This window comes from Chelonus insularis, unplaced genomic scaffold, assembly GCF_013357705.1.
Source record: "Chelonus insularis isolate UGA/USDA-ARS -01 unplaced genomic scaffold, ASM1335770v1 contig_117_pilon, whole genome shotgun sequence".
In the NCBI taxonomy this organism is placed as follows: Eukaryota; Metazoa; Arthropoda; class Insecta; order Hymenoptera; family Braconidae; genus Chelonus; species Chelonus insularis.
Genome location: NW_023276358.1, coordinates 239 through 134162, shown reverse-complemented (window position 1 = coordinate 134162; position 133924 = coordinate 239). Strand labels below are relative to the sequence as shown.

At 27.0% G+C, this 133924-nt stretch overlaps 12 protein-coding genes and 1 non-coding gene across 30 annotated transcripts; 5 read left to right on the top strand and 8 right to left on the bottom strand.

The window, feature by feature from the left end:
* Positions 1–9594: 9594 nt before the first annotated feature.
* Positions 9595–18839, bottom strand: LOC118064688 (uncharacterized). 2 transcript variants are annotated; one of them, XM_035079467.1, is made up of 3 exons: positions 18547–18839; positions 13275–13353; positions 9595–10112 (listed from the first exon to the last, which is right to left on the bottom strand). In XM_035079467.1, the coding sequence occupies exons 1-3, from the start codon at positions 18632–18634 to the stop codon at positions 9950–9952; spliced, it is 330 nt and encodes a 109-aa protein (XP_034935358.1). In that variant the 5' UTR covers positions 18635–18839; the 3' UTR covers positions 9595–9949. The 2 variants fall into 2 exon arrangements, with proteins under 2 accessions (XP_034935358.1, XP_034935366.1); XM_035079475.1 differs by having other exon boundaries at positions 9595–10085.
* Positions 18840–26573: 7734 nt separating this feature from the next.
* Positions 26574–30960, bottom strand: Nf-YA (nuclear factor Y-box A). 5 transcript variants are annotated; one of them, XM_035079558.1, is made up of 7 exons: positions 30848–30960; positions 28980–29293; positions 28773–28903; positions 28465–28638; positions 28297–28388; positions 27973–28114; positions 26574–27733 (listed from the first exon to the last, which is right to left on the bottom strand). In XM_035079558.1, the coding sequence occupies exons 2-7, from the start codon at positions 29269–29271 to the stop codon at positions 27668–27670; spliced, it is 897 nt and encodes a 298-aa protein (XP_034935449.1). In that variant the 5' UTR covers positions 29272–29293; positions 30848–30960; the 3' UTR covers positions 26574–27667. The 5 variants fall into 5 exon arrangements, with proteins under 5 accessions (XP_034935449.1, XP_034935458.1, XP_034935422.1 ...); XM_035079567.1 differs by lacking the exon at positions 30848–30960 and adding an exon at positions 29803–30118 and having other exon boundaries at positions 27973–28111; XM_035079531.1 differs by lacking the exon at positions 30848–30960 and adding an exon at positions 29803–30111.
* TRNAQ-CUG (transfer RNA glutamine (anticodon CUG)) lies at positions 30489–30560 on the top strand. Its single transcript has one exon. It is a non-coding gene; the product is annotated as a tRNA-Gln (tRNA).
* A 101-nt stretch (positions 30961–31061) lies between the features above and the next one.
* Smyd3 (SET and MYND domain containing, class 3) lies at positions 31062–33282 on the top strand. Of its 2 annotated transcripts, none has more exons than XM_035079509.1 (7): positions 31062–31179; positions 31279–31439; positions 31571–31812; positions 31909–32213; positions 32362–32641; positions 32732–32894; positions 32970–33282. In XM_035079509.1, the coding sequence occupies exons 1-7, from the start codon at positions 31144–31146 to the stop codon at positions 33193–33195; spliced, it is 1413 nt and encodes a 470-aa protein (XP_034935400.1). In that variant the 5' UTR covers positions 31062–31143; the 3' UTR covers positions 33196–33282. The 2 variants fall into 2 exon arrangements, with proteins under 2 accessions (XP_034935400.1, XP_034935410.1); XM_035079519.1 differs by having other exon boundaries at positions 31080–31210; positions 32970–33195.
* Positions 33283–33898: 616 nt separating this feature from the next.
* Positions 33899–34658, bottom strand: Sumo (Small ubiquitin like modifier). Its single transcript, XM_035079579.1, has 3 exons — positions 34414–34658; positions 34202–34327; positions 33899–34118 (listed from the first exon to the last, which is right to left on the bottom strand). Exons 1-3 carry the CDS (start codon positions 34426–34428, stop codon positions 33984–33986), a joined length of 276 nt encoding a protein of 91 aa, XP_034935470.1. The 5' UTR covers positions 34429–34658; the 3' UTR covers positions 33899–33983.
* Positions 34659–36449: 1791 nt separating this feature from the next.
* Positions 36450–44036, top strand: LOC118064652 (uncharacterized). Of its 2 annotated transcripts, XM_035079420.1 has the most exons (9): positions 36450–37102; positions 37199–37343; positions 37784–38579; positions 38657–38862; positions 38946–42402; positions 42820–43011; positions 43098–43211; positions 43320–43412; positions 43690–44036. In XM_035079420.1, exons 3-9 carry the CDS (start codon positions 37803–37805, stop codon positions 43798–43800), a joined length of 4950 nt encoding a protein of 1649 aa, XP_034935311.1. In that variant the 5' UTR covers positions 36450–37102; positions 37199–37343; positions 37784–37802; the 3' UTR covers positions 43801–44036. The 2 variants fall into 2 exon arrangements, with proteins under 2 accessions (XP_034935311.1, XP_034935302.1); XM_035079411.1 differs by having other exon boundaries at positions 36450–37343.
* An 831-nt stretch (positions 44037–44867) lies between these two features.
* On the bottom strand, positions 44868–51446 carry ImpL2 (Ecdysone-inducible gene L2). Of its 2 annotated transcripts, none has more exons than XM_035079949.1 (7): positions 51299–51446; positions 46552–46770; positions 46417–46469; positions 46253–46334; positions 45984–46170; positions 45582–45904; positions 44868–45476 (listed from the first exon to the last, which is right to left on the bottom strand). In XM_035079949.1, the coding sequence occupies exons 2-7, from the start codon at positions 46768–46770 to the stop codon at positions 45456–45458; spliced, it is 885 nt and encodes a 294-aa protein (XP_034935840.1). In that variant the 5' UTR covers positions 51299–51446; the 3' UTR covers positions 44868–45455. The 2 variants fall into 2 exon arrangements, with proteins under 2 accessions (XP_034935840.1, XP_034935849.1); XM_035079958.1 differs by lacking the exon at positions 51299–51446 and adding an exon at positions 50074–50237.
* Positions 51447–66747: 15301 nt separating this feature from the next.
* On the top strand, positions 66748–68622 carry Xxylt (Xyloside xylosyltransferase). The gene is made up of 3 exons (XM_035079979.1): positions 66748–67360; positions 67573–68046; positions 68145–68622. Exons 1-3 carry the CDS (start codon positions 66935–66937, stop codon positions 68349–68351), a joined length of 1107 nt encoding a protein of 368 aa, XP_034935870.1. The 5' UTR covers positions 66748–66934; the 3' UTR covers positions 68352–68622.
* Positions 68623–70343: 1721 nt separating this feature from the next.
* LOC118064440 (cordon-bleu protein-like 1) lies at positions 70344–114359 on the bottom strand. 4 transcript variants are annotated; one of them, XM_035079050.1, is made up of 9 exons: positions 114101–114359; positions 84584–84730; positions 82614–82758; positions 82368–82454; positions 82159–82285; positions 77343–77873; positions 76483–76917; positions 74388–75047; positions 70344–73765 (listed from the first exon to the last, which is right to left on the bottom strand). In XM_035079050.1, the coding sequence occupies exons 1-9, from the start codon at positions 114184–114186 to the stop codon at positions 71184–71186; spliced, it is 4800 nt and encodes a 1599-aa protein (XP_034934941.1). In that variant the 5' UTR covers positions 114187–114359; the 3' UTR covers positions 70344–71183. The 4 variants fall into 4 exon arrangements, with proteins under 4 accessions (XP_034934941.1, XP_034934924.1, XP_034934931.1 ...); XM_035079033.1 differs by having other exon boundaries at positions 70345–73765; positions 77223–77873; positions 114101–114358; XM_035079040.1 differs by lacking the exon at positions 114101–114359 and adding an exon at positions 112729–112954 and having other exon boundaries at positions 70345–73765; positions 77223–77873.
* Positions 114360–115096: 737 nt separating this feature from the next.
* Positions 115097–116277, top strand: Atox1 (Antioxidant 1 copper chaperone). Of its 4 annotated transcripts, none has more exons than XM_035079454.1 (4): positions 115097–115532; positions 115645–115752; positions 115858–115933; positions 116033–116277. In XM_035079454.1, exons 2-4 carry the CDS (start codon positions 115741–115743, stop codon positions 116161–116163), a joined length of 219 nt encoding a protein of 72 aa, XP_034935345.1. In that variant the 5' UTR covers positions 115097–115532; positions 115645–115740; the 3' UTR covers positions 116164–116277. The 4 variants fall into 4 exon arrangements, with proteins under 4 accessions (XP_034935345.1, XP_034935337.1, XP_034935330.1 ...); XM_035079446.1 differs by having other exon boundaries at positions 115097–115563; XM_035079439.1 differs by having other exon boundaries at positions 115097–115563; positions 115642–115752.
* A 157-nt stretch (positions 116278–116434) lies between these two features.
* Positions 116435–118720, bottom strand: Poc1 (Proteome of centrioles 1). 4 transcript variants are annotated; one of them, XM_035079389.1, is made up of 6 exons: positions 118689–118720; positions 117912–118275; positions 117608–117818; positions 117312–117511; positions 116781–116976; positions 116435–116682 (listed from the first exon to the last, which is right to left on the bottom strand). In XM_035079389.1, the coding sequence occupies exons 2-6, from the start codon at positions 118257–118259 to the stop codon at positions 116444–116446; spliced, it is 1194 nt and encodes a 397-aa protein (XP_034935280.1). In that variant the 5' UTR covers positions 118260–118275; positions 118689–118720; the 3' UTR covers positions 116435–116443. The 4 variants fall into 4 exon arrangements, with proteins under 4 accessions (XP_034935280.1, XP_034935262.1, XP_034935272.1 ...); XM_035079371.1 differs by lacking the exon at positions 118689–118720 and adding an exon at positions 118537–118646; XM_035079381.1 differs by lacking the exon at positions 118689–118720 and adding an exon at positions 118444–118501.
* Positions 118721–120138: 1418 nt separating this feature from the next.
* Capr (Caprin) lies at positions 120139–124228 on the bottom strand. Its single transcript, XM_035079071.1, has 6 exons — positions 124071–124228; positions 122957–123175; positions 122264–122653; positions 121373–122131; positions 121008–121302; positions 120139–120896 (listed from the first exon to the last, which is right to left on the bottom strand). The coding sequence occupies exons 1-6, from the start codon at positions 124182–124184 to the stop codon at positions 120655–120657; spliced, it is 2019 nt and encodes a 672-aa protein (XP_034934962.1). The 5' UTR covers positions 124185–124228; the 3' UTR covers positions 120139–120654.
* A 792-nt stretch (positions 124229–125020) lies between these two features.
* On the bottom strand, positions 125021–126184 carry LOC118064579 (ankyrin repeat and protein kinase domain-containing protein 1-like). The gene is made up of 2 exons (XM_035079268.1): positions 126144–126184; positions 125021–126089 (listed from the first exon to the last, which is right to left on the bottom strand). The coding sequence occupies exons 1-2, from the start codon at positions 126182–126184 to the stop codon at positions 125021–125023; spliced, it is 1110 nt and encodes a 369-aa protein (XP_034935159.1).
* Positions 126185–133924: the final 7740 nt, after the last annotated feature.

Genomic DNA, 133924 nt, shown 5'->3' with positions numbered 1-133924 from the left:
TTTTATCATTGAAAAGATGTAATTCTAATTGCATTTAATTGTAAGATTATTAAATAAAAAAGAAAAAAAAATTTATTGAGTAAAAAAATTAAATTGAGGTTTTAAATTATTTTTTTTTATGAATTAATGATTTAGATTGGATGTTTCTAATTGTCTTCATTTAATTTTTATATTATTGAAAATTATATTTAAAGGAATTAAATTCAATAATTAATAAAATTATTCAAATATTTATATGGTATTTATTAAATCAAAGATACATTAAAGATATATTAAATAAAAGTGTGTGTAATCATTCACACATAAATTGAAAATAAGTAACCTGATTTGTTGATAAATAAAATAATGATTAATTTTTATTAATACTAACACTTAATAAAATTTTAAACTTTTTTTGTGTCTGTCTGGAACATTTCATTTTGTGGATTAATCTTATAATAACTATCAAAACATTATTAAACTCCTAATATAAAATGAAAGACAAACTCCGAACATTATAAATAATTTCTAATTTTTTAATCAAATAAAAAGATTGATTAATAATATAATTAAAATTACTTTTCATTTAATTATATTCCAATCCAATAAACAAAACTTCAACAAATTTTTAGCAACGTTCCGGAGTGTATGTACTCCTTTTTTAAGCCTCCTATAAATAATTATTAACAAATTTGATCTTTATTTAATATAAACAACGTATTTTCAAGTTTATTAACAATTAAAGATTGTTATTCATTATATCCAATAAAGGATATTATTTAAATTATTTAAGCAAAACTAAATCTGGATTAAAAATAAATAATAATAATAAACATTTTAAATTTTGTCAAATTTAACTGGAATTATTTCAAATTCATCATGTAAAGATAAATAATATATTAATATTAAAATTAACAATATATTATTTATCTTAGAGTATATACTCTATTATCCAATTTAAACAAAACTGTATTTCAATTTCTTTTTTTTAATTATCAGAATTTTTTTCAATCCATCAATGACATCAATTGCACATTGACTCATTAATGTTGTTATTTACTTAAAAAAAAAAAAAGATTACATTCTTCCTAACATCACTGACAAACAATAGAGAATTATTTCGCCTACGCAATATTGTGTCAAACTCACATCAATACATACACCACTAGTGTGTACCTATCAGTCTTAAACGAAGTTATGATTACAATGACGTCAAATTTACTGTTTGAAACAGTATAAAAGAAGTCAAGTACTTCGGTAACAGCAGTACATAAATGAAGAAAAGGAAGAATTTAATAGAATCTTATTCATAAAGAAGTGTCTTATACACTTGATTATGATTTTTTTTTAAACCATTTATACATATCTACGTAGGAAAAGAATCTAAGAATTTAAACGGTATACGCAAATACTAGTTTTCATACATGTGTAGACATCTTGAAGCAATCTATAAACTAGTGTATGTCTATACATATTAAAGTTGACGATGATTCTTCAAGGTTACTCAAGTCCACCACTCTCGTAACTATTTTTACGCAACACATACCTCGCACATCTTTGTGCACGAAGACATTTAATTTCATGAATAAATAACAAAAATACTACGACAATCATTTTTTGAAGAAACCTTTTGAAGAATCGATAAACCCACCTTTTGTCATTTTCAATATAAAAGAGAAAGTATAAATTCCTAGATTCGTTTCTACTATCATGTCTTTATTTATATAATATTATCAAGCGATGATGGAAACTATAATATCAAAAGGTACTTCATAAATTATTATTATTTTATATCATATTATATTCTGCAATATATGAAGTTAATAAAAATCATTAAATCAAAAATAAATATTTGCTAAATAATAACTGTTAAAGTTTCCCAATAATAATTCATAAAAATTCAAGGTAAGAGTTTTGTTTTTAGAATATTATAAATCCTTTATATTTATATCGAAATACTCAGTAAAATTATACAGGGTTTTATGTGATGCAACTGAATTATCTAACAGTTGGAATATTTTAGTTGATGTTATTTGGGGAATACCAAACATGGTATCTTATTTTTTATAATCAAAATATTACTAGTGTATTTTTATTAATTAAATGGAGTTTGGATCTAAACGTCTATATAATTTATCTAAGGTAAAGTGAAAGTATCTAACTGTAGTACCTACACATGCATCATGACTGTGTATATGTGTGTACCTTAGAACTCATAAGTGAATGCACAAGTGGATTGCGTTGATGGCACGTGTTTCTAATGGGCAATAGACAGTTTTGTGATGATATAAACTGAATAGAGTACAACTTAAATTGAATCTAACTATTTGAATTTATTATTAAGGTGTTTAGTTAATAATGTTGGTGTTTGAACTACGATGATTAATTCTTTTTGGGTCTATAAAAAAAAAGATTGGTTTTATCAAGCTCTTCTTAAATTAACTGACAGATTTAGGTCATACATCAAGAATTATATTTTTAATACCGATATAAAAAATTTCGTTCCCCAAAAGTTCTTTAATAAATTATATTATTAGAGGAAAATAATAATTAATTAATAATTGTTGATAAGAAATTAAAATAGGACAAATTATTTACGAGTATAAGTCATTTTTAAATTTTGTAATAATGTTTAAATCAAGATGTTCAATTTATTGTACAATTTTTGATTAATAAAAAATTCATTTAAATTATTATGTAGAAAAATTTCATTAATTTCATTGTATTTAATGTTTTTGCAAAAAAGAGATGTTTAAAGAATGTTTGGAGTAGAGATGAAAAATTTTCAAAAAAAAAATAATAAAGTTCTCCAATGATTCCCTAAAAGGACCCAATGGTTCCATGAAAGGAAGGTAATTTTTTTATACAGGTATTAAAAGAATTTTCTTAAACTAACTTTCTATTGTTTGATTTTTAAAAAATCTTTTTTTTTATCGAGCTGAAATTATTTATGATACAGTTAAATACTTTTTCATTTTTTTTAATCAAATATTAAGTTTGTAATTAATTACTGATTATAATGAAACTTTGATTTCTTTAATAAAAATAATAATTTACTATTTTTATAGATTAATGATCGAGTGATTGAGCTAATTTTTATTTGAAGAATTAGGTAATAAAAGGCCGACAACCCTAGAAAATTGGGCAAAATGTGATTTTTCTTCATCAAATATAAGAAACGAAAAATATCAAGGGTGCTGCCCTTGTTGAATCAGACGTGCCTAATTCATGTGTTCATTTCTTACGAAATTAATAATTCTTCAGCAAATTTCCGCCCAAGTAGGGAAAGAGAGGGTAAAGTAAAACGCTTGAGAAAATGTACTAATTTATTAAAATAAATTCAAAAACGCCTATTGCATTTTTTATTTATCAATTTTTCAATCTATAAATGCATTAAAAAATTATTAACATTTGTTAATATAATAGTTAATTTATATTTTTTCTTGGTGTTCCATTTTACCCCACCTTCCCCTATTGATACTCCAATTTAGTGAAATGAAAAATGATTAATATTTCTAATCTGCAAATATTAAAAATCAAAATATTGTATTCTTCCTGGACTTGTCATCGATATTTATAAATGAAAAAGCCGACAAAGTCTTACAAAATATAATTTTTGAAGGATATATGAGTTAATAAAAAGAAATAAATGAATTACCACTTGTGTTAACGTTTCACGGTAACAAGAAAAGTAATCTGAATATAATTTATGTTTATGTAGCATTATTGTGAATTGACGCTTGAAAATACTCTCTAACTCAAGACCTTAGCCTCATTCTATTTACTGATTACTCATGAAAAAGTGCATAAATTGTCAAGAAACGAACAATAATTATATTTACGTGAATGAATGACGTATCAGTTTAGTTATTGAATACATACCATTATATATGAATATCTCAACACATCGAACTCACGTACACAATTATACTTGTTGATGATTTGAATTTTTTCTCTTATGTGACTCCGTTAAGCCATAAAACGTGATTGTACTCAATAAATAAAATTATATATGAGTGTACATTTCATGACGAGAAAAGATTATTTGCAAATGTACGAATGTCAAGACAACTGTAGATATGTTTATTGTGTTTCCACGAAGAATCTAAAGTATGAATAATTTATTCCAAAATGTACATCTAATACACTGACTTGATTCAATCGATACAAGTTTAACATTGGAAGGTAGTTGAAAACAATTCAAGAATTTTATCTTCTCTGAATGATTGTAATAATATTTTTACTCTAAACACTGTAAATTTTAAAACGTTTATAAGTGTTTTAAAATCGAAACAAAGTTAATAAAATGGTTGACGTCATATTAAAACACTTTTAATGTTTTAAAATTTACAGTGAATATATTATAAAATACTTGCGTTAATATGTATGAGAATCAGCGAATTTTTATTAGCAAAATTTGACTGATTTTTTAATATTCATTTGTGTCTTTCAGATTCATTAATTTGATCTTTCATAATTAAAAAACATTGTCTGTAATTTTAATATAATTTCTTATGTCATTATTTTTTATCATTGTTCAATATTGACACTAGAATAATGTCTGAGTAAAATCTAATTATTCAAGTTCAGTCAAAACTGTAATAAAATTAGCCAATTTTAGCCAAGATCATCATTTGATCACTTAAATATAATTTTTATTCTGTTAAGAAATATTTTTTATATTATGTTAAATAAGTTATACTTGAGTTTTAACTTGTTCATAGTTTCTATAAAATAAGAAATAGTTTTTACTCCAAAATTATTTCATTTGTTGAAAAGTTCTTTTATTAAAAGGTTCATCACAGAAAAAAGTTGTAGGATGTTGGAGTTTATGATGCAAAAAATAGAAAAGATTTCAAAAGGTTATAAAATAAATTTAAAGGATACTATGTAAGGGCTTGAAGCAATTTCAATTATCTGTTAGAAGGATTTTTGTAAAATATTCAATATGATTATTTATAAGTGACATTTTAAATGTTAAATTTAAAATAATTCCACCATCAATTAAAATAGACTATCTACCAGAATAATACACGATCGAAAGTCTATTGTGATCTTAAATTTATATTATTAGACTTGTGAGACAGACAAAACTTTTGCTGCTTGATTTGTTTCTTGCTTGCACGAACGAAGTCGTCGAACCTGCCATGACCTCAAGTGCCGACTAGCCCATGTCTTTTCTGCTATCTTTGTCTTATAATATTACTTTGTTTCTTTCATTCTATTTTAGTTCACTTATTTTTTACTATTTTCTAATTCCTTTCTCACAGTCCTCTTCACAAATGGTTGACAAGAATTCATTTCTCTACTTGTATTTATGCTTAGCAGAATGATAAACTGGACATTAATTCAATTTTGATGTAAGGACAAAAAGCTGCAGCTATGTATGTACTAAAGTTTATCGTATTATCAAAGAGCAAATACTATCATGAAAACTAGGTCAACTAATTACTCTGTGAATATAAGGAACTTGAACATACCTCATAATAACTCTCCTTTGCCAAAACATTTTCTCATAATTCACACGAATTGCTATCTACACATTTAAAATCATCAAAATGATCTTAATAAATTTTTTTTTCTCATTCTTATAATGCTTCTGGATCATCTGATACTTTAATGTAATTGAGGTACACCTTATGACATGGCCTGGATCTCATTAATTTGATGACACGTTTTATTAATCATTTCATATTTGTCTTTATGATTCATTATAACACATCTTGACATTGTTGGTTTTTTTATTAAATAAATAATTAAACCATAAATAATTATTATTATTGATCTGATAATCAACTTGACCATATTCAAGAGATATTTTTAGAATTTAAAATCTGAGTAATCAGTTTATAATCATTTTTCAGTGATCATGTGGGTGCAAGTGTGTTTGTTTGTTGGATAGAATGGATGATAAATTCTAAAATAGCCGTCATAGAGTCAATACTGACCCTTCTTCACAAATATCATCCAGAAGCTTAGAATAATTCTGTAATTTTTCAAAAAACTTCTATTGATAAATGTTGGAATCACAAATCAGTCCATGTGTATCAGAAAATGCAAGGTATGATCAGATATAAGTGACTGTAGTTCCTTAATTTTAGTCCAACAATCATGAAAAAGGTTAATCTTTTTGTAAAACTAATTACATGCTCCATTTATTATTAATTAGAAGCATCACACTTACCTTTCACAATCAGATACATTGATAAAAATTTCATTGAAGAGAGAATGATCAATGTTATCACCAGGATACGTACATAAAAAAGTGAATCCAGATGTTGATAGATAAAAAACGACAAAATACTTGAAATCCCTTTGATATTGATTGATTGATTGTTGAAATGTTTATTTTAACGTAGGTCGTTGCTTCTTATCAGTCCAATCCTCGTAGGATTGATATTTAATCATACAATATTCATGAGATTGAACATAAAAAATATTTGAATGCATTTATGAAAAATTTTCTATACAAACTAGGGTGGGTGTATTTATTTCAATTTGCACACTAAAGTCATTATTATAAGACAAAAATAAAAAATTAATTGTTCTATGTGAAATGAAAAGTCTATGTGATAAATCGTTTTATAAACAATCGAATATTGAAGGCAATCAAACAGAACGTCATATAGGAATTATTGAACTTGGTCATAGCACGATGAGGATTGAAGTGACATAAGATTATTTCCAAGTCCTCTCGAGTTCAACTTGCAACTTGATGTCGGTCATCTTCTCGAGGTTAACGTCGTTAACCTCTTGCAGAGCAACAGTACAACGAAGGAGAGATCGAAATCAGAAACTAGGTACTGTTTATGACATTCAACCTCAAGCCCTCAAGCAACATTTTGTAAAAATGGAGATACAAAAAACTGAAGTGCTTCATTTTTTTTTTACTATATTTCACTTAAATAGCAAAAAATTTTAATTAATTAATAATTATTTATGTTACTTTACTGCTTTAATAACTTAATAATTATTAATGTTGCTTACTTCAAAAGAATAAATGTCTCCAAATCGTTAAAAATAATATTAAAGTCACGAAACAATGTATCTGACACGATAAAAGTGTTTTTTGTTTTTTAAATTGCAAGACAAAACATTTTGTTACTTGATCCTGTAATCATGGTAAAGTTTGTTTGACATATCAGAGTCTCGAAAGCTGAAAAGTCATTTATTGTCACACTTTTTAAAATATTCTTCTACTGATTCTTTCAGTGACATTAGCACCACAATGATATTCATAAAATAATTCCCAACCGATAACTGTTGCTAATAAAAAACAATTACGTAAAGAAAAATTATTTACAACTCATTTAAGGGTTGATAAATAAACTTTTTTTTATTGAAGATTCAAACCCATCTCTCTTAGAATAAAACAGTGAAAATTATTAATAACGACTTCAAAATCAGTGAATATTCTCTGATTTTTTAGTTGCTAAAAATTTCAAATTAAATTTTAGGAGTATTAGCTCATGAAGTCTCATACACAGGTCTGTTTTTTCAATTTATGTTCATATTGTTGTTACATTCTCGAAAAAAATAAACCTGACAATCACTCTAAGACCTTTTATCAAGTACTTCCTGATAGCTTTGCAGACTACTAGTTGATACATGACAATAGACAGGAAAAAAAAAGATAAGAAAAAGTAGAGTAAGCTACATTGTGTAGTTATGACCATTCTATGGACATTTTTAGCTCTATGAGCAAAGAGTGTTTAGGTTGTTTGAGGATCCTTACGATTTTCTGCTTGTTTAGATGACCAAGATGACGGAAATGGTCCAACATTTCATCAACAAATGTCAAGGAGAAGTCTTACAGTCTAGTGGAGATATGTTCTAACTTAACAGAGTCTAGCATCAAGGAGGTTTTCGAGGGGTTCAGAGGCATGTCTTAGCTTGGGCATCTTATTCTTTTGAATAAATCAATGATCAGCAAATATATCTACTAATTATCAGTGCCCATCTAATCATTGAGCGAAATAATAAACCAGTTTGAAAGAAAAATCGTGTGAAACTTCTTCATTTTAACTTCAAGATCAAACATCAAATCTTCTTACTGACAAGCCAGTAACTTTTGATAAAAAAATAATTCTATAGAGCTGAAATATCTTCAATAAATAACAGTACCATATTTATTGATGATAACTTCTTTTGTATTTCAACTATAAATTCTTAAGTACAAAAAGTTGATAAGGAATAATAAAAAAATTGAACATTTTTTCATATAATACAGCTCAAACAATATTGAATGAGTTTTATATATTTTCAGAAAATTTTGTTACGTGTACATCCACCTTTGGATACAATATATAACATTCATAATAATATAATATCAATTTATTTGTTGATATATGGCTATGAGAATAACAATAATAGGATTTATAATATTATTTTCATTATAATTAATATAAGAGTAATAATACATTCATAGGTACACAAGATAATATTAAAGAGGTATCTTCTTTACATTTGTTAATTGATATTCGTTTCTGTATTTTTAAATATACCAATAGTTTCAAGAATCAATTTAATATTTATTTCTGATATCAATACTTTGTTGAAGCATAAAATTTTCCATTCACATTAATTACCAATTATTTATATTATATAAATTGAAATTTGTAAATAACATCCTGAATAACATTTTCTTCAGCAGGAATAAATTTATTTCTGTCTTTGCAATTACAAAAGTTGAAATTTTAAAATACATTTATATTTATATTTTAATTAATAGTTGTTATAATTTTATTATGTCACTTTTATTTAATTTTGAAAAGATATTTAATGCAAGACTGATATCCTAGACTGGTTTAGTCCTGATCAGATTGCTACTCAGGATGCTTCAGTTAATATTATTTTTATGATTCATTTCCTTTCAAAAGTGTCTTATTTTTCTATTAATTTAAAAATGAATTTCAGATCAGAAATTTTAAGCTTTTAATTCCAAAATTCTTGCTTAAATTTAGTGATCATGATCAAAGCAACAATCGTTCCCTTGTCACTCGAATCATTTAGTTCCAAAATTAATACAATATTTCATGTTTAATTCAAATATGTATTCAATGTTACTTACTGATAAAACGTTAACATAAATTCTCTTTGTACATTTAGTCAACATTGAAATATAACTATTTGGTTGATGGAAGTGGCTTGATAGTTCTTCAATCAAAGAATAATTTTCAATAATCATTTAATTATCCAAAAATTTTTTTTTCATTTTTAAGTATTTTTGCAAATTATTTATCAGAAACATTCTTAGATAAATGTCATAGCTAATTATAATTAATACATAATAATTTCATGGTGATCCAAATATTGTCAATTTTAACACAGCTTCATATATTAGATTTACTCAATAAATAATTACACAGAGAAAAGACAATAATTATCGAGTAACAAGTAAAGTTATATATTTTAATATAAAACACTGATGAATAAAAAGAATTATTTAAATAAATTAATTTTATAATAACTAATATAAACTTCAAGTATAAATTAGTTGTTTTTTCTTTCTTCTTAATTAATAAATAAAAAATTATTTAAATATAACAAATAATATGGCAATAAATAAAAGCTATTAAAAGTTAAATATATTCATAGTCTTCGTTGTGATGTAAAAAAAAATATCATTGCGTTTATTGAGTTGATTAAAAAACAATTAAAAAAAAAAAGTATTGAGCGATGATAGAATGTTATTATCAAAATATATAATACAGAATGATATTCTATTGTATGAAAGCTCATCAATTCTTTCTTCACCAAGGACTTTACTTTTATAACATCTTAACGAAAAAGATGATAGATAAAATAATCTTGAAGCTTAAAGGTTTAAAAATACTTAACTGTCACATAGGATATTTCAAAATGAATCGAATAAAAGTCTAGGAATATATGAAAAAGGAAACATAGATGCTATTATCTAGACAGTAGAAATAGATGAGCTGCACGAAGAACCAGGAGTAGATTCAGGAATTTATCCCCATTTCTGGAAAAGTCCCATACGTTGGCAACGACAATTTGATCCCCAAAGATTGCAGCGACATGATGAGCTGTAGCAGCAGTCGTTGGGTCGGTGATCGCAGTTTCCATCTCGTCGAATACAGCCACGTCTAAAGACATATACGTACGGGGAACGTCTACTCAAAATTAAGGAAATTAAAAAATAATTTATTCAAATTTTCAAATCAGGCATTATCATCTAATTCATAACATCAACACAGACAACTAATAATTTGCTGTCAACACTGCAAATCCAAAATAAAATTATTCATACACGTGTCAAATTTAGTTATTCAATGTGAATGACATGGATAATGTCATCAATAAATTATATTATCCTACCTGTGTGAATTATCACCAACACTTTTGAATATGTGTGGAGAATTTTTGGATTTGCAATTAGAAAGTCAAACCTTACAGCAAGTTCTCCAAATATGGACCATCACTATATTGATTCTGTTTGATACAATTTTAAATTTTGAAGTTGAATAGCTTTTTTCAGTTTCAATTAGTTGATAAACTATTGAATTATTACCAGCTATGATTATGCAACAGAGAAGAAAATTTTTATTAGATTTTTAAAAAGTCTGACTTCATCAAAAAGGTAGTTAAATCAGGACTTTTTTTTTCTTTTGAGATATCTTTTTCAACTGAGCCATTGATACTTGAGTCTATTGTTAAGCTGTATTGACAGTTCAATCAATTGTGAGTAGACTTTTTCAGCTATTGATAGAGATTTAGTAATAATCTTGCAACTTTTATTGAAAAATGATATAAAATCTTGAAGTAGAAGTAGTAATGTGATTAACTGGAAAAGTTGTATTGGAATATCATTATAGTCTATATTATTTAATTAGTCCATATTTAAAAAATTCAATCTACAACATATCATCAATATTTACAAATCAGAATTCATGTTTTTGGATATGGTTCTAACATTTTTACAACTTTATACCAATCATCAAAGTATCTATAGATAAAAAAAATTTTTTCTAATTAAAATATTACTTTTTTTTCTAAATAACTGAGTCTCAAAATTCCATATTTTTAGATTCATAATATAACTCACATCCAGCTTTAAATAAAATAATTTATTTGATTACAAGGTATTGTCGATGAATAATTAGGAATAATCTATTGATCCATTCTTTAATTAATTGAAAAAATGCTATAAATAAGTAGGAAAAATATTCCATATGTATCTGAAGATATATATTAAATTAGATTATCATTCATTTATAGAATTCAGATATTTTTTGTTCAATATTTTATAAAATAATCTTCTACATTGGACATTTTGACAATTTTATTCTGAATATTAATTTCAAATTTTAGTCTCCAGAATTTATTTTTAATGAATTTAATCAATTAAATAATTTACACTCCACTAGATTTTTAAATATTCTAAAATTACTGAATCAAATGATGAACTTTAACATTAATGTAACAGAATAATTGAAGCAAATGTAATTGTAACATTAATTATAATTTATATTCAATTATATTCTTGACAGGTCAACTAAAGTGCATGTATTTAATTTTAGAGAATACTGTGATGAATTAAACTCATATGAAAGATCTTTATTGTAATTTAAGTGTCACAAATTGTATTACTGTTTAAATTGAGAGAAATTTCAAGAATAAAATAATGCATGGCTAAATAAAAATTGCCATGACGTTGCTATTTTCAAGACATATTGTAAGTTTAATAGTTATATTTAAGAAGGAGATAGATTTAGTTTAGTTTTACATTTACTATAAATTATAGTACATGAGCAACTCTACAGAACACAATCATCCGTGTAAAACACATCGATGTCAATAGCATTCCAAAGGAGTTTCGTTCTGGAAAAGTTCTTTCAACGTGACTAAACGAAACTCTAAAAGAATTGAATTATAGGAGAATATAAAAAAAAATGTTCAATACGAAACCATAAATTTATTTTCAAGAATTATTGGTAAAAATATAATTTTACTGTAAATTTACATACAGAAGATGAATGTTGGAACAAAGGTAACTCTGATTATCAATTTATAAGGTAAAAGAAAAGATAGCATTGAGCTTCACACTATGAAAATATGATTAAATTAATGAAAATTAATTCATCAGGCTTTGACTGGGTAAATTAAACCAAGATAATCTGATTTGTTTCTGAAAGACTTTCAACTTAACTCAAGTGAACCAAAAGAAACCGGACACGTTATGGACTTAACGATGGAAATTTAATCAGATTCTTACTCTTCAATTTAGCTGAGACTGCTCGGAAGAACACGTAGGAATTTTTCATTTACATGAAATAAAATTTTGTCAAACTAAAATTAATTTTCTTTAAATTAATTAAAGAGACTTTAAGAAAAAAATAAGTAAAAATCAGTGTTAAATTGTACATACTAAAATGGACATCTTTAGAATAAAAAGTTGAACCAAGTGAACCTGACAAGGCATCAGGACCTTAGGAAGTCATCTCCAGTAAGATCAACCTAATACAGTTCATACAAACAATTATGCCTGCCTATCATCAAAAGGTAGACATCTATTTGGTCCTGATGAAGACCAACACAGGATATCTTAGTGTAATGCAATTATAAATTCATTACTGTTTTATTCAAGTTTATTTTTAAAACAAGAAGCTAGTGTAGATTTATTATCCTGCAATGCTGCATTCTTACCAACCATGACTTGATAATTTCTCTCAGTGTAGTCTATTTGAATAAACTTTTCTAAAATAAGTCCAAACATGCAATAGTTATGTCCATCAACAACCAATTCAAAAAAAACTGTCTTATTCAAACTAGTAATTACAACTTTTTGTTAATATGTGTTACTAAATATCATTCACAAATATTTTACTCTTTAGAAATTTCCGAGCATTTGACTGATAATGTCAACATTGAATGTCAATTTATAATAATATATATCGATCTGAATAAGTATATTGTTGAAAAGTAATATTCTGGTGAGTTTATTATAGATATTAGATCATTAAAATGATGAAAACCGGAAATTGAAGGAAACTCAAATAAAATGAAAGATGAAATTGTATGTCATTTTTTTAACAAAACAAACTACGTGTTTGATACCAGTTAAAATAAATAGGGGAATTTAAATGGGTTTTTTTAGATGTCTGTGAGAATATTATTAAGATTCATAAAAACTTAATACTCCAAAATTTATAGTCATAAACAAATTTGTTGAATTAAAAGAGATAATTAGTTTTCATCCAAAATCATGATGCATAATAATAATTTAAGAACAACACAACAGTAAATACATTTCCCGAAAAGCAATCATAACTCACTTCTGTTGAGCCGCCCCCATTATGTTCTCCAATTCATTATTATTGGCGTAATCAGGTTCAACTGGCACAATGTCTGCATCTGCATGGAGTAAAACAAATCAATTAATTTATTATTTAGTATTTATGTTTAATAATTAAACGATATAATTTTTCTTTGATTATTATTATAATTATAAATTTTACTCAAATAATTATGGTTTGAAATTTTATTTGAAACATTAAGTATAAAATGTTATTAAAAGTTTGTCGAACATAATTATAAGTTACAAAACTTGTGACAATTTAAAGTTAACGTATGATGGTAAGTTTTTAACTCAGTAATTTGATCTTTGATAGAAGATTATTTAAACCTATGATATTTAAGATTATATAAAAAAAAATTTCCTGCAATTTTTTTTTTCCTTTGTATAGGTCTAATTAAATCCTTGTTATATCACTAATTAAAAAAGCTCCAAGTCATTATCATCTAGTAAATCACATGATTTGATATCTGAAGTCTTAAAAGAAGTTGTAGAAAATGAGATGGAATAATTAAAAACACAATTACTATTTCTCATCAGTTATCTCTATGGCTAAATTAATTTTATTTTGTGAGTATAAGATGATCGATTTTTATTTCAATTTCCTTTTTTTATTATTATTTTTATATTCACCCACTTGCACGTTTTATTAGCAGGATAAATAAAAATAAATGAAAAGAAGCAAAAAGAAGTATCTGTAAATAACATTCATCTAAGTATCTAAAGAAATAAAATTAAAATTTTTCGCACGTTTGCATTGAATCAATTTATCACTCTTAAGTTTTATTGCTATCTGGTTTTTTTTTTGTATACACAAAGGAATATAACAACTATTCTTCAGTGTTCGTTAATCCAAATACACAAAAATTCCTAGAAAAATACACTGACAGAGCTTACAGAAAGAATGATTATATTGAAATGAAAAATGATCTTAATATTGATAATCTCTTGGATTTATCAATTGTCACGAAGGACATATTGTTTATGAGTAAATAAAAAAAATTTATCATTCATTTTTAATCCCTTTATTTGAAATTTTAATAATCAAGTAACGAATGAATATTTATAAGTGATGATACATATTTTAAAGGAACTAATTAAAGTAATAACTTCATATTTCTAAAGATCAATATTTTTTTCATTATTTATTTAAACCACGTATTTATTATTGAATAATTTATTGGAATTATTTTCTATGAATAACATCTGCAGAATTTTAATTAATTAAATCAATAAATTTAATTATTATATCACTGTAAATACTTTTACTGATAAATTAGTATAAAAATGTAAAATCACAGATTATCTAATGAAAATTAAGTTAACTAAAGAATACAATGAGAAGTGTTTCTATTTTCAAGCTGATAATTTAACAAATATTATTCCACAAAATATTTCATAAAGAAAATAAAATCAGAAAAATCACATTGCGAAATAGAGTAGTGACATTGTCTATAATAACAAAAAAAAAATTAATCCATAACTGCTTTATTATGCAGTAGAAAAATCAACACTTGTTATGATAATATGTAAAAAATTTACATTTCTACACCGATTTTTGTTGTGTCAGTAAAAAAGGAAAAACTCAATTGAAGATTAAACTAAAATCAATAGAACCTTTTTTATCTCTTCTTTCGTCTAACAAATGTTTCTTCTGGACTTAAGAATAGTCACTTTAAGCCTTTTCGAAGAATGCGATTAGTTAAGAAAATTGAAAGTGGATTAAGTTTAATGAAAAAGAAAATTGGAAAATCATTTAATCGTATCCGTTCCTGACGAGTCATTTATCAATTACACCTGTTCTATGATAGAAACTATTGCATACTCTTTCATAAATTGATTTTACTCTTTGTGACTCTAGGGCGATATTATTTTTATTTTCTAATTTATTCCATATGTATATACATATTATATTACATGAAGGATACCGATAATTGTATCACAGAAATGAACATTGATCGTTCACAAATGTGTGTGATATTATTGTGCTATTTATCTCGAGCACACTTGACTATTATCATAAAATAGTATGATAAGGGAGTACACAAGTGTTGTAAAAAGGGTGGAAAAATTGTAATAGAAATAAAATTTGTAAGAATCATGGACAGAGTTGTTAACACTAACGATTATTTAATTATTATAAATAAATATAACAATGGATAAATTGTTACACAAAAATGTGTATTACTCTACCATATGTTAGAAAGAATTAATGACTACATTATTAATTAATTTAAAAATTCGGTATAAATAGTTTTGTTATGAATAAAAAAAATTAGGTTCAAGTTAAATAAAAAATTGAAATGTAGGTCAAATATAATGATATTGTTTGAAAAACCACATAGCTCTGTTCAAAATAGCTCTAATAAACGAACGTTTGTTTAAACAGTGACAACGTTTTTTTTTTTTGTTTTTTTTTTGACTAATCATTGACTATATGAATACGAGATTTGATTATTTTATTTGAATAATAAATAAACAGAATCGAAATAAACTTTAGTGTTGTAAAAATAATAAATTCCTATAAAAACTTTCCGTACTTTGTTGCAAAAATAAAAAAAAAAAAATGGTTAATTTTAAATTTCAATATTTGGAATTTATCTAGTATGCAAGTTTTGTTCTTGTATTCATATCATGATAGCAGCAGTTTTAAAGAAACAGATTAAGCTGTCCTCTCATTTCTCTAGAAGTTCAGTATTATGTAAATTCAGCTGTGATAAAGGTGTTAGAGTATGCAAATTGCAATTATATGTTGGTAACATTCAGTTAAAATTATAATTTACAGTTAAGATAAGGATAAAAAAGATATGAATACATTTACAATAATTTTATTGTTGAATTAAAAAGTGTAAGAATAAAAATATTTGCGGAATAATATTTATTACTTTGCGAGAATTTTTTAAAACCTATCCTTGAAAAACGTATTATCAAAGCTCTTCTAAGTTGAAATTACTCTCATGAGCTTTCATATTAGATTCATTCTGGAATACTTTAATTACTTTCCAATATATATGCCTTTAATGGCAATAGTTTAAGTGGTTGGCTTTAAATGATCTTAATGTAATTAAAAATTGGCAAAGTGTTGCAGAAAAATATTTACTTCGAATTGATTATTGGATAGAAATATTTTTGCTTCATTTTTAAAATGGGAGGTATCTTAGTAAAATAATTATTTACGACAACCCAAAAATTAATTACTGACTTGTCACTTTTTGCACTTACATTTAGTGAAAAATTTTTTTTTGCCTTACAAAAGAGTGCAAACAGAGAGAAATACATAGTTGGATTTATTATTAATAGTTCAAAAAGAATTCAACTATTTTCTGTCAATAAAAATTAACACAGGATTGTAATCCAACTATGAGACTTAACTATTATTTTTTAGAGTGAAACTGGCTATTTTTGAACCAATACGGAGCCAGTGTTAGTAATTAATGCCTCAATATTAGCTTAAATTTTTTGCATCTGATAAAAAACATTTCTTTTAAAATATCCACAAAACAACAAATTAATTTATTAAAACCAATGGGAAATTTATTACCTACCAATGGGAATGCTTGTTTTACTCTTTTAAATACAAGCTAATTCTGAACAAAGTCATGCAATTAGACTTATAATATTTTTTTCATTTCTTCTATGTATAAAAAACACTGTGATAAAAATCCTAGAAAGTTTAACATACAAGTGAATTCATTTTTATCACTAGTTTTTTTTTTTTGGAATAATATTGTTCTTATTGAATAAGCACAAATCAAACTATAATAGAACTACTAAAGAAGAAAAATAGCGAGTACTTCTTATCTCGACAAACTTCATGAGTTATAAACGATGTCTTTAAAGAAGAGATTGAAGGATCATCTAAAATAAATTGACATTTTGAATGAAGATTTAACGACATACTTTAAATAATAAAATTGCATGATCCAATAAAAGTTGAATACAAAGTACATTAATAAGTAACAATAAAATTAATTAAATAACTTTTATTAATTAAAAATGTAATCTAAGTACAAAAAAAACTGCAATCAATAGATGTTCTATTATAAATAAAATAGTTGTAACAAAAAATAATTATATCAATCAATTTGTATGGTAATATTTAGTATACAAAGTGTGTCTAAAAGGTGTTATCTTCATATTTAAATTCAAAACAAAGTTGACAAAGAAAACTAAATAATAATTCACTTTCATTAAGATAAAAATGTTAATGTCACTTTGTTATATATTTAATTACGTTACATTATAAATGAATTTTTGTGAAATTTAAATAATATGTACTTAATACAATTATAAAATGAAATTAACTAATGTGAATATATTACGTGATAGCATTTCAGAGCATCCATTTGTATTATCACTTATGAAACTTTAGCTATAGTCATTTATTCATCAATACAAAAACATTTATGATTCAAAGCTATCTGTACACGTTACAAATCTCCATTAAGCTGTTTAGTATTATATATATGCAAGAAATAATAAACGTAATTGATATTTATTGAAGTACTATCATATTAAAGAGTCTAAAAATTAAAAAAAAAAAGCTCTTATAATTATTTATTTCATTTTCATTAATGTGTCTAATATTTTACCAACATCTGGAACATGTTGTATTGTATTTTATGATGATCTTCATTTAAAGTAATATAATTTTATGATAGGGGTATTAAAAGTGCGATGTAATCAACAGTCGAATAAATTACATCAATTTATTCAGTAAACAATGGTAATTTCAACGTTATTTATAGATGAGAAGTAATTGCTATTTTATTGATCTAATTATTAATTGAAGTTGTAAAAGTGCATTATTTATTACTTCTCAATAGAAGAGAAATAATCATTATTTATTTGAATTACCGACTTTTCTGCACTCAGAGAAATTTCTAATTGCGTTAACTATTTTTAATAGTTAAACATTCATCAAAATATGAGTCTAGGAACTAAAAAATATTCAACAATACTTAAAATACTCGTCATTATATCTGTTTTTTTTTTTATAGTTAATAAAAAATAATTAAAGAAATTATTTCAATTTTTTTCAGTATGTAAATAGTAATTTTTTTTTTTGCAATGTTAATATAAAATAATTATTGTCTGATCAAAAAATTCTTTGAACCCCTTAGAAATAAAATCTCGAGGAAATAAAAATAAATAAAAAGACGTTTATTCAAACGTCATAATGATAAGAGATGATTTTTTTTTTAATTGTTGACAAATATATTTTAAAAATAAATTATAAAATTATAACTTACCTTCATCAAAATATGGTCCAGCATAAATTTTCTCTGTCAGTAAACACAGAAGTAAAAAGAGACTAAAAATACTGATTTTTAAAGCCATTATTAAAAACTGATATGTTTTTTATTTTTTTTTTGTTAAATATTCAAAAAATGTAAGAATATTAAAAATGATAGCCTTTGAGCTTTAAATTGACAGGCTTTTTTTCCAACTACAACCGAAAGTTATATCAGTGTATGTGTGTGTGTTCTTGACAATGTTGATTCGGTAACGAGTTGAAAAGAAAAAAAGCCGCTACTGCCGGGTTGTCCGGATTGCGAGTGACTCGCCGTCGAGATGACTACCCTTATATAGACGAGAGAGGCGTGGCCGTTTACTCTGAAGGACGAGGGGTGTATGGAGAGACTTAAGAGCGGGGGCGAGTTACTATAGGGATTTGTGAAATATCTTAGTATTTGCATTTCACCAAAGATGAAAGTGAAACGCAAAAGAAGAAGATGACAAGAAAAGTTTTAATATCAAAAGGAGAATGACTTTTGTGATTAACTATTATCTCACACCTTTTTATCTCTTTCATCACCACATCAGCAACTGGTTGCAATGCAACTAGTATTTTTCATCTTTCATGCCACGTTTCTTGAGCTTCTTCACTTTACCCTTTTTCTTTGATTATCAATATTTAAAAATTTGCAAATTAAATGTTGAACACTAAAACGTGATTTTAAAATTCATGTGAATTAAAGCAAACTCACTAGAGAATTATATTATTTTTAATAATAATTTCAAATGACTTAGAAATATTTGGGGGAAGTTTGATTTCATTAAAATCTCCAAAACATGTTGATGAATCTTTTGATTAATGATAGCTTCAAATCACTACCAAGAACAGTTTAATTTTCAATAAAGCAAAGAGTTTATTGTTGCAAGGATAATTTTGTCAAATACACATGTGTATGTCTACATGCTATAATAACTTTGCTACTACAAAAATACACTAGGAAAGTTTTATCATAAATTTTCCCCTTCTGAATTTATTTACAGGCATGAACTTTTTACGTATCATCTCGAATGAATAATAGGATATACGTTCAGACTTTTACAATCGTTTAAAAAATGAAATAATGATAAAATAAAAAACAAAATTCTTCATCAATTTTGCACAAAAGTCGTAAAAAAGTTGTAACAATCATTCTGTGATATTTTCTCTTTTCAATTGTTCTCTTTTATATTTTACAGTTATCATTCTATCTTTAAAGCTTCATAAAATAAAATGATGCAACAAGTTATGTATTTGACTTTACGGAAGTTGATATTTTGTTGGTTACAAAAAATATTAAAATATTATGTTCAATTAAATGAACTTAAACTTTTATTTCTAAATTTAAATTCAATAGAATTTCATGGAGTGGCCTTAAAAATAGTTCCTCTGTAACAATGTGATCTACATTGACAAAAATAATTTCATTCTTGATTATTACATTTTTAAATAAAATAATAATACTTGGAAATTAATTATCATTCCATTACTGACCTTAAATAAGATGTCCTGGTAGAGGTTAATTAAACTTATTAATAAACCAAAATGTGTTTAAGTAATTTTTATGTTATTATTTATACCCTTTAATTGTTCCGATGGGCCGTCCATACATTATTAATCTCCAAGAAAAATTACATTATAAAAAAATAGAGAATTAGCAAAGAATTTTTTTTAATTAGATACTGCTTTACTTTTTGGAGTATTTTATTACTTTTTGGAGTATCCCATTTCACCCCGGCTTCCTCTTAGAGTATTTGAATGAGTGACCACTTCAGTGATATACGCGCTATCTTTTTATTTCTAGATGAAAATATTAAGTTGTTTTGGTCTACTCGAAAGACTCTATTTTTAGTCTAATTGTAGACTATTCCAACCGAAAACAAACTTTTTATATTACCCCTAGAAATAGAATAAATTTTTTAACCCGAGTAATATAAATTCAATCGATATTAGAAATCTTCATAATTATTTAGGATTTTTTTTTTGTCAAAAGAACAAAGCAATTTCACATTTGGTAAAAAATTGTTACAAGTAATAAGTGATGAATAAATAAATAGCAATTATTGATCTTATTTTTCTAATAATTTAGAGATATATTGAATATTTAATTGACAACTGTTTGATAATTTAATTAAATTACATTTTTTAATACCAAAATTATTTTCAATAACAAAGCAAATCAAATTGACGTTAATACTTATTAAATAAAAAATATTTACGTCATAGTAATTAAAAATTTATTGTCTTTTTCTCTTTATTCTATTTATAAAAATTGAATTAAAATGCTTTCGATTAAAATTAGTTGGAGAAAATAAACCAATTATCTAAACCAACAAAAGAATGTATTTTTATCCGAAGGAAATAAGTAAATATAAATTAGTTTCGTATCGACGATAATCTATATGACGATATCCGATATTATTCAAGGTGAAAATTTTTTTTTAGTTCAAGATATATTAATTTAAATGTATTTAAAATAGTCTTGAATATTCAAATGATTTTAGAATTATTTAGAAATAATAATAATTTTAGAAATATTTTTGAATATTACAGTCATTGATTCAACAAAAAAAAAAAAAGTTGTCAAGTCAACTATATGTGTCATAGATTCCACTTCAGTTTTATTTTATCTTACATCAACTACCTAGGTGTAGTTGATTTAGGAACTCAATATTAATTGATTGGATAACATATTTGTTCACGTCTTTTTATATTTTGATTGATATTACTTAATTAACGATTAACTTATCTTATTTAAACTATTAACGAAGTGAATATTGTAACATCCCACTAATTTAATTAAATAGTCATCAGCCTTAGTCGTACAGCCCAGTCCCAGTCCAAGATTATTGGCACTGCTATAGAATCAGACATTCTATACAAGATCACCACCCAACATTTCCAAGAGATTTTGAAATGTTGGCTGCTAGGGAATTGACAGTTGATGAATAGCTTTTGATTCAGATTAAAAGAGTACCAATAAAGCTATAATTAAAAAAGAATCTAAATTAGTCTGTAACTCTGAATCATACTACCAATCCTACAGCAATTAAATTCGGTTCTGTATATGCCCGATACAGGAATATACAACTGGGTCAGTAATGGACCGTTGCTGGGTGCCAGTTTTCCAGCACTGATAGCATTATTGGGTCATTAAAAAATTTTTACTGAAAGACAACTTGGGTCTATTCATGGGCCAATGATACTTAAAAACGCATTTAAAAGTGATTACAATGTTAATAAAATGGATGACGTTATATTTAACACGTTTAGATGTGTAATAAGAATGCACTTGGATTTGCAGTCATTTAATCATCAATTGATAAATTAATCAATAATATGTGTGCCCATGTTTCATTGGTACTTGAACTTTTTTACCATTGTCATCTCCAACAACCACCTGAATAAACCAATGACAGACATGACGTCAACTTCCGTAACAATCTATTTTTTAGGAAAGGATTTTCTGAGGACAAGGTAGAAATAGTGACATCATTTATCTATTATTGATAGAGTTGACTTATAAATCTCTACAAGTCTTAGTTCAGTGTTTTGTTTGACTCTTAATGACCATTGGTATACTATTAATATTAATTACCAGATCAACTTTGTAATTCATAAGAATAACTAAGTTCATTTTTTTTTGTTCCTAGATGATGAAGACATGTGATATCATTTTCATTGCATACCATAATAAATTTGTGGCTGAGAGATAAAATTGAATTACAAAATTTCTGGGGTATATTAGTTTTAAAATAGTTTCACTGTTCGTGAAAATGAAGAGAACAAAAAGAAGTTTCTCTGCAATTTGGTCGGGAATCGATAACGTAGTCAAATATTTTATTACACGAAAAGATAGATTGATCAGAAATTCAAGGACCAACGATAAAGTTTTATTTTTCTAGATAATTGACATTTATGGTGTGTAAGAGTCTAGTTTCAATTTGAATAAGGATACTTGGATTTAATAAGCATTGCCAAACAGATACTTGTTAACATTCTACAAGATATGGATGCATAAATACATTTCTATGTAGAGAATGTTCTAGCAGCTTTTAACGTGCACATTATTCAGATATTTGTAACAATAAACTGGAGTGATATAATTTTTATAGCTTTTCAGCTTCACCAACATGAGATAATGTTACGTTCAAATAAAAATTGAAATTTAAGATTATGGGTTTTTTAATGAGAAACAATGACTATGATGAAAACCAAGACTGATGTCAAGCTGATTTATCAAATTAATTAAATGAAGAATGAAGATGAAAAAAAAGTTAAGTCTAAATTTAATTAAGTTGGATATAATATGTTCACATGTTTTCATATGATGATAGATTGAATGAAATTGATATTTTTTCTAGAAATCTAATAAATTCTTGCAATACATTTTTAGTCCAGTGAAATTAAGGTTGAAATCAGGAAATCGCTGAGTATGGCTGCAAATGGGAGGGATTGTTCTTAAAGTTATTGGGAATAATTCCCCCCTATGAAAAAATGTGCTCCAACATAGGACAAGGGTGAAAACAACCCCTCAAAAGTTTGTTTTCCATTTATCTCTATTGTAGGTCTATTTGCAAGCTAGCATTAGTCAACTCTGTTTTTTTTAGCAAAGTCAACTGATGCTAACTTGCAGATGGTTTTCTCAATAATTATTATTCGAAATCTTCCCCAAGTTACCTTGTATAAAATTAAAAAATTAAATAGTATTAATCAATTAAATTTTCAATGCTGCATTGATTAATGCTGTTTAATTTTTTGATTTTTTTGGATGTTATTTAAAGTAACTATTTTTTTCTAAACTATTAGAGATTGAAGTAAAAAGGTAGTATGCTTTTCTATGTAGAATCAAAAGGCCTACAATTTTTGTTTGAAAATCTTTTTCATATCTCGCATATTTCTCGAAATAAATGGAAAACAAACTTTTAGGGGTTGTTTCTATCCTTGCCAGGTGTTGGAGTACATTTTTTATAGCGGGAATAGTTCCTAGTAACTTTAAGAACAATCCCTCCTATTTCCAGCCATACTCAGTGATTTCCTGATTTCAACCTTAATTTCACTGGACTATCCTCTCATGTGTCCTGCATTAAATTCAGTAAAAAAAATTCATTTAACAATTATACTATTTTGAATTTAGAATTGAATATGGAATAATATTAGTAACGTCATTTGTTAATTCAGCCAATTAAAGAACATCTTGAAGTTAACTGCCAGAATGAAAAATTAATTATTTCTTTCTGATAATATTTTTAAGTAAAAAATGTAAGTAGATTTTAGGGAACTATTTCAACTCAATTAGATAAAAATTGAAAAATTTTTTAAATTAAATTTTAGTATTTGATTCAATAAACACTATTTACATTTGTTTGATCCAAGCAATATCTCTTATAAAACATGACTCTAGACTCAGTACTCTTAAAAATTGGAGTAACATTCACAAATGCAGTTATTCATTACATCCTATACCGAGTTGTAGTATATTGTTTAATTATTATCAAAAATTCTGCTGTCAAACTTGTGAAAAATCATTTTATAAAAGAACGTGTAAAAAAAAGATCAATTGGAACTTCAAGTGTTGATCCAATTATACCTATTCCACCTGTTAACCAATGAGTACTTTACTCTACAGAAAAAGTAACTGTTCACGTAAGTATGTGCTTTGATATTTAACCATAAAATCAAGTGTATTTATATTTATTAAATAATATTAAATAATACTATTGATATTTTATAGAATCTATACAAGTGTCCATTTATTTAATGACGTCAAAACGGTGATAAAAGAAATAGATGAACTTTTTAAATTGAAGTCTGATAATGAAAACTAATAATTAAATTTCCTTGGACTAAAAAGATATTAAATTGATAAAAAGCTAATTTTGTAACTATTTTTCATCATATCATTCGATAATCTCATTGGAATGTTCTGAGCCTCAAGCTATGAAATGTCAAGCTGAATCAAAATCTGACCACAAATTTGACTGGAATATTTCTATTTATGATTTTATTAACAAACACTTAGACTGTTTTATTTGGTATTGATATTTTTAAATGTAGTTTCGAACATTTTTCCACCATGTACATCAAATATCCAAATATTTATCTAAATTTAACAGATATAAAATGTGCAATGACTTTTGATACAAATATTTGAGTAAATATTGACCAATAATTTCCATACCAAATTAATTTATGGAATTGATTTTCCAGTCAATTGCAATGATTTATATATATTACAAGTTAAAACCATGTAATTAGTCATTATTGATTAACATAAAAAATATAAATATAATAATAAAATAAAAGTATCAGTATAAAGATTGTGCTCATTTATGCTCTTTCCCACAATGCAATGATGATGATGATGATTGTAAATGTACAATTTCACAGTAATTTTTACAATTTAATTTCTAAAGAACTCTTTGTCCATTAGTGGACGCACACCCAGATAGATAAATAAATAATAACTTACCGTAACTTTCTCTGTGATGTCCTGTAGCCATGCAAGAAAACAATATCCACTTCCATTTCTTGCCAATCTTTGATCCTACCAGAGTTGTACATTTCCATCAAATAATTGTATTTTCATGTTATCACTTGGTTAAAACACTAAATATTGCCAACAGCCTAGTAACCAGAGTTTTGTCTTGCAAGACAAAATTCTATCATCTGCTTTTAACATCAGATGATGTAATGAGCCTTCACATGTTCCTACCTAAGTTTGAAATTGCTCATTAGCAAAATAGAAATTACAGATGTATGGAGAATTGGTTTTTTTTATATTAAAATATGTTTTACTACACTTTTTGTCATGTTTTGTTAGCATTTGATAACTGCGTGTTGTGGCCATCATTGAAGTGTATTGGAATGTCTGTCTACTAATGATTATGCATTTTTTATTTAATTCTTTGATATCAAGTATTGATGTTTTAGTCGTAAAAAACTTTCAAAATATTAAACCTTGAATGGTACATAATACTTCTAATTTTGTCTTTTCATTTCTAATGGGGTAATACTCAATTCCATATGTAAATGTTATCAGCTTTACAGACTTTGCTACGTTCAATGTGATATTCGTAATCTACTTTAGACCATATTCATTAAAATAGTCTATTTTTTTGGTTATTAAACATTACTGTCAATGCATATTTAAAAACATTACTGAGCTTCTTAAATTCAAGTCTGTAATAAAATGAATGAAAGTTTTAAAAACTAACACAATGATCCTAGAAGCTGATGGTTTAGAAGAAACAAGAAATTTTGAAAGTACCTATAAAAAAGACTATTATCCTAAGAAATGTTCAAGAACTAAAAAAATACTACCTACATCTAATTATAATTTTCCATACAATCCAATAAATGGACCATTTATTGAATATTCAGATTACTTGGAAGAGCATATTAGCAAAGTTGATAATGAAAAGGTTAGGATAAGTATACAAAATTTCAAAAGGGCGCTGTAATTCAAAACTAAAAATAAAAATTAACTGATTAATATTTATTTTATAAATTTTTATGTGCTGTAGAAAAAACTTTTCAAAGAATTAATCAAAAAAGAAAAAGAAGCCACGTTGAAAAGTAATTATCAAGAAGAATACTGTTCATTGTATAATGTAAATACCAAAACGAATACCGTAGAAACAATTAGAAAAAGCTCTTTAATGATTTTACCTAAAACAATAAATTAATTTCTCTGAAGTGAATTATCACAAATCTTATCAAGAATTTGAAAATTCTTCCACAAGAACTCAAACTTATATCTAAATATGTTGATAAATTTTATTAATTGTCTACGTGTTAAGAATTAAAAACTCGAGGTATTAAGAATTAGAACGAAAAACAGCAAAATTAGCAATTTTTTGTAACTAACTTTAATACTCAGAAAATATAAAATATTGACATCAAATGAACATAAGATGAAATAAAAACATAAGTTAATAAAATTTTTGATTGAAAATTTATTTAAAAAACTATTATTCATTTTAAATATTTGCAAGAGTCATTTTATAGATGATTTTTCTAGAATTCTTTCATAATAAAAAATGATACATAGAAAGATAATTAAATACCAGTATTAACTCATTGAAATATTTAAAAAATCTATTATAACATTTCATACTCATTCAGATTCATACTTTTCTCTCACATATTCATCTATAATTTTTGTCTTGGAAACTTGTATCTTAATAATCATATATTTAAACATAATCTCTCATTTTTTTTTAAATATTACACTTTCTTTTTCTATAATTATTTACAACAACCATTTTCCTAATAAATCATATTTTTCATTAACCAGCCTTAAAAAACGTGAAGAAAATGTAATTGATCTATTATTTATAATATTTCACATTTTTTATCTAAATTTAACATAAAATTATAATTCATCGTAGGTGTTTCGCTTCAATAGAAATTTTTGATTAAGAAAATGTGTACAAAAATGTATATATCTTAATAAGTACAGTTTATAATTTAATTATGTGAATTATATAAATTAAAGAAAAACAAAAAGAAAACGTATTTTGAACAATTAATCGTCATGGCAAGACCTCTTATCGTTTCGCAAAGCAATCTAATCTTGAATGCTTGAAAAATTTTTTTATTGTACTTTTTTTATCAATTTAAAAAATTCGATTATCTAAACTTTTTCCTATACTTTAATAGAACTACATTTCTTACATAGTAGTTTTGATGATGATTTAAAAATATTTTCATTTTATTTTGGTTATATTAAAAATTTATATTTGGAATTATTCTTATTATTAACTTAGAATCTTATCCATTTGAATTTATGCGTGAATGTATAATTAGAAATTCTATTATTTTAATAAATTCAGTTTTGATAGTTTTTTTTTCGAATTATAAAAATGTTAATCGAAAGAATGTTTTGATGTTTATTTTACTATCATTGTATCGATTATTTATATGCAACTATTTACATTACGTTACACGTGACTTAAAAAGTTTCCAACTAAATTTTGGTTCAATAAATAAATATTTTTAATTTAATTTCTTGAAGCCAGTTCAAAATGCACTAAATAGCATTTTGACATCACCAGATAAATGTGTTGTCACTTATTGCTCATTTATCTCTAAATTCAGCGTCCGTCTGATGTCACTATCCCACTATCTGTAATCATATCTGGTAAGGATGCTCCTGTGCCCTGAAATAAGAATGAATAATTAATATAATGCTTTTTGTACATTAAATTAATATTAACGTGGCAACAAGAAACAAAAAGTATTTTGTTCATCATACTACATATTTTTTAAAAAAAGGAAACTACTTTTTAGAAAAAAGCTTATTCTTTTTTAATAAAGTATATAAAAATTTACTACACCAAAGTTAATTATGTGTTGACTATGAATTGAATATTTCCCAAAATAGTAATTAATGTCTTACCTCAATAATGATAGTTGGAGTCATATTATCCGTATTATGATGTTGAATATTTGAATTAGCCGTTGTCAGCGAAATCGTCCTGATGGTATTTGTACTACTTGAAGTTGTAATATTTTGAGTAATATTATTTGCATTTGCTCTGCTGATATAACAATATATAGACATATAATTAAAGAAATAAATAAAAATAAAAATTATACCATCTAATATAAAAATAAAAATAATCAAATTTATTCAAAGTAGTAATAATTAAAAAACCAGGAACATTTAATAAAGAATAATTTGATAATTTTATTTTTATATATAAATATGAAATCAACTTACCTTCGTTTTTTTACTTGACCAGAATGAAAACGTCCACCTTCACCTCGAATTCTATTCATTGCATGACGATGCCGCGACTCATGCAAATATTTCTAAAAAGTAATTTAAAAAATCAATATTAATTATTACAATGATATATATTATAAACATAATCATTTTCCAACTTACTGGTCTTTCTTTAGGTATTTTTCCCTCGGCTTCAAGTTTCGCTCGAGCTTGTCGACGTTTCAATATACGTCTGTATTGCTTCGCATTTACATAAAGAGGTTCTTCTTCAAGAAATTCTGCATTGGGTAATGCTACCCTTTGGAATTGTGCTTGACCACTACTTCCTGGTACCATCTACATAGAAAAATTTTATTGATTCAGTTATAAATTATGTGTCATTACGTATCAAAGTATCTTAAAAAATGACAATTTTTATCATTTATGTGTAAATTTTGATAAGAAATTTAGAAATTAAATATAATATCTACCATGACTATGTTTCCTGCCTGAGTAGCTGCTGTATTTGGACTGGTAATTGGTTGAACAGGAGTTGTAGATGCTGCTGTTGCTGTTGGAGTAGTTCCAGCAATTTGCATTAAATTACCATTGATATTAATAACTAAAAAAACAAACAATAATTATAAATTTATATAAAAAGTTAAGTTATCTGATATTTTATATAAATTTATAAATACCTGTAGGTTGTGACTGAGCAACTTGATTCTCCAACTGCACAGGTTGATATATATATGTTTGTCCATCAGGAGTTTGAATAATTTGTGGTGTCTGGGGTTGTTGAATAACTAACTGTTGACCTCCTCCAGCAAGAGAAGATACAGGAACGACTTGAATTTGACCATTAGGTGCTGCTACTTGAATTGTTTGTGGAAGCATCATAGCTTGACCACCTTGTCCCATTTGAACAACTTGTACAGTTCCTCCAGCTCCACCAACCATGACCGCTTGTCCTTCTCCCAGTTGTTCCATCTTATTTTTGTACTATAATAATCTAACAATGAAAAAAAAAACAATATTTAATAACACATAAACAAAATATGACAAAAGTTTTATACTGAAAACAGGTTAGAAACATGCAGTCGGCAAAATAGAATCGAGGCTGTTTGGTCACCTCGAATAATCATGAAAATGTACAATGAAAAGGTATATGCCAAGAGTCTGGTTGATGCCTGAGGAATTTTATGGTTACACTTCATTGTTGATTTTAATTTCATTTACACACTCTTAACGTAAATAGAATCACAAAAACCTATGTATTATAACACTTGAGTGTTCGAAATCGATTGTGAAACAGATGGATAAGTGTCTCAGAGTAGAACCGACTCCAAAATAACAGAAGACCTCGACAAACATGGCCGTTGACGGGCATTTTATGCTGCAAGTGACGCGCGTTGACAATGAAAACACGCGAAAATGCCAGGAAACCGAAAACAATGCCTAGACAACGTGATCACGGTGCCCGCGCTTAACGTACAAGTGTTCGATAATTTGTGGACTTACATTGGATATTTTCGTGGGCACTTTCCCAATGATTGGTCGGCAAATTGAGGACCAATGGTCGGCGATAGCGAGTCCTCGGCCCTTGTGTATTGGTGGCACTGAAGGGGGTACCTGCCAGTACGATGCCAAGCCGATGTCAGACCGGTCGATGCCCCTCCGTTCTTCTACCCGTGGCCAATAGCGTCACTAGTTAACCCCCCGCGCTAAGATCTCCGCGTCTGTATTCTGAATCGCGCTTCATCTACACCCAACCAAGTGGCGCCACCATCATTTCCCGCGTTTTTTTAAACTGCTCATATGAGTTCATCATATCTTTTTACGTCATAAATCATGCTTTTGGTTTTTATTGGTTTATTAATAAATATACACTAAAAAACAAGGTATATTGTTGATAAATAGTAACTTATCTATTACTGAAACTGTTTATCTATAAATATAATCTCACAAATAATTAGAATTCTTTACTAGTACACAGTATTTATAACTTTGACATTCATCACTATTAGAAATTGGTAAAGACATATATCTACAATATGTTGATAAAATTATGTGATAGAAATTTATACTGTTACTGCATTTATTCAATCGAGTCATTGTATGACTTAACAATTATGAATAAACTATTTATTACAAAAAAATCAATAATACTAAATTAAATGTCATCAAAATTGCGACTTCCCTCAATTGGTCCTATGGTGTAACGGTTAGCACTCTGGACTCTGAATCCAGCGATCCGAGTTCAAATCTCGGTGGGACCTGAAGCTTTTTTTTTCTTGGATTATTAAATAATCATCATATTTTTAAATAATATAATTAGCAATTCAATTTTCCATTATTGTATTTTTTTATGTTATCAAAATATTATTGTTTTTAAAATCAACGAGTTTTGTGAATTTTATTCTCATACAAAATAAAATTAATTAACTTGATAAAAATAATTGAAATTTGTATCAAGTATTTTATCGTCATATGAGATTTGCATATAATAACATAAAACTTTAAAATCCATTCTTTATCAGATAAATTTAAGTAAATATTTTCTCACCGTTTACTTTGGATATTTAAATGATCGATATAATCAATGAACTAAAATGAAGATTCTTATAATTCAGGAAAAAATAATAATAATAACAACGATTTAAAGATAAAAAATTTGATCATACTCTAATTAGGACAAGACTGTATATTAAAAAAATATTATAAATATTTTAATGGGATTATTTGCAAAATTGATATAGATGGCGTTACTTCAACAAATTTTGCTTTATAATATCACACGTGTAGTGTGGCAGAAGAGAGAGAATTTGTGACGGATAATATAATGCTCTCAGTAAGAATAAGATGGCAATTAAACGCGAAACTGCGGATAAAACGGTGGTAAATCAAAATCGTTCTTTTTCGTTTGCTGGTGAGCAGAAATAATCAGTTTAATAATAGTTCTAACTTGACTAAAATATTAATTAATAAAATATTTAGTCATTAAACAACCCATGCAAGATGGCATATACTATGGTATCAACAACAAATGGAATAAAAAATGAAATTAAAAAAGGAACGACTATTATTACTGCAGAACCCTTTACATTTGTTTTAAGTTCTCAACATAGGACTGAACGTTGTGATTATTGTTTTCAAAGGTATTTACTTATGTTTGTTTACTTTTTGTTTTATATTGTATTTTATTGGGAAAAAAAGAGTATTTACTATTAATTTTCGTAAACGTAACAAAACGAATATCCAATTACTGATTAATTATGCTTAATTTTAGTGGGAAAATCTCAAGATGTTCTGGCTGCCAATACGTTTATTACTGCAGTAAAAATTGTCAGAGGAGAGGATGGATAACCCACAAAGTGGAATGTCCAAATATAAAACGAGTACAGCCACGAATAATACCTGATGCTGGTCGAATGATGGCAAGAATAATTATCAAACTACATCAGGGTGGAGCAGACGAACGGGGTTATTATACACCAACGAAATATAGAACATTTTATGACTTGATGTCGCGTAAGAGATTTTCAAAAATTAGTGACATATTCTTTCTAAGTTATCATGTATTGGTAAATGATTATTAATTAATATTTTTTCAAAATTTATCTTCAGACGTTTCAAATATCAAAGAAGACGTATCTAAAATGGAACACTTCACATCTTTGAGTATGGTTCTTCTTGAATTCTTGCCAAAAGACATGCTACCAGAGCCTAAAGAACTATTAGAAATTTTTGGACGTATGAGTGTAAATTCTTTTCATATACTCGATACTGATCTAACTAGCCTGGGAGTTGGGATTTATTTAGGACCATCAATTATCGACCACAGCTGTAAACCTAATGCCACTGCTATTTTCGAAGGCACTACACTTATTATCAGGACGTTATGCGATTTACCAACATTAGATTGGACGAAAGTAATATAAGATTTTATGCATTATGGATTAAATTGGCTCATTTATTCTAACACTTACTCAACGAAATATTAACTTGTTTAATATGCAAAGAATATTGCTAGAAAATGTTCTGAAGAAGTATATATATTATATTTATATCATTTACTAGGTTCATATAACATACATTGACTTACTAAAAGACACTAAAACACGAAGAGCCGAGCTACAACAATCTTATTTTTTTTGGTGTGATTGTGAACGATGTAATTCACCTGAAACTATGGAAATCTCTGCTGCTTGCCCAAATAAAACATGTATGAATCCATGTTCATCGACTGATACAAATTGTAGTAAATGTGGAGAAAAATTTCCAGATGATTTTAGGGATGAATTCGATAGAGTTTGTGAATTATCTGTTTATCAACTAGAGAGAATGGCTAATATTGCCTGTATCCTTTTACATTAACTTATTAATTAAAACATTAATCGTTGTTTCTTCAAATATTATAAAGTTTTTCTTAAATATTAATATTAATTAGATCTAGATGCTAGTCGAATGTGTTTAGAACGACAACAAGGCATATTGCACCCTTACAACCTGCTAGTTGTGAGAATGTTGGAAATGGCAGTTGCAGCTGCAATAGATTTAGATAGGTGGGATGAAGCTGAAGTTTTTGCTGCTCAATTGGTATCACGATATCTGTAAGTGTTAGTGTTTATTAATAAACATATTTTTTAATATTAATATTATTTAGAGGGGAAATGATTTATTTCCAGGTTTTATTATGGTGAAACTCATCCTATGACTGGACAAATGTATTTCTCTTGGGGAAAGCTTTTATCTCTTCAAATGAAAGGTGTTCAAGCTCTTGAAGTAGTAACAAAAGCTGCTCAAATAATTAAAGTAGCATTCGGAGAAAATCATTCAAAGATGAGAACTGAAGTAAAGCCTTTGCTTGATCAATTGATGGCGGAATATCATATGTCTAAAAATGGTTACTAAATTAATAAATGTATGTATATCATTTCATATTATGTACTTATAAATTCGAACGACTTTCTATATTGTAATAAAACTATTTTGTAGTAATTATGGTTCTTTATACTTAAAACGATTGATCCTTTTTCGTTAAAAAAGTTGATCTTTATTTAGAAATACATTATTACTCACACCAGAATCAAAATATTTAATATGTAAATTTTCTTTTACATTTTAAACATATTGTTTCAAGTTACACTTATTATTTAAATGCAATCTCTATAAACATTTATTCGCTTAAACTGTCATAAGTCTGTTATAAAAAATGTATACGCATTTTTTTTTTTTAAATTAATGTTGGAAAAATTTTATGATTAATGTCTGAAGTATAAGATTTTGGTTTTCTTACACACACATACAATCATGTAGCATTCGCACTAATCTGAAAAATGATATTTTCTAACGATAACAAGCTTTAGATTAAAAAAAATAAAATTATATCATTTATCAAGAATGAATAAATCTTGTTAACCGCATCGAATGAAAAATAGCCATTAGATTAGATAGATAACGACATTGTATAAAAAAAGAATTATTTTGAATTTTTTGTTGAATTTTTACGAAATTATATATTTATAAATTGAAAATATAGACCGCCAATACTGTTTATATAAAGAGACTTATCAGTCTTCATACAATGTCTTGAAAAAAATTAATATTTTTTTACTTTTTTGTTAAAATTTCGAAAACATTCATCAATAACGGAGATTATTAAAATAAAAGGTTTCATTAAATTATGTCAACTATTGTTTTCAGCAACTGCCCCCAGTTTGTTGTTGATAAACTTCAATAGTATCCATTTCTTCCATGTCTAAACTCAAAGGTGTATCAGTTTCATTAATAGGAGCACCATCAAATCTAAATCTCACTAATGCCATCGCTAAACCCTGAAATTAATTGAATTACAAACGATTAATCACTTTTTCGTTCAATAAAAATTCATCAAATTAAAAATGTAAACAAGACTTACCGCACGTTCACAATAGGCATTCATAAGCTTTCGTAAAGGTGTATGTTTCTTTATTTTAAATTGAACTACATGACTATCTTGACCCAAAACTCTTAGGTTTATATGTTCCGATTCGGATTTTTGTTCCTATAAAAAAAAATAAAACGAAATAATTAAATTATTATTTCAAAATGATATCACTAATACATTTTTTTGAGGTTATACGCTCTTACAGATTTATCTGCCATGATTTTAACACCAATTTATTACTACCAATATTTAACTTAATTTTTATTTTAAGAATTATCAATAAACGTAAATGTACTATTATACTCAAGCACTTGATAAAACTAATCCAAAGCCCGCTCTTTATGTTGGAAGAGTGCACTCATATTTTTCTCTTGCTTTGTTTTCAATGAACAAATCCTGAATTGAAATATTATATACACTTACACGTAATGTTGTGTCTATGTAGTGTGAAATGAGTATACTAACTGTCAGCTATACATATCATATACATAGATTCATTTGTGAATGCACATGGATATACATATATATATATATATATATATATATATATATATATATATATACCCATACATACAACAAAAAATACAAATTATTTGTATGTAATCTTTGCATGGGCTTTTACGGTGATTACGTATTTTCCTCCAAACTATATTACCATATAAATATGTATCACAGCTAATTGAAAATCACGTGATCAACATAAGATAATATGAATAATACTTAAAATTAATAATAACTTTAAAAATATAGAAAAATGCATGGAATGTGAATAAAAATTAGAAATGATTTATAAAATTTTTTGAATATTTTTTACAAAACACCATCGAGTAATTAATTTCCTTAATTTAAGAAAAACTCAAGTTTATTGTGTTTTTCTTTTCAAATTAAACTAATCAGTCGTTTATTTATGCAAATAATCACATAATTATAATATATAAATTACTATATACATAATAGTAATTTTTATTCAGGAATAATTGCAATTTTTTTCGTTTGCAAAATTGTTATCATTAAAAATTATGAATTGTTAAAAACACGGTTTGATTTTACAAAAAAACTTATGACTTGGTTTTTCAAAAGAATAAACATTTACAAATAAAAAACACTAAAAATTAATAAATGTTTGAAATGAAGACACTGTCATAATATTATTTAAATTCCATGTTTTAATTTTTCAAACAGAAAAAAATTATCTTACTCATAAAATTTTTAGTTGTTAAAGTTAAATATATTCTAATTTTTTTCTAATGTTTATTTTTTTATTACAACACAACTGTAATACTTAAATACGTTGTAGTTGATAACAAATCGCTGCAAAATGTCACATTAACAATATGTAAATTTATTATTAGAAATTATCATAAATTTTAGTGAGCACAAATTATGATCCATATGGGAAAATTTTCTTCTATTCAACTATATTGGTGTAATTTAACCGTGAAGAGTATATTAAATAATCTAGACAAAAGTGAACAACTAAAATACTTTACAATAGACTAGACTTAGGAAAGCATCATTATATTGGGTCCGGATTTAGTTTTCCTTTTTTTTACTCCCTGGGAGTCTTGGGCTCTAATCCCCTCTTTTCCATCGCGAATTCGACCTTGAGTTTTAAAGTAATACGCATAAACCATCCTAATATTTAGGTACATACAAATTTCCATGAATCCACTGGTATGGGTTTTTCCCCTTAATTTTCATCGTAGCCTGTGTAGTGACCAGCCATTTTCTACACAGAGAAAATAATATTCCTTAACTTTTCATTTATTAATTTATATTATTAAATAATTATTCCTATCATTATTGAAAAGTATTTAAACATATCAATTCGGTAGTTATGAATATGTAAAGTGTGTATTAAAGTTTTTGAATTAGGTGTATACATACTATTAATAAAATACTTGGCATCACAATCTTTTGTTATGTTAATGCTATTTAATAACCTATAAAGTGGCAATAAAATTTTTATTCATCAGGATTTTCTTGGTCTCCGTATAATATGCATTATTAAATCATCTAAATAAGGATCAGTTTGTAAAAAATATGACAATACTAACCAACAAATGTTTTAAAATGGTTGGCGGGTTGTAGAGGACTAAGGGTCGCGCATGCGTAGTGAGTCAACGTGCGTACGTGCCAGGATAGCCTACTGAATCAGTTTCGAGGGGAATGGGAGGAAAAATGGTGGGGAGACATAGCTCGGGCTTCAATAGTTTACGTTTATAGTCGGACTGAGAAGAGAGTTCCTCAGATGTTCTTCATGTGTTCTTGTACGCTTGCGCAGTAGTAAAAAACATGGTAGAAGGGGTAGAAAATCAGTGGTGGGGAGCCCGAAAGCATTGAAGCAACTGAGGAACTCTCTTCTCAGTCCGACTATATACAGTAGTTCACTGGAGTTTACTTCGGTGTGCGAATGCGAATAATTTTTAATTGATTTTAATTTACATGAATCCTTAAACGTGTCGTTTTTGTGTTAAAGAAAAAGTGAATGTTATTGTCTATACTTAGTGAAATTAAGTATTGGCATGCTAATATAATTTATTAAACACATTAAAAATTGGACAATTGATTTACTCTTACTTAATATCAAAACGATGCTCAATACGATGAGTGTGAGTTACTTCGAATTGACTATTTATTTTACAACTTGATGGTTAATATGATAAATAACGAAGCTTATGAAAGTTGATAAAAGTGTTTGTAATTAGTGTATAGTTAATATAATTATTAAATTATAAAACATTGTTTGCGAAAATATATGTATTAATAATAATCGGTGCATTCTGTCAATAACTACCGACCATTTTGTTTATGCACGGGAACACGCCTCGTTCCAAAAACATGGATCTATGCTTTATTTCTGATTCAACGTGTGTACATACAATCTATGAGGTATTTCCCGGTTCAAGTGATGTAGTGCAAAATAGTGATATGTACATGAAATAAAAACTTACATTACATCTTATGGAAAATATCTATTATTTTCAGCATTGAGTGTCATGACTGTTAAATTTTAATTTTGAAATGTGCAATATTAAATTTTATCATTGTTATCCACGCGATTGACAATATTTATTGGATCATCGAGACTTGAAGTATCTTCGCAGTTCAGCTGTTTTCAAATTATCAAAAAGTAACTATTGATTGATTTATTATTAATTAACATTATTAATTTTTTTTTTTATTTAACCTTTCAATTGGTTATGTTATTCCAAATTAGATTGCCAATAATGTAATCAGATTAATCTTTAAAAGTTTCATCATTTTTTCTTTAATTAACATTTTTATCTTATTCGAAATAGAAATAGATGATAAAATATTAACATGATTTTTGAATATTAATTTCATTTCTATTCAGTCTTTTTCTTTCATCATTATGATAGTGTGATTTTGCATGGTTTTTGAATTCTACAATTTTAGTTAATCAGAAAATATTTTGGTATTAACAAATATTGTTTTAAAATATAAATTCCAAATTTATTTATAAAAATGAATAAAATCATTTTCTAATCTCATTCTTGATATATTGTTAACAATGGAATAATATATTGATAATAATTTATTTATTTTTAGGTAAATCAACCATTAAAAGATGGTTAGCAATAATACCGGGAGAACTCCCAGAATTCAGGTCTTTAGACCGACCTACGAAGAATTCAAGGATTTTTCGAAATATGTTGAATACATGGAGAGTAAAGGAGCTCATAAAGCAGGTCTGGCCAAAGTTATCCCACCACCTGAATGGGTACCAAGAAAAGGTGGTTATAACATTGACTCAATTGACCTTACGATACCTGCTCCTATCTGTCAGGTTGTTACCGGCAAACAAGGGTTGTATCAACAAATAAACATTCAGAAAAAGTCAATGACTATTAAAGAATACGAGAAGTTAGCTAATTCTGAAAGATATGCTACCCCTCGACACTTTGACTATGAAGATTTAGAACGCAAATATTGGAAAAATATTACTTATGTTGCTCCGATTTATGGAGCTGACGTCTCAGGATCTCTCACTGATCCAGACGTTAAAGAATGGAATATAAATCATTTAGGAACGATTTTAGATTATGTTAATAAAGATTATGGAATATCGATAGATGGTGTAAATACTGCTTATCTTTATTTTGGAATGTGGAAAACAACTTTTGCATGGCATACTGAAGATATGGATCTATATTCGATTAATTATTTACATTTCGGAGCACCGAAAACTTGGTATGCTATTCCTCCAGAACACGGAAGGAGACTTGAAAGACTTGCTAGTGGATTTTTTCCTGGTAGTTATCAGAGTTGTCAAGCCTTTTTGCGACACAAGATGTCTTTAATTTCTCCTCAAATTCTGCGGCAATACTCAATACCTTGTAATAAGGTAAATAACTTAAACTGTTAAATACTTTTCATTTGTTTCGATTGAATTATTTTATTAAATATGTTATATTATTGTAGATTACTCAAGAAGCTGGAGAAATAATGATAACTTTTCCTTATGGTTACCATGCTGGTTTTAATCATGGTTTTAATTGTGCTGAATCAACTAATTTTGCGGCTCCACGATGGGTTGAATACGGTAAAAGAGCCACTCAATGCACTTGTAGTAAAGATATGGTTAAAATATCTATGGATACATTTGTTAAGAGATTCCAGCCAGAACGGTAAGTTAAAAAATAATTTAAGAAATACAATAATTTATTATTTGAAGTTATTTATTTTATTAATAATTAATAATAATTTTCAGTTATGATTTATGGATTCGTGGTGAAGATATTGGACCACATCCCGAAGATCCACGTCAAACAGCCGCTCCAGCACCATCTCCAATGGATTTGATGTGTAGCAACAGTGGTAAATTACCAGATAGTTACATAAATGCACCAAAAAATAAAAGGCACACAATTCATCGTAAGAAGACTCTTGTTGAATCTAATCCCGATGTTAACATGGATGAGTTAGTGAATCGTCCAGATATTCCAGCAGATGTAAAGAAAGTTCTTCAAGATCTAGAACTTGAAGAAGAACAGCCTGATGAACAACAATTAGAGGTTTTGGAAGATATTTGGTTAAAAGCAGGAGAATTAGAAGTGGAAGAAGCATCTCTTTATGATGATGGTTATAATAAGAAGAAAAATAAAAAACGTAAAAAAAAATCTTTTCATTCTCAAGATAAAGAACGAAGTGGGATTAAAACGAAAAAAGCTATACATACTAATATTAAAACCGAACCTGACTCTCAAAATGCTGATGTTAAACCTAAATATTTAGATATTATAGGTAATGCTGTACCATGTCTTGTTCTAGCCAAAATTAAAGATTTTGGTGGTATTAATGGATCAACAAGTGATAATGATGGTGCAAAATCAAATAATTCATCACAATCAAAGGAATCAATTTCAGATCTAATGGAAAATCAAGAGGCACCTACTAAAAAAAGGAAAAAACATAGTAAACATCTTATAGAACATAAGAAAAATAAAAAGCCTCACAAGAAAAAGTTAAAATGTATTAATCCAATAAGGATGTTTAACACTTCGGAGCCATTAGATGTATCTGATGCTGACGTTCAGAGAAAATTGATGGCCATGCCTAGTCTCGCTTCACAAAAATCACATGTAAAGACTGAACCAACTACCGATTTTGATATTACAACCAACGAAAGTGATCTCAATGCAATTGATGCACTGAATAATGATAATAGTAATAATATTGGTATTTACGAGCATACTTATAATGATACTAAGATTAAAACTGAACCGAGTTCTGAACTAACATTAGAAAATGAGAAACGAGCTGATTCTTTTGGAAATTCAACATTTTCTTCTACTTTTTCATCATCATCATCTTCTTCATCGTCATCATCATCTTTACTATCATCACCTCTAATTAATTTCACAACAGCAGCTACTCAAGAAAAAGCCACAGAAACAATTTACTTCAGTTCTCCTCCAGTTATAAAAACGTTAACATTAACTTCAGCAAATAAAGGTAAACCGATCATTTCCAAGCCAGCAAATTACCGTAAAAATGATATTATTAAAGAGTCTAGATTAACTCTGTTGAAGAAATCAGATATAAATGAAGTAAAAATATCCAATCCATCAGTTCGACAAGATAAAGATACTCTGAAAGCTGCTAATGGTTTATTAGTTTTACAGCAGAATTCACGAGTTATACAGGGTTCTAATGGTAATCCTGGAACAAGTATGGTGTTTGTTCCAACAAGTGCATTTACACCAAATACTTTTAATGCTAGTCCAGAACTTCAACGTACGATAGAACGATTAAAAGCAGCCAATTCTACAATAACTCCTGAAAATTCTAAACCAATTTATGGAATTCTTAATAAAAATATGGGTCAGTCAATTACTCTGAGCTATGATAAAACACCAGTAATTGAAACTAGTTCTTCAGAAAATTCTAATACAGCAGGATCTCAAATTATGACCAAACGAATCTGGCCAGTAGCTAATACAAATGCTGTTTATGTCACAAATGATTCTTCAACTGAGCTTAAAGTTCATCAATCTAATACTTTTGGAAATCCTAGTGGAATTCAAATTAATACATTGACTCCAAATTCATTATTCCTTAGTGCAACAAAATCGAATACAACATTAAACTCATCCAAACCACTTATATTACCTCAAAAGACTAGTGCAAGGATGTCTATGAATTCTTCAATGTCAATACCATCATCAAGCTCAGCTACATCGATATTAAAACTTTCTCAAAATCCTAAAAAAAAGGTCAATATTGTTATTCCTCAACCATATCAAGTGTCTTTTCAACCTCAATCTAAAAATATTTTGACTTCATCACCAATTTTATGTGCCTCGCCAGTGAAATCAAAAACAAAAAAATCTCCACGTAAAAAAATACCTATAAAATTATCTCGTAGGTCTGCTAATATGAATGATTTAATGATGAATAATAATCATAATAATAACAATAACACTATATCGATTAATTCAGAGCCAAAAAAATTCTCGATAGCAACTCAAGTTGATAATTTATCTCTACTAAGAATAAATGAAACTATACCGATAAATCATTTGAATACAGTATCAGCAAATATAAACGATCAAATTAAAGCTGAAGTTATACCAACACCAGACGCAAATGAAATGGAATCCCCTGCGCCAACTTTTGTTTTATCGACAGGCAACAGCGCAGCTGCAATAAAGTCTCAAATGTTGGACGACGTTCCAGCGAATAAATATTTAACAATGTCGTGCGCGAGTATATGTAATTCTTCAGATAATTCATCGACAGATTTAACAACAATACCTAAAACTCAGAATCTTGAAACGAAATCACCAACAAAGGCAACCAAATCAACAACAAAATCGCCCACGAAACCTCAGCCATCTAAGACTAATAAGAAACTTTGTAAAATTAAAGAGGATCTATCTCCACCTAAACTTACACCTGAAAATAACATATTATCACAAAATCAAGAAGTCATTAAAAATCAAGAATCTGCTGTGAATTATAATTCAGGAAAGATGATTCCTGGACATATTATGGACATGATATATCCAAATATTCCTGATTTGATGAATCTGCAAGCATTCAATGACTATTGGAGTACTCAATCATCACATTGTGCAATTTGTACAGCATTTGCTTCAGGGAAAAATAGTGGTAACCGACAAATGCCACCAGATTGGAAGTATTGTAAACCTAAAGTTTTACCGGAGAGTTCATCTATTTGGGTTTCGTCAATGCTTTTTGCTGCTAAATCCAAAGAACACATTACTGAACCTGAAAATGGAAAACTTCTACAGTGTAGAGACTGTCATGTAACCGTCCATGCATCTTGTTATGGCATAACAGTATTACCTAAAAATTCAGCTAATTGGGCATGTGATAAGTGTAAAGGTGGTATGATAAATGCAACTTGTTGTCTTTGTCCGATGCGTGGAGGTGCAGTCAAACGGACAAGTGATAGTCAATGGGCTCATATTCTTTGTGCACTTCTAATACCTGGTGTCACATTTAAAGACTCTGTTCATAAGGATCCAATCAACGTGTTAACCATCAAAACAGTCACGCTTAGACCACAGTGTAGTTGTTGTGAACAAAAAGGGGGTATTTGTTTGAGCTGTTATGTTTGTGGTACACCTTTTCATCCTTCGTGTGGTCTTGTCGCTGGAGCAACATTTACTATACCTGCTTACAACTCAATAGAATTTCAGGTAATTTTTTTTTCCTTTTTCTACTTGAAAATTTAGTAAAATTAAAATAATAATTATCTTGTAACTTGCAATAAATCAGCTTTAAATAATTTAATGCTTTTCGGAGCACAGATAAATACATTTCCCAGGTATATTGTGTACTCCAAATAAATAATCTTTAAATTTCTGTGGTTTACTCTGCAACAACTTGAGTTTACCCAACCCTATTATAAATCAGAGGTGAACAATTATCAGCTTTTTCAAAGAAACTTTTACTTTAGTTATAACAATTTTTGTGCTCTTCATCCACTAGATTTTATTTAGTGAACAAAAAAAAAACGAATGTTTTCACCTCTGTTTTAAATAAACATTTTTTAATGAAAATTTATTTCAAGTTTTAATTGTTAATAATCATATTATTAAATATTTATGTTATAGGTCTGTTGTCAAGGACATTTTAATAAAACTGAAAATTTTATAACTGTACGACAAGGCGAGACTGTTTGGGCTAAACATCGGAATAAACGATATTATAAAGCGACTGTGAAATCTATTGATACTCATTCTTTCTACATGGTTACATTCAGTGATAAAAGTTTTAGTGATGATTTGTACCCATCAGATATCACGGTTAGTAATTTTTTTTTAAATTAAAAATTGCAAGATTTTTAATCAATTTATTTATTTATAGCTAATTATGAATTACTTTATTACAGAATTTTGATAAAAATACACTACCTACTGTTGGTGATGCAGTAAAAGTAAAATGGACTGATGGTGAAATATATGATGGAATTTTTGAAGGAGTGAATCCTCTTGCGATGTACACTGTAAGTAGAGTTTTATACAATAAAAAAATTCAATAATTTAATTAGAAATATTCATGTAATGATATTAAAAAATGCAATAACTTATTTATTATTCATTTATATTTACAGGTCGTTTTTGAAGATGGTTCTCAACTTGTTGTGAAACGTAATCAAATATATAATTTACAAGAAGATTTGCCAAAAAGAGTACGATCACGACTGGTGAGTTTAACATTAAATTAAAACAGAAAAAACAAAAGAAAGAAAATAAAAAATAATTGAGGATTTAGATTGATTCCAAGAATGACTTACGAAGAAGACACTCCGCTATTTATTAACAAACGATCGACTTCATACTTATTTTATCTTTATTCATAATGATTTAAATTTTTTACATACTTTTAAAATTTTTATTTTCTTTTCAATTATACATCTTTCTGTTTCATACTAATTTATATTTTTCTTCTGTTTATTTTTCTATCTGTTAACTATACAAAAGTCTATCGCAACTGAAATGCGGCATCGATCTCATCTTTATGGCAATGAAAGCAGTGAATTAGCAAGTCAGCGGAATGGAAAACAAATAAAATCAAGACGACGTATAGAATAGAAAGTAAATTGATCAATTGAATGAACTGAAAAATGAACAAAAATTTTAATATTAATATATAAAATTTATTCATTTTTGTAAATATCTGTAATTTTTGCATATATAAATTTATTGAAGAATTGTGAGTTTTATCGATGTAAAATATTAAGCTTAATAGATTTAGTATCCAATTAATAGAAGTTAAATAATTCCGATTGTAAAAAAGTAAGCTTTTTTAGACATAAAAAAAAAATGAATCAAGCATTTTCTCTCAATTAGATAAAAGTATCATGTTTTAAATATTCGATTTTTATTGTATAATATTAATATAGAATTAATAATTTCGTGATATTTAAAAATATATAATAATAAGTTTTTTGTTTCAAAATTATAGTCATTATATTATAAAAAATATATTTTATTATTTTGAATATTTTTCAATTAATGACTTTATTTTGCATTGAAATAAATTAAAAAAATTTTATATTCTGACAAATGTAATTACGCACATACAGTACAATATATTTTATTGTAAAAATTTTGATTAATTAAATTTAAGCACATGACTTTATTGATGAGTTTCATATGTAATTCAGATAGTTAATAATCAGTTTACATAAAAAACATTTTATGAGTAAAATTTAACTTTATATTTATTTTATTAACTGTAATTATATAAGTGTGAGTTTGTAATTGAAACATCATGAATAATTTATTTATGAATTGGTAACTATTCAGGAAAGCATAGTTACGTGAAAATTTATTTTTTCTTGTATAATCAAATACAATATACCAAACATTTCTGTTCTACATCAAAAGTTTATAAAAAATTAATGTTGTAAAAATTAAATTATACTATACTTTTATGGAAATAAAAAAGATTAAAAATAAATATTATTATCAAAAAAACATCAAGTGTTTATATTTATAAATATTTTAATATAATATTATAAAAATGAAATATTTAAATAATAATTACGAACAAAATATATGATAGATTAATAAGAAAAAAAATTTCGGAAAGCTCTTTAGAAAATGTAAATTAATAATAATTACAATCAAAGAGTCAAATAAAATTAAAACTAATATTTGCATAATATACAGTATAATAAAATACATTTATTTTGTAATAAGTACATAATTGCAACGATCACCAGTAATTTTTAACCCATACATTTGGATCGTATTTTTGCACAGTTAATATCAATTGTTAATTATCTAATATTATAATATTCATTGATGAACAATAACTCAATTTTAAATAATTTTTATAAATTAAATAATTGAAAAATGAATTAAATTGTGTAGATTTGATAAACATTATTAACTAATTCGCAAAAAAATTCAGTAATTTGACATGCATTCAACATCATCTTTTTTACAGGAATGTTTTTTGTTTTGTATATTAAAGTTAAATGAAAAATAATAATTTAATAATAATTACTGACTATGGGCCGGCCAGATAAATGAATACATTTTCACCTAACACGAAGTGACTAGATAATTACACTGCATAAAATTGTTTACGCATGTTATACATCTGTTACTGGTACAGTTGTCAAGTTTACCACAATAGTCAGCTATATAATACCTATTAACTATATAGAAACAGGTGCATCTCAAGTACTTTTAGTTGCTATTGATTTCTTTTCATATCGTTCTATAATCTGTGTACTTTAGTCCTTATGTTTTTCCGCCTGTAAGTTGAAATGGTAACTTTTTAATCTTTTTTCATTAAGAAAAAGCAATTATGTATGAAATATTCAATAATAGTTGGAAAATATTTACAAATATCAACTTACTAATAGAGGATATAAAAATGTTTTCACTTCATCTCTTCCATTTTCAGAGACTGCTACACAAAAATATTCATTCATGTTACGAAAGCTAATATCTGTTATTACTAATTCACCATTCCACGGCTGAGAATGAGCATTTGGATATAAATCAATTACTCGTTGACCATCACGTGTCAGCCAGTCGATGTTGGATTTTAAGACATTTCTCACACCACATGGAAGTGAGACGGTACCTCCTTGTTCAGCAAACAAGAATTTTAAATTATCTACTATCACAGGACGTTGAAATTCATCACAATACTTTTTGTAAGCACCAGTTCCTGATGCTGTAATTAAATAATAAAATTAATTATCATTATAATTAATAAATAATATTGTTTAGTATTAAATCATTAATTGCCTTACAATTAACTGTAATATTTACAGATGCTGTAAGTATTTCATCATCAATTATCGAAATGCAGAAAATTTCTCCTTCATCCTTTTTGGTAGCACAATCTATTACATATTTAGATTCAGTTAATCCAATATTATCAGATGTGGATACTTTGCTGTTCATCATTTTTGGATGTCTTTGCATCATTTCTTTAAACTAAAATTATGAATAAAAAATATCAGAATAAGTTAATTATCAAAAATTTTGCAATATTCAATATTTAATTATAAATACTTACGTGGTTTAATTCTTCTTGGCGAACCCAATAAATGAGGGGAGATGGCGATCCCAAAGAACTACATTTCAATATAGTCGAATCTCTATAGAACAAAAATATTATCTTTTAACAATTCCTCATCAAATACAAATTATTATTATTTATTTAATATTTGTAAATCTTACCCAACTGAAAGCACCGTAGGTCCACCAGTTATGTTTATATTCGTCCTTTTCGACTAAAAAAAAAAAACCATTAAATTAATGCATTTTATTCGTAATATTGCAAATATATTTTATGAATTTTCTTATTAATCTTACCAGCCGATTCATTTTCATTGAATTTTCCAGATAATCATCATTATCAGTGATGTAATTCGTGTCCATTTCACCCAAGTAATCTATTCTTTTTTCATCCAACTGTTTAGCTATCACATTTAAGCGGTTTGAATCGAAATTTATAAATTTCGCAACCGAGAATTGTATGGTGATTAAGAGAACAATGAAGTTCATTAATGACTTCGAAATGTTTGGTTCCATCTAGAAAACAATACAGGAAACATTTAATTAAAAAATTGTATAAAAAAATTATCTTTAATTGAGTTATTGAAATTTTCTGCTGGATGATTATGATAAAATTATCAATATTACATAAGCGATTATATAAAATTAATGCCTGTTCATTGTGATGGGTCATTAACTTCATCACATGTAAATTTAAAAAAAAAATGACATTGATAGAAACATTTTTCATTCAAAACATTATCTGTACGGTGAATGCACTTTAATTAATGTTGACCTGTTAATTCAAATGTATCATCATTCATTCCTACTCTTAAACATAATCGCCTGTACATTACAATTTAATTTCCTTACTTTTTCTAACTCTAGCTTCAGTTTGTCAATTTTCATACACCACATAGTTTTAAATAAAATCATCTTTCATTTATTAGAGTTTAGAGTATTGTTCAATATAATAATTTAACGAACACTATCAATGACTATCATTTTTAAATGACTTAATATTTCATTCCAAGTATCAAAAGTTGAATGAATATTTCTTTTTATTCGTCAATATTCTGCTTACTTAATTGATACAATGAACTAAGTGTCCGATTGATTATCAATTTACTAGTCTCTTGTAATTAATAAGTTAATGTCGACTAGAAATAGATAGCTATTCACTGATAATGAATCAGTGATTGAAAAAAAAAATATTAAAATAAATTGGAATGTATTTGTTCAAAAAAACTTTAGATCCAGATTGAATATATTGTACCAATGTTGAGCTAGGAATGAACCAATCTTGATTTATACTAGGATAGTAGGAAGAAAATATTAAATTAAAGAGAATCCTCCTATGGAATTGCTCCAATCATTGTAGTCACGAGATTTCCATTGCTATAAGAGACGAATGAGCAGACACATGAATTCGTCATCATTCTTATCTGTCTGCTCGTGACGATTGCCTCGGAAGACTCTCTTTATAATTTATTCCAATAAATGACCATAAATTTTAATTTACATAGTTTGATATAAATATCCAATTTACATATATCATAAGATTATTACTTGCATAATAAATAATGTACTTATTAAAAATAATATCAATTAACATCGTCAATTTGGGACGAACTTTATGTCATGATCAGCTTGAATGATAGAATATAAAGAACAGGATTTGAAGTGACGTGAAAAACGGCGGAAATTCATCATTTTATCACGTCATCATTTGTATGTTTGAGTTAAATAAACTCCTCAATAAGTTGTCGTCATTCTTGAGGAGATTTTATGCTATGTAAGAGACAAGTCCTTATCTAAGCAAGAAGTACAGATCAAAAGAGATGAAATGACTGGGGAAAAAAAAAGAAGAAAGAATCACATGATGCATGCAACACTTGTTACAAATTGAATGCTGTTCTCGTCAGAGTAACATTTCACATGATATAATTTAATGATATCTATGAGCATTAAATCAACTTTTATTAAATATATTAATCACAAGTATTATTATCTTTTTACTGCTATATAAAAAGAAGAGATTTTTTTTTCATTCAAAAAATTTTATACTTGAAAATTTACCAATTACTAACCATTAAATAATGACATATTTATTGTTAATTAATTGATTAACATGAAATTATTGAAATTAATTAATTTTTTTTTTATAAAATATTAAAAAGCTCTACAACATTTATTGCAACTTAAAATGTTTAGAAATAAAATATTCAAGTGTTTACAATAGGTTAGAAACAAACTATAGCATTTTTTTTAAACGATTCAAGACGTTTAGAAGTTTTCGACAAAAAATACTATAGTTTGTTTATGGTGTTTAGTATTGTAAACATTTGAAGAGTTTTATTACTAAACACATTTGGATTTAAAGTAAAAATAATTAACTAAAAATTGAAGGTTATAAAAAATTTTTTTTTATTATAATTAAGTCCTAACTTTTGGTAATAAATTTATATTAATGAATGAAGTACATAAAAAAAGACTTTTGAAAAAAAATAATAATAATAAAAGTGCAATAAATGAGTTCTTCAGAAAACATAGTGTATTACCTGGATAAGTTTATGGTTAATTAAAATTCAATGGAGTCAACGATGACACAGTGTAAAAAATAAAAAGGAATAAAAAAAAAAATAAACGATGCTATAAAAAAGAGTGGCGAGTCTGAACGACGAGAAATCTCACGATGGGTTAAATAAAATTGCAATAAAAATTCGAATGAACCCAATGTGTTGGTGCGCATACTCGTTCGATCATCGTTCTGCTACTTGTGTGCAATCATCTTGACGCAACTTGAATCGTCCAGTCAATAATAATTTGTCTTCAGAGACACAGAATAACTGCGTGAAAACGTCCGAGGAATAAATATAACACGATTTACATTCCAAGAATAAAATAACATATATCTTATATTTCTTCAATACTTTTGCTGCATCTTTATGTTAAAACTTTTAAAATTATACCTTGTTTTGGAAAATAATTAGAAATGAAAAAAAAAATTTTTTGTATAAAGTCATCATACTATTTACCTTTTATTATCTTTATTATTGTCAGTCATGTAATTTATTTCAATTCTTCAATCAGAGATGTTATTTTATCAAATTAAATTTGTGAAAAATCACTCGCTTTAAGATGATTAATTAACTATTTAAAAATACTGAGAGAAAAATTGTATTTCAATGAATAATCATAATTCAATTTTTTTTTATTCATTCAATAAGATGATAAATGATTTAACAGAAAAAACTTTTTTTCATTTTAATTTGCATAAAATTATTCATTATTAAATTAATAAATCATTCTTAGAGTCAATTTAATAGGTAATTATAATCAATTAATGTAACATTTCATTGACGTAATTAATTATTTTATAAAAATGAGTTAATTTTTATTAACTCAATTTTGAAATAATATTAATGTTGAAAATGTTAACATAAAAAGACTGTTAAACAAAAAAAAAAAGTTCTCAATAATTGAGTATTGAGGATTAATATAATTTTTATTTTCATCAATTATATCAAGAATTCGCAATAAAGTCGTTGAAGAAAAAGTATGATGCAATATGACTCTGAATCTAGTAATATAATAAAGCACCTGGCATTTTGAAAATTTACTGCTCATCATATTCCACCTGTCACCTATTCTTCTAATATCCCTGCTATTCTATTAATGACTAACAATTGTAAAGATAATTGATAACCAGTATCTAGATATTAATATATTTCAATAAAACTAATCTAAATAATTTTGAAACTAAGTTGGCCATCAATATGATAAAGTTAAAATAATAAACACAATAATGTATTTATTTAATTGAGAAAAAATACTTACTTTGTACTAAAAATTGAAGAATAAAATAAACTAAATCGATAATAATACTCAAGTGAACACAAGAAATTAAAAAGTAATAAATAAATGAGTCAATGAATAAATTCTGATTGACGTGCTCTTCAACACGATCCTACTAGTTGCATGATCCTAAGTAAACTGGGCAAACAATCTAGTTTAAACACGTGGGTTGACTTCAACTGACTTACCGACTTGAGATAGTGGTAAAACGTGCACGCACGTGCGTTTATGAGATATATTAATGGAGGCTGAAAGATTACTTTTCTTTCTTCAGAACTTTATGTTATCATTTATCAATCATTTTAAAGGGTCGTTGATTATCAAAATTGATATATTGAATATTTAAAATAATTTTAATGTTTAAATATTTTAATAACTAATAAAGAAAATGACTCTATCATAATTACTCATGTGTTCAATTTGTGCATTGATATACGTTGAATAAGCATAGGTATCTACATGATTATCTTTACAGCTTCAAACTGGTTTGATCAACCGAAGAACCAGTCTCCCTTTGTCTCGAATTTATGACAATTTATAAACCAATTAATTAATTGATATTTTAATTAGTTTATCATCTCTATTATATACTTTACTTCTAATTCATATTTTATTAAAATTTATATGACAACTTCTTCTTTTTTTTTTTTTTATTTTCTATCAAACAGTGATGATATTAATTTATTTCTTTTTTTAGATTACAAATTTTAATTATAAAAAATTAATTTTAAATATTTATAATAAATGTCAAACTGAATTTCAAAGTTTATTACATAGTATAAAATTATTTATTTCAATTAATCTTCATTTATTAAATGGTAGAAAATGTAATTAATTTTAATAAAATAATTTACTTTTTGAATATTAAAATAAAAATTTTGTTTGATTGATTATAGAAATAAATTTAAACTAAAAATTGATGATGAAATAAAATGAAAAGTTGTAAAGTATTAATTGAATAGAATCTAGCATCAATTACTAAGATCACTATTAAAGAGATTTTATGTTAAATAATAAATGATTAATATAAAGGTAGGTCAAGGTGGTGCATGACAAATTTTCCAAGTTACCATATTTTGTAAGAGTAATTTTTCTAGTTTACAACTTTTAATCTCCGAAGAAAAGTAATTAGGACAATTAATTAACTTGACAGAAAAAAATGTTTCAAAATGAAAAAAAAAACGGATGATTTTTTAAATGGACTTACCTTGTTCACTGACTAATAATATCCTTCGAAAGATAGAATAAGTATAAACCAGTTATCTTGATAAAAGGTTTTATGTACTGTAAAGAATCTCTTGCTTTTAACCCTTTGCTCAATGAAACTTTTTTAACAACCGATGAGTTCAATAAAACGTCGATGAAAGAATTAGTAACACTCAGCCTTTCATGCTCATATTTATACTCAGAAATGCAACAATCGTCACATCGCTTTTGCGTTGGATTGGTCCGTTCGTACGGAGTGGCGGGGAATGTGAATACAGTAGAATCTTTTTAACCAATAGCAGTATGTAGCCCACACCCGTTATTATTATCATCATCACGTCTTGCGTGTAAAAACGTCATCACCCATCCACACGTACCATCTTCGTTTGATTTTTCGCACCCTCATCACTTGGTCCAGCACACATCACACCACAGTGACTCTATCAGGGGTTTCAAACATTAATCCATCATTTTCACGCCTTTCAGACTTTCCCTTGACCTTCCTTCTCTCAAGATATCACCCATTTACTTAGCTTATCATTATGTCACGGTACTTTTTCACCGCCGAAAGATTTTCCCATTGATTTATTCTTAATTTAATTAATTATTTATCATCTCGAAGCTTGGATATTAAATGAATTTACATCAAATAATAATAAAAATAAGGAAAGTGATAATCAATTTTCAAAATGATTTTTTCCGAATACTAAGAATCCTATGGTGTTACTCATTTTTTTCATTAATTGACTTTTATTTAATTGAAGGAAGATCGAACAAAAAAATTGACCTTAGACTTTATTTTTACCAGGAACCTTTAATTACCACAATTACCGCTACTACTGTTATTATTATTATTATTTATTATATTGATGAAATATTTGTCTTTACTTTATTTCTCTTTTGTAATTAATTTTTTTATCTTTCAATTCATTTATAGTTTAATTAATAAATATATTAATATGATTTTTTATTGAGACAAATTAATTTTGATATTTAAAGAAGGTAATTGTTTTATTGAAGATATGAATGAAAATGATATATTTTCTGTCGATAGAATTTATCTGTAAAGTATAATAATGTATAGAGATCAAGTAGATTTCCAATTGTGAATACTTGATTTGTTAAAACGCATAACATTTTATTGATGTGATACGAAAACGATGTGTTTCATGGACGGTAGTGCAAGAGGCTTGGAACAAGATTTCCGTGAACGTAACATGCGATTGACCCCGAGGATTACTAATCGTTCTCATTTTAGTTTCTGTCAATACAAAAGAGTTTAAATATTTTCAGGATCATTCTATTATAATACAATATTAATAATTCATCAATTATAAATCAATTAATTATAATTAAATATTTTAAAATTATTCTTATTTCTTCTCATCTTTAAAAAAAAAAAAAAATTATTCTATTAATTTAAATGCAAAACAAAAAAAAACGATAATTAAAATATTTTTAAAAATATTTATTTAATTGTGAATTTTTTAATATATTTTTTATGAATAAAAATATATTCTGTATTTGGAGTAATTAATATTAACTGATGAATATTTTAAAATTATTTTATTTTTTTTTTTTTTTGTTTAAAAAAGACACCATCCCATTGTGTCCTTTATGGTATTGTAATTGAAAAAAAGTATGTACTTGTTTTACGTAATGTGTAGATTTCAAGACATCTATGTGGCCGAGATATCTGTAGATATATAGGAGGTATGTAAAATAATTTTAATTTTTTTCATTGCTCTTAAATGTGACTCCACTTGATTTGCTTATCAATCGGCAATTACAAATTACCGTTATTTCTGGCAACGTGAGGTTTCGAATTGACAGATTTAATAAATTTAACAGCTAAGTTTTGAAATAGAGTGTTCCCAAGTTTTAGAATATTTTGTGATCAAACAAATTGGTACGCAATCTCTTCTGCATGTTTTAATTTACTTATTATAAATAGTGGATGGTCGTTATGATATTTTTACTTATGTGAACAGCTGAAATCTAATATCACATTGATTTAGTTTAAACTAATTTAAGAGTATTGAAATAACTAGATTTATTATCATTTAGTGATTTTTGATTTAACGATTAAGTATTTGAGCTTTTTTATAGAAAAAAAAATATTTTTAACTATAAGCTGTTTAATATAAATTTCATACATCATAATAAATCTAATTATTTTAATTTTTTGCTGAATAAATAGAGAACATTTGTTTTGCTAAAAATTATTCTTCTACTTCTACTATCAGCCTCATTTTACTTCATTTTGCTTCACTCCATCATCGGCTAATGCAAACATTTTTAAAGTCTCGAGATATACTATTAAATGCCCTGTCAATGATTCTTACTATTCCTTTATATTTATTTATTGTCAATAAAGTGGAATCATTCATTTAGATAAAACTAATTTACAAAAAATAAATAATTATTAATTGATTTAAGTGCTGGTAATGAAAACACTCTCATAATTTTAAAATTTTACTTCAAAGTGAGTATTTGTTTGTTTTGAATGAATATTTAGTTAATATAGAGTTATAATATGTTTACTTAATTTATGTAATTTCTCGTTTGATTTACTCTATTTTTGGTATTACAAAGAACATATCATTAAAAATATGAATATCGAAACCCACGAAATTAATATTATCAATCTAATTTTAATTTCAATAATAAATCGTATATAATAAGTGTTTATAATTAACTATAATTAAAATATACTTTAAAAGTGTGGATATAAAAATAAAAAAAAATTAGTCTTGGTATGAATAAATAAATTCTATGTAATAAATATTATAATGCTTTGATATTTTTGTCAGTAATTTTGATCATAAAATTATTTAGTCTATGAATTAATATATTACTTATTTAAATAAAAAAAAAAAACCATTAAATAAATTTTATGAGATTTTATTATTTCGTAAAAATTTAAAGGAAATTAAAACATGACAGTGAATTCAATTATTCAATGCCCATTCAGTTGGACTTATTTTGTCTTTCATAATTTCATCATTATAAGAATGTTTAATGATATTAATTAACAACTTTTTAAACAATTTAAATTAAGAATATTTTTATCATTAACTTTTTTCACTTTGGAAATCAAAAATATTAATTAATCAAAGATTATCTTTTTTTTGTGGATTCTGATAAAAATCATATCAGTGATAAACAATCTAGTTTTTATTTATGAAAAATTGAACAAATGCATCATTAATTAATTTTCTTTACATATATTTTATTATTGTTAGATACCTTAACTTAGATTAGGCACGTTGCTTAACTTGAATTTTTAATGATTAATAATAACTATATATATTTATAATTTATTTATAATTAAGTAGAATTTTTAAAAGATAATCCTGTCAATTTTCTTGTGTTCATCATAAAGTGATAAATCATAAATGAATTAAAGTTGTCATTCAAATCATTTAAATTCAATGAAAAAAAAAGAAGAAGAAGAAGAAGAAGAAGGTATAATAAAAAATTAGAATAGAATTTTAGAATATAGTCGAAATATCAGCATCATTCAATAAATAAACTCCACTTGTTGATTCGCTTTGACAAAAGTTCCCTTTTTTTTTATTTTATCAAATAAAAAATGAAAAATTGAATTTCAGCATGACATATGATTTAAATATTAAATTTACATAGCATTTTGAGGGCAGTCAATTTAATATAAACATAAATATTTATCAGAATGCATGTAAATCAATTTAAATAATCGACTGCAATACAATAATCAATCATATATAAAATGACAATTAAAATGATCAAAAATAAAATCACAATAAAGATGAGAATTAGAATGAAATTTTGATGAATATGAATAGAAATTAGGTAAAGGTGTAATTAAATGACAAATTTGCATAACGATTGTGATGAGTAACAAAATGGATGAAAATTTTTTTAGTATGACTGGTAGTGAAAAGAATGCCCAATAGATTTATATACTTCATCAATGACTAATAATCTAGGATGAGAGAGAAGTGAACTTTCTACTAAAAAATGACTAAACTTAGTTTTGAGACCATTGATGATCTCGATTGTAAAATTCCGAGATTTTAATCTCAAAATAGTTCGGCTCTTTCTTCTAAGAAATATTATGTACCAGCAGTGACATGTAGGTCCCATTGCATCATCATGTTACGTTGTGGTGTCGGTGGTCGACGTGACAAATGTACGAGACAAGAATAAGAAAAGAACGAAAAAAAGACCATTATAATGTTACTGAAGGAATATCAATGGACTTTGAATTGGCATGTGCTTCGCAGAACTATTTCTTATATTTTTTTTGCATTCACATCATTGATTTATTCTTCTATCTACTCTTCTCTTTTGCACTATACATCTTCAACAGCATGAAATATATCACAGTTGTCGAGGAATAAGTGCCAGATTCAGAACGCACAAAATGCCTGGAGAGATAATTTCAACCTGCAAAATTATCATTAGAGAACCTTTCATGATTAGAGGGTATATTGACACAATAACGAAATGAATAATTATTTACAATCATCTATTTCTGCTTCTTCGAATTATTTTTCATTTTTATAAATTAGCTTCTTTTTATTATTTTTCTCTCTTTTGCCACTTAAAATTATTCTTTTTTTTTGTACAAAAATAACCATTATTCATTGACTTGTAACTGATAATTAAACATTTTAATCTCCACTATTCATCAAACTCACTTCTTTTTATCTCATTTACATTTTTCAGCTTTTTTGTCTACCTTGTTGCAATAACTTCATTCATACTTTTTTGTTTTATTATTTCTCTCTATCCATTATAGTTGATGTTTTTCATCTACCCCCCAAAAAAAATGATAAAAAAGTTAATTAAAATAAGCAAAAAAATCTAATAATTATTAGCACAATGTTCAGACAATTTTTTTTGCACAAATTGTTTCTGTGTATCATTAAAGTCATATCAAGTTGGACAAGATGGTTCATATTATTGTATTAAATATCAGTCACTGATCAAGAACCATTTAAATATTCTCTTCTTTTAGAATGAATCATGCTTGGTTCTATTTAATTAGGATTTTATTGAGACCATTTTTTCCTCAGATCAGTAAGTCATGTCGTTGGCTTAGAGCAGGGATTGGCAAACTTTGACTTTTGCAAAGCACCAGTAAAAAGGTCTACTTAGTAAAATCCTATACCTCTCTTACTTTTACTCACAGGAGTAATATCTCTGAAAATTATACCTGGAGATCCACTTTAGCTCTGAAGAGTCATGTTGGCCCACCTCTAGCTAGAAGTTAAACTTGGTAAACCATAAATTTAATATATATTGGAATATATTAAATTTAAACTAAAGGTAGTCTTTCCTTAATGAGTTTAGACAGGAAAATGAACCAAAAATCTAAACTACAGGCTTATGTTAAACAATTTTCCTATTAGAAACTCTAATGTCTAGAAATGGATTTAGCAGGATTACCCTCAAAGCCAATGATAACAACTTCTTCATCACCATGATTCATTTATTCTAAGCTCACAGAGAATGAAATGATTTTAAAATGAGTCATTTTGAACTCAAAAAGAGCCGAACACTACCTAATTTAACTTAAGTCTCATAGGGCAACTTGATAAGGATCTCATGTTTTAGGTGGTACATTCCTAATAAAAGCTTTTAAAAATTTCTGACATTCCTAAGATGGCCCTAAATGAGTTCTCGTAATTGCTTGTTCATTCATTTTCCAGTTAAAGACAGACTCATTCAACAAATTTTCAATGAACCAACAGCTCATGGCAGTCTTACTTGCTTAAACGAATTTCGAACAAGAACTTATTCATGTTATAAATAATTTGATGGCATGTTACACATGTAGTCCAAGATATCGATTTGAAATACCAATAACTTTAGAATAACATTTGTTATTTTTTAAGACGATTTTTAAGACGAAAACATCAAATTATTTAAAGAATAACTTTATTTTTTGATTTGCAGATAACCTTCAAGTTAGAATAAATAAAAAAAAACATAGAAGAACAATGTATTTAAATTCATATCAGAATTAGTAGTTCAATGATATGCTCAAAACATTATTAAATAATTGAACTTCTATAACATTAAATACATATGGCTCCATAATATTAAATGTGTAATTTAAACATTATAAGAATGAAAACAGTTTTTATCGAAGTACAAATATTCTTCTTAACTTTGTTTTTTATATATTTTCTTTTATATGGATGACCAATCACGTAATTCATAAATTAAAAATTTAATATATACAAAATTATATTCTAATCATTAATATTTATATAATAAAAATGACATTAAAAATATGTATATTATTCATTTGATTAGACTTAATTTTATTATTACTATTTAAATACTAATTACTATGAAGTTCATTATTTTTGTAATCGATAATTCAATTGATTTGTGAAATATTTTGAACGAATTTCTGATAATTTATCAACAATTGGGATAGTCAAGCAAATTAGTGTATTTGTAAAGTAATCAGCATGCTATTGATGGTGGGTCCAAATCCCTGATAGTTGAACTCATGAAGTACCATAGTTCTTCACAAGAATTAAATGATTAATATCAAAGTAAAGTGAAGTAAATATAAAAATTTAGCATAGTCAGAATGTTTATGATATTCTCAACAAGAGTACATGAAATTGATGGGAAAATTTTACTGCTGTCTAGAAAAAAATCAGTGAATATCCAGTGTTCTTCAGTGATCTGGGTGCGACTCAAAAGGTCCACACTACTAACTTCCCTGCTAGTTGACAATTGCTTTCAGTTTTTTGATTCTACATAGAACAAGGCTGGACTAATTTTGCTAAAAAGCTAATCAGTTCTAAGTTGCATCATTGGCTATCAAATGCAGTCGGTCCCCCGTTGATATCATTTTTCGTTCTCGAGATAATTGAGGTGAAAAATAATACTGAACGCAAATAGAAACATACATACACACAGACGTCCACTTAAAAACTATTGTATTCGACTCTGGGGACCTTGAAACGTGGAGATTTACTAACATTTGGGATTCGCAAAATCGGACTCAGTACAATAACTTTCCACTAGGAAGTTAAAAATCACTGGGAGTATGATCACTGATCAGCAGTTATGGAATCATCACTGTTGGAATCAGTGCTATTATTATTAATCCAAACAGGAAATATTGGTTGATCAATTCCCAAAGAGAAGACTCTGTACACTCTGATCCTTCAACAACTCATTGTAGCCCATGGACCTACTGCAAAATGTCTTGCTCCCAATTGGAGATTTTTACTCCAATCTTGATGAAGTTTGCATTATCAATCTTTTCCTGAGCATTTGGAATACCTTACACAATTCGGATCATCATCTTAGCAGTTAAGTGTATTTACAATGTCAAATTAATGTGGCATTAATTTAGAATACTTCATGTGTACAGAGAATATCTAAACGGTGTTCTATGTGTTGTGATGACACATTTAGATGAGCAAGATGGTTACTATCATTCTTTAAAATTTTTCAAATTTACTTTCCGCAAGTTTTGAGTACTGAACAATTTAATGATGCGTCAAAACTTATCATTTATATTAATTTTTACAATAAATATTGATACTTATTATTGGTATTATCTAAATAGTTGAAAGTTCTATGTATTTTTCTCATGAATCTGTCCGTTTTAATACACTTACATATGAAGTAGAACAAAATTAAAAGTAAATATTTTTTGTATAATTATCATTGACGTCAACTCGAAAAAAAATTATACGAAACTTGTTAAATAAATTTCAAAAAACACCTAAAATAACACAAGTGTTATTTTAAACATTAGATCTACGATACAACGTAAAACTTTAGTGTAAGAAGAGTTTTAGAATTAATAATTATATATATTAAACTAATTTGAAGTGCGTTAAAATTTATCAGTCATTATTGTAAATAATAGATTTTACGTACAAAGCTTAAATTCATCAAGAAGTACAATGGTATAATGGCCATGAAAATTTGAAATAATCAAATAATTTATCTGTCATTTTAATCTTATATGAAGATCGATAATAAAAATTCAGTTATTCAACAATAAAATTGTTAAAAAAGTTCATTCTGATTCCGAGATGTACAAAATGGTGATGAAACTAAATAAAACCCATACATAAAAGTTTAATTTTGTTTTTTAATTGGATTGAATGGTTATTAAAGTAAATATACATATATGATTACTTCATATTTATCATATAATTAATACTTTTTGATTTTTTTAGTTTTATTTCAGACTTGCTAAATATTAGATTCAATTTTACTTTTTGATTTTTTTTGAATATCTGAGAATTTAAATATATTATAAAATACCATAGATGTACCATTGTTTGAATTAATACTATTTTTAAAACTGCAAACAAAGAATATTAACCGTTTAGTAATAAGATAGTATAAAAAGTACAGTCTTTGCAAATAAAACATTCTGAGCTTTATTAACTCGATTAATCATTGAATAATTTTTATAACCAGCTTAATAATGAAATTAAAAATACTAGTCAACAATAATGATTGTCAAAATCAAAATAAAGGATTAAAAATTGAAAAACTAATGAAGTATTGAAGAAGAAATAAATAAAGACATGAGTTATGTAACATAATTGAAATTTTAAAAGTATTTATACACTCGCCAGATATGAAACAGTGAAAAAAATGAAATACACTGCAAAATCAGTAAATATTCATTGATTTTGCAGTGTATTTCGTTATTTTCGCTATTCTATTTTTAGAGAACAAACTGCTACGTAATAAATATAATAATTATGGTAATTATTTAGAATTAGAGCTTTAGGAAGAAATCGCTCAAAAAAATTTTTCATCACTTGGAAACTTTTCTCTTAGGTAGAATTAGATAATTGAAGGTGAGGGAGACATGTTTCATGAGGTTCAATCGAAAAAAACAGGATTTTTAAGTATAGGTATAGCTTGAATTCGAATAATAAAGTGACGAAGAGGATGGAAGGTGCGGGGTGAGGGGGGGGGGGTTAAAGGGCATAAATACTTTTGCTACATTCTGAAATGTACGATCAACAATTTTAGAGGCATTTAGTGATTTATCATATGTAAGTTCTACCATGTAATGTCTGAAATAATGGACAAAATATGTCTTCCCCGTCTTAAATTCAGTATTTGTACCCTCAGAAATAACCCCAAATGTATAAAAAATTTTTTAGAACGATTTTTGCCTGGAGCCCCAATTCTAAATAATTGCCATTAATTAATTAAATTTTAGATATAAGCTAAAAAATCACAAGCTTATTAGAATTCGACATAACACCATTTACTCATGTCTTCAAATTCGAGTTTGTTTAAATTCTCTACAGTGAATATTTACTACTTAAATACTACCCACTTGGTTTATCAAATTTGGTTGTTGATAAATATTTCCTTTGCTGTGTTTAAACACGAGCTACTTTTTTTAAGAATATTGGTAAATAATAAAAAAAACATATTTTAATGAGCGACATAATTCCAAAATAAACTCTTATCATTTTTACCCTTAAAAAAAAATCAGTGAATATGCACTGTTTTGCAATAAGTACTATTCATCAAATCAATCAGTCAACAGATCACTTCAATCTTCAATCCATCTTCAGAGTTTAAGTCTATAGATTTATAAAATAGTCATACAGATTGGCTGAAATACAAACGCAAGCTCTAAATATTTAATTTCAACTTCCAAGCATATTTTTGGAGGATTAAACGGAAAGGAAAGGAAATACTTTTTTTCAAGGAAATTTTAAATAAAATCCTATCGAAACTTGGATTCAATAATACTCAATGAAATTAATTGAATCCCAGTCAACGACGAATGAAAATCAATAGTAATTGACTAATTAAATTAGCTAAATTCATCAGTTTTGAATGAGTATAATTAATTTATTTAAACAGTGTCTACTTATAATTTGTCATGTATAAAAACAATAGATTATTTTTAATTTTTAAGCCTATAATTGTTCAATAATCATTTTGATAAAGCTGTAATGAAATTGTGACCTAAAATAATCCATTTATTAAAAATTACTCTTTTAAATAAATCAATGAAAGATTATTTCATAATTATAATTATTTAGCTCAGAATTTATGATAATTAAAAATTTTAAAATAATATTATAATTAATGATAATTCACATAAATAGATATTTAAATATCACTACATATATTCATTATTCTACTGGCAATTTACATAGACAGTGGTTATATTTTTGAAGACAGTTATCTATCGAAGCTAGTTGAAATTTATATTTTGATCATCATAATCATGTTTCTCTTGCTAGGCAGCTATTTAATCTAAGTCTTCTATTTTACTTCATTGTTTTTTTTTTCTTGGGATGCTTAATAAAACCTTAAAAAAAATTATTAATACCAAATCAATACTACAATCAAGTTTGTCAAAATGTAATTAGTTTTATATGCTAAAAATAAAGAAATGAAATCTACTTATTCAAAAATAGTTATGTTATTTATATAAAATTGGATTTCGTTGATCCATGAATTTCAGTTATTAATATACATATATTTGAAAGAAGACTACCTAATTTATAGTCAAATGGATTAAAATTTAGTGACAGGAGAATATTGATCAAGAAGAAGTTTCATGAGATCAGTTACTAAATATTCAATTTTAATTCAAATCATTGTAGTACTGATTGAAATAATAAAGTTATTTAATATAAAGCATGATATGTTAACTGTTACTAAGAATCAGTTGACGCAAATAAAAACCTCCCTTGAATCATAAGAAAAAATATTTTTGCTATCAATAAATTTAAATCTGTCATGATGACATTCATTCATAAAGATTTATGCTATGTTCACATTAAGTAAAATTTTGTAAGTCTCACTTGACTTTATAATTACATCAGTTGTTTGAAGAAGTAAAATAAAAATTAAGAAACTCATTTTAATAATCTCTTTATCAATTTATGGTCTACCTAACATGAAGTCAATTTATTGAAGATGTGAGGATACTTTGGACAAGCTCTTTTGCGTACACTGAGGAAAAGAGCTTCTTTTTATTAATTAATATTTGGTTATAATTATCAAATCCCACACTGTAAATCTCAGTTTTCCAAAATGCATTATTTTAATGCGGATAAGTGTGTTAAATATGACGTCACCCATTTGATTAACATTGTCATCACTTTTTACACACTTAGATCTGCGTTAAAAGTGACTACAATGCTAATCAAATGGGTGACATCATATTTAACACACTTATCCGCATTAAAATAATGCATTTTGGAAAATTAGAATCTACAGTGCATACTTGAATATCGCAAAATAAATATTTAGTCACTGAAAATGAATTATATATTTGAGCTTTCTGATTAAAACATTTTTAAGTGTATTAAAATTTAGACAATGTTAATAAAATGGGTGACGTCATATTAAAACACTTTTAATGTTTTAAAATAAAACACTAAAATTTACAGTGTAGTTATTTATTTAGTTATAATTATCAAACTACTATTTCAAGTGGACTAAACACATCCTTAAATTAAAAAAAAAAAAATTAGTTTCATTTAATAATTACTAATTTAAATGAGCATGATATAAATTGATAATTATACTGACAATATTTTATTTAAACTCTAATTTGTATGCTTGAGGGAAAAAATTAAGAAATATTCAATAATTTACACAGATAATTTGATTTTATCAATTTTTTGTTACTCTCGTGAATGTTATGAGTTTTAATTTGATTTTCTTTATTTTTTTACATTTAAATAAAATTTGTTATTTACAAGATTCGAGAACCTATGGCCGTTAGAATGCATACGACCTAATCTAACGCTTTAAATCGCTCGGTTATTCCGATGATATGACTTTATTTGGTAATAATTACGGTAATTTTGTAATAATTAGTAAATATTGGTAGACAAGTGTCAACTCAATATATTTGATTCATGAAACCAAATTCTTTTCTCAATGATGTTGAAATATAATTTCGATTATTTCTTGATAGAATATTAATTTTTGAAAATTCTTGTTTAATTAATTGACGACATTTTTCAAATATTTTCTAACTTTGAATTTCCCATAGAATCTATTAACATACGGGAATACGAGGCAAGACGGTTTTTTGAATTTTAAAATGACTTATACACATAATAATGTAATTTGAGCGATAAGCATATTTTCAAATCAATGTTAACTTTCGTATTAACAGCTTCGGAGGATCCATTTTGCCTCACTGAGTTACCAAAAATCGAAAAAGCCGTCTTGCCCCGTATTCTCTTACTCGATAACACTTTGCGTGACTTATCACTTCTATTGAGCTTCAACATCGATCATGTCATTATTAAGTTACCCTCTTAACTTACATTTTTAATGGAAGTATTGCAGACCAAAAACATTGAAGTAAGTTGACCATGTTAACCAAAATATTTATGAAAACATCACCATAGTTCATGTTATGTAACTCGTCTATATTGAGAAAATTTACTTTACATATCTATCTGATTTTCATGAAGACGTTGTCATCTTTTCCACTGTATATACTTGTCTCTGTATAGCATTAACATGGCTGGAAAATTTTTATTTTTACCACATGAATTTTTTTTTTATTTTACTAATAAATAGCAATATATATTATTTGAAACACGCTTTTAAAAATTAAATATCTTTGAAGATTATAATGTATTAAAATGTATATTTTTAAAATGTTTTGATAAACCTGATGGATATTTTTTGGATTTTATATTTATATACATTGAAAATTCATAACTCATGAACAGTTTATTTCTTTACATAATAAATTATATATGTTAATTAAACCTTTGATTCCTGTAAGAAATTTTTAAATGGTATAATTCGAATTACACTATCTAAAATTGGTATTTAACTATTACACCTGCAGTTTTACTCCGATATGAAAAAAAAAAACGGTTGATACTTTTAGCTTATTTCTTATATTAGCAGCCATAATAAATTAATTACTTAGTTGTGATCACTGTATAGTACTATAAATGAAAGATTATAAAATTGATAAAATGTAGCAATTTATTTAAATGTGTGTTTAATTATCGTTATTGATAAATCATTGAATTGTTAACATAACAAAATAAATTTTTCATTACAATTTTTGATTACAAAATGAAAAATTTATTTTTTATGTCAGACAAAGTGAAATAATGTTAAAATTAATTTTATCTTTCGAATTTGTTTCTTAGTGGAAATTGATTTTATTAGTTTTTAACCAAATATCAACAATTATTTTAGTTGAAATGGTCGTTACATGTTTTATGTGTTTAAAAATAAATTGTTTTGCAAAATTGCAAATGAGAAAAATGACACATGCCTATATTATGACATAAAAATAAAAATACTTCTACTCAACAGCAAATTGTCAGTTCTTGTAAGTAAACTAATTACTTAAAAGATCTTGTAATTGAATAATTACTTGCGAAAACGCAAAATTTACTGTTAAAGAAAAATATTTTTACTTATATGTCTCAAAACGTCCATTTGCAATTTTGTCTTCATAATAAAATTCATTCTGTCATTCTTAGAAACATTTGTCTTTTTACGTAAATAAAAAGGTTTCTATATTTAAATAATTCGACCAACTGTCATTATTATTCGTTATACAACGATATGTTAAATACTGAAGACTAGATGTCTGTTCGACCCAGACTTTTGTATAATTGTTGCATCTTCATTTAGAGAATCATCAATCAGTTTGCTTCTAATTACTTATTTCGATACATTCACTGCAAATCTCAAATCTGGAAGTGTTTTAAATTAAAACACTACAATTTGCAGTGTTGTTAGAATATAATCATTATCATTTTAAAAAAAAATTCTGTCATAAACAGAATTTTTTATTTTAGTTCATAAGTATTTACATTAAATGTGAATTTGAACATTGAATTTTGTTAGAGTAAATTAATATAAAATGATTATCCAGGATCAAATTAAATAACTCTCTGATTATGAGATATATTGAATGAAATTGATCTTTATAACTTCAATTCTTGAGTTCATTTCTGATGAATTGTTGGACGTAGAAGAAGAATAAGAATAGATCATAAAATACAAGAATTGGAAATTATTTTCATTAATTAAAGCAATTAGATCTGAAGAGAATTTTCTGAACACGAGTTGAAATGAAGAGTATCAAAAAATCCTGTGATGTATTGGCTTGTTAAATTGATGGCTGTAATTATATTTAAAGTATAAAAAATCGATTTGATTAATAGCCTTTTTTATTATCCTGAAATTTGAATAATATTGGTTGTGCAAACATTGCTTAGAAAAAAACAGTAATGACGTCTACGTAAATTATTTCAAAAAATAAAAGATACAAGTGATCAAATGAATGACGTAAATGATCCAGTTGGTGTTTTTATTTTTAGGATAAAATTAGATTAATAAAATACACTAATAATTTTTATTACTATTATCCGAACTGACAATTATTATTAATTGTCAATCTTTATAAATACTCTGAAATTGTAGAAATTATTTAAATATAAATTACGTTTTGTTAAATAATAGAATAATTCGATTTAATCATATGATTTTTTGAAAATTAATATTAAAAATGATTTACGAATGAAGAATTATTTTGAATACTCAGTCTTATTATTCACGCCAATTTTGAGGAAGATAACTGTGAATAAAAAATTAATGAATAATTATATTTAATCAGAGCTAAAAAATTTTTAAAATAAACGAATAAGCAATTAAGAAAATTTTTACCTCGTTTTTATTGAGAAATCTTTTTTTAATAATTCCTGAAATAATTAATTTTAATCCTTAGCTCTAAAATGACTACAGGTGCTAATTAGTAGCTTAATTTACATTAACGAGATATAAAAAATTGAATATATTTTTTATAGAAAATAATATTACTGACAACTTTTGTTATAAATTTTTTCTAAATATTATTTATCAAATTAAAATTTAAAAAATATTCCTTTTTTACTAGAAACTAAGTAGATGTATTAAAAAGTGGACACAGAAAAACTTGCATATATTTTTTTGCAAACAGCTGAATTTTTTTCTGAAATTTCTTTTTTTATAAATATCTTGAAAATTATTTATTAGAGATCAATACATGCTTCGATAATTGATAGAACGCTAGACATAGGACAAAATGAGCCTAGTTTAAGCTCTTTATAATAAAAAGTTTACGAGATATTAATTTTTTATTCGGAACGCGCACGAACTTGTATAATATGCAAATAGACTTGGTCGTGTGATGGTAGTAAATTAAGATATTTAACATTTTATTGATCTCTACCTTTTAAAATTCCACTTTTAAGCTGCATAAATGTAGAAACATATAATTTAACATATAATTTCAAATAAAAGTATACAAATGATAAGCCGAAATTTTATTTTTGCAAATTAATATGAGGTTATTGTATTTGAAAAATTCTTTTCAATCGGTAAAGTAGTTTTTATCCTATATCAATATTATCCATAGTATATTTTCTTACTTTAAAATGACAACACTAAAAATGGCGTGTAAATAAGCCATAGTTTTATTTATAAACTAAAACAAGTGATTTATTATTAAATAGTGATATAAATCTTCATAATATTTTTTATTTATAAATAAATTATTGAAGTGATTAACCCAACTATTCTTTACGAAGAAGAATAAATTGAATGGTGTTGAGAATGGTGAATAAATAATTAAATGCGTTTATCACGTAATTTTTTAATAAAATTGACCCTTGTTGCGGCTGTTTTGCTCGCTTTATATTGCCTTCAAATTCCAAATGCTTCTTATTATTGGAACATTAATAATTCACGTTCACACAATGTTAATGATCATGAAAACCATTCAACCGCCTTAAATTCATACACTAATTATTATAATTTATCGGTTAAAACATTATATGAGTTAGAATCAACTAATGTTACCTATCATAATGTTTGGTGTATATTTACTAAAGTTACATCAATGTCTCCAATGAAGAAAAAATTTCGTATTTTTACGGAATCATTATTAAAGTTTGCATCAGTTGATGTAGCACTTCATGTTATAACTGATGACAGTAGTCAAAAAATTGCTAAAAGAATTATTCAAAATATAGTTTCAGTACTGAAGAAACCAGTACAGGTAAGATTGGTTTAGTTTTATTAATAATTAGTATTAAAATAATTTTTACCAGAGAAATTTCATAAATACTCACAACTGAATGAAAACAAAAAATCTAACTATAATTATCATTGTTTATAATTTGAAAACATTTTTGTATTTGAAAAAGTTATTTACCAATAAGTATTAAGAAATAACAAACATCAAAGACTATTGAAAATTATCTTTTTTAGGTGCAATACTATGATGTACACAAATTAGCATTACAACTAGAAGATATTGTATCGGTGATGTCATTAAAATTCTCCAGTAAACCAGGAACATATTATTCAGATGCTCTATTTTTTTTATCGTTAGGATTGCATAGAATAGCTTCTCCTCAACAAAAAGTAGCAGTAATGCTTGATGTCGATACAAAATTACGTGAAGATATAAAAGAACTTTTTCAAGAATTCGAAGAGTTTGGAGGGCAAGCTTTGTTTGGTTTAGCACCTGAATTGACACCAGTATATCGTCATGTTTTATACATTTTTCGAAGTCAGCATCCAGATACTATGTTTGGAGAGCCATTCTCATCTGGCGGATATCCTGGATATAATAGTGGAGTAGTATTATTTAACTTAGAGAGATTACGTAATTCATTAGAGTATGATCAAATTGTTAGCAGAGATATGGTTGAACATATGACAGAGAAATATAGTTTTAAGGTTGGTATTTGATTTAAAATTTATTTCGAGAATATTTTAATAGTAGTTAAGTAAAGAATGAATAACTTATTTTAAATTACATTCAAATATAATTTCAGGGACATTTAGGTGACCAAGACTTTTATACACTCTTAGGAATGGAAAGACCTGAATTAATTCACACATTGGATTGTGGATGGAACCGACAACTGTGTACATGGTGGCGTGATCGTGGATATGCCGATGTATTCGCTAATTATTCACAATGCAATTCTGAAATAAAGCTGTGGCATGGAAATTGTAATGCACCTATTCCAGATTTATAAATGAAAATAGTAAAGCAAAAATGTAACAAAACATGTACTGAAATTGATGTATTCTACATTGATAATCATACAAAACAGCTTTGGAGTAGCCGCACATGAAATTATAATTTGTAAGTTGCAGTCAGAATAAATTACACCAGGTGAATGATTCTTTACTTTATGAATGACAATGAAAGCAATGTAATTATCAGTTAATTTTTTTTCTTTCAAAATAGTTTTATATCCAAAATGTAGAATTTAACTAAATCATTAAATATTTACAAAAATTAAATGAAATGAATTTATCAATAAATTATTGAATAAGCTTACGATCTGTTACGATTTTAAAAGATTGAAATTTTTAAATAATTTTCTACTGTATTATTATAAATAATAATAACTTAAAAACATGTTTTTGATAATTATATGAATATAAAAATGTAGAGTAGCTAATATTATAAGATTATAGTTAATTTCTATATATAATTATTTCATTTACTCATAAATCAAATAATTATAAAATTATATTTGATAATAATGGTGCTTTATATTCTTTTATATGATTAATGTTATATAAATTTTTGATAAATCTTTATGATAATTATTTGGAATTAAATTATGAATAATAAATAAAAGTTTCTATTATAACTCGTATCTATCAATAAATTTTCACCATTTTTAAGGAATCATCGTTATAGTTAAAAATGTTTACATAAAATAAGTAAATACAAATGAGATAGTGAATTCTTATCATCGAAATTAATAGAAAAATAATTTATGAGTAAGATTAAAACCAGATAAATTATTAAAATTAATCGTTCTTGACTAAAACTTTTATAATACTATCATAATGCGACAAGTGAACTGTTTAGTTAGACAATTTATTTATATAAGAATTTCATTTTATGAATATATTTATGATTAATTAGATTGAATGTTTCTAACGTAAAGACGAATTTTCTAGTAATGCTCGATTAAAAATCTAATTTAATTTAATCAATATGCACAACTGACTTTCTGATGAATTTAATTTAATTAATATCAAAATTAGCCTCGTATCTACGATGAGTTTCCAAATAAATTACCTTAATTAAATTTTTATCACAAAAATTGCTCACATGTCTAATATTTGGAATACAAAGTAATTAATTATTTTATATTCAATACAGCTCATTAAACTTTATGTGTAACACATTTTTTGAGTCAATTTTTTTTTACTCAATTATATTATCGTCTATATTTACATAGTGAATTTTAAGTCATTGAAATATAAATTATTTGTAAAGACACTCCCCTTTGGATCTTGCGACTTGAATAAATATCTGATTTCTCTAAAAATAACCGACAACAAAGAAACCAATGGGTTACTACAAAATCGAATGTGAAATTTAAATTTTAATAAAGTTTAACAATATTAAAGTATTAATAATACTACCCAGTAAAGATTAATTGACTTCAGTATTGTACAAATAAATTGGAATGACAAATATAATATGTTAGATTATCATTTTTTATTGATTACCACATTTTTGATAATGAATGTATTTATTACATAGTATATCATGTATTTAGATTGTTACATCAAGTAGTAATATTAAATACTACTACATTATTATGTACCTTACGAGTAAAATTTATTTACAAAATTAATTTTTTTATGAGACAAAAAAAAATCAGTAATATTTATATTCGTTTCATAATATAGAATAAACAAAATTACCTTTGGTTTGTTTAATGAAAAAATTAAAGTGCTGTTGCAAGAATAAGATTTTTTATTTATTATCTTTTCAGTAAATAAACGATGCAACATAACTTTAATTTCTTGTTATACAAATGAGCAATGTCAAATACTGAAATATACAATCAAAATTATTTTTTGTTTTATTATACTTTGGACTAACGCGAAACATTCAGTACAAAGAAATTTAGCTTTTTCACCAAAGTTCAATTAAGTAAAGTAATAATTTTTTTCAATATACCACAAAATTAATAAATGCATTATTAGGTCAATTTAAATATTCAAATAATTGGCACTATATGACTTTATTTTAAAAAATATTCGAGACGAAAAAAATGAATAACTATCAATATTTTTTCTCCTCTAAATCATGTAATCAATATTCTACTTTTTAATTTTTTTCGTATATTTATTAATTTTTTTTATTTTTTTTACTTTAATAAATAGTTTTTAGATATTTCGAAAAATAGTTTTGTATATTTGAAAAAATTCATTATTCTCAAAATCGATAATTTTAAAAAAAATATATAAATATTTTACATTTATTATTATTTAATTTCATTGCTCTTTATATGATTTATGACTAATATTATCCACTTTACTAGTTACTGCTGAGTTCATTTCAGTAATATTTATTGGAATTAAACCAGAGCACCTGAGCTTCTTAATATTCTACATTACTACTGTTCAATACATTTTATAGTCGTTAATTAATACTTTAGATATAATATTATTTTAATAACAAATATAATTATCAACTAATTAACAAATTATAAGCTATATACAATTAACTGCTTGCGACAAAAATTTCATTTGATTAGATTTCCACTGTAAATCCTACAGGTTTTCATAAATAATAATTAGTAGAGCTGATAATCATAAAAGCATATCAGTTCTGCAAGAAAAAATAATTGATATAGAAACAAAACGAAATTTACACCGACTTCAAACATTATTTTTCATTCGATAAATATATTTTTTTACAATTCGCATCAGTTATACTGGCGCTATTATTTTTTAATATTTTCGTAATTATATCAAATAATTATTATAAGAAGTGAAAATAACATTTTTTATATTTTCTATTCTTATATTCTCTTTATTTTATTTCTTTTTTAAGAAACTATTTTAACGTTTCTTAATTTATCTCGTCCAAAACTCCTAATTGATTCTAATAATTGATCTCGAGGATCATTACAAACCGGCATTGACTTTGGTCTTACATTATTGCTTTTCAAAGTTACTCCTGTGATGATTGGCATTGACGGTGGTGTAGGAATATGAGAATTTATTTTATTATTCACCAACAGTTTGATTTCTTTATTTTCATTGTTTTTTGCTGACAAATTAGCATTTTTAGGAGTGTCTTTATACGAATATATTTGGAAATCTTTATTAATAACTGTGGTAGTGGTTGATGAATGTCTGTTCATTTCAGGAATATAATTATTAAAGGAATTTATTGGTATTTTTTCTGTGTTATTTTTTTTCATTCCATTTGTTAGGTGTTGATTGTCAATATCAATGACAGAAGTATATCTTTTAACTATTGGATTCTTTGATTCACTCGAGTTCTTACACCCCGTAGTTTTTGCCATGTTTTTATCAGTTATATCATGATTTAATCTTGAATCTAAGTAATCTGAATGACGATTTTGACTATTTTTATATTTTGATTTTGTTCGTAGATTAATTTGACCAAATGCTTGAGTTAATTCTTGAAAATTAACCGGTCTGGTGTCAATTTTCGCATCATCATCATTAAATTCCGGTTTGTCGATGTAACATTTTTTTAGTTCCATATTAGTAACGACCGGTTTGTCCTCATCTTTAGATGCTGAACGGAGTTTCGCAAAACCAAGATTGTTAAATCCTAATTCTTTATTACTTATAGAAGTATTTATAACTTTCTTCGCAACTTCATTATCTGTGACCCGTTTTATCATTGGCATTATCTCATTAGAAATTGGGATATTATCATTCTGTACAGTACTTGTTCGATTCTTTGGTAAATTTTTAACATAATTATCTTTGAAATTCATAATATCAACATTGTTGCTTGAACTATTTAAGCTAACGACCGTTTTAGCTCCACTTGTATTATCTTTAACACCAAATTTATAATCTTGATCCATTTTTATTTGGACATGGGCACAGGGTCTTTCATTCCAACTTCCAAGACTTACAGAAGGTGGTCCAGTATATCTGTGGCGTTTAGTGTCTTCTATTTCTATTTTTTTCTTACTTGATATTACATTTTTTTCTTCACCTCCATTCAAATGGACTTGTGTATTTGACTTTTCTAATATTTTTTCTCCAATTTTTGTTTTATTACCGAACACATTTGAAGTATTTTCTTCCGACAATTGAGTATTTTTCAATTGCGGCAAAATACTTTTTAATACTTGAACCGATTGTAATTCTTTTTCTTGTGAACTGATATTTAAATTTTTCTGACCATTCTGAAGTATTTGAGATGTTTCATTAACCAAAGCATTACTTTGATTCAAGTTTGTAACACTTGTTGATTTTTTCATCATTTTTTCATGATCAGTTACATCTGATGTTGGCTTATTTTCTCGATATTTTAAATTATTTGTTAAAACTATGTAACTTTTAGATCGATGAACAGCATTAGATTTGTTTTTATTATCAACTTCATTATCATGATTAATTTCTTCCGATGAATTGTTTTCTTTCGTTCTTAAATCATTGTCTGCTGTTCCTTTAGAATTAATATTTTGTATACTTTGTGTTCGAGTTATTTTACGATTATCATTTATAAAATCGTTTGGAGAATTTATTTTCGAAGGTGAAGAATAATTACCTTTATTGTTTGAAAGAGAACTAACGTTTCTTGATAATGTCGCAAATGTTTTAACAATCCTATCTTGAGAATAATCAGGTAAATGCAATGCAGATTTCTCAGGACTATCATAAATATTCAAACTCTTTTGCCTTGAATAAGTTGTGATAGTAAAATTAGGCAAAGTATTTTCAACTGGTGCAATTCTTGGTGTTGATGTTTGTATTAAAGTTTTTCTATTCTCTAATTCTAAATTTTTACTTGGTTGATTTAAAGATCCATTTTCAATTTTTGCTTCCAATTCAGATATTATATTCTTTTTCAATTCAACATCTGTTTTTTCTTGAACTTGTTTTGGGTTTGATGTTGTTTTCAAAGATTCAGTGTTGGAGATTTTGTTGTCTTTATTAATACTATTTTCTTCTAAAATACATTCAATTTTTTGCTTTTCTGATTTATTGTCTTCCTTTGTAGGAGTTTTACAATTTTTTTCTTCTAATTCTACCTGCGGCTCTTTAAAAGCATCCACAGAATGAAGCATAATTGTATCACAAACATCCTTATCTGAATTAATAGTATCCCTAAAAGCCGAAGGGGGATCGGGAAGTTGATATTCCCAATCAGTTCCACTTAAATCTTCACCATTTGCCGACACATAATCTGAAGTATCTTGTTGAGAATTCAATGTTGAATTTGGTATATCATTGAAACGAGTTTCTTCACGGTGTGGAGTTGAATTTTTCAAATTCACTGGATTTATATTCTCCAAATCCCTAGACTCACTTGGATTTGCATCCCATGAATTTTGCTCATATGTAGGTAAAACGGTAGCCAATGTACTGGATACTTTTTGAAGTAGATGATCTGTTTCCGTTTGATTTCTATTATTACCTAAAAAAAAATATAAAATAATTAATTGATAGAAAAATTGCATTTAAAAAAATAGTCTAGTCATTTTTAATCATTTTTATCTTAGAAATGTGATTTTAGGTTCTTATTTAGACAGACAATCATCTCAGTGTTTTAATTTTCTATAAATTTTAGTATTTTAAAAATTCTTTCACATTTATAATATTGACCAAATAAGAAGTGTTATAAAATATAAAAAAGTATTAAATTTGTTAGCTTTTCAAAGTTACAAAAAATTGAATATTAAAATTAACAGAGTTCATTTTTTAAAATTATTTTTACACATAAATGATTGTCGTCAATCGAAAACCGATGACTATTTAAAAGAAAAATTACAAATACAGTATTGATTATAACATTCAATGACTAAGAATTTTTTTTGTCTTTAAAATTAAGATATTTCTCAACATTATTGATAAGACTACTATAATAATTTGTAAACAAGAATGCTATTTAAAAAAAATGTTAATTAATGAAGAAATTATAATAAAAAAAAATCCCAAACCAAAAAACCATAATTCTAAAATCAATGACTTCTCAGAATATTTAAAAGATATTTGAGAATAACTTATTATTAAGGTGTTAGTAGGCCAGTGACATGCACCTGCTTTCCCTGTCCCTTGAGAATGTAATTCCCCTTCTTCTGTGGAATGTGTTAAATCAATCTGAAGACCTAGATTAATGCCAGAAGTTATTAATGGTGAAGTAGTGAACTGTTCTTCACTAGATATATTATCCTCAGATAATGCATCTTGTACATTTTTTATTTCTATTTCAGCCTTTGGATTAGACATATTAACTTCTGAAATGGGACTTAAATCTGATGCATCAGTAAAGTCGTGATGATTTATTTGAATATTTGAGTTTGTCTTTGTATTAACCATTTCTTTGTTACTAAATTCTGTTTTTCCCTCTTGCCACATTACCACTTCTGATGCTTCATTATTCTGAATTAAATCTTTATTTTTACTCCTTTCTACTTCACTGTGGTTGATTTCATCATCATTATTATTATAATTATAATTAGCTTCATTTAATTCATCCTGTTTTTGTTTATAATTTGCATTATTTCTTAAATCTTCTCCAACAATGTTAATTTGTTCAGTTTTATCACCAGGATTAATAACAGTTAGATTTTTTTCTTGTTCATAAACTGATTCACTTATTGGCTTTTTTGATAATGTAGTTGAAGCAGCACGGGGTGGTACTACAGGACATCCTTTACTATTACTACGAGGTTTAGGAGTAGGTGCATGTGTTCCAGCTATATAAAAAAGTAGCCATCACCAAAAAAAATTTACAAATAAAAAATAAATAAATCAGATAATAAAGAAACGATTTGGATAAATGATAAAATAGTATTATGTACCAAAGTAAAAAAATATTTAAATCTTGTATAAGCATGACATTCATAAATGTAAGCTTAGTATAAATTAAAAATAAAATCAATAAAAAGAAAATCATTTCCTTACTATTTATTCTTAAATAATATATCACTTTTTCTGTTTTAATTCTATTAGAGAAAGCATACCTTTATACATATGTACATTTCTAAATGATTGTATTTTTTATATAAATGATCCAAATGAAACAATTGTAATATTTCTTTACTTTTCTCCATCTTATGTACAAAAAAAAAATCTATTCAATTTAAACAAATTCACCGGTTCTACTTTCAAGAATACAATTCAACTGGTGTAAGAATTTATTCCAGTTCTCATTAGATTCCTGTCTACTAACTAATCCAGGTGGTGGTGGTTGCAAGATACTTAATTTTCTTTCGATTTTATTCCTAGATTCTGATTTATTAATTAATGGAAATGAAGGTATTTCATTAATTTCATTCGGTATAGAATCTAGACAAGGGCTTTGAACATTTGTAGGTTTCTTTGAGAAAGCAAAAACTTGTAAACTACTTAAAGGAAGTGATAGACGTCGTTTTGGAATATCATATTCAGACATAGATTGTGTTTTTTTAGTTAATTTTGATGATATATTTGTACCTTTACATTTATTTCCTTGAGAATTATACCACCTTGAAGAACATCTCAAGCTAGATCGACCATTTTTATCTCTGATAATTTGTAAATAATTATTAGGATATCGAAAATTATAAGAGTGTGGTGAAAAAATAAATTTATTATGATAACAATTGTTTTCTAATTTACATATGCTTTTATACTCAAGATTTTTTTCCAATTTTACTTCTCTAAAATAATCTTTGTCATTTTTGCAATTGCTGTAAGTATCTTTACTATGAACATTTTTCTTTTCATTTGACATTCCTGAATTATTTGTATGAGAAATTTTCGTGAAAGGGATACCTTCAATAGGAACATTGTCAGTGATATTGAAAGTCGATGTCTTTACAAGTTTTGGCTTTCTATTAACTTTGACACAATTTTTTTCTACTGATTCTGAACTGATATTTCTTTCTGTTATTAATTTTGGAGTATTTTTAATGATTTGATTCTCGTTAAAATCAAAAGATCTATTTGATGTATTTCTATTTTTGTAACCATCATTAAAATTCTTATTCACTTTATTGTAATCATTGTAATAATCATTACTTTGAATATTATTATAATTATTTTCAATTGTTTCATTTGTTTCATGAATATTTTCATATGTATTTAACGAAATAAAGCTATAAGAAAGCTCATTATTATCTAAGCTACCAATACTACGTTCAAGCTTACCTCTTGGTGCTATTCTAGCATGATCTACTTGTCTAGTTTCTTCAGATGACTCTGATAATTTTTCATTTTGAGATTGTTTATTTAGATTTTGACTACTTTTATCACTTGGCAACATGTTCTCAACAATGGAGTGTTCATAATTGAAGTTTCCAATTTTATTACATTTGTTATTACTGTCTTCCTTGTTTGTTATGCAATGAAAACTTTCTGAACTCACTGTAGATGCATGTACATCAACAGCTATATCAGAATTGGCTTTGGAGTTTATTTCTGTTTCAGAAGAACCTCCTATATCAGAAGGAGGTTTACTGACTCCCATATCTGAAGTAAGTGATTCTTCAGAATCAACGATTCGTTCAAGAGCTTGAGTTGATATTGCCGCCGACAAAGGTCTACTCACTGGAGGCTGAGGAGCTGCCCTTTTTTTTCGAATACCTGAAATAACATTGAATGTTTTATAATGTAATTTAATAGAATTTTATTAATTATTATTCATATTATACAAAGCTCTATTTCAATAAAATATTAAAAATCAGATAGCAAGAGACTTTATATTTCCTACGAATGATTATATGAGACTCGTGAATTGTCTTACTCTTTTTTAAGATAGTAGATTAATTTCTGTCATTAAATAAAAGTTCCATCACCATTTAGAGATAAATGTAAAAATATTAAGTTATCAATTAAAAAATTCATTCATCTGGTACGAAATTCTTATGTATATTTAAATAAAAACATACCGGCTGAACTCAGCGATGTATTGCTATTAGCATGGCTGAGTCCTCCACAGCTCATAGCTAAATTGCAGAGACTTTTGCTAGCCTGAGATGTTTGAGCTAATTTCCGTGATTCAAATTTACCTGGCAGTCGACTGCGTCTTGGTAATGTCTCTGGCATTCTTCCAGCCGAGTCCGGATTATCACTGAGGACAGATGCTTCATGATATCCCGAACTATCACTACTATTACGACTGTGACTGATGACGAGCTTCTCTTTTGATTCATCTTTGACCACATCGTTATTCTTTTGCGGTGGCTCTGTGGTCTGGCGAACTGGTGGATTGGGTGCCGGCCTTCTTTTACGTTGAGGCCTTGTTGGTGGTGCAAGAGGACTTACACTTCTTCCAGTTTCATCACTTCTGGCTGGTGATACACTTCTATCACCATAACTTTCAGTACTCAATGAACTTTCTTTAGATTTTCGAAATATAAATCCAAAAACACCCTGCTTAGCTTGTTGTCGTCGCCTCTCTTCTTGTCGCTGAAGGGCTATTATGTCTTGAGAACTGAGTGCAGATCCCAGATTTTGTCCCTGCTTTGCATATAAGGTCACTTCCTGAAGTTGATAATCTTGAAGAGATAATGAGAGATCCAAGACTTCTTTGTGATTACCTGAAATAATAAATAAGAAAAATAATTAATAAAAAGAATTAATTATTAATGAATATTATTTAAAGCTAAATAATGAAACTAGTTAGCTAAAATTGATTTAAACCTTATTTTATATTGAACTAATTTAATAAACTTGAATTAAATTTAATAGAACCCTCAACTATATTAAAAAATATTGGTAGATAATTTTATTATTGTACTTAAATTATCCTGATGAGTTTACTCATTATTTTTTTGGTATATCCAATATCAAATTATGCTTATCGATAAACTCTCTATCGAATTAAACATCCTGCTAAAAGTTGATTTTGCAAATCAGATTAAGTTTAAAAAAACGGAATTTATTTTAATTCTTTTAAATCTACTAAGGGTGAATAAAATATTCTTCATTAGAATAATAATCTATCATTAGACAAAGTAAAAAAAAATTCAAACAAACCGTAAAAGTAAGAATATTTAAACCGATCTATTTGTTACAAATAATTTATTTTAAAAATATTATTTATATCTTAAAATTTAAAATGTATTCATATTAAAATATTTAGACATAAATAAACCAATAAACTTCTACGCTTCTGATAAAATATTTCAAGGAATGCGGATTAAATTGGATTTAAAAATTAGATGAATACACACGAATGGTTTCAGAAGTCTTACAAATTTTATACATAATACAATATATGTAATATTTCAACACTTTTAAACATTACATACAAGTCAATATGAAATTGTTAAAAATATAAAAACTCCATAAAATGAATAGTTTACAGCACAACTAATCAGTGATGATGATGATGGTGACTGCATCTAAAAATCATTTTGCGGGATGACTTGGCAACTAGAAAAACGACCTCAGTAACAACACATATGCCCTAAGAAAAAGTAATGAGAGATACGCCGTTAGATAAACGTGTAGATGAGGAGAAAATAGAAATCAGCATGAAATGAAGTATTTGAATGAGACTGTCATATAGTTAATGACTACAAATACACTTGATGTCACTCAAGACGACACTACTTAAGAATTAAGTAGAGCATCATTGATGCAAAGCGTAAGAAAATAATAGTAAGTATAATAATTATATTTCTTTTTTTTACTTCACTGTATTTCTTAAAAAAAAAAAGAAGAAGAAGATGAGGTAAATGATCCGAAGATTTGCTTGTTATAATAAATTAACAATTTTGATTGACATTCGTAATACCTGGTGTAAATTATATGAATTAAAAGATGTAGTGACTGGAAATGGATATTATTCTAGAAAAAGAGTCACAATGTAGGTATTATATGTAGACGTATATTATTTATTCCCGTTAGAATAATTAAATTTGCAAAAAAGAAAAAACTACATTAATTATATCATAGAAATACTCTATTTCTACTTTACCTCTGCTAATTTGTAATTAAATACATCATATGATAATTACAAGTATTGAACCTAGTGAAAATAAAGGAAGAATAATGAGAATGAAATTGATAACTTTTAGAGTTCAGATGAGAGCTCTGAGAAATAAAAAGTATAATCGAGCTACATGTGTGGTTTAATACGATAATTCTTTGAACGTTATATGAAGATTGTATTGTGAAGTATCATAAGTTATTCTCTATTGCAGATAAAGGAACATAAATAAACAAATGTAATTCTATTCTTGGCTATTAATGCAAGTGGTTAATAAGTTTCACCGACATTGAAATTATAAATATGTAAAAAAAGTAATAAATAACTAAAGGATAGCAAGAAACAAAAAAAAAAATTACTGAAATGCTAGAAGATAAATTGCGAACGAATAAGGTCGATAAAATTTCTCGATTGTGAATTTCTAAAAGGAAATTGCACAAATGTTCTTATATTCTTATGTTCTCTTGGTTTGGAAACTTTTCCACTTGAAATATATCAAGTGATTCAAACAATTCATCGTACTTAAATGTATATTTAAGAATACAAACGATCTCTTGAGATAATAAGATATAATTATCACTGATAATGAGAGACTAACGAAGGCAACGTTAAATACAAAACTTGTTACAGCAGAATAAAAGAGGATGACGATTGATTTTGTAATACATAATTATACGATTCCATTCAAATATATTCATTAAGTAAATAAAAACTTTAATTCAAGACTTTTATAGTTACACTCATTTTTAATTAAATTTTATTACTCATTATCATCATCATCATCATCATCATCATCATCATCATCATGTGTAAAAATGATCATTGATTCAGAATATTAACAATCTATTTTGTAATAAATATTAAAATGAAACATTATTTACGACTTATTTTAATAGCAATTGGAATAATATTTAATTAATTGATTGATGTACTATAATTATTTTGCTACCAATTTCATCGATTATGATTCATGTGTTATAAATGAAAAATTACTTCTACGGAAGTAATAATGAGGTTTACCAAGAATAGTTTAGTCTTCGGTGGTGCAAACCGCAATAAGACATAAAATAACTGAGAGAAAATCACAGAGCATCAAACTCTACAACAGCAGCATCTCCAGATTGACCGCATACCGGTTATTCTATCAACCTGTTGTACCTATGCCTCCTATGCTAAGCTACTCTGAAGTCCACTTGCAGTCGCAATCATTATTCTTATTTTCTAATTTAACCACACGATTTAACAGAGCAAAATATAATATAAAATATATTGCCAGCTATTATTTATTACTATCTATCGTTTTTATATCATAAAATTGACCACTACAATACTTATTGTACCTAAGTATTTCCAAGATTGAATCATTTATTAATAAAGAAAGAAATAATTTTAATTTATTTTTAATAAATATTATATTCCAACTGCATAAAATGATAAGAATTAATTTTATAGTAAATTATTATCTCTTTTGGATTGATGGAAATGATTTAGAAATAAATGTTTGGTGATCAAGAACTCTTTTTTCATTTTTTTATGAAGCAAATATAAGATTATCAAAGTGTATAAAATAATTCATATAATAGGTAGTTACTGTTCAATTTTTATAAATAATTGGTAGAATTTAAGAGACTTTAAAGAGACTACAAAATGTTAAATTTAGTGTAGAATTTTTCTGAGTTGATTTTATGAGAATTTAAATTCAGTAAAAATAAATATTTGATGAAATGTTTAAATTTTTCAAAGTATTATCAACTAGAGCAACATAATAAGTCGTAATTAATGTAAGAACTAATTAAAATGTTCATTAAACATGACAAATCTGACAGATATGATGATAAATGTTATCAACCTTTCAATCATGACAGACTATAGGCTTGATATTAAAATTTTCCTAAATCTTAAGGTTTATTTAAATTTTAATATCTCTAAATTATTCTCATTAAAAATTAATATTATTCTTGACTAGTGTATAAATTAAATGTCCATACTATTAGACATGGTTGATAACTTTAAAATTATGTCAAAGAAATGAAGTAGAAACTTTTGATATTTTAATAGAAATAATTCTAAACACTTTCAGGTCTTTGAAGTTTGAGAAAAGCTGTCGATGTTAAGTTAAAAACAAATTTCTCGTCATCAACGAGTAAATGTTGTGGAATTTCCGTTGGTTTCGTTCCATGTGAGATCCTGCTATTAAGGAGTAAGGTATTTAATTAGCGCAGAGTTGTATGGAGCCTCTGGAAGAATAATAGTGAGGGAAGAAGTGTCGTAATACTGCAGCATTACACTACACACTGTAGACTTTGGATTGAGTGCAATGTGTATATCAACGTAACGTGCATTCATGCAGTCTTACTGTTTTAATATAGAGGGAAAGCTTGCGACATATAATTGACCGATTGGTAAATTAAATTCAGGGTTGACGCTTTCCAAAATTCTCATACGTTGATGAAGATCGAGACTGCTTTGATGCAATGAATTTGCAAAATCAACTCTTGATGTAATTATTTTTTTTTTAATGAAAGTTTATTTAACTAATTGTTTTTTTTTTAATAATAAATAAAAGTATGTAATCTTAGAATTATTTTGCATTCGAAATTCAAGTTATCTTTCATTATTTATACTTTCCATTTTATAGATGTAGGATGTTGAATGATGTGATTGATAATTAATTTAATTATATTCTATAAAAAACGATAAATACCTATATAAAACTTAACATGTCTACTAAATGCGAATAACTTTTCTCACCAATTCTATTCATATTTAATGTGAGTGATTAAGATAATATATTGATTTTAATAGAAATGACAGTGGCATATTTCCTTTTAATCAATCTTAAAATGATTCTGGCCTCGAGACCTAAACTCATTACGTTTCCAACTCACCAGGATGTCGAAGCTCATATTTATCCTTGTTCAAATTCTTCTCATGACACACTTGGTCCAATATATCTCCAAGATTAGTTTTTGGACTTACTCGTGACACGTAAAGTTGATTTCTTGGTAGATGTACCTAGAAGTACAATTAATTCAAGTGTTGATGTAACATTTGTTTATGGTAAAGGCATTAAATGCACTATGAGATTGACACATACCTGCAATCTAAAAGTTGTTTCAAATGGTTGACTTGGTTGCTTGGTTTTCCTAGGAATGAGTGTCCCTTGCTTTGGAAGTAACTTTACCTGTGAAATTGATGAAAAGTCGAGTTTTTTTTTAGTAAATGCAAGATGATGACTTTTAATGGAGCAGATCTCCAATTTTACTTGCTTTAAATTGAAGAAAATAAAGCATACCATAAAAAAAATAGTAAAAAAATAAAATAGTAAAGCTCATAAAAATACCTCTAGAGCATCCAGTGCTCCGATGGGAGTGTTCGGTTGATGGGGCAAAACAAGACCTCGCTCACCGACTGCTTGTAGAGTATAACTTGAAGCTGCCAATTTGTGTGCTGTTGCTATTTGAACCAGCAAATCCATCATCGCAGTACTAAAAATTATCATATTATCAAGGAAGTTTAATAAAAATATGAAGATAATAAATTTTTATTTCTAGTTATTTATTTAAGTTGTATTTAAATATTTCAAGATCAATGTGAAGATAGATGATCATTTATTCAATGATTCTGTGTTTAAATGATTTATGTTAAATGATTTTATGAATGAGTATGGAATATTTTTAAAATATTATTACAATATAACGGAAAAATTACTAAAGAAACCGAATTGTTACGCATGGTCAGATATTGCCGATCAATCCAACTATTATTCGTTACGCTTCTTGCACATTGAATACCGATGATTACTGTGATGAACATAATTATATGTATAACTGTAATGTACGATATAAAAAAAATTCTTGAAATAATATATATCTATAATAAAAAAAAAAAAGAGTACACAACAAACAAAAAATGCTCTTTATCCGGTAAAAATATATTTATCTTATATATAGAGAAATTTATAAGTCAATTTCTCTTCTTACAAAGTAAAATTTTATTGCAACATGTTTAAAGATATTGATTGAAGACTGATACATTGAATTTAAAAACTTTATTACAGAAATATTAATCAGATTCACTTGAAGGTTTTACAATAAATACTTTTATTATTTAATATTTAATTTAACTAATAAATAATTATTTTAATAATTATTTATTAAATATTTAATAGTTATAAATTACTCAAATAATTAATAATTAAACAATTTATTGTTCTAAATAATTATTTATCAAATATTTAATGGTTATAAATTACTCAAATATTTATTAATTAAATAATTTATTGTTCTAAATAATTTTTTTTATCATGACCGTGGAAAAAAAAATTGTTATCAAACATGTACTCTATTTTTTAAAAGTATGATTAATAGTTTTAATATATTGGGAAATAAAAAATTCAAGTACAGCTACTATTTGTCTCTGTTAAAAAACTTCACTCTCCTAATCGATTTTTCTCACATAATCAATCGTGGAGAAGATTATTTTAAATGTTTCTGATGTTACAATATCATCATAAATAACACGGAACTTTTTTTAAAATGAATCAATGAATATTCACTGCTTGGAATGATAATAATAGCACTGATTCAAACAATGATGGTTTTATAATTGCAAATCAATGAAGATATACTGTCTTCCAGTGATTTTTACTGATTCATCAGTGAAAGAGTATCAAAAGTTAAAACCTATGCATACTATTTTGCTAATAAGATTAAGTAAACAATATATATAATATAATAATGAATTAATTTCAATAAAATTTGATAGTTAAAAAATTAAAAAAAAAAAATGTCTTTCTTTATAATTTAAAATGCAAGCGAGAAATCGATAGTAGAATAATGAATGAATGAACAAGATGATTGAATTGAAAGTATTTGGAAGATTGTGATATAGACACACATGTGTATACTGAAATGTAGTTGAGTGGCATATAAATGGTCACGTCAAGTATGTAAAGTAAAGGGAGCAATAAATACACACATGTAATGTCTTTCGTGATTGTAAACTTTTGATTGCGCAAAATCGAATGGACTTTAATGTGGTGCATGTGTCTTTACATACTTCAAAGTACTCATATTGACCATTGCGTGGTATACTAACTAAATAAGTCTCTTTTCAATTTCTTTTAAAGAGTACGTTAGGAATGCGAAATGATAAATCATTAATTCTTAAACTTTCTTTTCTTTGTTGGATAGTGCATCTCAAATGAAAATACTTCATTGTCATTCCAATAGTCAATGTGGTCTAATTAATCACTCATGAAGAGATGGATTACAGTTCATATAGAGAAAATAAAATTCAATTTATATGTACCTTCGTTCTACGGTAACTCGTTGTGTGTGATTATGGTGGTCACGAGGCAACTGTACCAGAAGCTCCATACTTCCAGCTAGCATATCTGCTGGTGTATCTTCAGTGACGGTTAAACCCATCCTGGTATTTTTTTCCTCTCGACTACTTCTGCAATCATAAAAATTTCAATATTTATCGGTTGAATAAATATAAAAACAAGTCGTGAATTAGTGTGACCTGGGAAAGAAAAGGATACTTTTATTCTACTCTCTCAAAATAAATTCATCAACATTTCATTCAGTTCATTCAGTTAGATATCACTTCATATAGATTTATTCCGTGGTTATAACTCTAATGGTAATCCTCATATTAATATTTTATTAATTATTTATCATTATCTATTATGAATTAAACATGTCATGAGATAATCCAATACATTTTTTAAACGAAAAAAGAACTAAAAATAATAATAAAAAATGTACGACATGTAAATAATGTTCTTATTTATATTGGATAAAATAAATATTTTTTTGTTTAAAAATTAATAAAGAAATTTATCACCAGCTTTAATTTATGTTAATTATTAATAGTACATTTATTTAGAACTTCATTCATTTTTAGTTTTAGAATTGTAAAATAAATTTAAAAAATAAAATGATGAAAATTTTTATTCGCACATTTAAAACCTTTTTTATTAGTCAACGTCTTGATATAGATTATTGTCAACTAGAAAATAAAATAATAATAATACAGCAATAATAAATAATAATAATGTTTGACAATTTGCAAGGAAAATTATTTAATTGTTAAACATTAATAAAAAAAATAGCAATAACAATTAATAAATAATTTCCCTATAAACAAAAAAAGTTATAATTTTATCTCAAATTACATGAGTACTAAGTTATTGCTATAAACTTTCTCCTAAGACTTATTTATATTAATTTTTTCGAAATAATGTTTTTTTTGTAAATACTCATTTAATATCATCAACTATCTAAAAATCGATCTTTTGTTTTAAAACTATTTATTTTAATAAAGAAAGAAAAACCAGTAACTCTGACTAATTTTTCATATCCTTAATTATTATTCATTACTAAAGAACTTCCTTTAAGAAATTTCATAAATTCATTTTTCACTTCATTATTAAAGCTAAAGGCTGCTCATGTTAAGAAAGAAAAACAAGTTGAAAGAAAGAAAAAAAAAAAAACCTGCTATAACAAACAAAAAATCAACATTGACAAATGAAAATGTTTTTTTTTTTTTTTTTATTTGAAATGAATATTTAGAAAGTTTAAAATTTAAATAATATTCTATTGTATAATTAATTATTTTTTTAAAAGCAATAAAAATAAAGATAGTTCTTCTTTATCGAATGATACATTCAAAATGATATTAAAAATATATATGTATTTAATTTTGAATGATTAGATTGTGGCTATCGATAAAATGAGATCGCATAAATTAGCATAAATTCGTCACGAATGTATATTTATAATCAGTGATAAATTGAAGGTCAAGAACCTTCTTTAGACTATTGATGTCACTACCGTGAGCTGTAAATTAAAGAGCTCAACCGGAAATGATCGACCAACGATATTACGAGACATTGGAATGCGTTCATACACCTGTACTTTATTTGATCACGACCTCGTTTTTCTTTTATTTAGAAAAAATTGATTAAAAATAAACTTTAGAATTGATACCTAGTAAATTCTGGTGATTGTATTATAATGTTTATGAACATTTTTACTATCACACCTTATGATAAACTGACAGATAAAATGTGGTGTGCTAATAAATAGTGACAGGTGTATAGTATATGGTTGTGTGGTTTCACTTTGCCTATTATTTGTTTATTTTCATAAATAATTTCCTTCATGTATTCTACTCATAGTTAAAGTTCAAATACTTGGTAACTACGTACACCTGGGCATGAGTATGCACGTGTAATCATTACAGAGGATGAAGTGCATGTGATGAGACTTGTAATTTCTTAAACGGAAAAATAGTATTCTTATAAAAAGAAACTATGCCTGTGGTGTGAAGAGAATAAATTTTATTCTAATTCAAATAAAATTTATTTTTTACATTAATTTAGTTTTATTATTTCAAAGAGTTTTTCTAATTTTATGTCAAGCTTCTTGATTTGGAGCTTGCTATTTTCTGAGCAAATCAGTTGGTAATATTTTTTACTATAAAAGCAAGTATTGTGATGAAGCATTAAAATTGTCAAACAGAAGTAACTTTGAATGCATCACAAGTAAACTTGTATTTAACAGAACAATGTTGAGAATTCTTCCTCAAGTTAACAAAAAACAAATCATGGTCTGATCATTGTGATCAAATGCTTGTGTTGGAGAATATCTTAAAAATTTAAATATAAGATATTAAAATATAATTATATATTATCATAAATATGAGTATGCATTTGCACTGAGAAAAGTCACTTTAATGAATGAAATATTTTATTCAAGTCAGTAATTTTTGTTCTAAATCAAGAGATTTCTGGCTGACCCAACTGATAGGATAGTAAAGAATCCATCAAGTCTAACGAGTTCAATTGTGATCACTGTTGTAATAACTGTTGCAACTATTTCTTTAATTGTCACAGAAATTTTTGTTAAGGTAAATAAAAATAGTTGGGACAACTATCTTCATTTCTTCTACATGTAGCAAAGATTCAAACAATCATCATTTCCTAGACTAGCAACTTGCCATCCAGGTGATGTTGAATTAGTATTATCAAGTGAATTCTCTCAATTGGATCAGACTTATAATGTTGGTAATTAAGGTAAAAGCATCAATGCTCTACACTTTAAGTAAAATATAAGACTTGAACAATAAAATATAACCCTTGTAGAAAATTTTTTATTTCGAAATGTCGAGCATTGGTACACCATCAAGCACTGATGCCTTTACCTTATAGTTATCATGTGCAATAATGGTCCAGACATTGACCAACCATAGCTCTATTATATAATCCTAATATGATTTCATCAAACTAAGAAAAAAATGAAGTATTATCAAGTAGAGGATTGCTCGAATCAAGTAAATAAATACAGATATTCAACCAATTTTACATGTTGAACTCATCATCAAGTGTTGAAGTGATATTGAGCATCCAACAATCAAGATCTTTTTAAATTATGAAGAATGAAACTATGACATGTTGGATGAGATATCGACTCATAATAGTGAGTCCAACTATTTGATATTTTTTAGACAATTTTAAATTGAATATATTTATCACCTTTGTGATATTCAGTTGTAAATAAAAATATAATTATTACTAAAATGACAGTGTCATATAAGAAATATATTACAATTGTGTTTAGTATGCAAAATTGAGTTGAAAATCTCCATAATAAACATTATGATTTGCACATATGTAAAATATGTATTAAATTGCAATATTTATTATAATAAAATTCTTAGTGAAATGATTTGAATAACGTAGGAGGGTGATAGCAATTATATAAGAACACAAGATTCTGCAATATGTCACTGTGGTTGCAAAAAATTCATGTCAATCACAACATGTATAAAATAAGTACATTATTATTACTACTATTTATTATTGATTAAATAATAATTTATGTTAATTCATACGTTAATTCAATTGGCATTTATGTTTATTACATATATTAACAAATACATTGATCATTGATTATTGAATAAATCATTTTCCTTCAATCAGTTAACGTAATCTTTCACGCAAACATCCTTAATTATTACAAAGAATTAATTTCATTATTTTTGCATATTAAAAGAAATGGTAAATATATACTTAATGACCCCAAGCCCTATGTGCTAATTTAGCGATTTATTAAATTTACTTAAATTTAAGGCTGTATGAGGGACGACGGAGTTCTCGTTGGACCACGATGAGTATGGGTACGTCTAGGAGAATAATAATTAAAAGTATTGCGATAGTTTAAGTGGTAAAGCACCTAATGTGCAAATTTGGGAGATCCAGGTTCGAGTCCTGATTGCAAAAAAAAATTTTAAACCAGCTAGATCGTAACATACACACAAAGAGCATGAGCTAAAATTAATTCAATAACTTGGGTAATTTTTGCAAGTGGATCCCCACATATAGGCAATAGTGTACTCTGTAACTTGTTTTTGTATCCAAATTATCAATAATACTCTTTTCACCGCACCTGTATACAAACAGCATTAGGAAATACCACAAATTAGATGGACCATTTAATTAAAAAATTACTTATGGCCTCCTGGCAAGCAATTATAATCCTCAGTTTATGACAACGAGCAGCCTACTGAGCCAAGTTGTCAATAAAGTAGGTGCAGTATTGTACTATCATTCAAGCTAATGTTAGGATATTTTATTATGTACAACCTAACTGTGAAACAGATTGATACACGCAGAAAAATGTATAGTAAAAATTACTCTGAATTTTATAGTAATTTGGTGACACTGTAGGGTGAGGGTAAAAATTACTATATATATGGTAAAAATTACTAAACTGCATAGTAATTTTTAGGGTAAAATTAGAGTAAAAATAACTATGCAGTTTGGTAATTTTAAAAATGTGCACAGTAATTTTTACCATGTATATAGTAAGTTTTACCATCACCCTACAGTGTCACCAAATTACTATAAAATTCAGGGTAATTTTTACTATACATTTCTCTGCGTGTATATATTTTATACTGTTCATATAATAAAAATAAACATATTTTTCAAAAAAAAAAAATCGCAGGAAAAAATTGCTTTTTTCCGAAAAGCATGCCTGTATGAAACTGTGTAGACGGGGTAGGGCAAGTGGGATCGGAAAGTATATAATTACCAAAAAAATATATATATATATAAACCAACTGAAACGGAAGTTTGTGTCTATAGTTATTAACGAAGGTCAGACAATTCTTTTCTAAACTAGGTTTTATAAATTTTTTTTATTGAAGAATTGAGAGTAAGCCATTCATTCTTAACATTACTTCTTTTTTGTCCAGAAGAGATTGAGAATAGAGAAAGTTGAAGACACTAAATAAAAAAGAAGAAATGAATTGAAAGAAAAATGTGTACGTAAAAAAATGAGATAAGACTGCAGCAGTCATAGTTAAAAAGTTGGAGATAGAATCGGATGCTTGCGGGAAAAGACAAGGATTGAAAGGCGATTTAACCATGCGAGACTTAAAGAAATTGTCGAGGCGTGACTCTTGTCCAACTCTCTTTCTTTACTTGAAAGATTATGGACCAGTCAGTTAAGTGTAATGAGATGAAATCTTTTTTACTTCAATGTGTTTCATTCCCACGTGAATTTCGATCAGCTACTCAAGCTTGATGATTTACTCACATAAGAACACTCAACAGACTAGTTTTGATTGAAATAAGACGCTTTAATTTGATATACTCGAGAAAAAATTGTGTATTATACTGGAATTAATCAATCTAGTGTGAAATTTTTTTATTATATTATGATTGGGTATTAAACACTAATTTTTTTTTATGTATATAAATATTTTTAATTATCTTCAAGTTATTGTTAAACCATAATACTTATTTATTAATGAAGTAAAAGTTTTAAAGGTCAATCATCTAAGCTTTCTAAATAAAAGTTTTACTTTTTTCTTCATTTTTGCGAAAAGAAAGAAAAAATTTTAAAACAATCTTTAAGGTAGTTATCCCACGAGACCGATTACTTACAATTTTTTTTAAACCACATTATTTTTATAGAATAACAAAAAATAAATATTTTTCTCTTTTGAACAAAAAAGATCTGACGTCTTGAAATAACGATATTTGCAATTACAGATTGTGATTTTACTTTTATTGAACAAAAAATTATTAAAATTAATTTTTCGAAAACAGATGGAAGAATAAGAATGTGGTGGTGTATACATATAAGTGATGTCGATGTATTGGTACAGGTCCGGAAAAAGAATTATTTCAAATTGTAGAGAAATAATTATCAACAATATTTTCCAAATATTATTGAATATTATTTATATCGTATTGTAGATAATTTCTGAATATAATTTCACGGAAGTTGGGATATTTCTTTCCCTATTATATATAATTAATAGTACAATGAATTTTAGTACGAGCTCTCAGGGAATAATTACCCTAAGTAGTCTTTAAAAAAAAGATAAAGTTATAAAAAATATTTATTGCAGAAAAATATAGCACAGCAATTATTTTTGATAAAAATTGTATTAATTCATGAAAAAAAGCTTCGAGTGTTTAAATTTACTCCGAAATATCTTCTAAATATAATGCACAGTAGCACATTTCTTTTTTTGGAGTACATTTCACCATAAAATTTTTATCGACTTTAAAAATGAATTTAAAAAATCCGGAGTAAAATGAAGGAATGAATCAAGAGTCACTAATACTAACACTGACCTTTCATAAACACATTTATTAATTTTTAAATCTATCTTGATGATTTCTATCTTCCTTTCTCTAATTCCATTTTTTTTTTTGAGTTTGTTTTATAAAAAGGTCACAAATTTTATCTACATTACAGCATTGATTAATTGTTATACCATTCAGAAAAATATTTCAAGTCTAACTGTCACATATATGAAAAACTCTGTTACTAAATACTCTATTAAACATATATTGATAATTTTTTTTTTTAAATTAATTTATATCAAATAGCCATTGAGTAATCATGATAAATAAAACCACAAATTTTTTCAATATTTTTCTTTCTACTCCATTATATTTCAACGATAAAAACCTTACCAGAAAATACATTTTGTGCATTTCTAGATATTAAAAACCTAAATAGATGATAAAAAAATTAATTTCAATAAAATAAAAAAAAAAAAAAAAACAATTAATTAAATAATTATCTCATTCGATTACCCTAGGAGTTAAATATTAAATAAATATTAATTTAATAAATAAATTATGCAATTGTTAATACATTTCTTTTAATGCACAAAGTAATTGGATGAAAAATTTATTAAAATTTTATTATATTAATAAAATAATTTAATTAAAAAATTAAACAATCAATAAACTATTACATAAAAAAATATTGATTAGATTGCAAACATGATTATCATCATACTCGATGACATAATTATTGATAATTTTATAATATCACATAATTACTAAATATATATATATATCTATACAAAAGCCTTAATTCAGAAGAAAAATAATTTTTCACTAAAATTAGTGAACTAAAGGAACTTCCTCGTTAATGATTACCGTGGTAAATTTCTATAAGATCAATACCCTTACAGCAAAATAGATAGTACCGAAATGATTATGTGAAAGGCGGCGAGGAATCGTGCGAATTTGAGAGACTGTCTCATCGTATGTATGTTGTGTATATCATGAATGCGTGCATAGGAAACAAAAGCTCCCGTTACATAAACAGGTTCTATGACCGTATCTAAAAAACGAGCTAAGAAGTGAGATAAAATAGGATGCAGAAAAGCTATTGGTAAATAAATATTATTAATACATTAATTAAAAATAATTATTCATTATTACATCTACCGAATAGCCATAAAAATCCTTCCTATACTCTTCACTTAACTTCAATTAATTGTCCAATTTAATTCTCAGTAATTCTTCGACTTTCTTCTGCACACGTGACATTGTCATATTTTCCCATTTCAATTAAATAAATTTACTTTATTTTAATTCTTTAATATTATCAATTAAACCCACCTTTAACATCTTTATTTATTATCATTTTAATCATTCCTTTAAGATATGTGTGTGTGTGTGTGTGTGTGCATAGCTATTGTTATTTTAATCTTTTCCAGTATTTATATTTTCTTTGTATCACAACAAAAATATTTATGACAACATTGGGCGTAATTGACATTAGATTGGATAAATTATAAAATTATGCCATTGTCACAATGTCACTGTTGCATCACGTAACAATATGTATTTTACCATGCAGAAGATGTGACTGCAAATGTTTATTTATACGACATAATTATACCATCTTCTGTTATTTAATTGTTCATTAAAATATAAATAACCATACTTATCATTTTTTATCTTTACAAATAATCATTCTTCACTTCATAAAAGCATTATAAAAATTTTAATTCCAATCATTATTGGTTTTTTTTTTTTTTTAATTTTAATATTCATAAAAGCAATAAACTTTCAATATTATTTATAAATTATATAATTATTTTTCTTTCAAGTAAATATTTTTCCTTATTATCATAATAACACGAATGCATGTTTTATTGTATCCAATTTCGCTACTGTGTGAAATTGAGACAATCAAAAAATATTAAAATTCAACCTGTTCTTCTTTTTACTGCAGTTCAAATGAATTACATTCAATAAATCATCAAGATAATTAACGTTTCCTTTATCACCTAAATGTTTACGTCACTAATAATTTAACAAAAAATTATACCTGCTATTTTTTTTTTTTTATCAATTATGCCAATTATAAATCTTTAAACTTTTTCTTGTATGACAAGAGCATAAAAATATAAATTTAAACTTGATATACACTACATAGTAGATCTTTTTTATTTCAAAAAAAAAAAAAAACTTGAATATCACGTGGAAAAATAATGAATAATGGATATCGACTGGTTGACGTGCATGACCATGAAGGTCTCTATTGCGACGTTGCAGTTGGCTCAAAGGCGTTCGAAATAGCTATTTCGCATAAATTAAAAAAAAAAAAAAACATAGAATCTTACAAATGATAAAAGTTTGTTATAAAGAAAATAAAATATTTTTCACAATCACCTAGACAAGTTTTACTGAAGTGATAATTAATTTTATCAAGTGAACGATTTCCGTTGTATCAATTCTAGTGAATGAATTGGCTCGAGGCAATGTCCAGTCTTAATAAAAAATAGTAGTGGATATTTTCCTTGTTACATTGTCTTTGATCGCGTGACTTGTGTTCGCGAGATGATCGTCAAGATGTACACGTAATCAGTGAATTCAGAGAGTTAAGTGTCAGTTTATTAGGTATACAACTATGTGTGTGTGTGTGTGTGTGTGTGTGTGAAGATAATACTGAATCAAGAAATCTGAAGAAAGGAATCTTCTTATTCTTTAAATAATAACCAGGAAGCATAATAAACTCTTGAATATAATTAACCGATTTGTTTCACCTCATATACAAAAAAGAAAAAAAAAAAAACAATCATTTAGTCAATAAAAATCATTAAAATTATCATTTGATTAACACAAGAGTGAATTTTAATTAATTACTTCAAATGTGGGAATAAAAAAAATTAATTAAAAAATTCTGACCATTCTTTCTTTAAGTATTTTAGTATTAATATGAATGGTAAATATTTATGATAATGTTAAAGATCTTTTTTTAAATATAATTGTAATACAAGAAATAATTCATGTATAAGTGTGAAGTAAAAGTTGTATTATTATATTTGCTACTAATAATATTGTTTAAGTTTAATTTTCTTGTGTAAATTATTTTATTATTTTTTTTTTTTAAATATAATAATTCATCATTACAAACTATTTATTTTTTTCTATCTCATAATAAATATTGATTATTCAAATTCATTTATTTCTATCTGTAGTTGTATTTTAATTCAAAAAATGATTTTAATCTCGACACTGTAATTGCATGAATGAGGATTAAAATTAAGATTAATAAAAAGTTAAGTCTTTTTTTTTTTTTGGTTAATTTGCATCAATAAAATCTCTTTAGATTTGATAAGATAATTCTTTCCTTTATCAAAACAAAGTAAACGAATAATTTATGACAAAAAAAAAGTCGAAAGTAATTTTAGATAAATATTTTATTGAAATAATTTAAAAAAAAAATTTAGAATAAATTAAAAAAAAGTGTGAAAGTAATGATTTTAGTAAGTAGAAAATTGACATTGAAGAAATGTAATATGAGATAGTTAAATATGATGAAGGCATATATTTGCATGAAGATGCATACAACTGTCTGATATGTTGATGATGCAGTTGTATTTGTTCACACACTAAGGCCTGTAACAAGTAAGGGACCAGGTGGAGTAACGGGATGAGCTGTCGTGGAATTTAGGAAGACCATTGCTTGTCTCTTTCTGGTTTAATGCTTCGTATCTTATACGTTATACAGACACGAAGAATGAGAAAAAGTATAAATACGTGGGCGATTATCTGTTTGCTATTACCAATTAGTCATGCAGTAAATTGCAATCGAAATGTTCAAGGTAAAATATTGAGAACTCGTGTTACATGTGATCAAGATCTAATTGGTTTTAAATTTGATTGTAAATACATTTCGATGATTAAATTGAGTAAATTTGATTATCGATAGCTATTTTTACCAGACGACTTTGAGTTATTGGAATACAATTAGAGTAACGTTCAAATTATTATCTTATAAATGGTTAGTCATGGTCAAATCGTGTAAATAACTTGAAGCATTTATCATTAATACTCTTAAATAGACTAATTATTGGAGATATTTAAAAATAATCAGTGAATTATGGATAATTAGAGACATTTTTTGACTCTAAATTAGGCAGTTATTGGAATCATATCCATTTCTGAAGTCTGATGATTTGTTTATTTATTATTTTATAAAATCCAACAGCGTAACTAATGGCAGGTTTACACAAGTTGAACATTATATAGAGCCTTCATACAGAAATTGATCACATTGAGCAACATCACATTCAAATGAATGAAAATTATGTTGAAGACCTTTTGCTAATAAGAGTTCCAATTCTATCAACATATTATTTAAAGCTTTTTTCCAATTGGAAATATCTAAAGAGGTTTTAGATTCACATAATGTATTGACAATGTTCGATATTCTAGTGACAAGAACTGAGAGGCCAAGATTGGTGGTAGAGAAGGTCAGATATACAGGGTTTCCATTTCTAGAGTGAAACGTTGGCACCCTAAATAAAACTCAATTTGTGCTAACAAATGAGGATAGTTTATGTAACTATTGATGAGTTTAAAAGGAAATACTTCATCAAATGTATCAAAATGTGACATATCTGTATATTTTTGAGTATGTAGAAGAAGATTGTGCTGGGTTTTTCTAGTAAGAAGCCAGATTAGAACATTACTGGTCTGGCAAAAGTCTAATATATTCAACTTCAGTTCAATGTTAGGTCAAAAATAAACCAATCTTGCTTTCTAATAGAATTTCACGAGTAAATTAATTACTAAATTTACTGCTAATTCACTTAATTTGTTCAGTTTTACATCGTCATCTTCCTGACTTTGTGCTAAATTTGTACATCTATAATTATCAGTGAGAATTTCTTTTTAAAAGACTTTATTTATGTTAAAACCTATAAAGAAGACAAGAGAGAAGTTTCCATTTACTTAAAATAAGAGAAGATTTAATGGATGTTTGGTCAAGAAGTTTTGCTGAGAACTTGAAGAATTATTTTGTAATATTAAAAATTCTTTCTATTTGTCAATCAAATAAACAACAACAATATGCTAATGTATTAGATTATCATAGTAAAAATATCATAGTTATAATTGATTAAAGTGACCTTTTACCATTTAATAATAATCCTAAAACTTCAATGGAAGCATTAATAAAAATGATAAAAAAGTTTGTAAACTTTCCAATTATTACAAACTGAATTAAAATAATAATACACAATTAATAATAATTAATTGTCAATTACATTGAGCTTTTATATTGATATTTTAGAAAACTAATCTTTATATAATAAGTTATTAAATAAATCTTAATAAAATCAGATAGTTAAGTTAACAATTGATGAATAAATTTGTTATTTTAGGTAATATAACTCAGGTGAATAAATAAAAATTGTTTTACCATTGGAATGCATACATTTTAAGTACAATTGTGAATTAAAATCAAATGTTTGACAAATTATTGATCAAATAGTTTAAATATCAGTTTATGACTAATTTCGAAAGTTATAACAATACGTAGTCCAAATTTACACATAACTTTCGCATTGCAATTAGAGACAGAGTGTAAGCCGTCCAATCAAGCGCATGTGAGAGAGTGTCTCACGAATGTCACCACATGAGTATACTCATTGAGATACTTGGGAGAAAGGAAAGAAAGAAAAACTAAGTGGGTTAACGTTAATCATAGAGAATTTGAAGAGAGTTTAAGTTAAAGTAGGTTCTCAGAACATATTAATGTTTCGTCATATTAAAAATATTTTTAAATATACTTATTTAATAATTTATCTACATTATTTAGATATTATAGGTAAATTAAATTTATCTTGATACCAGGAAGTTGGTGATTATTGTGTTTTTTTTTTTGTAAATCTCTGAGATCAATTCGTACTTAAGTACCACGATTACATGTAAATATTAAATTCGATCGAATCTTTTCTACTTATAATTTAGATGTAAAGAAGATAGCAGATTCCAATGCAATTCATCAACTTCGATTGATTGTTCGTGATTAGAAAATCATCAAAGGAGAAACTTTACTATACAATTTAACTCAAGTCGCAGAAATAACTCTGATCAATGCCAGCTTTCACGACACTTTACTTTTGATTATATGAATCTCTTTCACACTTTTTCATTTTTTTTTTTTTTAGTATTCATCACGTATTCTTGAAAAGGAAAAACGATTTATGACAGTTGATGTTCTAAAAGAAATACTAAAGTGTCATCATTAACATCACAAACAGAAGAATTTGTCAAAAATAATCCTATTGTTGAAAATTAACAATTTTTTAACAAATTAAATAATCATTTTTTCTTAATAGTTAATATTATTAAATATTTATTAATAATTAAGTTCGGAATATAAATAAATAAATATTCGAAGGTTTTATTTTTTTTTTTAATTTAAATTTTAAGTAAGATTAAAAAATCAATTTAAATAAATAATTTTTTAAATATTTCTAATAATTAATTGAAAATTTATTCATAAACAACACATTCGAATTCAACTGACATTTTGGCTAAGAAAAAAATCTATCGTTTCTCATTTTTTTGTTTTACATCACTCGTATCATATTGAGTAGATTCATGTCAGACACTTGTGGATAATTTAAGCACCATCTTGGGTGCATGTTATGATATTTATGATATATCAAGAATATTTAAATCAGAATGCAAAATTTTTTATGCAAGCACATTCTCTATCCTCGTGCTTGAGATGTTTAATATTTATTAACAAATAAATGTTTAATATTTTATAATAATAAATTAACTTTTTTCAGTAACATACTCCATTAGCAAATGTTGAACAAATCACTGAAATCTAGCTAGCTTTGTTGGTGTTAAGAATCTGATGAGCTTGAGTTGAAAGATCTAGATGTAACTAGGACTATCAAACATTATCTAAATGGTTTTATTAAGTATTGTCCACTAAATAATAGAATGATAATTCAACTATTCACTAATTTGAAACAGTTTTTAAAAAAAAAACCCAACTTAAAATGTCTGATTTAATATTTCATTGATTTGATACTTGATAACACATGATCAACTGATAATATTGCATGATGCTAACTAAAACTAGACTTCATTCAGCTCTCTTTAATATTAAATTTCTTATCAGATGTACTAGAGTCTACAATCATTCATATAATTGATGATATTTGTGATAGGGACTTTTAAAATTCCAATAATAATATCTTCATGACATTCTTCTTTATATAAGTCAAGATGATGATCAAGTTTTTCTACGACTGTTTTTCCTAAACATTTTAGACATATTCTGTAGAAATCATCATAAGTAATTGACAAAATAGTCAGCATTTAATTGCATTCATAAATAAAATACATAAAATTATCCTGGATGTCTATGTAATGTACGTATCTAAAATTATTACCCAATCAATTGGTCTATGATACTTATTTTCTTAGCTTATTGATCAGTATGTTACTGGTTACTGATCACTCTGCTTGATTTACAACAGTCATATTCATTAAAATCAACTGCTAAATTTATGATCCTGTTTGCCAATATAGATGTAATTAAAAATTATAAAAATAAGATACAATATGAGTTATATCATTTTTTATCAACCTATTAAAATCTTTCAAATTATCTTTATCAAATATAATATCAATTCGATGAAATTCATTTAATAAATGATACCAGATTTTGCTTTCAAATTCACCCACAGTATCTCTCAGTTCATCAATAGTTTTTATAATTAAGTTAAGCATTTTTTATTCTTTGATAACAGATACCATGTACTTATTTAAACACAGAGTATTGTTATCTGTAGAAAAAAAAATTCTTATATCTCAAACAAGATATAAAGACAAACGTCATAAAAAGTCGTTATTACATTAGTGTTAATAATGAAAATTAACTTTACTCATCTTTTGAAGATCACAAAATAAAAAATTGAAAAATATTCCTAGAAATGACATTAAGACTTGTTATTAACTAAATTGTTACTTGAAAAAAAAATCGCTTATGTCATAATAAAATTATTAATTTTTGCTTCCAATAAATACTCACAGAAGAATGCATGTACATTGCAACAAAATAACAAAAAATTTTCTCTCAAAGATCTATTTTCAATCAATTCACTTCTTTTATAACTTTTCAATCTCCCTAGCACGTTTTTACTCATCATGAATATACGAAAGAGTAATTTTAATTTGTTTCTTTTTTTTATGGGTGTTTGTACAAAAGATGAAGTGTGAATGTTAAATAAGCCAAGGATAGCTTCACTTTGTCATACTAATTTTTTACCTGGCTATAAATTTATTGCAATATAGACCTTTAAATAGATATTTTAAAAAAATAAATTTTATAATAATCATAAAAAATTTGAAATTAATAATTGTTATCCTGTCGTTATTGATTTTTCAGGTACTAGTGATTGCAAATAACTTACATCGATGATCACATATAGTGAAGATCTAAGATATTTTTATCTGTGATCACAACTTTATCAATTACTTAATTAAAAGATGATTCATTGCTGATTAATAGATATTTTTTTAATTCAAAAAATTGATCGAGAGTCTTCATCTTCATTCTTGAAAAATATTTTTAATTCCTATCAATTGTATCAATGGTATCATAACAAAATTCTTGTGAATACAATTTCCTTATTCAACAGATGATCCAACAGGTATTAACAATCAATGAATAGTTACAATATTAATTTTTTAAATTCCTCACTAAATTCAATATTTTTTCAAATGAACTACTATTTACAAAATAAAGTAAAATATTATCAGACCTGAGCAACATGAAGAAATATATTTATAAAATCTTCTTTAAATGGTTTTAAATTAAATTAAAATAATTATGAATATAAAACAATTAAATGATTAAATGAAATTAAAAAAAAAAAGTTTATCTATTTTAAGGCTAAAAAAGAAAATTAATACCAGTGGGTTAATAGTCGTATAATAAATCCCATATAAAAGTTGATGTAAAAAAAAAAAAAAAACTAATGTGCTCAATTTGATGATGCGAGAAATCTCACAAAACTACTTGGCAAGGTCACACAGTTGACTATCATGATTGTATACGGAAAGGAAAATCACAGCTCTTGAAAATCAGGTAAGTAGGTAAAGTCTAAACGTGCCAGATAATTGCAAGTAGTTAAAGACATTCGTTAAAGTGTAATCGTACACTATTGATCTTATTATAATTTTCAATAAGAGTTCTATTATCTTTTCACTCAACTTAAAAAAAAATAACCCATATCTATTGATTAAAATTCATCAACACTATCACCAATCAATCACATCATTGAATCTATAAATATTTCATTTTACAATAAAAAAAAAAAAACATCACGAAAGTGAAATGAACTTTCTAAATCATTTATCAAATGATGACATAAAGTAATTCAGTAAAAAACTATATCATAGCATATATTAGCAAAATTGATTTGAGTCACACGATAAAATGGAGATGCATTCAATGAAAGTTGAACGTGTACAGTGACATTAAAACTTGGTAAAGAAAACAAGAAACAAGTTGAATGCCTATTAAGGAGAAAAAACATATCATTTTCCCTCTTTTTCATATCATCTAGGAAAGTAAAATTGAGAGTTGATGAATTAGTACACATTTTATACAAAAGGTTTAATAGACATCTAGTGAGAAATGTTGATGAATAAAATGAAATAAACTCAAGCCACGAATTCTAGATTTCTTTCTTGCCATTTCTCTTCAATTATTATTTATAAAACTGTAATTAACTTCTGACCTGTCCCAAGCAGCTATTTAGTTGATCAGCTTGTATTTCTTGTCTTTACAGACTTCAGGAATTGCCAAAAAATAACCGGTTCTAATAAGTTCTAGTCACGTTTAGTTTTAATTTCCTACAATGTTCTTATTTTTCTTGATGAAATTACATAAAATAGATTTTAAATCAAATTACTAAAATGTAACAAGCAATAACTTTGTTAGTTTAGAAACATTGATGTCAAGTTCACTTTCAAATTATTCATTTATACATATTTAGATAGAAAAAAATGCTAATTAACTTCTTTATCACATGAATTATAGCTAAATTTACTTGGTTAGCAATTAAAGATTAAAAACAATCAATTTACTGAAATAAAACAATGTTATCTTGATATACTGTTTTTAATAACAGTTTTGGTAAATAAAGTTGATATCTAATTTTAATCTTTTACATTGTTACATCATTTGACCTAATTGCTAATTTTCATATCAAACATGGACAAATGATTCTGTCATCTAGATGCTGATACATCTCATGATCAAAAGAAAAATGATGATGATGATGATGATGATGATGATGTTGATGGAAAAGATGTTTTTTTAGAACAATTACTAGATAAAGTTGGTATTAAAAAAGAATACAATGTCCATAATCATCAAATAAAATGAATAAACAACTCATTGACAGAAAAAGAGTTTCTATTTCAAAACTAATGATAATAGTTGATGCTGCGGTGATATAGTAATTAACTTTTAGTTGGATAACTCATGAAGATATATTATTTTTAACAATCTTTAATGCATTGCCTTGTATAGAAATACTTAGATTACAGACACCTGTTATCTAGATGTAAAAAGATGATATCAAGAGTATAATCATTATTTAATAAAGCAACTCCCAAGATATTTTGCTAGCGAAAAATGTACACGCGATGAGAGCTACAGGATCGAGCATTAAAGAGGGCAACGCCCGAGGTGGCCTTGCACACGACCTCCTTGGAAGTTTCCCTGGAGTATAAGTGCGTCGATGCCTGGAAATGAAGAAAGAAAGACAACAGAAGAAGATAGTAGAAACAACTTTAGCAGACGAGCACAAATTGAAGGAGAAGAGAGTGTTGCATCGTCCTCAAGCGACGATAAAGTGCCCACCGGTTACGTATCCTCCTCAGCTGCCGGTTTCAAGACTTGCAAAGAAAGAGGGGAAACTAGGAATGCCTTCTGGATATACTAGGATCTCGAGAAATCCTATAATGCTAAAAAATCAGGATTGCTTTCCACTTTGCAGACGATACAATCAGCATCTTCTCTACAATCTCGTTATTTCTATGTGCTTTAACTCACTAGATAATGGAAATATTTGATATACGAGTTCTTCTTCGTATTTTAAATAATTTTTTCTTATAAAATTCAAAATATTCTAGATTATTTTTTTATTCTAAAAAATTGAAGTAATCAATTAAAATAATTATCCTATTTTTTTAAGTAACTATTTTAATGAAAAAAATAATTAATTAGATTTCTTCTTCAAAATGTTCATCAGTTAATTTTAATTGAATATCAACAGCTATTTTGTCATACCATCAATAATGTCAATTGACGGTCAGTTTTCCTTTTGGTCAAGTTCTTTTATAAGTCTTTTAATCATCGATTGATATCAATTTTAAACCTGTAATGCATTTCTTTTTTGGTCTGACAAAAGTATATGTGATTCTACTTAAGGTCTAAACTGTTTTTAATAATATTAGTCTAGAGCTGTTTTTAGTAATATTGATTGCAACGTAAATGTCACTAGATGCATTTTAGGGTTAAAAAAGTTCATTATTTAATTAAATATAAAATGACAGTCAGTTTTCGGTCACTTTCATAGTAATTTTTAAATTAAAGATTAGATTTTTAGAGTTATTTAAAGACAGCACGATATGTTTCCCTATTAAATTGGTCCTTGCTGATTTTTTTTCAATAAAAATCACCAAGTAAACTGATATTTCAGCTGATTAAATATAAAAACTTTTCTGCTTCATGACTGCAGTCAGTATTCAATGGCAGAAATTTATTACACTTACTCAGAGTAGTAGTGCTTAATTCATAAAATGAATAGGAAGCAGCATTTCTGTATAATTAAAAAAAATATGTATAATTTATGGGATAATCTCTATCTAGAAGATGCTACATTACGGATATCCCTATGATTAATAAGAAGATTTCATTAATTTATTAATAATTAAACATAAGTATACTAATTAACTAGTGAATATTGAATTCACTCAAAAGCAATATTACTTTTTCAAAAAATTTCTCGGGTGTTGAGTTAATTTAAAAATAGTCTTTTTTACCATCATTCAGGAAATAAAATATTTATGATATTTGCTATTTAATCACTTTAACATTTTTAATTAATCACTGACAGATTAAGAGAAATTATCACTCGTCGCAAACAATTTTATGGTTTATTAACAGCTAATGACATAATTCATTAATAACTATTTTGTTTTTTTTTCAGATTGAAAAGAAGTTTCCTAATAACAACTATTTAAATAAAAAATATATATTTCCCAATAGAAACATCAGTTGATTTCAGTTAAAATACTACTGGTATTTTCTTTAAACACCTAAATTACTTAATAATATAACAGTTATTTTTTTTTTTTAGTAAGAAAAGGAAGATATCTATTTATGAAAATTATTAATATAGTTTATAATTTAAAACCCATTTTGCTATTTCCTCTAGTTATTCGTAACATGAAAAAAAAAAAACTTTTCGTAATGTATTTTAAAAAAGTAATAGTAATAATTGAACTAATTTACAACGTCAACGAGCTATGAAATACTATTTTCCATGTAGCTGATACGTGTTATAAATTATGTAATCGCAATTAGAATTACTCACGCAATTGACAAGAAAGCATGCGTTTCTATGAACTTTCCTCACTAACTGGCTGTGTCTCAAATTCACACGCGGAAGTTATGTATCTCTAGCACGTCTTGGTATCCATTATACATATGTATATCGCGAAAGGAGTAAACTAAACGGAATCTTCTGCACTGTTGCAAACGTTTAGTCTTTCTAGTCACCTCACGGCAAATGTTTTATACGCATATCATTTTCTCCTTTTATATTATGTATTCAAAATTATTTAGTTATTATTATAAACTTTCTTTGATATTTCATTTATTACGGAAGTTATACAAAAGTTTTTGTTGCAAAAAAAAACAAAGAATAATATTTATGATAAATTATTTTTAGATGTCATCATATTGAAGAAATTTTTATGATTGCAATCATTAAGTTCTTTAAGTGCATAAAGTTGTCAACTTCTAGTTGCTTGCATCAGGTAATAATATATTACGCAAGGCAACCTTGCAATGTCAAGATATGCATGGTATTCAAAAGTTCCGGCAAACCTTAGTATGTAGTGTGCTGTTGCAATGTAAGATGTAACAGAGAAAATTCAATACCGTCTTAATCATTTTTTTATAACTAGAAATAACATCCTCCTTGATGTCAAGGAAGATATATTACGTGTACACTTATATGAATCAGTTAAAAAAATCCCACTATAATAATCATAAGATGATGGTGTATTTCGATTGCCATATTCCATGACGTAAGATAAATTTTAAATTAAGGTATTCTTAGAATAGAATCTATACCAGTTGGAAATTCTCACTTTCTAAATTTTTATTTACATCTTTTGCACACTAAAATTGATTATTTTGTTATGAAATTTTTTTTAGACTCAAAAAAATTATTTTAGTGTAATTGAAAAATATCTCGTATTCAATAATTATGTTTGTTATAATTTACTCACGAAATTTTAGGATTATAGTCTAACTCAAACTGTTTTTATGATCATAAATTTCATCAAGGATCCAACTATCCTAAATTATCAATCATTTTGATGATAATATGAAATTTAAATGATGTATTTTATTGATAAAATATCTATTATATTATTTAAATGTTTTAAGATTCTAAAAATAAATTCATACTGATGGTTTTTATGGAAATAAAAAAATTTTTTTTTGAGGATTAGCATTCAATGAAGACTGAGATTATCAGCAGAGTTCAAGCTTAAACAGATATGTAATTGTATTTACTAGATTTTCCCAGGGAAAAATGATTTTTTCCATTATTTTAAATCATAAAATTGAAGTTTTAGATATTTAGTTTGAATTCTAAACTAACTGTCTTTTATTAATTATTAAAATACATCATAAAGATGTAGTTGAGTTTAAATTTGTTAAATCATCCAAGTCAATATAGAAAGATTCGCTCCATTTATTGACAAATTTTTAATAATAAGGAAAATTTTTGATTATCCAATAGGAAAAAATTTTTGTACGTTTTTTTATGGATTCTTATGTATCTCAGAAGCAAGACAGTACTATAGGCAGTGCCATACACTAGAAAAAGACACAACTATTAAAAATTCTTTTGGCTTTTTCATGAGCAAAGATTACTTTTTCTTTAGTTGAATAAAATTAATTAGTTGATTGTCAACCATTTCTTTTATTTCCAATAAAATTCCTTATTATTAAAAAAATTCCTTATAATACCAACTAAAATAATCTATATTAATATAAAAGTATCTTAAAAAAATAAAGTTATAAAATTCAGAAATTACGACTCCCTAATTTAAAATTTTTAACCGTTACATGTGTAGTGTCTAGAACGCGATTTTATTAGCAAGCATTCAGATACATGCTTGGTTACCACCATGTCATTCTATAATAAAATAAAATATATAGTCTATAAACATCTATTTCCCAATCATGTTACTACTCTACCAATCATTATTTATAATAACGACATTAATTAATAAAATATCATTACACAAAACTTCAAACTCAAGATGTCAATTTAAACATTAAAATGTCACAGATAATATCAAAGATCAAATATGCGAGGAGTTGTAATTCACCTTGATGAAAATTTTGAAGAATAATATCACCTTAAGAGGAAGAAGAAGAAGAAGTCAAACAAGCATTGAAATATAAAAAATGATCTAAAAAGTTGGTCTGCCTTCCACGGATACTTTCATCGACGGCAAGATCATTTTATTGTACAACTGGAGAACTTGTTGCTCGGCGCCGAGTTTATAGCTTGCTTCACTTCACTTCATCAGTACAGTAGCTATATTAAAAATAATAGATAATAATAAGTATACATACACAACTATGATTTTACCTTTTATGCTATCTAATTAACAACTATAATAATTATTCCACTATTATACATAAATCCTAACCAACAAATATGTTGTGGTTCAATTTTAATTTTAAATTATGTGAATTGTCTGTTAGATTATAATAAATTTGTTACACTTAACACAATAGAAGATACAATAGAAACAATTATCAATTTTAAAAAATAATTATTTTATATACGAAATGTTGATATAAATTATTCTCACAATCGCAATATTTAACGAAAAAAAAATTTTTTTTTAAATGTATTGTAACTTAATTGGACTACAGCACGTATTGAGATATATTGCCAAGTCACTTAATTTTATGTGTGCGAAATACAAATATTTACATTCTTGAGTTATTTGTAATATATAAGGTAAAGTAATCTGTTTGATAAAATTTGATGGCTTCACACATGCGTGAATTTATTATTTTTACTGAACCTTTATGAGGCCATTATTATTTTAAAATATATATATATATATAAAAAGTGTTATGTGATGTAATATTTTGCGTCTTAAAAGAATGCCATAAACATAATTGTTTAATTAAAATTTTTCCTGATTTTGTTTTTTAATAAGCATTAAATGAATTGATAAAATTTTATTATTATATCAATATGTTTAGATGTAAGTGTAATGTTTTTCAATTAATATTACATTTCCTTTCATTTTAAAACCATAAAATCTTATCTATATATAGAGTAACTATTAGCATATATGTAAATAGTCGTTGTTAATTAATAAGATTTAAGTGATAAAGATAAATCTTTTTTACTTGATTACAGATTATTTAGTATTTTTTTTTTTTTTCAAATAATAATAAAAATGAGCTCAATGTAATAACTGACAACTGGTCAAAAGCAAAGCGAGTTTGTGTTATGTAATAAGAATTTGGTATTAAAGCATTCTTAAAAAATATATTAAATAAAAAAATGTGAGGAATGAATAATAAAATTGGATTAAAAGAGGCTAATTCCATTAATTATTAATAATATACTAGTCTCTAGAATTTTTATTATAAAATAAAAACATTTCCAATTGAAGAAAATATTGTGCACCTACCCAAACAGAAAAATGTTTAGCTCATGCTATGGTATTCAATATATGGCTCTGATTAAAAATCACATGAAAATTCCCAAGTTAAAATATAAAACCTAATTTCATTATTAAATAAATTTTTTCTAAGGTTAAATTTAGGATAAATAAATCCTTTAAAATGAGAATGATTTTTTTACTCAATTAATTGAATTAATTAAATCAAATTAGCTTCTTGTTGGAAATAAGATAGGTTGTATTAGCACATAGAACAATTAGTTTGATTTTATTAACTAAAGAAAGAATTAATCTTTCCTAATTGAGAGTAGTTTTCAGACTCACCAGAACTAAATAATAAATTAAAACAAATAACTAATAAACAAAAAACAATTTGTAATCTGTAGATAATATGTTTAGAATCTAAAGTTTTATGATTTGTAATAAAAATTATTTTTCCCTGGGAAAAATCGAGCAAATGCAATTGCTTATCACTCTTAATCTTAAAAAGGACTTAGAAAACGTTGCTCATGCCTGGCTTAGACTCCAAGTTTTTACTCAATACTAGCCCTTAAAAAAACATACATAAATTAATATTAAGTTGGAAATACATAATTTTTGTAATTCCTATACTCTAATTTATTATTTAAAATATTAATAAAAAATAATTTGTCTTCTTTTCAATTGGTTAATTTTTAAATTAACGGTTCTCAAACATGAATATGTAGTAAATAATTTATTTTTTAATACCTGATATCTATAACACGCTATTCTTTTTAACTATCAACTATGACAAACTAAACTTCATGCAAACTTGTTTAAATTTTGCTTATCTCTGTATAAAACATACCGAAGGAATATTCATATTTATAATTGAAAAATAAAGTCAAGACTCAGTACATACACTATTCCTTTCGTTATTTGCTTTATAAAGAGAATATTATATCCAAAGGAAATCGAACTGGATTTGAGAAATGAAAAATATCCTAGCAACGTTTTATTTATTACTATACGGAAGTATTTGATTCAATATGCATAATCGTGATTATGATTATGGATCATAAGTCTTGACATGCTCTTATGAGTTTGTAATAATTGTATATATACGACTATGCAAAGGAAGGCGTCTTACTTCAATGACGAAAGTAGTAACGAAATAGTTAATTTGTGATATCCAGTAGGAAGGAAGTCGCGAAAGTCAATCGACTAATTAAATTGGAAATAAATACCTAACATAATTAATGCTTAGAGAATTTATTAAAGAAATTAATTTAATTTCAAAACTTATCGAAAATTAGTTACATTTGCAACTTTGTGTTTACAAAAATAAGAAGAATACTTCTGACTTTTATTTTCATTTTTAATAAATTAAATTATGATTGTAAATAAAAGAGAAGACATATATCGTTTGATTAAGGAAGTTGGATTTCTATAGCAAGGTATTTATAAATGAGATTCTGCTACAATTTTTGAAGGATGGTTGTTATCATTATAATTCGAATTGATCGAATTTTTTAAAAAGCGATTTTATTAGATACTAGCAATTAAAGTTTATTTTTATACACAGGTTTAGATGAAAATTACGTCCTAAAATAAAATTTAAAGTTCAGTTTCGACTTCACAATTTTCAATTCCTTCAATGTTCCAATTGTCACCTACAATTTCATTCCATTTTGGGAATCATCAAGCTCATTGAAGATTTTAATGTCTTAGACTGATCTAAAGAACCTCATTTTGGTCATTAATGTCATCATAAATTTTTATAACATTATTTGTATGGCATTGATGCATTTCTGAGATTCAAAATAAATTTTATAAGATCCATTTTTAACCTCAACTCTTTCAGTCTTGGTGGTTTGTGAATGTTGCTCTTTGGATAAATCTCTTACTTCTATTGTCAAAACACTTCATTAAAATCGATTGATTAATTAAGGTATAATTATTACATGTACTAACAGACATTTATACTTTTATATATATACATATATAAACAAAAATATAAATACAGTAAATATTCATTAATAGTAAATCCATGAATGGCAAACACTCATTATTGACAAGTCCATTCTTTCTTTCAATACACACAACTTTTTATTGATAGACTTCCCAAACTTGCTTTTAATAATGGTGGGTTTGCAGAATGACTTGCTGTTGATGAGAGTCTGTATTACATATCAGAAAAATCAAACTTACTGTCAGACTTACCATACATGAATTTCAAAAATAGACCCTATATTATGTAGTTATGATTTAATGTATTAATTTATTGCATTTACTCAGTGACTACGTAGAAATGAAAATGTGTACAGCTTGAATCATCATAACCTGCATATCTTGTATCAAAGATGGAATAAAGAGGTTATATACCAGCAGGAATTTACGTAGGTGGTTTCATAATAATGAGAATAATTTACATATTTTTCATTGACACACTATTTTCAATCTTTTTAATTAAATATCTATTTCACTTATCCTTTTAATAATTTTAGTTTTTTAAAAATTAAATTGTATTGACATTTTTTTCTTTTGAATATTATTCATAATGAGGTTCTTTGTGTCAAGGTGCACAAACATTGAATTTAAAACAAGTTATGATAATAATTTTTTATCAAAAATTGATATTAAAGAAGAAAATAAGAAGAATATCAATTAAAAAAAATTAGATTTTAATTGTGTAAGATTCAATGGGGTTAGTAAAAGAATTTTTAAAAAAAAAAAGAATTTGGACCATACTGGCATGCTTATTTTTCTCAGAAAGTCAATATAAAAATTTTAATACTTTTCCCTCTTATATTCCAAAGACATTAAAATAAACTAAAAAATAATTTCAATTTATAGATTTTATAAAATAACAACATTTCAAGTTGTCCAGTAAAGGTATTTTCAATTAATTATTAATGGAATTTTTCTACTTTATTACATAAACAACTACCCAATTAAATCATTGGAATGTACATCTAAATTTCTTAGAAATTTGAAAAAAAAATCATTAATTACCGAAACGATAGTATAAATTAATCGTTCTATTATAAATAACTATAGAGAAACTCCTATCCTGCCCAGTCATAAAATAATAATCTTCATAGTAGAATTTTACCGATTTTACCTCCTTTGATAATAGTTTATTTTAACAGCTACCGAGACTACTTAATGAAGGGAGAAAAGAAAAACCGAAATGACTGGTAAACATGAATGGTCCTCAATGATTGAGATTGGCACGAGCGCATGGAATTGAAGGATACGAAAGAGGAGGAGCAGGAAGACGAGAACAAAAACGTACGTTCCGAGGTCATCGAATGGGAAGCCGTTAAAAGTAGTGGGCAATAAGCTTGCTGCCCTACGGACCGTGAATAGTCAGTGCACAGAGCAACGATTTTATAATTATTGTACCTGCCATCTCTACCTTGAAACTTGCCGTCTAAGACCTGAACTCTACGTTCTAACTCTATTATACACTACGCTATTTATTTCAACTTCACTTATAAATAAGTTCAGTTTTTCAGTCATTTTATTTTTTTTTTATCCCACCGGAATATTTAGTATCCATTTTTCTTGTGCAATTATCATAAGAAAATTCTTGAACTTTACTTGAATTTTTTATCAATTAAACTGTTTAAAAAATTAACTATACTTGAATGTATTAAAAAAATTTTAAATTACCACATTTTATTGAAGTCTCTTATAAATAATGTTTGTGTTTGGAGCACGATGATTGATGTTTTCATCTCAAAATGAGAATTGATTTTATCAGACTTTCCAAGAATTAGTTGACACATGGACTAACAATTAGATCATACAATCTTAAGAATTTTATTTTGAATGCTAAAAGATATTTTTTTAATTTGATTTCTATTTAATACTCTTTCTATTTAATTGACATTATTTATGAGACACTCCAATAATTGTAAATTATTCTAACAACTGAATCAAAATGTTCATCTAGAATATGATTGATTTTATTCTCCAGTCTGATTTTTTTATAAATCATTTTATCAATAATTCAAGCAATTTTTTTTATACTTTTTGCTTAAGTTTTCCGAAAGAATTATATATGTATAGACATTAAATATGTGATGTTAATTAATTGATGATAATTACACTCTTGCATAGTATTCTTATCTTATTGTCACGACCTTGAAATGAAAGTCAACTAATCCAACAAAAAATATTTCATTTTTAATTACATATTACAGTCGAGAAAGAATGACTATATAATTTAAATATAAATATTTAAAACATAGTTTAATAATTGTCCTAGGTCTATTTTTTTAATGTTCTTTGTTTTTTATTTCCTCTTGTTCTTTACAATAATATTGACTGTCTTACCAGAATACAGGAAGGGTGTCAGTATGTGTTGATCTTAGATAATATCATTACGTCAAATAAGTATTGTATTAAAAGATCAATATCTTGGTATCTTCAATGTACTCTGATTAATTGTTGAAATATTTTTAAGTATATCTAAACCTTCAAAAGGAAGGTAACAATAATGTATGATAAAAAAATGTGTTAATCTTACGTTTGTTATTAAAGAATCGTTAGAATTCAAAGTTTATGAAGGTAAAATTACGGCAATTTTCAAATTATTCGAGTGTTAATTAATAATTTAGAATCAATACAACATTTTGAAAATGAAAATGATACGTAATTTACCTTAAATTTTGACAATAAAATAGTATACCTACAAGCCTTTTTTTTTAACCATCTAAAGAAGTTCCAGGCTATCACTTCAAATGTCAGAGTGATATCTTCTTAAAAATACTCAGGTTTTTAAAAGATATTTTTTCTATTTTTGATAATGAATTTTAATTAAAATGGCTCTTTAAATAATTACTAGTAATATGTAATAAAACATTCATCCAGATGTAATATATAAAAAAAAACCTATGTTTTCTTATCACAATTTACATTTAATTTATATGTCTCAGGTGTTAGACAATTATCTTGATGCAATAGCTATAGAATTTATTCGAATTAAAATTACACCTGTATTATATCAGAATCTACAACAAATAGAACATAAGATATGCAGCAAGATTCAACGTGAAAACTTGACCTTGATCGATTTTATGTCGACATGTCAAAATAGTAATATACAATAATTCATTTTCCAACAGTATCTATACTTATTGATAAAAATGTGGATGTTCAATCAAAAGTATGATATAAATACATACTATTAATTTGGAAATACGTAGTTGATATAAAATTTTTCATAGAACCTTCAAAAAAAATACAACACATAATATCAAATATTTCTATTTTGTAAAATTGATATCATTATTGTATCAAAGAAATTGCACGTAATTTGGTTTGTCAGTTAGACAATTAATTACCAGACAAATAACTATAAAATTCCATTCGGTGATTAGATATCAATGTTCTAGATTATCACACCATCAGTAGTATTATCAGAAATTTTTCTTCTATCTTAATTGATAATTTTAATTCACTTCTCAAATAAAATTAAATCGTTTACACAATTATGTTTACTTATGTACTGCTTTACAGAAAGTTTGTCTCCTATTGATATGTTTAATCAATGATATTCAGCTAAATTCAGTGAAGTTATTTAAACATAAATAGCTTTTAAATGGCACAAATTTCATTAATCTAATTACAATTACAATAAAATTATATAATTAACTTTGGCACGAGAATTGTAAAAAATTATTGAGTAATAAAGTTTTTACTCATTTTACCATCATGGTTACTTAATGTAAATAAGTTTGCATATTTCTTCAATTATAAATTGTAAATTAAATGAATAAATTATTCAAATCACTTCATATCATTCACTGTATTCTATTTTTAAACAAAATAAAGAAATAAATATATATTAAATAAAATTACTCACTGAAAGTAGAATTTGATTGATCATTTCTAAACTTTGATGTATTGTTGAATGAAAAGTTCAATCACACCGGTTTTAAGCGATATTGTAATATTTTAATGAGTCAATGATGAATTTTTAATTTAACACGTCATTAAATAGACTGTATTGAATGCCAAATTGATGCATGCGTATAAAAAACAATTAAACACATATAAAACAACAAGACAACTTCACTGTCAATTCAAGACTGACGACAAGTCGCCACTAACGAGTTTTCGTTGGTTCAAGATTTACTCGGGTGTTTTCGCTCCGTTCACGTGACTTCTCGTATATTATCGGTTATATTCGGAATTTCTCGGGTTGATCCGTTCGGAACTAGCGGCTTTCGAGCTGCTGCGCTCATATGATTGTCAAAAATGTTATTTATTTCCGCATCGCAATGTTATAAATACTGTTATTTATATCATAAAATTCATTTAAACACAAAAAAAATAATAATTAATAATACGAAGATTATTTTCTTCCTGGATTCGAGACATATCATCTACTCCGAATCATTGACATTTATTTGGAGTATGCTTTTTTTTTCTTTCAATGAACGAATCTGAAATAACACCAGATAAATAATTTTTTATCAAACAATAAAGTATTTTTAATTTTAAAATTACACTTTATGTCAGTGTATATTTTCTTTTACCTTGTCATTTATTATTTCACTCATGTCATAATGAATGACATATCTAACTGCGGTTTTTTACAATTTCATGTTACAATCATTCTTGGTAATAATTACTCTTAAAATTTTCCTTTTTAATTTAATAACATCATGTAAGAATTGAGTATAAAAATATTTCTTATAGTTTGAATTTACTGGTTTGTTTCAATCTAATGTCAACAAATATTTATCACAAAGTGTAAAGACATAGAAACAACAGTACTTTAATGTCTTTATACATGAATATAAATATATATATATATATATATATATATATATATATTCGATGTAAACAACTCATGTCTCTCAGCAATCCCGTTCGAGTAACGACGAGGAATCGATATTTTTCCAGGTAACCGTACAACACATTGACCAAAGACTAGACTCACACCTGCTTCATAAGAAAACTCAAATTTGCTACGGACAATTTTTAGTTTTTTTTATTCAACTAAGGAAACAATTGCCCAACCATAAATCTTATTTAGAAATTTTTTTCTCAAATATCTGTTAAAGGAAATCAGACACGTTTTTCAATTCAAACAACGATACTCCACGAATGTTTGAAAAAATTACTTTACCATTATCTCAATTGGTTTAATTAATATCTCTGGTAATTAATGGCAGATTAATGTGTTTATGTATAACATAAAAATACTTAAGGAGTAAAGTAATAATTACCGTCGCTTCCGAAACCAATTTGGCAGTTTGAATCCGATCTTCATGATGACTTGATAGTAAATCCACTCAAAATACACAAGAATCATGAGAACAAATTGAACATTATTTAATAAAATTTTCACAAGGCCTTGATAAATCGCACGAACTCAGACACAAACCGTTCACTACACGACTCACAACCGTTGGAACACACACTGGACTACAACGCATATATCCAGGTGTTGAATTTTACGCACGAGCCGACATAACCGTTGGGCTCTGTTGGTATGATCACATGTCAAAACACCGGCCTATTACTGATTAACGGATACACTTAACTAGCGTAGAAAGTCGCTAAAATAATGAAGTCAATCATGATCGCATAATCAGTACATTTTTCAAGTATATGTACTAGTTTCAGTGGCTACAAAAAATAACAACACTTCCAATATGAATAGTGAGTGTAATGAAGAAATAATTTCATCTTTATAAATTATATTGCATATGTATGTGAATATGCTAAAGTTCAATAATTAGATTTCTTGTCATTTAATTTTATGTTTTACACTTTCAATTAATTACTGTTTTTCATGATAAAATAAATTGATACCAGACAAGAATTTTTTTCATTAAGAAAAATTATCATTTTTTTAAAAAAATTAATAGGAAATTTTTATATTTAAAATAAACAATAATGATATAGTTGATAATTGTAAAAAAAAAAGTACTCTTAATCACATAATTATTTGACTTTGACTTCATGTTAACTTATTTACTGTTTTTTAATTACATCAGTTAAGTTCTTGACAATTAAAAATAAAACAATTAACTGAGCCAATGCATGGTAGGTAAACTAGTAACGATAATAATTAAACTCTTCATTTGAAATTCAATAAAAATTGTAGATTAGTTTGATGACATAATACTTGGACACATAAATGCTCTGTTAAAGTAACTTTAAATCGATTACTATTACTAAGGTCAATATACTGTAAGTTTTTATTGGATTACCCTTCACTTTTTGCAACTATACTTTCATTGGATAAAATAAAAGGATTTTATGTGAAATTTTACAATATGATAAATAATTTCATGGTGGTATTATTCATTTATCAATTTATAATAAATTAAAAAGGCAATAATCTAAACATATCTATTTGGAGTTTTGTTAACATTGGATTAATATTATAAAAGTAAAGCTCAATTCGCGGTCAAGTTTAAATAGAGGGCACCACTGTCTAGGATGTGGATTGATGGTTTGGTAGAGCTCACTGTCAAAAAACTGTAACAGGTTATTTTCTCTGTTCATTGACAGAAGGCCAAACTGTCTATGGATTCGAATGTGAATGAAGTATTATATGAAATAAATACTCCATTATCCACAGTGCAACGTGTTCATTGTTGTGTCAACATTAGATATAAAATTGTCTAGAATTGACACAAAAAGACTACAGTTTGTATCTTATCCAATTTTTAAATATTACGTACATAAAACATATTTCTCCTACTCAGAATTATCTCACATCTTAATTACATATTGAACACGGAATTATATCTTTCAGCAGTCTACATTCAGATCTTACACAAAGTACCAAAAGTACACTGCTTACGTTTAAACTTTCAACTGATATCAAGACATTAAGATTAACGGATAAGATACAATGGGTTCTCAGGTAATGAATATTTCAAATTGTTTTTACACTTTTTGAGTATATTAATAATATTTTTAGAAAACTATTTAATTTTTATTCTCTTTGAAAAATAAATTATTGTTTTAGGTCCATGAATTCGATGTTGAAATGACTTGTGAGGGCTGTTCGAATGCAGTTGAAAGAGTTTTAGGAAAAAAAACTGGTGATTATTTTTAATTAAAACTTTAGTTTGACATAAATGTTCTGAATTATTGAATACTTTCATAGTTTAAATATGTATTAATAAATTGTATTTTTACAGGTATTGATAATATTAAAATTGATCTCCCAAATAAAAAAGTATTTGTCACATCATCATTACCGAAAGAAGAAATTTTAGAAACTCTAAAGAAAACTGGAAAAAATGTATCTTATATTGGAACACAAGGTTAATTAAAAAAGTGAAATATTTATAAAAGATAATATATATCTGATCAATGTTGTTCGTTTTTTTTATCAGCTATCTTGTAATTAATATTAAGAATTTTGTCTTTTATAAATATGTTTTATTACAAGAATAAAAAAATTTATGATTAAAAATATGTGACAATTAAAAAGAGAATAATTATATTTAATTTATCATGAAAAAATGGTAAAATATTTAAAATTTAATATCACTTTTATGTGTATTCATAATTTTAAAGATGAAAAGTAAGAATCCAATTTATAAAACTCATTTGATAAGTTTTTTTACATTTTCAATATTCGATAGTCTTTTTTCAAAAAGAACTATAGTATCTCGGAAAGATTCCATTTGATCTGCTAATACTTCGATAAGGCTTGTTTGGCTAAGGTTTAAGCAAAAATTTGAATTTGCTTTCAATAGTGTTGATAATTCTTTAGCTTTTTGCTGGTCAAATAGTTTGAATTCTTGCATAGAAAACAATTTTTCAGTCTTATTATTCACATTATCTAAATGATTTATGATAAACTAATAAAATATTCATTTTGAACTATAATTAGAATAAATTAATTGTGAAATGTATAACTGATTAATCTACATTAATTACATTTCATGTTCAGCCTTTGTTGATTTTGTACTATTCGAAAATCACATTTATCAAAATTAGACTTCCATATTATTAGCTGTTTATCTTTACCGCCTGAAGCAAAATATTCACCAGAAGCTGAAAATGCTATAGCTGAAACACCATCCTCATGACATTTAATAGTATAAATGGGTCTTCCTTCTAATATATCTAAAATCTGAAAATGAAAATATTAATAAGCTAAAACATTCATAGCATAATAATTTACAAAAATAGTACGTTTCATACTGAGGGAGGAAAAATAGACTAGCCACGTGTTTACTACCCTCGCTTTCGGCTCGGGTTGTAATTTTACACGTGGTTTAAGCTAGTTTAATGGTCTTTCCTAGGGCTGAATATGATTTTTCGTCATACCGGTATGGAAAGTTCAACCCCTTTCCAATGGAAAAGTGAATTTTCCGCGCGGGTATGACGAAAAAAAATTTTTCCTTCAAACAAAATATTTGTTTGTTATCGTTATAGGTAAAATTGTTAATAAATGAAAATGATTACCTTCATTTTGGATTCATCTGTTGCAGTCAGCATGAAATTTTCATTAGGATGATACCTAATTTTATTAATTGGTGCAGAAGATACTTCATAATATTGGTGCAGAGTTCCAGTTCTAATATCATAAATTTTTACACATCCTCCAGCATTCGCTGATCCTATTGCCAACCCACTCGGATTCAATTGAACATCAAGTGCAGGATCTAATTAGCATTATTACAATGATTAATTCATAATTATAAAAAAATATTATCGCACAATTATTTATCAATAATTTCTAAAAAATTTTAATCTGATACCTTTGAGTTCGTGAATTGTTTTAACACACTTCCCACTTGAAACATCCCATACTTTGATAGTTTTATCATCACTACATGATATAAAAAATCGATTATCAGATGAAAATCGTGCACAGCGAACCCAGTTCGTATGTCCTACGAAAGACTTTAAAAACCGTCGTTGTTTAACGACCCATAATTTAATATTTTTATCATCTGACGCCGTAAGAAGCTGCAATCAAATTATTTTTCTTATTTTTTGGAAAGTAAAAAATATTAAACATGTTATCGATTTATGATAAAATAAAAATAATAATATATTTACTTGTTCACCATTGCAGCTAAATTCAATAGATCTGACAGCTCCCATATGAGCTTTGAAACTAACAGATTGTCCATTAGCAGTAGGAATCCATAATCGAACCGTTTTATCTTTAGATGCAGTTCCGATAAGTTCACCAGACGGAGCATATGCAATGTCACAAATAGCATCAGTGTGTGCAACAAATCGTTGAGCTCGTTTTGACTCAGAAAAATTGTATAAAATAAAAGTTTTATCTAAACTACTGGTAGCAACTTTAGAATCATTAGGATGAAAAATTACAGAAGTAATCGCTTCTTTATGACCCACAAAATTCTTATGTATTGTAGGATCAGTATCATTGTGTGACATATTTATAACGTTCTTTCTGAAAAAAAATTGATTGATTAAATTGAATTTAAGACTCACTTTTCTTACACGTATTTATTGTATAAATAGTTAATTTAATAGTTTATGAAATATGAAAATTATTTTCTTAGATTTATGTCAATTTTTATAACTCCAATAAATGGTTATTTAAGTTAACCTCACTTACCTTTATGTAAAGTTTGTTAAAATATAAAGTTTTACCAGGAAAAAAATTTTAAATTTACTTAATGAATAATAAAAATAAAAATTCAATAGTTACATTATTTCATTATTCATATAAACTCGTCGAATAGTAAAGTTTTTTAACATAATTATGATGCATTTTATAAATTCATGTTTTAAATAACTGTTGTCACAATTAAATTTCAATTAATTCATATATTTGTACACTAATAATTGAGATTTACTTACAGCAAGTAATAAATATTACTTATATAAATATATTAATGTAATACTTTTTGTTAATATAAAGTAAGTATAAATATTTATTCACAATTTGACAGTTAGAATATTTCAAAACAAATTAATAACGTTCTTAGAATACGCTAGTCATAAAAACTACTTTTTTATGATATTCTACAAACCGGAAATAGCATATATTTTTTACTTTTTCAAATTATTTGCAACAGTATGTATATCAATTTAAATATATGCAAGATACCAAATTGAGCTTTATTGTGATTAAATATTTACGATTAATTATTAATTCAATTATTTGCTAAATTATCCGATGTATTTATGATTATAAGAATTATAAGAATAATATTAATTAGTAAGACTATTTGTAAGTATAAAAAATTATCAAAAACTAAAGAGGATTTAAAAGATAAGGAATTTACAATTTCGTTAAAAAAATTTTCTTTTTTTTTATATATTTTTTTTTCTTTGTAATCTTTTTTCTTTTTTTTTCAGAACAGCTTAAGAACTAAATGAACATATTTCACATCGAGCGTGATAGTAGGCTAAATAGCAGGTTGAATTGAATCTTTATTTGGAAGATAACATGGGTATTTTGTAAAAAAGATTAAACGGAAATATAAGGAAGGTGATGAACTAAAAATATATAAACAAAATACAATATGGTAAACTTTTTTCCCTTTATCATTGTTTTTTGTATGAATGGTATGGCAATGATGATGCAATTCTTTTTTATTTTTTTCTTTTATATCTTGCAATCCCAGCACAATTGAACTAATCGTAATTGTACATTTTATTTAACTTATACTCTAAAATGCCAAAAAATGTTTAAATTTAATTTCACTTTTTTTGTGATTTTAAAAATTTTTTGTATTTATTTTTATTTTTAATAATAAACAACGTGTCTTTTTATATGAATGAAAGAAAAAATGGTTAAATATTCATCGCAGAAATACGATATTTTCAAGAATATTCATTCATCCATTAATACATTGATTTGGGAATATTTTATTTTTTAAAAAAATGGATAATTATAATCCAGCATTCATATTAGTACGCAAATAATTCCATATAAATAAATTGTACTTAGAGACATACGCCACTCCATTTTACTATTAAACATTATTTGATAAATTTATAAAAATTTTGTATCAACTATACAATAGAAATTGGAAGAAAATATTCCCAGGTGTTTGTGATGAAGAAATATTCGTACATAGCTTGCGCCTCTCTAATCACTTTTATCGATGTATATTAAATTCTAGTACGTTTTATGCGCACACGTGTAACGTGTTATCTTTGAAATGCATATAAGTTCTCATTTTTTTCATATTTTTTTTATAATAAAATTATTCTTTTTTTTTCTTCTAAACTTTGTCGATCATTTGTTGTTGCCCTGTGAAAACTGCCTTCTGTCACAACACAATAATACTTGTGAGGTGGGTTATTGTAATACACTGCTTAGCCAATTGTTTTTCATTTGCTAGCAATGATACTTCATCATTTCAATGTGTTATTTGTATTATCTACTATCTATACGACAAGTGAATTATATGTTTTTAAAAAATTCCAGTTTATATATTCCGCACAACTTACGAGAAGCAGGTTTAGTTTTTTAAGCGTAGTAATTCAATGATTCGTTCAAAAAATAATCAAAAAACACATAAAACAAAAGAAAATCTCTTTAGTTGAGACAATGAAAATGAGATAAATTTAGCTATAAATTTTAAAATATACAGAAAACAGTATATCATATCCAACATCCGAATCATGAATCATGAATCATGATGAACATTGGTAATTTCAACACACTTAATTTCAATTATTCATTATTTGAGTCTAACCTGCACTACTCAATAAACATTTTTGACAATTCTTGTAAACGAATCATCGAAAAGACAGTCTGACGATATTAAAACTGTATGAAAAAAACCGATTATTTATTCCCGTAGGTCGTGAATTATTGTTGCGTTTGTGGTTTTCCCCGTGATGCGTATCCACCACGATTGCCTCCTCTTTGACCACGGAATTGACCTCCACGACCTCCTCTATCGGCTCCACCTCGTTCACCTCTTGAACCGCCGCGAGGTCCACCACCACCACCACGTTTAAAGTTGCCATTATAATTCGAATTTCCTTCGTTGTTATAGTTCCGTTGTTGGTAGCCGTTTTGATAATTACTGTCATTTCGATAATATGTACCTATAAATATAACAATAAATATAAATTATGATAGTGAGAATGATTTATTGGAAATAAATATTCATCAATACGGCAATATTGACTACATTTAAAAACAAAAATTAATTTTACCTTGTCCACTGCCACCACGATTGTTTTGTTGGTATCCTCCTCCTCTTCCACGACCACTGTAACCATTTGTGTTATTTCTTCGTCCACCACGACCTCTGTAACTGCTTCTTTGTTCACCCCATCCTTGTTGCTGTGATTGTTGATGATCTTGATGTCCAGAATCTTGTTGTTGGTTATCATTAGACCATTCATTCATCGGAGTCTCTGGTATTTGACACCAATCAACTGTTTCGTTTGGATGATCTGTTTCTGGTGCAGCTACTGCTGAATCATTTTGGTGCTGTTCATTTTTTTCCTAGAAACAAATTTTTAACTGTCAAATTAAATCCATAAAAAAAGAAATGCATAGAAATTATATAAAGTACCTCAGTGGGTTGGGGTTGAGTCTCCGGTTGAGGTTGTTGATCAAAACCAGGTTGCTGAGATTGCTGTGATTGAATCGTTTGATTTTGTTGTTGAAAGTTTGTAGGATGTTGAGGACTATACTGCAAATTCTGTTGTTGGTGTGAAGGAGGCATTGGTATTGGTGGTGGTGGATTTGGATTAGCGAAGCCAGGAATGTGAGGCATCTCTTGAGGTGGATGTTGATAAATTACTTGTTGTGGTACTGGTACAGGTGCACCGGTGAAATTCTGATTCGTAAAAGTTTGAGTAGGAATTGGAGCATTAACCGCTGGTGGAATGTGTTGAACAATAGGTGCTTGTTGACCAGCTACATCTGGAGGATCTAGTTCAGATTCTTGAAGAAAGAAAAAATTAGGAGTTCCGCCAATGACATCATTAATACGTGGTGTTTGTTGCTGAGGTTGTTGATTTTGTTGTGGTGGTTGCTGCTGCTGTTGTTGTTGTGGTGGTGGTACATAATTAGCAGCATTAGTATAATACGGCGCTTCAACAGGTGCTGCAGGATGTGGAGGAATAGCTTGAGGGGCTACGACAGGTATAGGACCAGTAACTGGAGTTGTACCAGAGACTACTGGAACGGGTGTTACTTGAACAGGAAAATTAGGCGTTGGAATCATTGATTCTTGGGGTGGAATGTGAACATCACCGGAATTGTATTCTTTAGTTGGTTGGTCTGCACAATCAATAACAGTTTTTATTGGTGGTCCTACCGCCACAACCTTAAAAATAATAAAAAGAAATTATCATTCATTAAATCTATGATTGATAAATAATTCATTAATTAATTTTAGCCAGACTTGATCTTTGTACAAATGTATTTATTTTTATATTTTTATCTATAATAAACTTACTTCAAATGAGGCATCTACTTCTAAAGTACCGGGGCAATATTCAAGAGTGGGTATAGTTTCCTGCACTTGAACTCGATCGAAGTAACCACATTCGTTCACCAAGGTAACAATTTCTTTAAGCCTATTGTAAGTTGTCCCTACAACCTCACGCTGTTTCCCTTCAATGATTGCCACATAATGTTCAGCTGCTTTTTGGAGCTGCTGAGAAAAAGATGGTTCACCAGGTTCGGGTTGACGTTTAGCATTCACTTCATTGTAAAGATCATCCAAGAATTTCAAATCTTTTCGAGAAAGCTTCGTTGCACCATTTACACCAGCTAAAAAATCGTTACGAACTGCATTGTCACCAATATTCATTAAAACATCTTGAATCAGAAGAACTTCCCGTACCTAATAAAATGAAGATGAAAAAAAATGTAAGTGAGAGTGAACAAAATTTTGATTCAGGAGAAAAATTTATCAAATTATATGTATTACGTAAGCTATAGTAGAAAGTTATTTCTTTATAAACTGTAATATTCTGATCCATTTTTAAAAATATAATTCAGAACAACAAAAATCATAAATAAAATAATTACAGCTTAAAGTAATCATTTTCTTGACAATAACTTTTTTTTAAAAAAATTATTTCCAATCAAAACTATTGATACACAAAATAATATCTGGAAATAGAATAAATAGAAAAAATAATACTTTGGCGATATCATGTTGCACCCTTTCCAATGCTTCCTTTCTTGCCAGCTTCTTTTGTTGTTTCGCGGAATCATTAGCAATACCAACAATTTGCTTGTTCAACTCTCGAGTAAATTCCAGAGTTTGCAGTACTTCATCATACTTCGCAACTGCCGCTGTTTGATCACTATTCAATTCTTTACCGTTTTTTTGGAGGTCCTTCAGTGACTCTAACCTGCCCTAGAAAAACATAAAAAAATACAAACTACTTTCTAGTGTCTTCTAAATCAGAATTTCAAATTGTACTTTAACATAAATGAAATAAATAATTGATTATTCTATTATCAATAAGATCATATGATGATTTATTTTAAAAATAAGAGTGACTTTACATCTTATTTACTTTCTTAATAATAAAGTCCTGTGATAGTTCCAACAATTGCTCATACAAGTTCTGAGAAACGTTTTCTCGATAATTCGTTTCACAATGACATTTTGCAAGTTCTCGAATAAAGAAACATTGTGTAGATTAATATTCCGTTAGATTTTAAAGAGTTTGTACAGAAATTATGTAAAAAATCACAATTAATAAAATAATTAATGATTATTAAAATATGATGAGTCAAGAAGTATCGAAATATGAAAAAGGCAGGAGATAAGTATGATTCATCTTATCTACCTTAATTAAATCTGATTTGAATAAAAATTATTTGTATAACAACTTGTTAGATAGATAGAAATAGAGAATGATTCTGTCAGACATTGTCACAAATAACTAAATAAATAAAAACCTACATAAGTCGACAAGGTTGGGAATTCAGGGAGCCGCCATGATAAGAATGAATTTGCATAAGACGCCCGTTATGATAAATATTTGTCAGACTACTAAATATTTAATAAATAATCAAATAGTTGTAATAAAATTGTAGTTTTAAATTGCATACATATTGAATGTTGAATAAAAGAACTGTTAAAAACGATCAGTGGATAATCGTTTATTTTTCATAGATGAGCACATGGCGCACCAAAGATAGAATATGGCGGACGATGCGATTAGAGCGGCGACTGACAGATGCCCGGAAACTCACTGGATTAATAAAATGTTAGACACGACTTATTGATAATTGTTTATTACCTTACGTTTCTCCAAGTTTCGTATCTTGTGCTCGATTACGGTAATTGCTTGGCGTATTGGTTCTGTGGCCTCCGTAGAGGCCTGTTTCTCTAGTTTAGGGTTGGCAGAAGGCATCCTTCACGGGCAACAAACGCGAACTGGAATGGCAGTCGTGGATATCCGCGCGTAGGGGAAGTTTCCTGGCTTCGCGCATGCGTTGTTAGCCTCCATGACTTCTTCCCACTGTTGCAAATTTTGAAGAACAACAGACCGCTGCAGAATGTACACCCAAACGCATAAATGCCTGGTTCATACCTTAAGAGCTAGACCTATACCGTCTGAGTAATTACCGACTGAGAGGAGTTTTTTTTTTTTTTTATAAAGTTTTGTATCTATATTTTTTTTTTTTTAATATTCCATGAATAAATTCTTAGGCTAAGCAGTTTTAAATAACAATTAATATTCTCACTTTAAATAATTTATTAACTTTATTGTTGGACTGATAAACTGTTGAACTTTTACTAACAAAAGTTAAATAAAAAGGGCAAGATTAAATTAATCAATTATTTTGTAATTCTGAGCCTAAACAAATGTTCCAATAGTCCAGTCAATATGCTTTGAAAAACAGCCTAATTTAAAAGTGCATTGAACATTGATCGATTTTGTTCATTAGATTGTTTTTAGTAACGACAAACATCAGTATGAATTTGTGACCATATGCCAAAATGTGTTTTTTTGTTTATAAAAATTTAGCAATTTTTCGCATGTGTAAATTAGATATCACGAAAACAACGCAACGGAAATCGAGACATGATACGTACATATAAATTCAAACTATTATAACAGTTTGACAATTTTTCGAAGAATAAAATGAGACCAGTTTCAGATTTCTAGTATTTATGTTTCGCGAAATATTCCATTTTTTTATTGAAAAAAGCACTACAATCCTATAAACAATTAACTGTAGCTCATTAACTAATGATAATTGCTCGGATGGTATCAAAATTTTTGATAGACCAGGCATTAATGACGCCGAGTGTACACCCGAACGCATTAATACCCTCCGAGTAATTACCGAAAGAAGGCTTCTTCCACAACGCATCAAGATTGTTTTTTTCGCAAGCTGTAATAAGTGGAGTCCGACCTCTTCCATCGACAGCTTCAATATTGGCATAATGATCCAAAAGGCATTTTATTGCATCTGGTTTGTTACTTTCGCAAGCTGCAATAAGTGGAGTCGAACCTCTTCGATCGACAGCTTCAATATTTGCATAATGATCTAAAAGGCATTTTATGGCATCAAGATTGTTTTTTTCGCAAGCTGCAATAAGTGGAGTCCAACCTCTTCCATCGACAGCTTCAATATTTGCATGATGATCCAAAAGACATTTTATTGTATCGGGTCGGTTACTCTCGCAAGCTGTAATAAGTGGAGTCCGGCCAACTGGATCGACAGCTTCAATATTTGCATCATGATTTAAAAGACATTTTATTGTATTGAGATTGCTATAGGCGCAAGCTTTCATAAGTGGAGTCCGACCACCTTCATTTACAGCTTCAATATTCGCATGATATTGCAGCAATAGTTCGATAAGCGCAACAGTCATTTTTCTCTTCGTCCGGCAAACTAAATGGAGAGATCTAGAACCTTGATTATCAACAGCAGAAGGATTAGCATCGTTATCCAACAAAAATTTAGCTATCACGTAATCACATCTGTAACAAGCCTCTAAAAGTGGAGTTCGGCCATCCGAATTTGCAGCTTCAATATTGGCATTATATTGTAGTAATAATTGTAGTATACTTATTGAGCCATTCATTTTGACTGTATGGAAAATCGGTGTACAACCCTGTTGATCCGTAGCGTTAGGATTGGCATGATTTTCTAACAGATATTTAACTGCTACATCATTATTATGTATACAAGCAGTGATAAGTGGAGTCCAACCACATTTATTTCCAGCCGCTTCAATATCTGCATTGTGTTCCAGTAATAATTTTATTATTGTGTTGGATACCAAGACTTCAAGTGAACTTAATCTTTATTTAGTAACTTAAGTACATTAAAGTTTTGAGATGAGATGCTTTTCGTACAGAGATTTTGACAAAACTGATTGCTTAATCCTAGGGAACATTCTTATTTAAAGGGTCTAAATTTCGAGGGAAAGGGTAAGAGTCCTGTGACGTAACTAGAGTAGAAAAAATGATATGAACCTGTAAACAGGAAGCGATTTCACTTTGGTGAAATCGTAACGAATTGGGAACTTAAAATTTGGAAGTTTGGAGAATATAAAAAAAAGGGTTAGGACGATTTCTCTTGGAAGGTATTTTAAAAGGGCTGTTTTATGACAGGATACATAAAAAAGGAGTTCGTGACAAATATTAGAAACTCTAGTGAAATCGGTTCTTACTTATGATAATGGGAATGGTATCTAACACCTTCCTCGTTAAGTATGAAGGCATTGGTCTTCAATACTCTTGAAATAATTTAGTGTATAAATTTAAAATAGTACATAATAGGAATAACACATGAGAAATGAACAATAATTTTGAAATAATTAAGAATAATAGAACGTAAGATTATAAAAAATATATCGGTTATATCGGTGTTGTGCTTCTTCTAAGTCGGATAGCTGGTGGTGTCTGGTTATCTTCTATTCGTACTTCTGCCGGTGAGTCTTCTTCTGCAATTTCTGGAAGTGGAGTTCTTCCTCTAAGAGGTTGGTTGGACCTTTCTCGAAGAACGATGTCGCCGCTGGCTTCTTGGTATTCTTTTCGAAGATCAGAATCGAAGTTGCAATTGATAAAGTTTTTAATGACAGGTGGTAATATTTCACCATTCTGAGGACTTCGTGTAAAACAGCAAAGTCTTTTAATCCAATATAGACATCCACACCATCGACAGCAGTTAATCCAGATTATCATTATTACTAATGCTGTTAGTACGTATATTAATATGCTGTACCAACTTGAATGTGTAACGATAAATGGTTCGTTGAGTTGTTTAGTTAATATTTCGTCAAAATCATTCAATTTCTTCGATGCAAATTTTAGGTCAGTGAGGTCTATATTAGTTAGTTTCACAGGTTTCAATTTGAGAGAGATAGGATGTTCGAGTCTTGATGAATAAATACAGCAATCGTCACTTATAAGCTTGATAGGAGGCACGTAATATGTGACGTTTTTATTACCAAAATCTGTTGGTTCGATTGCGTACAATGTAGTATATCCCTTGCACTGATTGCTGAGGTGCAGGATTCCTGTTCGATGAAGGACTATGTCTTCCATGTGGTGATGGTCATCACAGACGAGAGTCAGTGTTGTTGGATCGTGTAAGACGTAAATCCATCTGTTGTAGTTGATATATGTCCAGGATTCGATAGTAGCCTTAATTTGTTTTACTTCGCAATTAGGTGGTATCTTCTTGGTATGAGATAGTAGAAGTTCCATCTCACAGTTTGGAGGATCTGTTGCTTTTATTGCATGAATGTTCGTGCAGATGTACTCTCCATTTTGATACTCGCTGCATTCAGACAACTCTTGCAAGAATACATGGTGGGTTTTGGAAAGTGATAAAAGGAAATAAGGAGCTTGAGGTTGAATATAGGAAAAGTAAGAGTGATTTTGATGTTGTATTGGAAGAGGTATGAGGTGATAAAGGTCATAGAGAACCTTTTTCGCTAATGGTATTTTGAAAGCAAAAATGACATTATTTTCGTGAAAAAATATATCTAATTTCATAAATTTATAGAATGTGATGATGTTATTACGATTTGGTTCTAAGATAAATTCGTTTTCTCCTTTGTATTTTGATAACTCTTCAAGTAATATAGATGGACTAAGTAGAGAAAGAGACGGTTGGTTGTAGATTCCTAAGTTCACAGATTCAACAAATTCTCGATATTCCTGTAACTTTTTACTTGTAAAAATTTGCAATGATAATATGTGTTCGGTCATCAGAGATCCCGCGAGTAATAATTGTAATTGGCTATTTGTCTCTGATGCAAATTGCTCGATTTGTTTTATATTTTCGTTTAGCTTGTATTCTTGGCTTTTCAGTGAAAGTAGAGAGCTATTGAAATTTTTTATGGTACTGGTCATTATTTGGACTTGGGATTTTAAAAGAGTTTGTGTTTGTTTGTCATTGTTCAGTAATGTTTTTATACTGTCAGTATAAAATTGAGCGTCGTCGGCGTCTGGTGTTCCAAACAGCCAGTTGAGTGCATATGAAACACCATTTATCAGTCCACGTCGTTTTCTAAGTTTTAGATCGCTGATCATTCCGAGAAGAATATCGTTTTGTTTATTGATAACTTGGATTTCTGATTCTATCAAGGCTAAAGTTTTTTCGCAATGATAGTGACCTTTGTTATGGTCTTCTGGTTGAATTAAACCTTTACTGCAAAGACCACGAGTTCGCGTTAGACTTTCAATCAACGTTTTTCGGCCTTCATTAAGATGAGTATAGTTAAGGTGAGTTATCAATGTTAGTTTAGAGTTGGATACTTTAGATATTCCTAATTTATCATAAAAGATTCCACTGGAATTGGTAAGGACGTTATTTTGGTAATAGGAACTAAAGGTTGGGTGAAGAGTCATGAAAAGTAGCAAGAGTATTGCGTTCATCTGGAAAGAAAAGTTTCAGTAGGTTAGTGTGGTATGTGATAACCTTTTTGCCTACTTGAACATCTACTGTTTTGTTAGGGTGTACGTGCACGATTTTAAATGGGCCTTTAAAATGGCTAGATAGTTTTTTTGATAGTCCTGGCCGGATCTGTTTTTGATAGATACAGACTAAATCATTAACTTTGAATGAAACCTTTTTTGCAGTTTTATCGTAATTTTCTTTGCTTTTTTCTTTTGAAGTTTGAGTATGATCCCGGGCTATTTTGAAAGAGACATTGAGTCTGTGTTGTAAGGATCGAATGTAATCGTCATATGTATAATGGAATTTAGGTTCTTGACAAATAGAAGAAGGTAGATATGGTTTGTAACCGAAGAGTAGTTCATAGGGGGAGTAATTCGTAGACTTATGCAGGGAGGTATTATAGCTGAACATCGCAAATTGTAAATATTCGTCCCAGTTAGATTGGTCAGCCTTAATATAATGTTTTAGATAATCTTTTAGGGTTAAATGGGAACGCTCTAATGCACCATTTGTCTGTGGGTGATATGGAGTTGTTGTCAGATGTTTAGTTTTGAAGAGACTTGCTAGTTCTTTTATTAAATTAGACATAAAATCCGTGCCTTGGTCTGTCAAAAATTTCTTAGGGATTCCAAAACTGGTGAATATTTGTGTTAGTATCTTAGCTACTGTAGTAGCTTCGTGATTCGGAGTTGGATATGCAAAAGAATATTTCGTGAGATCGTCTTGCGCGGTCACGATAAATTTGTTTCCTAATTCGGTAAGAGGAAGTGGACCTACTATGTCGATTGCTAATCTTTCGAATGGTTTTTCGGACGTCGTTGTAATTTCCATAGGTTGCTTGGTTGGTTTGAAATTCGTCTTATTTAATTGACATGAATGACATGTTTTAATATATTTTCTTATGTCGGATTTCATGTTTGGCCAAGAGTATTGTTCTTTGATTTTTGCATAGGTTTTATTAAAACCATAATGTCCTGCTAATTTGCTATCATGATTTTCTTTAAGAATTATTTTTATTTGATCTTGGTCTTTAGGATAAGTTTTCTGAGTATTTAGAATTGTTATTTCGTTTTTTGGATAGATGAATTTAATCATTTCGTTTAAGTGAGAAATTTTTATATTAGTATCTTTTACGGGTGGAACAAATACGAATTTCTGATTTCCGATTTCAGGTTTGATATTTTTTAGAGTTTCAAAGATATTCTTATACTCTAGCTTGTCGTGATGATGATTTTTGGGAAAGAGGATATAACCTATTTGATTTTTATTTTGAATTTTTGAGTATCCGTTTATTGATGATTTTATCTCAGTTAAATCGAAGTTTGTTTGTAGGTAATTTGAGTATTCGTTACTCTCGTCTAAATCTTGTGACCAAAGTATTACGTAAGGAACATGAAGTTTAGGTAATGGGGTTTTTTCGATTTCATATTCAATGACGTCTCGATTCATGTAATGATACTTGATAAAGCTTTGATAATTTAATTCAATCTTTTCGGTTTTATTAACGTGACTAATAATGTGATTTATATGTTCGGTTTGATTAAGTCGAGAAAGTCCATCTGCGTTGGAATTAATTCTACCTGGTTTGTATTTAATTTGGTATTGGTACTCACTGAGTCTCAGTCTCCATCGTACAAGTTTAGAAGAGGGATTTCTGCAATTAAACAGCCACTGGAGTGGTCGATGATCAGTGAAAATATCAAATTCTCTTCCATACAGATATGGTCTGAAGTGTTCGACTGAAGCAATGATTGCTAATAATTCTTTTTCAGTGGTTGAATAGTTTTGCTCGGCTTTATTTAATGTTCTAGAATAATAGGAGATTGGTAGGTCGTCATCGTTTTTGATTTGTGATAAAACGCCACCAATGCCTACATTGGATGCATCGCAAGTTAATGTAAAGCGAAGTTTAAAGTCGGGATACTGTAATAGAGGTTCGTTGATCAGGTAATTCTTTAATTTGTGAAACGCTTGTTCTTGATCTTTAGACCAAACGAATGGAGTTTCTTTTTTCAACAATATAGTGAGTGGTTTAGCTATAGTTGAGAAGTTAGGGATAAACTTTCTGTAGTAGCCTATCATTCCAAGAAATATTTTAACATGTTTTGGATCTTTTGGACTAACCATGTTTGAAATTGCTTGTACTTTATTGGGATCAGGTTTGACACCTTGATTTGTTATTACATGACCTAAATAGACGCAGGAGCGTTTTAAAAATTCACATTTGTCGGGTTGTAATTTTAGATTATATTCGCGTAATCTAGAGAAGACATTGATTAATTTTCTATTATGGTCCTCTAATGATGAACCGTATATAACTATATCATCGATATAGACAAAGCATTGTTTATTATTTAAACCCATTAAGACAGTCTGCATCATACGCTGGAATCGAGCTGGTGCATTTTTTAAGCCAAAAGGCATGCGTGTATACTCGTAGTGACCCTCGGGGGTCGAGAAAGCTGTTTTTGGAGCGTCTTTTGGGTCCATTCTAATCTGGTGGAACCCACTGGCTAGATCTAAAGTGGTGTAGTATTGTGCATGTCCTAACTGGTCTAGAATATCCTCAATATTAGGGAGAGGGTATGCGTCACCTACTGTCTTTTCGTTTAGTCTTCTATAGTCTATTACGATACGCCATTTCCGTTCTCCAGAGGCGTCCAGTTTTTTCGGGACTACCCAAAGTGGACTTGACCAGGGGCTAGTTGATGGTTTGATGATGCCGTGTTTTAGCATTTTTTCAATCTGTTGATTGACTTCTTGTCTATGAATCTCGGGATATCTATAAGCTTTTACATGGACCGGAATATTATCATAGGTTTCAATTGAATGGAGATCTGCAGTAGTGGTCGTTAATTGTTCATCTGATAAAAGAAAAATATCGCTGAATGTCTCACAAATTTCTTCTATAGATTCTCGTTCTTCTAGATTTAAGTGATTGAGCCGAAGTTTGTATTTCACCATAATATGCTGATCTTGTTTTTCATTTTTACTAGCAGCAGTGAAAATATGTGCTTGGGTTAGAGTTTCTTCAATTTTTATCAAAGGGGTAGAGATTTGCTTGACTTCGTTGGAGGTATTGATTACGGTAATTAAAGCAAGATTTTGGTCGTGAATTTTTATAATTGAGTTAGGAATGATTAAATTTGGGTCTTGATTTAGATTTTGTGATTCTACGATTCCTTCTTTGAGTTTTTTAGCGTTCTCTACTTTTACAGTAATTACAGTTTCTGTTCTAGGACTTGTAATGATTGAGTTTATGTATTGAGGAGTATTTGTATAAAGAGGTATCTCAAAAGGTAATGATTCGATTGACAATAGAGCTTTGCTATAGTCAATATTGCATTTTTTATTTCGTAAGAAGTCTTGACCTACCAGTCCGTCAAACGGTATATTTGTAAGAACGTCAAGTACCTGAGCTGTGAAAGGGATTTTATGACCATGTAGTTGAAGATTTATTTGGGTCTCACCTAATGTTTGGAGAGGCGCGTTTTTAGAAATACCATTTAAGATCATTGATTTAGGATTAGTTATTTTATATTTTTGAATACTCGATGATTTAATTAAAGATACTGATGCACCCGTATCAAGAAGCAATTTTAATGTCCCATCTGAGGAGTTCGACGATTCAGATTCGAATAAGAGGTACGTTAGGTCGGTTGTGTTTATTGTCAACACACTTGCGCGCAAAAAAGAGGTTAAACTTTGATTAGGCTCCTCATAAGATTGGTCGGGTTTTTGGAGTAAATTAGAGGTAGAAGGATCCATTTGATTGGAGTCTTGAATATTTTGGAAATTTACTCTACCTTTAGACTGAGCTGTCTTATTATAATTGTTAGTATGAGATTGATTTTGATTGTTATAATTGTTATTAGGAGTTTGATTATAATGATTTTTCCGATTGTTTGCATGTTGTCTTTTACGACATTCTTCAATGACATGCCCGAATTTTTTACAGTATCGACATTGTTTTTGATTTTGTTCATTGCTATTTGGTGAGTTAAAATTTATCATTTGGTCATTGGAATGAGATTTAAAGTTGGAATTATTTCTAGTTTTATAGGTATTTTTCCGATCGTTAGTATGATGATATTTTAAACGTAGAGCTTTTTCTTCTGTTATTGCGGCCGTAAAAGCATGATTGATAGTCTTAAAGTCACGATATCGAAGCATTTGAGATATTTGTGGATGGCTATGATAAATAAATCTGTTGAGAGTCATATCGGTGATCATAGATATACGACCGACTAGCTTTTCGCCTATTTCTCCCGATGCATGAACAACAGCTAATATTCGCGATGAGAGGTCTTCTAGCCTTTGATAGAATGAAGAAATATTCTCTCCAAAAGTTTGTTTAATGCTACTTAGTTCTTCTAGGAGTTGATCAAATGATTTTCTGTCTTGATAAAGATTTAATAAGAGGTCTGAAATCTCAGCCCAAGTTGTAAGGTTACAGTGTATGTCGATTTGCTCTCTAGCCTTCCCAGTTATCCTACTTTTTACGAATAATAACAAAGCTTTCTTTTGGTTTTCTGATGCTATTTCAAATACCGAATCGACTTGTTTGATGAAGCTGCGAACTTTGTATCGATCACCGTCGAATGTTTGGGGAATCAATTTAATTAAAAAGTCTAAAGAAACAGTTAATGATTCTGAGGATGACGCGTTTGAATCGTTATTTGCCATGATAGATTTAGAAGGTGAATGGAAAGGGTTGTTCTTGCAAGATTGTTGAAATGAGAATATCAAAGTTTGAGCACTTACAGTTACTGCTTACGATGCACGGTTGGGGTAGAGTTGCTAGGTCTACGTTGACAGCCAATCCGTGGTTTCTCCTCGCCTTGAAGTTGGTAGATGATAAAGTGATGTGATCGGTGCTGGAGATGCTACTTCCAGTGTACAACCAGATCGGGAAACTTTATCTTGTCCGTGGTCCGATGAAAACAATAAAAATTGTCGCGTGTCAGGGTGGAGTTGCTGCTTTCCACTTACACTGAACTGAAGCGTCGAACCAATCCGATTCCTCGTCGCCAATTTGTTGGATACCAAGACTTCAAGTGAACTTAATCTTTATTTAGTAACTTAAGTACATTAAAGTTTTGAGATGAGATGCTTTTCGTACAGAGATTTTGACAAAACTGATTGCTTAATCCTAGGGAACATTCTTATTTAAAGGGTCTAAATTTCGAGGGAAAGGGTAAGAGTCCTGTGACGTAACTAGAGTAGA

Excerpts from the sequence above, each read along its gene's own strand:
- LOC118064440 (XM_035079033.1), bottom strand. The coding sequence starts at position 114,186 with ATGATTCTTGTGTATTTTGAGTGGATTTACTATCAAGTCATCATGAAG. Across the intron at positions 82,759-84,583 it reads CGAGTTACCGTAGAACGAAG|TACTGCGATGATGGATTTGC; the intron begins GTACATATAAAT and ends GATAATTTTTAG. Across the intron at positions 76,918-77,222 it reads TACATCGCTGAGTTCAGCCG|GTATTCGAAAAAAAAGGGCA; the intron begins GTATGTTTTTAT and ends ATGTTATTTCAG.
- Atox1 (XM_035079454.1), top strand. Across the intron at positions 115,934-116,032 it reads AGTTTTAGGAAAAAAAACTG|GTATTGATAATATTAAAATT; the intron begins GTGATTATTTTT and ends GTATTTTTACAG.
- LOC118064652 (XM_035079420.1), top strand. The coding sequence starts at position 37,803 with ATGGTTAGCAATAATACCGGGAGAACTCCCAGAATTCAGGTCTTTAGA. Across the intron at positions 38,580-38,656 it reads ACTCAATACCTTGTAATAAG|ATTACTCAAGAAGCTGGAGA; the intron begins GTAAATAACTTA and ends ATATTATTGTAG. Across the intron at positions 43,212-43,319 it reads ATCCTCTTGCGATGTACACT|GTCGTTTTTGAAGATGGTTC; the intron begins GTAAGTAGAGTT and ends TTATATTTACAG.
- Nf-YA (XM_035079558.1), bottom strand. The coding sequence starts at position 29,271 with ATGGAACAACTGGGAGAAGGACAAGCGGTCATGGTTGGTGGAGCTGGA. Across the intron at positions 28,389-28,464 it reads AAATACCTAAAGAAAGACCA|AAATATTTGCATGAGTCGCG; the intron begins GTAAGTTGGAAA and ends ATTACTTTTTAG. Across the intron at positions 28,115-28,296 it reads GGTCAAGTAAAAAAACGAAG|CAGAGCAAATGCAAATAATA; the intron begins GTAAGTTGATTT and ends TTGTTATATCAG.
- Sumo (XM_035079579.1), bottom strand. Across the intron at positions 34,119-34,201 it reads ATGCCTATTGTGAACGTGCG|GGTTTAGCGATGGCATTAGT; the intron begins GTAAGTCTTGTT and ends AATTAATTTCAG.
- Capr (XM_035079071.1), bottom strand. The coding sequence starts at position 124,184 with ATGCCTTCTGCCAACCCTAAACTAGAGAAACAGGCCTCTACGGAGGCC. Across the intron at positions 121,303-121,372 it reads CTCAACCCCAACCCACTGAG|GAAAAAAATGAACAGCACCA; the intron begins GTACTTTATATA and ends ATTTGTTTCTAG. Across the intron at positions 120,897-121,007 it reads TCGTGGTGGCAGTGGACAAG|GTACATATTATCGAAATGAC; the intron begins GTAAAATTAATT and ends TTATATTTATAG.
- LOC118064579 (XM_035079268.1), bottom strand. The coding sequence starts at position 126,184 with ATGTTCCCTAGGATTAAGCAATCAGTTTTGTCAAAATCTCT. Across the intron at positions 126,090-126,143 it reads TCAGTTTTGTCAAAATCTCT|ATTAAGTTCACTTGAAGTCT; the intron begins GTACGAAAAGCA and ends TACTAAATAAAG.
- Smyd3 (XM_035079509.1), top strand. The coding sequence starts at position 31,144 with ATGGCAATTAAACGCGAAACTGCGGATAAAACGGTG. Across the intron at positions 31,180-31,278 it reads AAACTGCGGATAAAACGGTG|TCATTAAACAACCCATGCAA; the intron begins GTAAATCAAAAT and ends TAAAATATTTAG. Across the intron at positions 32,895-32,969 it reads CAATTGGTATCACGATATCT|GTTTTATTATGGTGAAACTC; the intron begins GTAAGTGTTAGT and ends ATTTATTTCCAG.
- ImpL2 (XM_035079949.1), bottom strand. The coding sequence starts at position 46,770 with ATGGAACCAAACATTTCGAAGTCATTAATGAACTTCATTGTTCTCTTA. Across the intron at positions 46,470-46,551 it reads CAATGAAAATGAATCGGCTG|TCGAAAAGGACGAATATAAA; the intron begins GTAAGATTAATA and ends TTTTTTTTTTAG. Across the intron at positions 45,905-45,983 it reads TGTAAATATTACAGTTAATT|CATCAGGAACTGGTGCTTAC; the intron begins GTAAGGCAATTA and ends ATTTAATTACAG.
- LOC118064688 (XM_035079467.1), bottom strand. The coding sequence starts at position 18,634 with ATGGCTTTAAAAATCAGTATTTTTAGTCTCTTTTTACTTCTGTGTTTA. Across the intron at positions 13,354-18,546 it reads TGGACCATATTTTGATGAAG|ATGCAGACATTGTGCCAGTT; the intron begins GTAAGTTATAAT and ends TACTCCATGCAG. Across the intron at positions 10,113-13,274 it reads ATGGGGGCGGCTCAACAGAA|ACGTTCCCCGTACGTATATG; the intron begins GTGAGTTATGAT and ends AATTTTGAGTAG.
- Xxylt (XM_035079979.1), top strand. The coding sequence starts at position 66,935 with ATGCGTTTATCACGTAATTTTTTAATAAAATTGACCCTTGTTGCGGCT. Across the intron at positions 67,361-67,572 it reads TACTGAAGAAACCAGTACAG|GTGCAATACTATGATGTACA; the intron begins GTAAGATTGGTT and ends TATCTTTTTTAG. Across the intron at positions 68,047-68,144 it reads CAGAGAAATATAGTTTTAAG|GGACATTTAGGTGACCAAGA; the intron begins GTTGGTATTTGA and ends ATATAATTTCAG.
- Poc1 (XM_035079371.1), bottom strand. The coding sequence starts at position 118,586 with ATGTTAAAAAACTTTACTATTCGACGAGTTTATATGAATAATGAAATA. Across the intron at positions 117,819-117,911 it reads TTAGCTGCAATGGTGAACAA|CTTCTTACGGCGTCAGATGA; the intron begins GTAAATATATTA and ends ATTTGATTGCAG. Across the intron at positions 116,977-117,311 it reads CAGATGAATCCAAAATGAAG|ATTTTAGATATATTAGAAGG; the intron begins GTAATCATTTTC and ends TTTCATTTTCAG.